At 35.9% G+C, this 135374-nt stretch overlaps 14 protein-coding genes and 1 pseudogene across 15 annotated transcripts in view; 9 read left to right on the top strand and 6 right to left on the bottom strand.

Moving 5' to 3' along the window:
- The first annotated feature begins 27357 nt into the window (after window positions 1–27357).
- On the top strand, window positions 27358–29671 carry LOC110688621 (cation/H(+) antiporter 24-like). Its single transcript, XM_021865385.1, has 2 exons — window positions 27358–28209; window positions 28514–29671. The coding sequence occupies exons 1-2, from the start codon at window positions 27358–27360 to the stop codon at window positions 29669–29671; spliced, it is 2010 nt and encodes a 669-aa protein (XP_021721077.1).
- Window positions 29672–32091: 2420 nt separating this feature from the next.
- On the top strand, window positions 32092–34040 carry LOC110688620 (cation/H(+) antiporter 24-like). Its single transcript, XM_021865384.1, has 2 exons — window positions 32092–32745; window positions 32883–34040. Exons 1-2 carry the CDS (start codon window positions 32092–32094, stop codon window positions 34038–34040), a joined length of 1812 nt encoding a protein of 603 aa, XP_021721076.1.
- Window positions 34041–35995: 1955 nt separating this feature from the next.
- LOC110688619 (cation/H(+) antiporter 24-like) lies at window positions 35996–39014 on the top strand. The gene is made up of 3 exons (XM_021865383.1): window positions 35996–36238; window positions 36476–37441; window positions 37875–39014. Exons 1-3 carry the CDS (start codon window positions 35996–35998, stop codon window positions 39012–39014), a joined length of 2349 nt encoding a protein of 782 aa, XP_021721075.1.
- Window positions 39015–42386: 3372 nt separating this feature from the next.
- Window positions 42387–46050, top strand: LOC110688618 (cation/H(+) antiporter 24-like). The gene is made up of 2 exons (XM_021865382.1): window positions 42387–43250; window positions 44720–46050. Exons 1-2 carry the CDS (start codon window positions 42387–42389, stop codon window positions 45875–45877), a joined length of 2022 nt encoding a protein of 673 aa, XP_021721074.1. The 3' UTR covers window positions 45878–46050.
- Window positions 46051–46239: 189 nt separating this feature from the next.
- LOC110688514 (SWR1 complex subunit 6-like) lies at window positions 46240–47667 on the top strand. The gene is made up of 4 exons (XM_021865277.1): window positions 46240–46465; window positions 46555–46657; window positions 47119–47228; window positions 47347–47667. Exons 1-4 carry the CDS (start codon window positions 46361–46363, stop codon window positions 47548–47550), a joined length of 522 nt encoding a protein of 173 aa, XP_021720969.1. The 5' UTR covers window positions 46240–46360; the 3' UTR covers window positions 47551–47667.
- A 41-nt stretch (window positions 47668–47708) lies between these two features.
- LOC110688513 (laccase-3-like) lies at window positions 47709–50837 on the bottom strand. The gene is made up of 6 exons (XM_021865276.1): window positions 50384–50837; window positions 50127–50278; window positions 49779–50023; window positions 49579–49707; window positions 48253–49206; window positions 47709–48130 (listed from the first exon to the last, which is right to left on the bottom strand). The coding sequence occupies exons 1-6, from the start codon at window positions 50486–50488 to the stop codon at window positions 48000–48002; spliced, it is 1716 nt and encodes a 571-aa protein (XP_021720968.1). The 5' UTR covers window positions 50489–50837; the 3' UTR covers window positions 47709–47999.
- Window positions 50838–53869: 3032 nt separating this feature from the next.
- LOC110688512 (laccase-3-like) lies at window positions 53870–56753 on the bottom strand. Its single transcript, XM_021865275.1, has 6 exons — window positions 56527–56753; window positions 56267–56418; window positions 55933–56177; window positions 55714–55842; window positions 54663–55595; window positions 53870–54562 (listed from the first exon to the last, which is right to left on the bottom strand). The coding sequence occupies exons 1-6, from the start codon at window positions 56629–56631 to the stop codon at window positions 54432–54434; spliced, it is 1695 nt and encodes a 564-aa protein (XP_021720967.1). The 5' UTR covers window positions 56632–56753; the 3' UTR covers window positions 53870–54431.
- Window positions 56754–59286: 2533 nt separating this feature from the next.
- On the bottom strand, window positions 59287–72719 carry LOC110688511 (N-terminal acetyltransferase B complex auxiliary subunit NAA25-like). Of its 2 annotated transcripts, XM_021865272.1 has the most exons (19): window positions 72561–72719; window positions 71600–71756; window positions 71406–71524; window positions 71228–71302; window positions 68882–68975; window positions 68674–68792; window positions 68220–68290; window positions 67757–67895; window positions 67174–67349; window positions 65868–66070; window positions 65352–65482; window positions 63448–63524; window positions 62868–62942; window positions 62533–62725; window positions 61863–61982; window positions 61648–61786; window positions 61284–61321; window positions 60943–61203; window positions 59287–60394 (listed from the first exon to the last, which is right to left on the bottom strand). In XM_021865272.1, the coding sequence occupies exons 1-19, from the start codon at window positions 72717–72719 to the stop codon at window positions 59705–59707; spliced, it is 3036 nt and encodes a 1011-aa protein (XP_021720964.1). In that variant the 3' UTR covers window positions 59287–59704. The 2 variants fall into 2 exon arrangements, with proteins under 2 accessions (XP_021720964.1, XP_021720966.1); XM_021865274.1 differs by lacking the exons at window positions 71600–71756; window positions 72561–72719 and having other exon boundaries at window positions 59705–60394; window positions 71228–71298; window positions 71406–71505.
- A 4047-nt stretch (window positions 72720–76766) lies between these two features.
- Window positions 76767–84751, top strand: LOC110688509 (annotated as a pseudogene).
- A 208-nt stretch (window positions 84752–84959) lies between these two features.
- On the bottom strand, window positions 84960–86145 carry LOC110688510 (PRA1 family protein B3-like). The gene has a single exon (XM_021865271.1). The coding sequence runs from the start codon at window positions 85904–85906 to the stop codon at window positions 85283–85285; it is 624 nt and encodes a 207-aa protein (XP_021720963.1). The 5' UTR covers window positions 85907–86145; the 3' UTR covers window positions 84960–85282.
- Window positions 86146–87073: 928 nt separating this feature from the next.
- LOC110688507 (exocyst complex component EXO70B1-like) lies at window positions 87074–89663 on the top strand. The gene has a single exon (XM_021865270.1). It carries the CDS (start codon window positions 87347–87349, stop codon window positions 89264–89266), a length of 1920 nt encoding a protein of 639 aa, XP_021720962.1. The 5' UTR covers window positions 87074–87346; the 3' UTR covers window positions 89267–89663.
- Window positions 89664–92181: 2518 nt separating this feature from the next.
- LOC110688506 (GDSL esterase/lipase At2g31550-like) lies at window positions 92182–94278 on the bottom strand. Its single transcript, XM_021865269.1, has 3 exons — window positions 93619–94278; window positions 92619–92880; window positions 92182–92520 (listed from the first exon to the last, which is right to left on the bottom strand). Exons 1-3 carry the CDS (start codon window positions 94237–94239, stop codon window positions 92306–92308), a joined length of 1098 nt encoding a protein of 365 aa, XP_021720961.1. The 5' UTR covers window positions 94240–94278; the 3' UTR covers window positions 92182–92305.
- An 18057-nt stretch (window positions 94279–112335) lies between these two features.
- On the top strand, window positions 112336–113598 carry LOC110687652. The gene has a single exon (XM_021864283.1). It carries the CDS (start codon window positions 112681–112683, stop codon window positions 113260–113262), a length of 582 nt encoding a protein of 193 aa, XP_021719975.1. The 5' UTR covers window positions 112336–112680; the 3' UTR covers window positions 113263–113598.
- A 3574-nt stretch (window positions 113599–117172) lies between these two features.
- Window positions 117173–120657, bottom strand: LOC110687651 (cation/H(+) antiporter 11-like). Its single transcript, XM_021864282.1, has 3 exons — window positions 120169–120657; window positions 118719–119768; window positions 117173–118633 (listed from the first exon to the last, which is right to left on the bottom strand). The coding sequence occupies exons 1-3, from the start codon at window positions 120361–120363 to the stop codon at window positions 117476–117478; spliced, it is 2403 nt and encodes an 800-aa protein (XP_021719974.1). The 5' UTR covers window positions 120364–120657; the 3' UTR covers window positions 117173–117475.
- A 6411-nt stretch (window positions 120658–127068) lies between these two features.
- Window positions 127069–135374, top strand: part of LOC110688505 (phototropin-1-like) — a 9318-nt gene continuing 1012 nt past the window's right edge. Inside the window, exons 1-20 of the mRNA XM_021865268.1 lie at window positions 127069–128021; window positions 128128–128310; window positions 129103–129194; window positions 129840–130092; window positions 130300–130540; window positions 130645–130715; window positions 130912–131018; window positions 131559–131608; window positions 131747–131851; window positions 132017–132076; window positions 132173–132262; window positions 132466–132542; window positions 132631–132715; window positions 132980–133060; window positions 133427–133530; window positions 133996–134045; window positions 134161–134267; window positions 134393–134515; window positions 134831–134882; window positions 135187–135299. Of these exons, the coding sequence (XP_021720960.1) occupies window positions 127318–128021; window positions 128128–128310; window positions 129103–129194; window positions 129840–130092; window positions 130300–130540; window positions 130645–130715; window positions 130912–131018; window positions 131559–131608; window positions 131747–131851; window positions 132017–132076; window positions 132173–132262; window positions 132466–132542; window positions 132631–132715; window positions 132980–133060; window positions 133427–133530; window positions 133996–134045; window positions 134161–134267; window positions 134393–134515; window positions 134831–134882; window positions 135187–135299 (2748 nt within the window). The 5' untranslated portion in view covers window positions 127069–127317. The remainder of the gene's footprint in view (window positions 128022–128127; window positions 128311–129102; window positions 129195–129839; window positions 130093–130299; window positions 130541–130644; window positions 130716–130911; window positions 131019–131558; window positions 131609–131746; window positions 131852–132016; window positions 132077–132172; window positions 132263–132465; window positions 132543–132630; window positions 132716–132979; window positions 133061–133426; window positions 133531–133995; window positions 134046–134160; window positions 134268–134392; window positions 134516–134830; window positions 134883–135186; window positions 135300–135374) is intronic.

Genomic DNA, 135374 nt, shown 5'->3' with positions numbered 1-135374 from the left:
TATTTCATCACTCTACATGTATACAGAGCGTAAATCAGAGTTGTGTGTTACCATGCATCGAGTATTCGAGTTCACCGACCTTTGCTACTACAAAAAGACAAAATTGTCCCACCATGGCCAAGTATATACATCCTAGGTAAGCTAATGTATGGGTTGATGTCTATATTGTCAAGTCTTTGTTCATCTAGGTTATCATAGGCCTTTGTATTGCTCGAGTGTGAAAATTATTGATGTATCTTTTAAGATAAGTGGTGAAGATATTTCTAGTTATATATATGTCTTTCCTCTATTATTTTTGCTAGACGTTATTGATAAATCATGACAATAAACTATGTAGGATTGACTAAGCATTTCAAAAAGGGCTAATAGTACATATATTTGATGCAATCGGGCTAGTTAAGGGAATAAGTACATATATTTGATGTACACCTTCGTTTGAGTACAAAATTTAACAAGTTGAAAATGAAGTATGAGTAAACTCACGAGTGATTGAGTGGACTCACATTGATTAAATCAACACTATTATATATTTGCATCTTTAACATATAAATTACTTCATTGGTACAAATCTTATAAACATAACTATATATTTGCATCTTTAACATATAAATTACTAAAAACAATTAGTGTTTTACAGTTTGACCATTGGAGAAAGAACATTAGGAACTTTTAGTACAAAAACAACCTAATTGGACTAAGTGCCCTGGCCATATAATGTGATCAAGTAGCTTTATCTGCATTGTGGAGTAGTATTTGGTTATAAAAATTTGGTTAATAATCCGTACCTATTTAATTGTTCAAGTGTCTATATCATTGAAGGTTATTCTCGATTAATCTGTCACTACAAAAGATTCTTCAAATTTTCATAAAATGATATTAGAAAAATGATGAGATGAGGGTGATACATTTATACTCTTGGTAGGCCGACCTTAAGTCGGCAAGAAAAGCCAGTTAATCATAAGACACCTTGTTAATTTGTCATATAATAATGATTTAGATATATAACTAACACTAACTAGGAAAAATATTGTCATTTTCAGACCTTATTATTAAGTCAAAAAGTTATTAATCAACTATTTCAAGAGATACATCCTCCAATGACCTTATTGACTTGTTTCACAAACTTTTGAGGTTTGACTCCTAAATATTATGTACCATGTCTCCTAGATCAAGCAAATACTTGAAATGAGTGTATGTAGTAGCAAAAAGATTTATACTATCTTCACTCCTTAATACTTCCTCCGTTCTAGTAATATTGCAACAACGGGACTTTTACACTATTCATTATGCTTGTTTGACCACATAATTATGATTTATACGTAAAGTAAAATATAGTCATATGGGGTCTTGTTAATTTCATCTTGTAAAATACTTTTACAATATCAACTTTTTATAATTTTTACTCTTATATAATTATAGATATTTAACATATAAAATGTGTTTTAAAATGCGTAATTTCATTCTTATTGCAATATTTGTGGATCAGAAGAAGTACAAATTACTCTGTAGTTTTTTTATTTTTCATTCCTTAAGTAAAAAAAAATACAAAAACATACAATTGAGTCAATTATTAATGACTAGTGATTTTGTTGTCAAAAAAAATGACTAGTGACTTTTTCCATTAAAGAAATGCAAGACTAGTGAGTAGTGACTTAGCAAGCTAAGTGGGAAGATTTCTTAATTAGCTTTTACTCCAATAGCTTGAGTCTTTAATCACTCTATTACTATAATAATGTATGTTAAATTGGTATTAGGTTGTGTTTAAATAGTACCAGCTTAATAACAATAAAGAAGTATTTTGGTACTAAAAGAATACCAAACACAATTAAATTAATACCAACGAACGTTATTAAAATCATTATTGAAAGCTTAAGCTATTAGAGATAGAAAAATTTAAGAGTAAATTTATAAAAAAATTATCATCGACCAGAATTATACATGTAGAGGCGTAAATAAATTAAAGGAATGAGTTGATGATATATACTCCGTATACAACTAATATGAGTAGTTTTCACATTAAGTTTCCTTTGCAATGAGGGTCTTTCTAATGTTTTTCGTTTTCAGTACCTTTATATCAAAAATAAATTATACGAAATACTACCTAGAGTCAAAGATTTAGACAAGGATATCAAAGTGCTTTTTAATCTTTGATCCTAGTTGAGACGAATAATATGAGTACGTCGTAGGGTTTAATGTTAATTAAATATACTTTCAAATGAATGGTTTGCCGACAATAAAAGAAATATTGTAAGTAAAAAAGTAATGATGAATGTTTTGACAAAATACAGTACAAGACTCCATAAAGTATAAATCACGTAGTGATGTTGGGAGGTTAAAGGGCAAAAAATTTTGTTAATGATGTAACCATAGTTTTGTCCAACCAACGTTTAATTATAACTTAGATAGAACTTAATTAAAGTAATTAAAAGAAAATGATCTTTATTTGGTAAGTTTGATCCTCTTAACTTTTTATGGTTTTGTGGAGTGGAAATTCCACAAAGGGGAACACCGTCATATGCATTAGCTACGTTACGTACACTTATACTTAATTAACTTTCTTACATTTGGTCGATTTTTCATTTTTATATCATAATATATGCATTGCTTTCAACAGCTTTCTATAATTAAGACTTTGACCCAATTGACCAATTAAAAAACTATGGAAAATCCCTCAATTCATGCAATCTATAATAATGTAAAAGTTGGAGAAACGAACTAAGATGAGTATTTTATTAATGGGTTATTCTTCACTTGAATTACTATACTAATTTAATCATGTACTCGTATTTGGCCCTTGAAGCAATGCAATCACAATTTTGTTGTTGCGTTCTTTATATCATTGGGCCCTCTCTTGATAGGTACGAGTCAAAATTATCTGCTTTGATATCGTGATAAATTTTACAGGACTAATTTATGCACAGGGCTATACTAAAGGATAAAAATGACTATATATAAATTCAGTAAGATTTCATCCTTAAATCATTTGGTGATAGGTAGACTAACTCATCATTCTTATGTGCTAGTCATAATTCTCCCTCTATTTTTCAATTTAAAACAATCAACCCCAATTCACATGTAAATTATTTTTCTAACAATATTTTATGAGAAGGAATTCAGATTTGAATCCATGGTAGGATTAGGAGTTGAGTAGTGAATATGCCTATCGACCAGTGGCGGAGCCAGGAATTTCAAACCGGGGGGACAAATAAACATCATCACTTAGTTTAATATTGGAGCAAAAATATGCTTGAATAGTTAAAGTTTTACAGCTCAAAATATAAAATACGGAGTACTTAGTCAAAAAATCAACATCGTATACCACTTTTCTCCATAAACTATTTGTTTAGGGGTTCATAATTTTTGAAGATTTCAAACAATTAATAATATAGTTATTTAAATGTAGTACTGTCATAATTATCTATTAGGCTATAACAATCGTAATTTGGGGTAAAACTCATGCAAAACTACAATTACAAAGATTCAAATACGTATATGGAGTAATTGTTAAGAAATGCATTGAAGTAATATTATCTTATAAAGATTTAGGTTTCAAAATCTTATAAAGATTTATTAAAAAACAAATAAAATAAATAAATAAATAAAGGGAACTACAGTTACAATTATTCAAATAAGTAAATGGGGTAATGTTAAGAATTAAATTGAAGTAATACTATCTTATAAAAATTTAGGTTTCAAAATCTTATAAAGATTTATATATACAATTAATAATATAGTTATTTAAATGTAGTACTGTCATAATTATCTATTAGGCTATAACAATCGTAATTTGGGGTAAAGCTCATGCAAAACTACAATTACAAAGATTCAAATACGTATATGGAGTAATTGTTAAGAAATGCATTGAAGTAATATTATCTTATAAAGATTTAGGTTTCAAAATCTTATAAAGATTTATTAAAAAACAAATAAAATAAATAAATAAATAAAGGGAACTACAGTTACAATTATTCAAATAAGTAAATGGGGTAATGTTAAGAATTAAATTGAAGTAATACTATCTTATAAAAATTTAGGTTTCAAAATCTTATAAAGATTTATATATATAATAATTTTTTTTTTAAAAAAAAAAAACAAAAACAAAAAATAAATAAATAAATAAAGGAAAGAAAAAGCGCACAGGAAGAATCGAACCCAGTTCCTAAGACTACAAGTACAAACTCATGCAACTTACTTTAACCATTGCGCTAACTCCTTTGGTCTATTACATTATGCACAAAATATTGTATTTATACTATTTTTTTTTGGAAGTGGGGGGACAACTGTCCCCCCTTGTCCCACGCTGGCTCCGCCAGTGCTATCGACCTTGAAGGATTTGGAGGATGGTTTAGTTTATTGATACAAAAAAAAAAAAATACAAATGGACATGAAATAATGCCATTCCTCCATCACATATATACAAGTAGATAATAAATAAAAATGGGCATGAAATAATGGCATTTATACAAGTAAATAAATAGAGTATAGTACTAGTAGATCCGACAAGATGAGTAAAATTAGGATAATGAAATGAGAAATTGGTAGCTTTAAAAGATTTTAAGCAAACAACAGTGAAGCAAAAGCCGGGGCCAAAATTTGGTAATAATAATGTAGTAGCACAAGTACTAAGTAGGAGTGAGTGAGTTAGTTTCAATAAGTTCGTACACCCACAAACACAATCCTACTCAAAATCCCCGTATTCCTAGATTTAGCAGACACACACACTCACTTACGTAGCGTAGTCGGCAGGCGAATGAATTCAATTTTACCTGCTTACTATTTTTTTGAAAATCCCCCTTTTCTATTCCCCAAAAGCAGGAAATTTTTAAATAAATACTTATATATATCTAACTCATGAAATCAGAGGATTCTTTGGATTCATGCAGGCAGTACTCATATTCTATCGGAAGAGTAGCTGTGGTGATCTCGTGGACGTCAACAAGTTTAATAAATTAGTTCAATTTTTAAAATAATTCTAATTTTTTGATTGAAATCAAATTATTTTAAATTGATTGATCAATAAATTTGTAAATGGCCTGAAAATATAGAGTATTTTATAGGTTATAGAAAATGAATAAACCAAGCAATTTGTATATCCTTAATTAAATCAAAACACGCGAGATATAAAAGTTGAAATTATCTTATCCAGTATTGATAGAGATATAAGATATCGGAAAATATACACAAATATTTTCCGATATCTTATATCTCTATCAAGTATCCTCCATAAGGAAATCAGGTGTCGAATAGCCGGAAGGAAAACTCTCCTAAGCAACCTTGCCAAATTGTTTCCAAAACTTGAACTATAGACATACATCTTGTAAAATTACAACAACTCTCGTTTCAATTTAATCGTGTTCATCAAGTTGGAATGGATTGGTATGCAATCTCATACTAGAAAGGAATGAATTCTAAAACCTATATTAGTCTAAAGTTGTTTGGTTTTATTGTTGGAATGGATTTTATCCTTCATTAATAGAATGGATTGTGAATTTTAGGGGGAGGGGTGGGTATGGGATTTCATAGGTATGGGGGGAATTATAACCCCTCGGGTATGAGATTCCATTACTAAAAACCTCAACTAAACAAAGAAAATAGATAGAATGAATTCTAACTCCATTTCAAATGATTCAATCAAACAACCCCTAAATAGTGATAATAATAATACTAGCAAATGGGAATGTAAACACAAAATCCTTCTAGTGGCCCACGCTATTTTCCCACGCACAAAACCCGAACAATGAGTAGTGGCAAATTTACATTCATAACCCCCTGAGCTTACCCTTATAAATACACTCCCTTTCCCCACCTCTTCCCCATTATCCCCCACAAAAAGTCATAGCTAATTCTCCTCTTTCTACTTGAAAAAGGGAAGGATAGAAAGAAACGAGAGAAATCTCTATTTTATCTCCATATATCTTTCAAGAAAGTATAGAAGAATCTGTAAAGCTCAGGAGGGATAGCGCCATTAGGATTTTATAACTTTTTATTATACTTTTTCCGTTTCAAATTACTCGAAAGTTTTATAAATAGATGATATGCAAAGTGTATCGTTTAAACTTACGAAGTATGAAAAATGGAAAAATCATGAAGGTATTAAATTAAAAAAAAAGCAGTGGCGCTATCTATCCTGAGTTTCACGGGTTCTTCTTACTATGAAACACTGTATTCATTCTTTTCTTTCACGGGTACGACATCTCTTTTAGCACGAGCTTAACTTGGTATGCATGTTTAATTACACTCTATTTTACCTTTTCCTTTCACTTTTTTGTATGGCCCTTTATAGATCTCGTTTTCAATTTTTTGTATGGAAATTAAGAGTTTTTTGCATGCTTGTGATAGTAATAAAAAGACAATATTTTACTTTCTTGACCATTTAGTAATGGCATTCTTGGAGGTTTATGTGCATGAGATTATATTTTACTTTGAAAAAAAAATGAAGATTATGCCTATTTTTGGGGCGTATATTTCCTCTTCCCATATATTCATGATCAACTTTTCAATTATATGAAGTATTGATTTTTTAGACTATATTTTTGTATATGATCTTGTTAAAGGTATATATTAATGTATCAATTAACATTTATTATTATATAATTATTGATACTTCTTGGACAAAACTTAGATATATAAATGGTTGAATAGGGGTAAAGTATGAACTAATATAGGTAGTCAAAGAAAGGAAAATCGACCAACAAGTGAATTTGAAACAAACATTAATAAAATAATTTCAAAAAGGATTGGGATCAGAACATGATTGTTGCATATAAACAAATTAGCTAGCTGTTCCTAAAAGGATATGAAAAACATGATACCAAAAAAGAATGTTTAATATGCTCTATATTCTTAGATTTTAAAATAAGGACTACAAGATTGCATTACTAATTTAACTAATTCAACCTCAATACATGTGAAATACGTTAAATTATTACTAATCTAACTAATTTATCATCATGCTTTGCAAAAAAAAAAAAAAAATAAAAAAAAAATTCATCATGTTAACAAATGTCCTGGGTGTTAGATTATTGACTACGGGGAATCGATCTCAAGTCGAATTCTACGGCAAGCTAGGGAAAGGCAAATAGAAAGCTTCAAGCGATTTAACCGTCGTTTTGTACACTTTTCTGCTTTTCGACTTAGTGCAAAAAAAAAAAAAAAAAAAAAAAAAAAAAAAAAAAAACAGAAACTATAATAAGGTTATACCTTACTCTCTTCTATGAGTTCTATATCAAGCTATAAAGGTTTTAATTTCATAAATCAATTACCTTGTTGAAGATCCTCATTTTAGTTTACTAGCAATGTTTTAGTAATAGTGGATTTTGACCTGGCCAATATTGACAACTAAATTTGATGGATATGATATTTCATATTGCCTTCACCAATCAAATATAGTGCACATGTGAATCACTCTATTTAATTTAATCTTTATTTGCGTGTGTGCATTACATTATTCGTGTGTGTTATTGCGTTATACTATTAATTCTATAACTCGAGGTAAGGAGTTTGAAAGTTGAGTTGTGTGATCTGTGATTTAAAGTCAAAAAAATTACTAATACACTAGCTAGTTAATAGAAAAAAAAAAAAAAAAACCTAGCTAAACATTCTTAGGATCATACACATATGGATTATAAAATTATCAAGCTAAGTTTCATGAAATTAAATACATTAATCGAAATTAGGGTTTTATTTTATCATGTTCTATTTAGACTCAATTTATAATTTGGTTTTCTCTTTCTCTAGGGCCCCATCCTATTCCCTCTCCTTTTCATTTATACTCCATTGTCGCTTGTCTTATTCAAGTTTTAAATGTCTAGATAAATGATAATAAGTAATTAATGACCAAGAGCTACCCTTCTGCTAAAAATAAAAACTATTTTTTTTTAAAAAAAAAAAGGGTAGATGAATGTATAATTAGTGAAAAGTGTATTGCTTAACTAATTCGTTATCTAACAAGGAGCAAAATATCCTTAATAAGCACTACCCTCGTATCATTGTTAGACTCGAGTATTGAGTAAGGGTGTGATCGACATTTAACTTTCTATTACGTAGCATAAAATTCCGTATTTGTTAAGCAAAAGACTTTTTAATTAAGAGTGACAAACTCACACTCTAGTCTGCACACCTAATAAAAAAAAATAAAAAAAAAAAACAAACAAACAATTTCTTCAAAATAAAAACAAAAAATGTAGTACCAAAAATAGTTGACAAGAGCTATGATGGGCATACAATTGAGGAAATGAAATGGATTATATTTCAAATCATGACTTTCAAATAATTTTAGTTAACTAATGACTATTCCCACGTAATATGGGGACATGCCACTGGGAGAAAGCATCTGTACGGCTGGTATTAGTGGTGATAAATTCCACGTGTACGGTTGGGATAGATTCAAAATCTAAGAAGAGGGCCATCTATAAAAATTATGTACTACTTTAGGGTGCATAGCGTGTAAATATTGTATGGGGACAAAGGTAGCAGAAGATAAAAATATGGGGTGATGAGTTGAAGTCGTCCCACCTTCTAAAACTTCTTTCAAATTCTCCTCGAATAATCTTCTTGTTAGATTTTAACATATACTTAGTATTTTAAGAAATTTGGTAAAGTGATCGAGGTGAAAATGTAATAGAAATAGATCGAGTTTATGGAGGAGTTTTCATCAAATGAATATAGCGAATATCTTTTTAAAAAAAATACTTCGTATGATAATATCTACATTTTGTGGATATCTTAAAAAGAAATATAAAAATTATTTATGGACAAAGGAAATAATAATGTAGTACAATATGTAATATAATTACTATGTATTAGATATGCTATGAATTTCATAGAGATTTAGCTCATCATATTGTTTCCCAACATTCCTTCAACAGTGGTGGCAACTTTGCTTCAACAGATGCTGCCATTAACTTAATTAGACCAAATTTTAATTCAATTTTTATTTTTATTATGAGTCAGCACAAACAGAAACTCTATCTCATCAGTGGACTCTATGTAGGGCAATGTCGTAACATAATAACATAAGTTAGCTGATTAATGCAATCGGACATTTTGTTGTTACTAATATAATACAGTATCAACTATTTTTTGTTAATATGACATCTTTTAAAATATTAAAAACAGTCAATCGTTATTAAATCTCTGTCATCAATCCTCTTTAAAAGCTAAGGTTAAATAATACTTCAAAGAGAAATTGTTACTAGATGAAGTTACAACTCATGAAGAGTAATATTCCTTTTACGGGACCTCACTTTACTTGGACTAATAGCCAACTTCAGAATCCAACTTTTGAACGCTTGGATAAAAGTTATGCTACGAGATCATGGCTTGATTTACATCCTGATGCTTTGGTTTTCCATCAACCAATTTTATTGTCGGATCATGCAGCGATTATTTTACGGGAGATAGAATTTATTTCTACTAAGAAAAGTCCTTACAAGATTGAAAATTGGTGTTTGGGTTTTCTAGAGGTGGCTCGCCTGATTTCTACAGCATGGCAGACTGAGCTTCCGGGTTCTCGCCTGATTAAATAAGTCGATAGAGATTTTACGAAGACGTCGGGTTCCGAGCTTAGAGCATCGAAGCCGAGCGTCGAACGTCGAGTCGTTTCAAGGAATCGACAAGACGAGAAAATAAGTCAAATGACAAGTCATCTAACCTAGCCTCGGATTGGCCGAGCCAACCGAGGACTAGGCCGTGCTAGCAAGCATGGCTGCTAGCCATGGACTAGCCTCGACAGCAGGCCCAGCAGCCACACGTGTGCGCTGGCCGGGCATGCCAGCCGAGCTAGCTAGCTAGCAGCGTAAGGGGGCCTTGCGCGCGTTTCCTTGTGGGCGAGCTAGCAGCGCTAGCATCAGCCCACAAGCATGCGAGCATGCTAATGCTAGCAGCGCTAGCACCAGCCCGCAAGCACGCGAGCAGGCCTAACAGCAGCCCGTTAACTCGGGTGGGCTTGCGGCATCATAGTAGGCCCAGCCGAGGGTAAGGCCGCCAGCTAGGCGAGCCTTGAGGCCCAAGGCATGTGGCCGGTCTTCCTTGTGTTGACCAAATATGTGAGTTGGTGGGTTTATGCTTGCTCTCCAAGGATGGGTATGTGGTCTTTATTACCTACTCCCTCCCTCATGTTGACACTTGTCATTTGACTATTGTATAGCTTATTTAATTTAATTTGGAATTAAATTAATTGCTTATTTTCACATTTTACCAACTATCCCACACTGAAAGATGATGGGAATTCTTGGGGAAATTTCCCTATAAATACCCATTGTTGGTGTTTCGGGGTTTTCTGATGTCCTGCGAGAGAGTTACTATTCCGAGATTGGAACCGGACGCCTGTACCTGCAAAACAAACGGAGACTTCGGGTAGGTGGAGCTCCGCCTCCGACGATCAAGTTAGTACTTGTTTAAGGAGTAATTAATGCGGAATGGTAAGTGTTTTTCTCTAGGCGAGAGTAATTAATGAATGTCATCCCCCTTAATGAGGATTAATGTGCATATTTATATGCCTTGGGAGGCGTGCCAATTCCTAGGTTTAGGTTAAACCTAAGGCTGACTGGGCTTTTTCCAAGGATTGGGCCTAGGTGGCCGGTTATCCCAGGTGTCACGGGAAGGACACGTGTCGTGTCGTAATTGGTCCATAGTGGACGGATCACTGCTTGACACGTGGCAGACTCCTATTGGCCCATGTGACGGACACATGGCGGAACCTGATTGGTCCACTTGTCAGATGGTGATTGGTGGGGAAAAATCCCCTAATCATTTGCCCCTCACAGGTGGCACGTGACTGTTGACATGTCACCTGTGACAGATGTCGGCCTGTAACAGGTGACAGCCTGCCACAGGTGTCGCCCCATGACGGGCCGAGCATTTTTCCCGCTCATTTTTTTGAAATTGAAGGCGACTCTTCGCAGTCTCTTTTGCCCTATATAAAGGGATGTTGACCAAGTCATTTGTTCACATTTGCGAACTTTTTCAAGAGAACTCTCGGACCCCTGAACTTGAGCTCTGACACTTTGCAACTTCTTACCTGCCAGGGCGACTGTTTTACTAGGCGCCTACTTCATTCAAAATTTTTTCAGAACTTAAGTTTCAGGTAACCTTCTGTTCCTTTATTCTTCTTTGCTTTTGTACTTTTTCTTTATTTTTGAAAATGAGACCTCAAAAGCATCCGGCACGGCCTAGGTTAGCAATCAACCGGTCACCGGGGACAGCTGAGTCTAGGACTAGGGGTGCCAACTGCCCTGCGGTAGTTCGAACTTTGCGCAAGTCCCGAAATCCAACTGTCTTTGTATCTATGCAGGACAGTGTGGCAAGAACAAAGAAAACCAAGAGAATAGAAAACTCTGATGGCTCCTCTTTCCGGGTTCCGATTAGTGAAACATCGGACCAGCCGCCTGATACTGCAGGGACTCAAGGCGGCCCTTCTGCCGAGAGCTCTGAGGAGGGAGCTAAGGTAGTTCCTTCCCATTTCGCTGTTAACCTGGCCAGTCGGCAGGTGACCCCCGAAGAACAAGAGGGGTCGGCCCCTTCAGGAAATGGGGAAGAGTCGGACTCCTCTAATAGTGAGTCCGGCTCTAGTTCGTCAAGCCGCCTCTCTATAAGCTCAGAAGAGAGGCACAGTCGATTGCATGAGGCGAGAGACTCTCATGCGGCTGAAAAAGGGGAAGGCTGGTTGGAGCCATCCGCCTCTCATAGGGAGTTGAACACTCCATATTACTGCCACGTTCCCAAGGGCCGAATCAAGGCCATGAAGGAGCGAATAGAGACTTTCCTTTCGGACCACACAATGGGTCCGAATTATCAAATATTTGTGCCGGATGGTGAGGACACCGTCGTCTGGCCTGAGGGCTCCAGTTATGGGAACGCCTGCTTTGGCTGTTATGAGGCGGCCATCAAAGCTGGATTGCAATTTCCTCTGTATCCGGCTGTTCAACAAATCCTCGATGGGTTCGAGGTGGGGCTTTGGCAATTGGCCCCTAACTCCTGGTTCAACATCCTGGGCTATATAGCCGGATGTTAAATGCACGGGGTAGAGCCGAACTTTGAGGCGTTCGCTCACATGAACTACCTCAGCCGGACCCCCAAAGCAAGCGGTACCGGCTGATACCAAATAACGAGCCACAAGGGCTACCTTTATGACCAAGGGAAAAGAGAACAAATGGAAGGATTGGAGAAACACCTTCCTCATCATTTCAATTCCTGACCGCCTGTTGAACAAACGCTACAATAGGTGGAACAAGGATCCACCTCTTCTAGCAGGCGGTCACAGCATGCCGCACGTTCCTCTCAAGGCCAGGAAAGAGATCCTGGACCTAGGGTTGTTCAAGGTAGAAATTAGGGCAAACTCTACCACTGGGGTACGAGAGCAGGTGCCCCTAAACTGCGTCCCAGAGTTTCAATGACTCTATGACGAGTTTTTTCTGGCCGCTTGCGGCCTTAGCAGTCGGTCCTCTAAAGGTAGCCGGTCACTTGAACATATGCACCCTTCATTTTGATTTGTTTGGAAATTTTTCTAACTTTTGTGGTTCTCATTTGTAGCTGAAGCCATGGACCAGATCTCTGCTTCAAAGAAGGCGGCCGCTTTGCTGCGAGCCTCCATAATGCAACAGAAGCGAACTGCTTCTGACTCTCCTGCCAAGGAGACGCCCACTGTGAGTTTCAACCCTTGGCTCTTTCCTTGAAAAGCTGTTTTTAAATAAGTATTGATCACTCGTCTTTTTTGTAGTCGGGCACTTCCAAACCCTCATCCTCCCACCAACCGGACTCAAAGGTTCGGAAGACGACAGGTGGGAGTACGCCTGGATCCGCCAGGAAACAGTCGGCCGACAAGCAAACGACCACCCCACAAAGTGTGGGGAACCCATAACCTGTTCTGACTCGGCCGCCAAGAAGTATAGCTTGCTGTGCTAGACTTGTCTATTTCTTTATCACTTTCTTCATATTTCTGATGCTTTTTGTTTCTGATGCAAGCAACCTCTCAGAACCTGACTTGGTCAACATGGCCAAGTCCATGATTAAAGTCGTCCCTCAAGAGGAGAAAGACGCGCTCAAGGGAGTCGGCACCCTTGACCTAGACGGCATCATGGGTCTCCTGTCTGAGGTAGACTTGGAAAATTTTTCAATTTCATTACATTGCATGCCGCCTGCTTTTTCTGACGCCTGTTTTTCCTTCTTTCAGACCATGTTAAGGGTACACGGCCTTCGCAGGCCGATCAACGCCAAAAACAAAGAGGTAAAGGCTGCTAAAGCTATGGCCGCCTCTAACGTAGATAAGGCAATGTTTCAAATTGCTCAAAATGAATTTTTGACAACTGATATTCTTTATTATCAGGCGCAGGCCACTGCCAATATTCGTAGCGAGTTGGAGGCGGCCAAGAAGAAGAACAACGAGCTGGAGGCGACAATCAAGAGTCTCCGAAATGAGCTGAAGCCGCTTAGGCAGAGGATGACTCACTTTGAGTCCATGGAGAAATCCTTGACCGCTATCAAGGAGCGCCAGGTTCAGCAGGAGAAGAGCCTTACTGATGAGCTCTCGACCAAGGCCGAAAAGGAGAAGATGGAGCTAGCCCAAGCCATGATGGAGGACTCGGCTCAAATCATGAGGATGACTTAGATGACTCTCTTCCCAAAAGCTCATTATGCAACCTGGGAGAATAAGTTCGCTGCTTGTACTGAACAGTACAACCAGCAAATCATGAGGCAGCCGACTAAACAGGACCAGGCGGTCGAGTCCATCTCAGAAGAAGAGGAAGAGGTGGTGGTGGCTCTGCAGCCAATTGGGGTAGTTGCGTCTACAGAAGCGGCCCCTGATGTCGAAACAAGCAAGAAGGAGGCCTTTCAGAACCAGGCGCCTCTTGTTGATCAGGCGGCCGGCAATACCGAAACCCTACCTCAACCCTGAAGCTTTTTATACTCAACTTTTCTTCGGCCTGCGTGCCGTTTATTTTTGTATCTTTTTACCCGGCCAGGGTGCTGGGGTTTTGAATATTTTTTCTCGTCTTTATGGTGGGCTGTTTATATGATTTCGGTCGCTTTTTCTCTCCCAATTTTGCTCGTCTTTGCTTTATTTTCGAATTTTTGCTAAGTGTCGAGGATATCTTCTTGCATGTCATACCGATTGTTTTGCATGGCCGATAGTTGCAAACAGGTACAATGTAAGGGCTTCCTATGCCCCTGGACGACTGGTTGTCTTAGTTCCAAGTTAGGCAATCAGTAGGTCATTTATCTAGCCAGATTCTAACATATTTTAGTGAATACGCTGGGCTTTCTTAACTTAAGATAGGAAAGTAGAACAAGTTCTTGAGTTCTGGTTTGCTAAAAAGCAGTCGTCCTGGGAACAAACTCTTCAAATATGTCTGTTTTGAAGAGAAAACATCTTAGCAAGGTTAAGGGTACGAGAGCTCTGGTTCACCTTTAGGCAGGCGGTCCCGTCATACCTTTTGAATCCTGGCTAAGAATGAGAGTGATTAAAGGTAATCTTGGAGATAACTCACTCGTCATGTTTATGCTTGAGTAGTGGAGGCACCAAGTGGCATAGGCCGGCTAGTCCTCGTCATATTTACTCGAGATGCGATAGCTTAGTAAGAACAGGGGTTTGAATTCTCCTGTTTAAGAAACAAGCGGTCTATTCAAAAACCTTTTAGATTTCGAACCAAGTTTTAGGGAGTGACTATAAGTTTACATTGATGTTACTTAGTCGACATCACTCTTGTTTGAGTAGTAGAGGTACCAGACAACGGAGGCCGGCTGAACCCCTTTATTCGCCAATGTTTATTGGCTATTAACTCAAAAGGCACCGTTGTACTTATCCCAAGTAATACAGTCGGTTATCCGACGTGGATGTTAACCGCTAACACTTGTTGGATCAGTGATAGAGTTATCCTTATCTCAAAAACGGCTATGTGGTTGTCTTGTTGGACAGTCGTATAGGTGTCGTGTAAGTAGTTTATAGAACAATGTTCCACCCAAAAGGGAGCTGCTCTCTGCGAAGAATTTCATCCGAATGGATGCCGCCGGACGCCTGCTATGATTTTGGGACAGGTCGGATTAGTTTTTTTAAAAGTTGGATCAGTTGGCTGGGCCCCTGGTTTGATCCTTTCGGTCATAGACCGTAGGCAGTTCTTGGTGAACTAAGTATGGGAGAGTAGCCGGTTGTATAGAACAGGCGGCATGCCCCTCTTTATTGAATGCGTATTTAAAAATTATGGAGAGTAGCCGACTGTTTTACCAGTAGGCATGCCCCTTTTAATACAAAATGAAAAGCGAACTTTTATTAGTAGCTCTCGGCTATTTACATCATTCAAAAATAATACTTTTTGAGATTATCTACATTCCATATTCGAGGCAAGGGTTGGCCGTCTGGTGTTTCCAGGCGGTAGGTGCCGTCTCGAACCTCTTCGTAAATTCAGTAGGGTCCCTCCTAGTTGGGAGTTAGTTTGCCTGACTCATTAGCCCTACCGACTGCTTCCATTTTCCTTAACACAAAGTCACCCACTTTGAGTGGACGCCTATGTACTCTTTTGTTATATGATCTGGTCATTCTCAGGCGGTATATTTCATGGCGCAAGGTTGCATTGCCCCTTCTTTCTGGGAGTGAGTCCAAAGCCAGACGCATGGACTCCCAGTTCGACTCTTCGTCATACATCATTACACGAAGAGTCGGCTCATAGTGTTCAATCGGAAGAACAACTTCTATACCATAGGTTAGGAGGAATGGAGTCTCTCCAGTCGATCCTTTTTCAGTCGTCCTAATGGCCCAGAGAACATGTGGTAGTTCATCTGCCCATAGGCCGCTTGCTCGTTCAATCTTCTTTTTAAGACCGTCTGAGATGATTTTGTTGAAAGCTTCTACTTGGCCATTTGCTTGTGGACGACCAACTAATGCAAAGCAGTGCGAGATGCCTTGGTCTCCCAACCAGTTTTTGAGAACAGGCGTCTCAAATTGGGGAACATTATCAAAAACCATAGACATGGGCACCCCAAACCGAGTAATGATATTTTTCCAGAGGAATGAAATCACATCCTTCGTCTTTATTGCTTTGACAACCTCCGCCTCTACCCATTTAGTAAAGTAGTCGACTGCAACAAGTATGTACTTCCTACCGCCTGTAGCAGGCGCATAGGGTCCCAGGATATCCATACCCCACTTAGCAAACGGTAGCGGGTTGTGGATGGCAGTGAGATCAGTAGCCGGACGGTGAATTAACTTGCCAAACCTTTGACATTTATCATATTTTTTCACCATCTCCATTGCATCTGCCTCTAAAGTAGGCCAAAATTAACCCTGTCGCCTTGCTCGTTGGGCAAGCAACCTGCCGCCTACATGGGAAGCACAATAACCGGAGTGAAGATCTTCTAGAACCTCTCGTCCTTTTTCTAGAGTAACACACTTCAAGAAGGGTTGGAGGTACCCTCTCTTGTGAAGTTCTCCCTTTATCATTTCGAAACTGGACGCTCGTTTTTTCAGTGTGGCCGCTTGGTGATAATCATCCGGCAAGGTGCCGTCTGTAAAGTATGCCCTGATTGGATCCATCCAGGTTGAACTTCGATCTAAAATTCCAATAGGGTCTTCCTCAATGCTTCTTTTCTCCATAACCTCCCAGAAAACAGTTCTTGGAGCATCACAGGAGGCCGAGGATGCTAACTTTGAAAGAGCATCCGCCTGGTTGTTTTCAGATCTTGGTACTTGAGTCAGATAAAATCCTTCAAAGGATTCGACTGCTTGTCTTACCGCCTGTAAATACTTGATCATGGCCGGATGAGTCGCTTCGTATTTGCCATTGTACTGACTCAATATCAATTGCGAACCAGAACAGGCGTCTATCTTTCTTGCCCCAACCGCTTTGCACATGCGGATTCCGGCTAGTAAAGCTTCATATTCTGCCTCATTGTTCGAGGCTTGAAAGTTGAAACGCAGAGCGTACTCATACTTGTCGCCCTCTGGCGACTGACAAATGACGCCTGCTCCGCAACCATTTGAGGTGGAGCTTCCATCCACGTAAACCTTCCAGACTTGGTTTGAAATTTGAGAATCAGAGGGCCAAGTCATCTCTACAATAAAGTCAGCAAAAGCTTGTCCCTTTACTGTTTTCCTGGGCTCGAATGTGATTTTGAGGCTCTGAATTTCTATTGCCCATTTGATCATCCGGCCTGACGACTCCATGGTTGTCAGTGGCCGCTTGATCGGTTGATTTGTATACACAACGACTGCATGTGCCAAGAAATAGGGCTTCAATTTTTTAACGGCCATGAAGAGAGCAAGACCGAACTTTTCCACTAAAGGATACCTCAACTCGGCATTTTTCAATACGTGGCTGACAAAGTAGACCAGGAGCTGGCAGCCGTCTCTTTCAGCAAGGAGGACAGCGCTTAGAGCATGGTCAGAAACTGCAAGATACATGTAAAGCACTTCTTTAGGCAAAGGGTTGATCAGCCTTGGCAAGGAATGTAAGTAAACTTTCAATTTTTCGAAGGCCGCCTCAGCATCCGGCCCCCATTCAAATCTTGCCTTCTTCTTTATTGCCTGAAAAAAGTAAAGGCATTGGTCGCATGACCGGCTGAGAAATCTTCCTAGAGCCGCCAGACAACCTGTTAACTTCTGAACCTCTCGGACAGTGCGAAGCGACTGCATGTTAATGACCGCCTGCACTTTCTCAAGGTTCGCCACTATTCCTCTCTGATTGATGAGGAATCCGAGAAATTTCCCAAACTCAACCCCAAAAACACATTTCTTGGGATTGAGCATGACATGGTGCCGCCTGAGTGTGGTGAAAGTTTCTCGGAGGTCCGCCAGGTGGCCAGACTGAAACTTGGACTTAATAATCATATCATCAATGTATGCCTCGACATTCCTCCAAATTTGGTCAAAGAAGACCGAATTTATCATTCTTTGGAAGGTGGTCGGGGCATTTTTCAAACCAAACGGCATGACTGTATAGCAATATAGCCCTTGATCAGTGACGAAGGTCGTCTTCTCCTGATCTTTCTTCCACAAAGGAATATGATGGAAGCCAGAGTAGGCGTCCATGAAGCTCATCAATGCATGGCCGGCTGTCGAGTCGACCAGACTGTCAATTTTAGGCAGAGGATAACTGTCCTTGGGGCACGCCTTGTTTTGGTCAGTGTAGTCCACACACATTCGCCAGGTACCATTCGGCTTCTTAACAAGTACAACATTTGCAACCCAGTCTGGGAAGTAACATTGCCGAATGAACCCCGCATCAAGAAGCTTTTTAACTTCGGCGGCTGCCGCCTGACTTCTTTCTTCGCCATGGTTCCGCTTCTTTTGCCTGTTCGGTCAGGACGCGAGTCGTCTAGGACAAGGTCCGTATGCTCACCAGCTGGCTGAGGGGGGAATTCATCTGACCGATCCTCTGCCAGTGATTGCTACCTTCTTTCTTTTCTTTCGGCCCCCAATTGGGCAGCCTTTCTTTTCTTATCGCGTGCTTTTTGAGCAGGTGCATCCTCCTTAACAATTTCAAGGTCCGCTTTTTCGCCACTTGGCCCGGCGCCCACCCCAGTGGGTTTGATATCCGAGAGGTAGCACTCCCGAGCCATCTTCTGATCTCCCCTTAGGGAGCCAACTGTTCCATTATCCTTCTCAAATTTAAGCTGCATAAGAGATGGGATAATGAAAGCTTTTGAATTGTTCAGGGTTGGTCGTCCCAGGATCATGTTGTAGGCTGAGAGTTCCTCAACCACTAAGAACCGAACCACCATGTGACGACCCTCCCCTTTCTCACCCAGGCGGATGGGTAAATCCACTCGCCCTACTGGGTGTACGAATCCTCCTCCAAACCCTACTAAAGGGGGGGGGGGGGTACCAGATGTATGCAATTTGTCTTGTATTTGAGCTTTGCCAGGAACTTGCTGCTGAGAAGATCAGAGGAGCTACCGGTATCTACGAGGATTTGGCCAACCCTTTGGTTGGCCACCTTGCACTCAATAACAATGGGGTCATCATGCGGCCCCTTAACCCCTCCCAGATCTTCTTCTTTGATTAAAATCTCTGGGAATGAACTTTTGGAAGTCCGTTCTTGATGAACGGAATTAACATCTAACCGCCTGATATTGTTTTTATTGCCCCTGATAGTAGGGCCGCCTCCAGAGAAGCCGTCTGCAATAGTGTAGACGACTACGTCGTCTGTATCTGAACTGTCGGCTTGTTGATGATTCTTTTTGGCCGACTGCTTGCTCTTTGAGGAAGCGTTCCCCTTAGACTTCTTGACATAGGAATTAAGGTCGCCTTGTTCAGCCAGGCGATCCAGGTAGCGCATGAGGCTGATGCATTCATTGGTTTCATGACCAACGTCTTCATGATAATGACAGAATTTGTCTTGGTTCCGATTATTGACAGAACCCTTCATGGGGGCGGGCTTCTCAATTGAGATCCGGCTCTTGATTTCTTTGAGGATAGCTTGGCTATCCTTGTTGAACGCATACTTTGGAGAGTATGGTTTGAACTCTTTTTTCTTTTTTTGGGCCGGCTGTTTAGAGGAGTCGGTCGCCCAAACCTCTTTCCTCTTTTTATCATCTTTATTGGCCGACTGCTTTGGTCGGCTTTCTTTTTTGTCGGATCTCCGTCCATCCGACAGTTTTCCAGTACTGTAGAGATCAGTCGCCTGTATATAGGCTTCTGCTTCAATCAATGCTTCTTGAAGAGTCGCAACCCTCTTTCGGACCAGGTCAAACTTGAAGGTCGACCCATCCTTGAGACCTCTGAAAAAATCAGTTGAAGCTACCTCATCAGGCAGCCCTTGAATCTGTATCCTTATTAGGTTGAACCGCCTGATGTATGAACGAAGCCCTTCCTTTTCACCCTGCTGAATTGTCCCTAAATCAAGGGTCGTCTTCTTTGCAGGAATGTTCATAGCAAAGTTGGAGGTGAACAAGTAAGCAAGTGTCCTGAAATTGTTCGCACAACCAGTCGGTAAGTTGTCGAACCATTGTTGTGCGATTCCTTTGAGAGTCGCTGGGAAACACTTGCACCAAGTAGGATCATCCAACCCTTGGAGTTACATTAGGTTGGTGAACGCCATCAAATGGTCTTCAGGGTTAGTGGTGCCATCATAGGCGCCTACTAGCACATTTTTAACTTTGGCCGGTTGAGCGGCCTCAGTAATTTCCTTAGAGAAGGAGGACGGTTGTTCTCCAAGTCTTAGCAACCGTAGTTGCCAGTCCAAAGGCTGAACATTTTTGCCGCCTGTCCCCCAAACAGAGGGGGCTGCAAGAAATATTGTTGTTGCGGTACGTATGGCGTGTTTGGTACCGCCTGTTCTTTATGAAATCCAGACCGACGGAAAGTACCGCCTGTCTGACTCTCATGATTTGATTGAGTATACCTCATAGAGGTATTTTGCATACTATCTTGGAAGTATGAAGTGGAGGCCGACTCTAACAGTCGGTTATTCTTCTTCTGCTCTAGCAATAACCGAGCGTCTGAGTACATTTTCTTTGATCCATCCGCCTGTATATGACGAATGGGCTTTCTCTTCCCTGGTGAGGGAAAACAATACTTTGTCAAGTCTATCACAGACGGCTCCCACTTCCTAGAGTTAGGGTGGGGGGTCGCCTCTCGGCCTTGAACAGGCCTCCTCCTTCCTGAATGAGAAGGTTTTCTGGCCGTCTGCTCCTTAGAGAGAGCAGGCGTCTTCCTATTAATCAACTCCTGGATCTCCCCCTTGAACCCCCTCATGAAAGTCATGAGTTCGTTTCTTGTAATGGGAGCAGACCCTTCGGCCGCCTGTTGTTTATCAGGCGGGGTGCCGGCTGGATTACTGGGTCCAGCTTGATGATCTACCCGTCTTTCCTTTCGGTGTGATGGGTGTGTTGAGCCCTTAGGGTCCCGTCTGAGGCCGTGTGTGTTTCAACCTCAACTTCATTCTCAGTACCATGGTCTGAGTATACTTGAGGGTCGTCCTCTAGACGCCTCTCTTCTGGAGTCGGTACAGACGTTGATGCCATCTCAAAAGTACTCTCCCCACAGACGGTACCAAAATGTTTCGGGGTTTCTGATGTCCTGCGAGAGAGTTACTATTCCGAGATTGGAACCGGACGCCTGTACCTGCAAAACAAACGGAGACTCCGGGTGGGTGGAGCTCCGCCTCCGACGGTCAAGTTAGTACTTGTTTAAGGAGTAATTAATGCGGAAAGGTAAGTGTTTTTCTCTAGGCGAGAGTAATTAATGAACATCATCCGCCTTAATGAGGATTAATGTGCATATTTATATGCCTTGGGAGGCGTGCCAATTCCTAGGTTTAGGTTAAACCTAAGGCTGGCCGGGATTTTTTCAAGGATTGGGCCTAGGTGGCCGGTTGTCTGAGCTCAACGGTTGAGCGAAGCACGATACAATGGTGAGCATTATTTCTCTTCTCTCTCTTCTCTTATGTTTATGTTTATTTTCCATGATTTTGTTGTAATTATTATTCATGCGATCCGGTTATCGGGTTTTGTTTTCGCGCGGTGTCGGACACCGCAAAACCCAACAATGTCTTATATAAGTGTATTGCGAAGTGCTTGACGAATAGGCTTCGGAGGGTATTGTCATCTCTTATTTCAGATTTCTAGAATGCCTTTGTTCCAGGTCGTCTAATGTTGGATAATAGTTTATTAGCGCATGAGCTTCTGCCTTTCAGGAATTCTTCTTCTACTAGGGCCTGTTCGGTTGCTCTCAAATTGGATATGAATAAGACGTATGATCGGGTTAGTTGGGAGTTCTTGTGGCAGGATCTCCAGGCTTTTGGTTTCCCTCCGTACTGGATTCATATTATCCAATAGTGTGTTTCTACGGTATCCTATCAGATTTTGGTTAATGGTAGTCCCTCTCAGGTGCCGTCCTAGGTGTGGGTTACGTCAGGGGGATCCTGTGTCGCCATATCTCTTTGTGTTATGTATGGAGATTTTTTCTTTGATGATTCGACGTGATGAACGAAATGGTCTGCTTCAGGGGTTGCGTATTTCTAGGAGGGCACCCCCTGTATCTCATTTGTTTTTTGCTGGTGAAGCTCTGTTGTTTTGTAGGGTCTCTTCCTCTGCTTGCGATCAGATTTTGAGCGTTATCAATGAATTTTGCTCGGGCCAGATGATGAACTTGCAAAAATCTTTTGTGAGGTTTAGCACTAATAGTCCACCAGATTACAAGGATTTCTTGGCTTCTGCTCTTTGAATGAAAGATCACTCTTCGTTGGGTAGTTATTTGGGTCTTCCGGTTGAGATGGGTCGTGCTAAATGTAAAGATTTTCATTTTTTGGTTGATAAAGTTGTTCAGCGTTTGTTCTCTTTTGCCTCTCTTCATCTTTCTGCAGCTGCAAAGTTGGTCATGTTCTTTTGGTGGCCTCCTTTAATCATGTTCTTTTGGTGTTTAAGGTGCCTTCTACTATTTGTGACCGGATTGATTCCTTACTTGCTATGTTTTGGTGGAAATCTAAAGACTCTTCTAAAGGAATTACTTTGGCTTCTTCAGTTGCTCTTCATTTTCTAAAGGGTTTAAGGGGTCTTGGTTTACGACATTTACGAAGCTTCAACCTAACTCTATTGGCGAAGAAAACTTAGCGTCTCATTCATCATCCCCAACTGTTGGTCTCTAGAGTTTTCAAGGCTAAGTATTCTGCTTTGCTCACATCTAATCCAACGCTTGCTAATGCTCGTCCTTCTTGGGGTTATCGCAGTCTGTTGGAAGGAGGGAAAGTTTTATCTCAAGGTATTGCTTGAAAAATTGGTTCTGGTACCAAGGTTAATATTTTAAGTGTTGCTGGCTGCCAGGTGTCAAGGTTGTTTTTATGGATTCGTCTTTGGGCCAGGATAGGCCAGTTTTTGTCTCTAAATTATTAGATGCTAATTCTGGTAATTGGAATTCTTCCCTGGTTCGGACTTTATTCCTTGATTCTATCGCCTTGATTGTTCTTGGTTTAGAAAGACCAAGGCAGTTGATAGATGATTTTGTATACTGGAAATTCACGAGAGATGGTTCTTTCTCCATGAAGTCTGCGTACGGCATGTTTGTTTCGCAATTGGTGAATCCTGCGTCTTCTTCTCTGACTCCTTCCTCGTACTGGTGGAAACGTTTTTGGGGTCTTCCGATTCTCCCTAAATGGAAGTTGTTTACCTGGAAGCTTGTTCATAATGCTTTGCCTACGGCTGGTCTGCTTGAATGAAAAGGGAACCCGGTTAATTTGGGTTGCATCTTTTGTGAGCAATCTGTTGAAACAACGACACATTTATTTCGGGATTGTGGGTTCACGAAGCTTTTATGGTCTTCTATATCTTGGGGTCTTTTGATTGATACCTCTTCTGCTTTACCGTTGGATGTTTGGTTTTCGGATCTTATTTCGAGACATTCTGCTTCTAAGGACTGGGTTGGGTAATATTTGGCTTATGTTGGGCAATTTGGTTAACTCGGAATAATTTTTGGTTTCGATCTGAAGTGTATTCTCCACATTCTGTCTTTGCCCTAGCTGAGAGTTAGGCTGACAGAGGTAGGAATGCTTGACTGTTGGTTGCTTCTTTGCGGCCATCTTATCCCCCGGGGCTTTCTTCCCCTATGGTTCTTCATTGTCTTAGAGGGGACTTGGGGTCCGTCTGTGATATTTTCCTCGGTTTTGACGGTGCCTTGGAGTCTGATACTCGTCGGGCAGGCTTGGGATGGAATTTTTGGGATATTGCTTCCTCTCATTGTATTGGTGGGGGTGCTCAAGCAACTGTTGCGAATTCTGCTCTTCAATCAGAATTGCTTGCTTGCCTGTTTGGGATTCGTCATATTAAGCAGCAGGGTTTTGCTCAAATTTTGTTGGTTACTGATTGTAGTGCTATTCCTACTCATGGAGTCACCAGGATATCTCTGTCATTGGCTACTTCAGGAAATTCGGGATATTGTTTCTTCTTTTCAGGTGTGTCAGATCAAGAAGGTTTCCCATTCTTTGGTATCTTCGGCTCACTCGTTGGCTGGTGCTGCGCGTCGTCATGAATTACTTTGTTTTCGTTTTTAGATTTTTTTAGTTTTCTTTGTCAAAAAAAAAAAAAAAAAAAAACTCATGAAGAGTGGATATGATGAATCAATGATAAAAATCAATCAAAACCAAGGGAAAAATGTACTACGTATACTAAATTAATGCGTGTTAGCTTAGCATTCAGACTTTGGGAAAATAGTTGTAAAAGAAGGAAAGGAACAATGTAAAACGATTTCAACCTACAATAGTGGTTGATCGGAGCGTTCTAAGATTAATGTATCATTTACATGACTAATCAACTATGGTTCTATTTCAAATTTGAGACAAACTAAATTATTACGTCCATACATGTCGATCGAATATTTGTTCGATTTAATTTCGAATCAGATCGAATGATCGGTCAGTTTTAAACACTTGTAATTTACTCATATCATATTATATAGTCTTACACTCTTACAGTGAATTGTGCAAAATTCCCATAACTTTAGAAATAAATTAAAGGTGGACAAGTAAGTATTTGAGTGTGTAACATGCATGAAGATTGAAGAGGCATTGATTTGAGAAGCAATAAATAAGCGTGGGGGGAAGCAAAGACTAGGGCTGTGGCTGCGCTGCAAAATCGCTGCATCCTAATAAAGTGAGCAGTGACCTTGGCTTAATATACCCACCGGATACGCTTACTTTCAATTTACTGCTCTTCCACCCATTACGACTACTTTTTATTCATTCAAAGCTTTTTATACTTCTAAATTTTCCACATCATTTTATGACATACATTTTGACATGGTCAATCCCTCGTTCTTGCATGTTTGTACACTAACTTCGCTTTATCTTTTTTAAGCGTATGTTGACCTATTTAGTTGGACTGATTAATTAATACGAACTAAAATTAGTTCCTTACATAAAGAAAATAAATTAATAGTTGTGTTCTTGTATATATACTTCCCCCGTTTCTTTAAAAATTTTAAGAATAGAAAGAGTTGTTTGCATATACTTTATCCGTTCTTTACTAATTACATTGTATTATTTATAATAATTTGATAGTTGTACTATTTGTCAATTCACCATAACTTTTTAAAACCAGCTACAAAAAAATGTTTCATACATTTTATGAATTTCTTCACATTTAAATCCACACAGTTGAAATAAATTAAAAAAAAAAAAAAAACTATTAATTGTGATTATTCTTTGAGGACAGAAATAGAGTGTAATACGAAAACCAAACCCACAATATGGGTCAATTAAGTAGAAATTCTCTTTTACAATAAAGGATAAATTAAATTTTTGGAACAAGTTGTATAAAGGATAAATTATAATCGAAACTAATAAAACTAGTACAACTGTACACGGTACCTAAAGTTAGGTTGATGTTGTGTTTGTATGCTGTGACTAATTATCATGATTGTGATGATGCATGTAATTTTTTAAGATGAATATCAATTCCACCTAGTTTAACTAGAAATGTACCTATAAATGTAAAACTTTAAGCTTAAATTTAGATGTCTAAAAATAGGTTAATGTTGTGCTATCTTATGAACAAAATAAATCATATTCTATTTAAAAAAAAAATCAATCTTTTTTTACTTTTATTTCTTAAAATTAATCCCCTTTTGAGTTAAGATGGTTATAAAGAGATTCACACGAGTATATGAGTTTGTGTAAAACAAAAAAGGTAAAGATGAAAGGGGAAAGAAAAGATTAAGCTAAATTGTTGTGGTACAAAAATGGGTTTTTATTGTAGCAATAAAATGAGATTGAAATAAATAAATTTTCTCCGAATTGTTGACATTTTAAAGTAGAGTCGTTATGGAGCAAAGTCAAAATGAACTAAATAAATCTGCTTCGATAGATTATCGAGGCCATGTTGTCGAGACAATTTGTCAAGGAGATCGTAAACAAGATAATGTCTTCTCAATATTTCAAGGCAAAAATAATCCTTTTGAATCCGCCTTCACCATTATCCTTTTACAAATATCATTAGTTCTTGTTTTAAGCAACATTTTGCGGTTTCTCTTAAAGCCTCTCAAGCAAACGAGAGTTGTGTCTGATGTATTGGTAAGTCTTGTTTACTTATCTTATTTTTTTATGGTTATGACGAATTTGAACTTCTTAATATAAAGGGGGTTGTTTTTGGGGAGGGGGTCGTTTTCGAGGTGGGGAATGGGAGCATTGGCGGACTTTGGCCTTATGCCTGGTGGGTCAAATGACTCGCCAGGGCCCAAAATATTTTTTAAGTTTTTTTAAAAAAAATAAATAAATAAATTATTTTCTAAGTTTTTTTTTTTAAAAAAAAATACTAACTTTGAACCTTTTGTTAATGTTGTTGGGTTTTTGATGAAATGTGAACCTAATGCTTGTACAGATTTTAATCTTGTCAATTATTAGTTTGTTAATTATTAGAGAGCTAAGCTTGTCATGTTGTCAATTATTAGCTTGTTAATTATTAGTTTGTTAATTTTAGTCTTGTCAATTTTAAGCTTGTTAATTATTAGTTAGTACTGTAATCTTGTCAATTTTCTATTTGGATGATCTTTGTAAATAATTTTTCTTGGGAATTTTGGTAAATTTTTTCTTTTTACATATTTGGTTATCAATTGTGACTCACCAGTCGGAAATTCCTGGGTCCGCCACTGAATGGGAGGGGGTGGGAGTTGGGGTGGGGGAATAGGAGTCGGGTGGAGGGTAGCCGGCAGGGGTTGGGGATGGGGAAGTTAGGCAGCCGACATGGGAGGGGGGCTCGGGGTTGGCTGGTGGCTGGGTGGGTGGGGGAGGGGTTTTTTTTTAAAAAATAATTATTTTTATAAATAAACATTAATTATTGAAGGGAAACTCTTAACTATAGTTAAAACTTTATAAAAAATGATCAGTAATGCAATGATCAATTTAATGTAATACAATAAGATTACCAATGATATTAACAATTTTTCTCATTTTACCCAAGAGATAAAAGAAGTTGGGTGTTGACAAATAGATTTCCCTTTTTAAAAAAATGGTAATGGGTGAATAGTTTAATACGAAGTATTAAAAAAAAAGTGTGAGTGGAGTAGGAGTGGGACCATGTTAGGTAATAAAGTAGCGTAAGATATTACCATTTAAGAAAGTGTTGCAACTAATTAAATATGACCGATTGTAAAAAGTGTTGTAATAATAAAAGATAAAAAACAGAGAGAGGGCACTTATTCATTTTTCATTATAATTATGAATTCTAATAAAGTAAAACCAATTAAAAATGATGAACTCTACATATATATGTTTGTGTGTGTAGGCGGGCATACTCCTTGGACCATCGTTCCTAGGTCGCTTCGAAACCTTTGAAAAGTACGTCAATCCAGAGTTATCGAAATATCTAATAAAACATATCGGGATCATAGGGTTCATGTTTTTCGTGTTTTTGGGGGGAGTGAACATGAACCTAACAGAGATGGTCAAAGCTGGAAAAAAGGTATGGATGGTTGCATTTCTTGGGGTGACAATCCCCTTCGTGATCACGTCATTTGTGTTCTCTTACATCAAAGCAAATATGGGTTCACTACTACAAGTACATTCTGCAACTTCCATGATTATTTTTTCAAGTATGGTTTTCACATCGTTCCAAGTTATTCACTTCATTCTAACAGACGTGAAGCTTATGAGCTCGGAAATTGGACGTCTTGCCTTAACAATCGCGGTACTAAGTGATTTCTTTGGGTTAACTATGGTTGTTGTTTTCGAAGCATTTGAGCAAGGAGAAAAAGAGAAGCATTATTTGTGGTACTTCATGTCATCTGTTTTTGTAATTATTTCCTTATTAGTAGTTAGCCTACCACAAGTAGTAAAATGGATTAATAAGCGAACTCCTGAGGGTAAATCTGTGGACCAAAATTATATCGTTGCTACTTTGCTAACAGTTTTTGTTATTGGGTTTTTCACGGATTATATTGGAGCTGCGGTTGGAACTGGGCCTATTTGGCTTGGGCTTGCTATGCCTAATGGGCCCCCAATGGGCGCAGCCATTAAGCAAAAAACAGAGATTGTTTTGAATTACATTCTTATGCCTTTTGCATATGCTACTGTTGGACTTAATACGGACGTGTTTGCAGTGATTGAATCTTGGAATAGCTTAGTTCCCATGTTTCTAGTGGTTTTATTTGTTTTTTTTGCAAAGCTTGTTACAAATGCTATGTTGGCCCCATTTATGGAGATATCGTATAAGGATTCGTTTATTTTAAGCATCATGCTTAGCTTTAAAGGTCAAACGGATTATTTTCTCTGTCTTCACTGGATGGATTTAAAGGTACGCTTTCATGATTAAATCTTATCTTAAGTTCCGAGGACTTATTATAAATAATATTTAATACTATTATGTATTGGGGGGGGGACATTTAAAATCTTGTAAAAATATTAAATACTAAATATCAAACGTTGTTGTTTTTCCCTTGTTTGCAGATCGATTAAATCTTATCTTAAGTTCCGAGGACTTATTATAAATAATATTTAATACTATTATGTATTTGGGGGGGGGGGGGGAGGACATTTAAAATCTTGTAAAAATATTAAATACTAAATATCAAACGTTGTTGTTTTTCCCTTGTTTGCAGATCATAGAGACACCATCTTTTACAATGTTAGTGACTCTGTCAACTATAGAGACAGCCATATTCTGCCCAATAATCGACTACATGTATGATCCAAAAAAGTCATACTTGATCAACATACAAAGAACCATTGAACACACAATGCAAGGCTCTGAACTTCGAATCCTAGCATGCATTTACGACCAAGAAAGTGTGGCTAGCCTATTTAGCCTTTTAGACTTTGCAAATCCAACTTCAAGCAACCCATTTAAGGTGTACACTCTCTACCTTATCGAACTCTTAGGCCGAGGCACCCCGATGCTCATCGACCACGCAAAGAATACTAACGTAGTCTATTGGGACAACAACAACGAGGTCATACATAATGCTATCAAGCACTACGCCGAGGCTCGCACGAATACCATTACTATGAGAAGTTTTACAAGTGTTACCCCTAGTCGTACAATGTACCAAGATATATGTGATATGGCCTTGTTGTACAAGGTTAAATTTATAATTTTACCCTTCCATAAGAAAAGTATTAAAGATGGGAGTGAATTTTCAACTGAAGTAAGGCCAGGGGTACAATCGTCTAATGCTAATATATTATCTAATGCACCTTGCTCTGTGGGAATTTTGGCATGTAAAAATGATGATATATGGGGAACAAATTCAAGTCCAATATTTCTTCGGATACATTGCCAATTTGTCATGCTATTCCTTGGTGGGCATGATGCTCGTGAGGCCCTTTCGTTGGCGGGTCGTATGGCGGAACATCCTAATGTGTCGTTGATTGTTTTTCGAATCTTGCCAAGTGAAGATAGAGAGTATAATAAGTCGGAAAGAAAGATGGATGATGGAGTGGTAGCCTGTTTTGAGGTACAAAATGAGTGGAATGATAGAGTAGTGTACAAGGAAGTTTTTGTGGACAATGGTCTTGATACGGTTTCGGCTTTACAATCGTTGAACAATAGCATTCCAGTAGATCTTTGGATTGTTGGGAGAAAAAATGGAATTGATTCGATTTTATTGAAGGGTCTATCAGATTGGAGTGACAATCCTGAATTAGGATTAATAGGCGATTTTTTGGTGTCAATGGATGTTAATACCCTAGGAGGATCTGTATTGATAGTGCAACAACAAATGTTAAGAAATCCAGAATCCATACCATGGGGTTGTTAGTACGTAGATTAAATTTTAATTTGCGTTAGATTAATTTTTTTTTTCAATGAATGTCATTATTGAAAAAAAAAAAAAAAAAAAAACCTTATTGTAGCTTTCTCTATTTGTAAATTGTAATTGATAACCACCCCAAAATGTGTTGTCGAATTTCATGTGTACATAATATTTAGTTTTAAATTTCTATTTAAATTTTATAAACCAGGATCTCAACTTTATTAATATTATTGATTATTAATGACAAAATTACAATGGCTGCAATGAAAATGTAATATTAAAAGACCAAAAAAGCTATTCACAAAAAAAAAAAAAAAAAAAAAAAAAAAAAAGAAAAAAAAAGAAAGATTTGGGATTCAATTTTTTTTTTTTTTTTTTTTCTAATAACCAAAAAAAACCTAACTTGAAATTACATAGAGGATTAGAGGGGATAGAGCTAATTCTTTCTTATCTACTAAGATGGTAATAATGTTAAGCTTAACATTTGCCAAATCGCTTTAACCTATAAAGTGGGCTGTGGGCTGTGGGCTGGGCTATAATATGTCTAACGGATACGCAAACTTAGGCTCTGTTCACTTCACCTTAAAAAATTATATATTCCGTAAAAATAATTTCAGTTCAACAAAAATATTTTCTGTACCACCCCAACCAACTAATTTGGGAGGGGCCTATTGTCACGAAATAAAGGACTGTGTATATACTACATTAGTTTTTAAATCCTTGCAACACTTTTTGAGGTAATGTTGATTAGTAGTTTTTATTTTTTATAACTAATAAAATAGATAAAAAAAAAAAAGGGTTAAATTTATGTTTTAATAAACGCAAATATAACCCAAAACATTGAAAAAAAAAAGAAAAGAAAAGAAGAGGCAGTAGATAAACTATTCAAGGGAGAGACTATATATTCACTACAAAGTTATTTAATTTGCGTAATTAATAAATAATTACATTAGATCAAGGATAATAATGTGCAACAAAAAAAAAGGATAACAATCAAAATTAATAAAACTAGTACAACTGTACACGGTATCTATAATTAGGTTGATATTGTGTTCGCTGTTACTAGTTATCATGATTGTGATAATGCATGTAATTACTTGAGATGAATTTAATGTCACCTAGTTTAATTAGAAATATACCTATAAATGTGTTACTTTAAACTTAAATTTAGATGTCTAAAAATAGGTTAATATTGTGTTATCCTAAGAACACAGTCAATCATATTCACTGTTACTCCCTAATTTCCCCCTTTTTGAATTAAAAGGATTATAAAGAGATTTACACGAGTACATGTAAAATAAAAGAATAGGGAATAAAAGGGGTAAGAAAAGAGCACAAGGAAACTATCATATTCTCTAACTCTCCTCTTTCCCCCAAAAAAAACAATAAATAAAAATGTTTTATCTATACTCCAAAATTTATTTGTGAGTGGGAGCATATTTTTGTCTTTTTAATTTAATGCCTTATTATCATCATGACCAAGCTAATTAAGTTATTGTGATACACACACTTGGTTTGTTGTAGCTGATCTTGTTGCCATAAAAAGAGAGTGAAATTAAGTAATTTCACTCCAAATTGTTCAAATTAAGTCATTGTTATGGACCAAAATCAAAATGAGCTAAATAAAACTGCTTCGATAGATTATCGAGGCAATGTTGTTGAGACAATTTGCTTAGGAGATCGTGCAAATAATGCCTTCTCAATATTTCAAGGCAAAAATCATCCTTATGAATCCTCCTTCACCATTATCCTTTTACAAATATCAATAGTTCTTGTTTTCAGCAACATTTTGCGCTCTCTTCAAGCCTCTCAAGCAAACTAAAGTCGTGTCTGGTATATTGGTATGTCTTGTTTATTTATCTTACTTTTTATGATGATGATTTAATTAGTTTTCATTTATTATTGAGGAGAGAAGAGGTTATAGCTTAATTAGATGGTATTATTTTAATATTTAGGATTAAATCGTGTATATATCATTGCTATAAGATTTTTGTAAATAAATTATACAAAGTAAAACATAATAGGTGTTTATTTTTCAATAAAAATAATAACTCTACATATGTTTGTGTGTGTAGGCGGGCATACTCCTTGGACCATCGTTCCTAGGTCGCTACGAGACCTTTGAAAAGTATGTCATACCAGATATCACAAAATTTCTAATAAAAAATATCGGGATCATAGGGTTCATGTTTTTCACGTTTTTAGCGGGGGCCAACACAGATTTAGCAGTGATCACCAAGGCCGGAAAAAAAATATGGGTGATTTCATTTGTCGGGGCGATATTCCCAATCATTATCATGTCGTGTGTATTCAAATACATTAAAGATTTCTTAGACCCAGCGCTACAAATGCATTCTTCCATGCTTACAATTCCTTTATCCATGATTTTTACATCATTCCAAGTTGTTTACTTCATTCTAACAGACATGAATCTTATAAGCTCGGAAATTGGACGTCTTGCCTTAACAATCGCGGTACTAAGTGATTTCTTTGGGTTAACTATGCTGGTTGTTTTTGAAGCAATGAGGCAAGGAGAAAAAGAGAAGCATTATTTGTGGTATTATTTATTATCAGTTTTTGGGATTAGTACCTTATTATTTACTGGCCTACCACAAGTAGTAAAATGGATTAATAAGAGAACTCCTGAAGGTAAAACTGTGGACCAAAACTATATTATTGCTATTTTTCTAGCAGTTTTCTTGATTGGGTTTGCTACTGATTTTATTGGGGCTGCTATTGGAACTGGGCCCATTTGGCTTGGGCTTGCTATGCCTAATGGGCCCCCAATGGGAGTAGACGTTATGCAAAAGACGGAGGTTATTTTGAATGACTTTCTTATGCCCTTTGCATATGCTAGTGTTGGACTTTACACGGACGTGTTTGCAATGACTGCATCTTGGAATACCTTAGTTCCCATCTTTACTATGGTTTTTATGGCTATCTTTTCGAAGCTTGTTACAAATGCTATGTTGGCGCGATTTATGGAGATGTCGTATACAGAGTCGTTTGTTTTGAGCATCATGCTTATCCTTAAAGGTCAAACGGAATATTTTCTATGCCTTCACTGGATGGATTTAAAGGTATAGTTTATCTTAACTTAGGGTGAGGCAGACTAATAATAACTAGATAATATGGATTTATTTATTTTTTCAAAGGATGATAAATAGGTTATTGCTTATCAAATTTTGTTATTTTTACTTTGAAGGTTTAAATGCAGATCATAAAGATACCATTTTTCTCATTGATAGTGATTATGACAATCATAGTGACAGTCATATCCTGCCCGATAATTGACTACATGTATGATCCAACAAAGTTATACTTGGTCAACAAAAAGAGAACCATAGAACACACAATGCAAGGCTCGGAACTTCGAATCCTTGCATGCATTTATGACCAAGAAAGTGTGGCTAACCTATTTAGCTTCTTGGACTTTGCAAATCCAACTTCAAGCAACCCATTCACGGTTTTCACTCTCTACCTTATCGAGCTCGTAGGGCGAGGCAACCCAATGTTTATCGATCACACGAAGCATATAAACGCGTATTGGGACAACAACAACGAGGTCATACATAATGCTATCAAGCACTACGCAGAGGCTCGTACGGATTACATTACCGTGAGAAGTTTTACAAGTGTTACCCCAAATCGTACAATGTACCAAGACATATGTGAACTTGCATTGTTGAACAAGGTTAGATTTATAATTTTACCCTTCCATAAAAAAAGTATTACGGATGGGAGTGATTATTCAATTCACATAAGGCCAGGGGTACAATCGTCAAATGCTAATACATTATCCCATGCACCTTGCTCCGTGGGAATTTTGGCATGTAAGAATGATGCTACATGGGGAACAAACCCAGCTCCAATGTTCCTCCGAATACACCGCCAATTTGTTATGTTATTCCTCGGTGGTCCTGATGCCCGTGAGGCTCTTTTGTTGGCGGGTCGCATGGTGGAACACCCTTACGTGTCGTTAATTGTGATTCGATTCTTGCCAAGTGAGAATAGAGGGTTTCTTAAGTCGGAAAGGAAGATGGATGATGGAGTGGTAACTTGTTTTTGGGTACAAAATGAGTGGAATGACAAAGTTGTGTACAGGGAAGTGTTTGTGAATAATGGTCTTGATACTGTTTCGGCTATACAATCGTTGAACAATAGCACTCCAGTAGATCTTTGGATTGTTGGGAGGGAAAATGGGATTGATCCAATATTATTAGAGGGTTTATCAGATTGGAGTGAAAATCCTGAACTAGGCTTAATAGGCGATTTTTTGGTGTCCATGGATGTTAATACCTCAGGAGGATCTGTATTGATAGTGCAACAACAAGTGTTAAGAGATCCACAATGTATACCATGGGGTTGTTACTAGATTAGATTTTGTGTTAGATTAACCTCTTTTTTTTTCCCTCAGTTTGTAACTGATAACACCAAAATGTGTTCTTTTCATGTTAAACTTATATTTGACGACTATAAATCTATAAAGCAAATAAATCTCAACTTTGGTAAAATTATATTGATAATGATTAAGAATAAATTAAATTTACAATGGCTACAATGAAAATGTAGTCATTAATTATAATTTGCACCATTATTACTTATGCTAACAAAATAACTATCTATAAAAAATAACACAAAGTATTGATTGAGTCTAGCTGGTTCATTGTGAGTCCACCAATCTAATAAAATTCTAAAAACTGATAATGAAACTTTTAAAAAGTTACATAAAATGTTTAAAAAGCTTATATCTTAATTTTAAAAGTCGGGATATTCAAAATTTAAAAAAAAATAGAAATTAAATGTGTTGTAAGTTTGTAACCTAAATCAATCTCACCATATGATCTTGAGAATGAAGGAGGAAGAAAGATGATTTTACGTTTTGAATATATAAATTTTGAAAATGAAATATCTTATTGCTTTATTGGTTTCATGGTCAATACGAAAGTAGATTTTTATTTCCATCTTCGTACAAGTCAAATATTAATGGATAAGATCATTAATTACATATGAAGGGTTTAGGTTCAAGATGAAGGAGTATAATTTTATTATTAGTGGCTTAGTTGCTACCAATTTATATTCATGAATAAAAGTGTGAAAAATTAATCCGACCAATCCAATATATTTTATTTATAAATGATAACTTTTGTATAAAATTTGAAATCACTTAGTCAAATCAACATAGGTTAGCCGTTAGCATTTGAAGGTAACCCGTTCCAGAGGAGGCTTGATTTGATGTTGAGTAGTCCAAATAGAATTAGCAAAAGTCGTAAGCTCATAGTTAGTTTCTTGAAACCAATACCAATTATATATGCAGTCGGGTTTCAAAAAAAAAAAATATATATGCTGAATCGCAATAATGATTCTCAATTCTTTTAACACAATTAGATGAATCAGAAAAAATCATCCTCACGACTACAATAAATCATGAGATAATCTCTTTGAAATGTTGTATGTTAATTGCAATGATATGAGCGAGAGAATGTCACAGGTAGTGCAAATCTTTATTTATTTGATTCAATTTGTTAATTCAACCTTTTTGTTTAAGAATTAAATTTACTATAAATTAAAAAAAATAATTAAAAAAAAATTTAAAAAATAATTACAGCAATTACATTGACTATAATATTAATGAACATCTACACAAAAAATAAAATGATAATAATAATCAAAGCTAATTAAGGCAGGACAGCTGTACAAACTAAGGTGTAAACTACAAGAGGCACATGATATACTATCTTTGACTTTGTAATTTTCGTGACTAGGAATCATGATCATGATGATATGATTACTTGAGCTAAATAAATGACACCTAATTAAATTAGTAAGTAACCTATAAATGAAATACTTAAAAACTTAAATTTAGACGTCTAAAATTAATACAACATATTCTTTCTCACTTGTTATACTATCTTCCCTCTTTTTTTTTTTTTTTTTTTTCTTTCTTTCTGATTTAGGAGGAAACTATAAAAAATAAGGTTTACACGAATACATGCATGTAAATAGAAAATTAAAATAACATAAAGAAAAATAATCATAATATCCAACTCTTTTCCTAACAAAAATATTTACATCAATTTTTTTTTTTTTTGGATCATTTTACTGTTTGGTTTAAGCTCCAAAGTTTTGCATGCATGGTGCGGTCATATTATCCATGACCGTGACCATAATATCGTCTTCTAAATGGTCTGCAAATCGATCTCCGATCTATCATTAAGCTAATTCGTCGTGGTACAACCGTAAGTTTTCGTTGCCATTAAAAGTGATTAGATCAAAGGAAAGATTCATCCTCCTCATTGTTGTCGTCGTGCAAGATAATACGTCGTTGTTATGGAACAAGATTTATGGAAGCAAAATGCATCTGCTATGGTAGATTATCATGGTCAAGTTTTTGAAATAATTTGTCAAAGATCTCATGGAAGTCACGCATTTTCGATATTTCAAGGCGCAAATCCTCTTGAGTTATCCTTCACGGTTCTTCTCTTAGATATGTCTATAGTTCTTATATTAAGCAACATTATGCGCTTCCTCTTGAAGCCTCTCAAACAACCTAAAGTAATCTCTGATGTCCTGGTAAGTCACCATCATTTTAATTTATAATTACGATATATTAATAAAATGTATTTCTATAATTCCCTTTATTGTCAATATAAATTCTACGTACATACCTCCTTTTCTTATGCATTACTGTTAGAGATATGAGATCAAATTATATATATCGGAAATATATGTGTTATATCATTGACATAAATAAACCTAAATGTATTATTCTCGTGATAATATCAATATGGAAAATATATTTGTGTGTAGGCAGGCATAATCCTTGGACCATCAGTGCTAGGTCACAACAAGACCTTTGCGAAGAATGTGATTCCAGAGAACTCAAGATTTATTATTCGAAATATCGGGATCATAGGATTCATGTTTTTCTTGTTCTTAACAGGCGTGAAAATGGACGTAACTGTGATCACCAAGGTTAGAAAAAGGCTTTGGGTGAACGCAGCTGGAGGGATACTAATCCCCTATATCATCGTACCGTCCGTGGCATCAATTATTAAACGATGCACGGACCTAGGGTTTAATAAAGCATCTTCCACGGGAGCTATTGTTTCAGCTATAATCATCACAGCATTCCCAGTTATTTACTCCGTTCTTAAAGATATGCAACTTTTAAGCTCGGAAATAGGGCGTCTTGCCTTAACAATTTCGATCATTGGCGACGTGTTCGGGTTAAGTATGATTGTTACATTTGAAGCATTGAAGCAAGGTGAAAAAAAAATGATATATGTGTTGTATTACTTGTTAACACTAGTTGGGGTTTGGATTGTTAAGAGAACTCCCCAAGGCAAACTCGTGGACCAAAATTATGTTATTGCTACTTTATTAGGAGTTTTTTTTATGGGCTTCACTACGGACTTTATTGGGGCTGCAATTGGAAGTGGGCCTATTTGGCTTGGGCTTGCAATACCTGATGGGCCTCCAATGGGGGAAACAATTGTCCAAAAGACTGAGGTTATTTTGAATGACATTCTTATGCCCTTTGCATATGCTACTATTAGGCTTCAGACGGATGTATTTGAAATGTGGGCTTATTGGGCCTCTTTAATTCCCGTCTTCACTTTGGTTTTTTCGGCCATTGTTGTGAAACTTGTTGCGGTCGTTTTAGTAGCTCGATTTATGGAGATGACATATAGAGATTCGTTTACTTTGGGTTTCATGCTCAGCCTACGAGGTGAATCGGAGTTTTTTCTATGTCTTCATTGGATGGATTTAAAGGTACGATTCTATAATAAAATCTTATTATATGTATTTTAAGGTTGAAGTAGACTTAAAGTAATTAATTTTGATACTATATTAGAATGAATGAGTTATATTTTGAATGACTCAATATCATTAAGGATAATATATCAAACAAAGTTAGGACACTTTAATGAATACTCCCATAATGGATGGGAGACGACTCTATATGTTGGAATCAATAGTAATATGCAACTTACATTGAATGTTTTACTAGTGCTAGAAGAACTAATATTACAATTACTTATCTTAATCCTTTCACTTCAAAATAATGGTTGTATATGAGTTACAAAGGCAATAGCCACGTTAGCGATAAACTCATTTTATATTAAAAAAAATTATTTTCAGCATTATAAAATCTTGGTTGTTACTTATCAATCTCCCTTTTGTATTTTTTGAATCTTATATACAGATCATAAAAACGCCGTCTTTCTCATTGATAGTGACTTTGATAATCTTAATGACAAGCATAGCTTGCCCTATAATCAACTACCTTTATGATCCAACAAGACCATACTTAATCAACAAGAAAAGAACCATACAACACAGGGTGCAGGAGTCTGAACTTCGAATCCTAGCATGCATTTACGATCAAGAAAGTGTGGCTAACCTATTTAGCCTTGTGGACTTCATTAATCCAACAACAAATAATCCATTTACAATTTTTGCTCTCCACCTTATTGAACTCTTAGGGAGAGCCACCCCAGTGTTCATCGACCACACAAAATATAAAGATGTGTATAGAGACAACAACAATGAGGCCGTTCACAAAGCCATCAATCACTATGAAAAGGCTCATAGGGATTGCATTACGATGAACTTTTTTACAAGTGTTACACCTAATCGGACCATGTACCGAGATATTTGTGAGATTGCTTTGTCGAACAAGGTAGAACTTATTATTTTACCCTTCCATAAGAAATGTATTGAAAATAGGTATGATTTTTCAACTGCCGTACGTAGGGTAGGGGTACAATCTACTAATGCTAATACGTTGTCCCATGCACCATGCTCCGTGGGAATTTTAGCATGTAAGAATAATGCTGCTCCATGGGGGACACTCCCAACTCGAATAAGCTACCGCGTAAACTGCGTGTTTGCACTATTGTTCCTAGGAGGGCCTGATGCTCGTGAGGCGCTTTCGTTGGTGAGTCGCATGGTGGAACATCCTAACGTGTCGTTGATCGTGGTTCGATTCTTGGCAAATGAGTATGAAGGGTATGAGAAGTCGGAGAGAAAGATGGATGATGGGGTGATTACTTGGTTTTGGGTTAAAAATGAAAAGAATGACAAAGTAGTGTACAAGGAAGTTGTTGTGCGCAATGGTTTTGACACTGTTTTAGCCATCAAATTGTTAAATGACAGTGCTCCTATAGATCTTTGGATTACAGGGAGGAACAATGGGATTAATCCAATTTTAATAGAGGGTTTATTAGAATGGAGTGAAAATCCTGAATTAGGATTATTAGGTGATTTTTTGATGTCATTGGACTCGGGATCTGTATTGATAGTTCAACAACAAGTGTTAAGAAATCAACGTGTTAGTCCTTGAGCTTATTAGAAGGTTAGGATTTGTGATAGCTTTAAGATTCTGTACAAAAATATTAGAAATAATTATAAATTTTTTTTATATTCTCAAGATTCATTATCAATTGTTGATTGATCGTCAACATTCATCAACTACATGTTTTTATATATAGTTTCTATCATACATTTATTTAAACAAGCAAAAATTCAAATAATACAAAAGGCTAAGTAGCTAACATATCATAAGCTACTAAGGGACTATAAAATTCTTTCACAAATAACGAAGCTACAAAACAAGTTTCACAAGTTCTTGCAAACCAGCTTAAAAGTTAAAAACAAAATAACTTTGTCAAAAAAAAAAAGAAAAAAAAGAAAAAAAACCTTTATTCACATTGCCCTCTTGAAAATGTACTTAAGAGTCTCTTCTTTAAAAAGGGAAGACTTAAATTAAAACTCGTTAGCATGTTCTAAACCCCCAACTTTTTCATTTGGGATTATGCCTTCAGATATGGAATTTGGAAAAAAAATAAAAAAAAAAATAAAAAAAAAATAATAATTTATCAGTTAAAAAGAGTTGCAGGCAACTTAAAGTAGCATTGATAAACTTACACTATACGGAACATGATTTACCTATATATACCACCTCTATTACATATTAATTGCAATAAAGGAATATTTTTTATGTCTCACAAATAATATCTCTTTGTTGCAATTAATTTAATATGAAACAGAGATAGTATGCAATAATTATATTATAAAGGTATTGCCTCTTCATGTTGGTAAATAAAGAAAACATTATGCATCATGTATAATCACGTTAAATTCATTTCAAATTTTCATATATAACAACTTTTGTAGTTCATCATGTTCGCGATATCCTTGTTGATATTTGTTTTCGGTCTGAGATTTCTGCAAAAAAGAAGGTTAACATTGGGTTGACTGGAGGGAATGATGGGGCTCTTCGACCTGCAGATGCGTCACTTTATTCATAGGACAGAGACCTTGATGTGTGTGTTGACTTGTCGGGGTCTTTTCCTTTAGTACAATATGGGTTATCTAACTTCGTTCCTGGTCGTGTTGTGTCGGTTGCAACACAGCGGAAGTGGGACAAGTATGGGGCAAGTTGCAAGGCTATTGGGTATGGTTTTCTTCCTTTCTCCTTTTCTTCATTGGGGTAATTAGAGAAGAATGTTGTTGCGTAGCTGAAGCGGGTTCAGGCGTTCGCTAGGACTCAGGATATTGGTGTTCGTGCAGCTGCTCACATTTTCAGCAGGATTGGGTTCGTTATAGCTAGAGGGGTGGGGGCCTAGATTGTATCTCGGCTCTCCACTGTAATTTGTTTGACTTTATAGGTTTTTGAAATTTTTATAATAATAATAATAATAATAATAATGATATTGTCATATAAATCAACTTTTAGAATAATAATTATTTGATTGTAGATCTATTAATTTGAATCAATGATGCAAATATATACTTCATAATACTTTTAAAGGATTATATTTGTTAGATAATTGGTGTAGCCATTATTGTATGTTTTTACTTGTCCACATCACAATATATAACACAGATTCAAGAAACCCATTTTTTTATCTTTCCGAAAATAGTAGGAAATTAAAAAAATTACACGAGTACATGTAAAAACAAAAAGGAAGAAAAGGGGAAAAGTAAAGAACAGTAGGAAATTAAAAAAATTACACGAGACATGTAAAACCAAAAAGGAAGAAAAGGGGAAAAGTAAAGAACATAAAGTGAGGATGAATGAGAGGACTAGATTGTAGGAGTAACATAGCAACTAAAATGGAAACAAATTGCCACATTTAACGCCTAACCATCCTTCAAATTTCCTTTTCTTTTCACCTTCTCCGCTTTAGTTTCTCTTACTTTCTCTCCACCTCTATCACTCTCTTCCTAACCCAAAAAAATTAACTTACATTTTTTTTTGTTTGTCTTCTCTAATTTCCAAAGTTTTGCATGCATGATCATTTTATTATAGTCTGTGATCACATTATCGTCTTCTTAATGAATCTCTTATTCGTCGTAATCAAAATAAGTTATTCTTGTACACATGAGAACTGTTGCTATTGAAAGATTGTAACACAAAAAAAAGTTATTTCCTTCTTATTATTGTTTCAACAAATTAAACATCAATTTAAGTTGTGGTTATGGACCAAACTTTATCAGAGTTAAATGGATCCGCTGTCATAGATTATCATGGCCGAGTTGTGGAGATAATTTGTCGACGAAATCATGGTAATCATGCTTTCTCCATATTTCAAGGTGCTAACCCTCTTGATTTTTCCTTCACCACTCTCCTCTTAGAAATGTCTTTAGTTCTTATATTAAGCCAAACAATGCGCTTCCTCTTGAAGCCTCTCAAACAACCTAAAGTCATCTCCGATATCCTTGTAAGTCTCCCCCTCTCTCTAAATAATCATTTTACTTTATAAGATTATGATGAATAAAACATTTTAGAACTTCTTTAAAAGACTTGATTCTCATCACTTATATAAGTAAAAAGTTTAATTTTGTAACGTTATCTTGAATACTTAGCTATATATATTTTTAATGTACTTTGTAAGATGATGACAAGCAATTGTAAGGGAAAAAAAAAAGTGATATTATGTCCGGAATTTTATTTTTTTATACTACTCCCTCCATTTCTATTTATTGGTTACGTTTTGACTTTTGACTCTATTTATAAGATAAGAAAATCTTCTAATTTATTCCCAATATATAAGACATAATATAGTCATGTAGGTCTTATTTGATTCGTCTCAACGAGTATTTATTAATATTCAATTGTTAAATTTTTACAAATATGCAATGAAATATATTAATGGTCAAAAAGTACAGTGATAAACATGCAAAGTCAAAACGTAACTAATAAAAATGACTAATGGATTAATATAAAGTTTGTAGGGTGGAACATAAATCATAAGACTTGAGATCGAGTCGTGTCTCATTGATAACTACCATATTGATGAGAGATAAAATGATTTCAAGCAATCGTTTCAAAAAATTATTAAAATAAAGGTTGTAATGATTTAGGAGTATAACACTAGTTGCTTATTTTTTTGATATTGTAAATACGGGCTAGTGCTTTATCGTTGATTTCTACAAAGTGAGAGCGCAAAGCCTTCCCTTAGCCTATTTTACTTTGCATTAAAAAAACATGATATAAATCAATCCAAATTCTTAATGTACTTGTATTATGTAGTGAAAAAATTAAGTGATGAATCTTTTGTGTACATAGGCGGGCATAATCATTGGACCGTCGGTGCTAGGTCACAATGAGAACTTTGCAAAGAATGTAATTCCAGAGAACTCACGATATGTAATACAAAATATCGGGATCATAGGGTTCATGTTTTTCTTGTTTGTGACGGGGGTAAAAATGGACCTGGCTGTGATCTTTAAAGCAGGGAAGAAGCATTGGGTGATTGCATTATCCGGGTTGATAATCCCCCACATTATTGTATGGGTTGTAGCTATTTGCATCCGCGACTACATGGACCCTGAGCTTCGGAAATACTCTTCTATTGGAGGTATAGTTTCGGCTATAATCATCACAACATTCCCAGTTATATACTCAATTCTAAGGGATATGCAACTTTTAAGCTCGGAAATTGGACGTGTTGCCTTAACAACCGTGATCATAAGTGATGTCGTGGGAATTACTGTGATTATTGCGTTTGAAGCTGTTAAACAAGGAGAAGATAAAGGGATAAATGCGTTGTATTATATATGTACAGTAGTTGGTGTTAGTGGATTAGTAATTGGTGGAATTCCACAAGTAATGCAATGGATTAATAGGCAAACTCCTGAAGGTAAACCTGTGGATCAAAAATATATTACTGCTACTTTGCTAGGAGTTTTTGTGATTGCGTTTACCACTGATTTTATTGGTGCTGCAATTGGAAATGGACCTCTTTGGCTTGGACTAGCCATACCCGATGGACCGCCGATAGGGGCTACCATTGTGCATAAGAGTGAGGTTGTTATGAACGACATTCTTATGCCCTTTGCTTATGCAACTATTGGGCTTAAGACGGATATTTTTGCAATGAGTGAATGTTGGTCTTGCTTAACTCCTCTATTTGCTTTGGCTACTATGGCCATTGTATCAAAGCTTGTTTCGGTTGTTATGGCGGCCCAGTTTACTGACATGTCGTATAGAGATTCGCTTGCTATGAGCTTTATGCTTAGCCTCAGAGGTCAAACAGAATTTCTTCTTTACCTTCATTGGGCGGATTTAAAGGTACGATTCTATGACAAAATCTTGTATGATGCACAAATATGATAATCATGTCTAATGTTATAGAGATTAATCAGGGTTAGTTTACCTAACCTATAGTTCTATGGATAATGTTGGCGTACAAATTGTAGTTTACAAATCAACTTAGAAGACACTCAATTACTTTTTAAGAATCAATAATGATTTTGTTAGACATTATATTTTAAGTGAACTATATAAACAATATATCATGGCATTTTTGGTATTTTAAAAGTAAGAGTGCACAATCCCCCGCCCCCAACAATCTATGCTACTCTCAAATTTAAAGCCCATATACATACTACCACTAAAAAAAAAAAAAAAAACATCATTATAACCCATTCCCAATCACAATCAATATAATAATGGAAAATTTGTTAAGAATAAGCCAACCTTTACACGGTTAGCTCAAAATAAGGCAACTTTTAGATTAACTCAAAATAAGTCGACTTTTTAAGGGTATTATCTTTAAATAGGCTAAATGACCTACAACCTAAAAAACAAGTCACTTTATTCATTTATTTTATTTTTATTTTGGAATATTCTTCCAACCCACTTCCAACCCCCATGAACCCCAACCAGGCAACATTTTCACTCTTCAGCCACTCAACCAACACATCCCAGAAATAACCTTCACCACCTGTGCCCAGCCAGTCAATCACCACCAAGAAGTCGCCACCCACCATGCATCCCTCAAAAAACCCGGCCCCACCATCGATCCCACCCTTCCTTGTAAAAACCACCAACCACCTCTTCGAAGAGAGAGAAAGAGCGAACGGAAGGAAGCAAGGGTTTGGCTGACGGTTAGGCGAGGGAAAGAGAAAAGGGCCAACATTGAGGAGGATAGGGGGATAAAAGGCCAGTCAGGGAGGGGAGAGAATGGGTCGAGGCGGGTAGGGAGAGCGAGAAAATGGGTCGTGTATGGGGGAAGTGTGGTCGTCGGTGGGGGAAAAGGCCGACAGGGGGGTTGGTGGTGGTGGCCTGGTAAGAGCGACTGCGGTGCAAGGGTAGAGAAGAAAGTGGTCTGGGGTGGGGGAATAGCCAGCGGTGGCTTCTTTGCGGTGCCCGGTGGGAGTCGGGTTAATAATTCTTTTATTAAATAATATACTCTTTTTTTAATAAAAATAATAATATACTTAATTATAATTAAATTTTTAAAAAAGAACCAATTATATTTTGACACTTTCCATAATTAATTCAAACAACCGGTTACCTATAAAACCAACAGGTCACGACTCATTTTGGGATAATATCATATAAAGGTCGACTTATTTTGAATTAATCTAAAGGTTGACTTATTTTGAGCTAACTGCATAAAGATTGTCTTATTCGTGACAAATTTTCCTATAATAATACTAATGTTTGATCTATATACTTAAATTTGGTCAATTTTGACTATTATGTTAGTTCTCATCAATTTATTTTACATTAAAATCTGAAATTTTTATATGCAGATCATAAAAACGCCATCTTTCTCATTAATGGTGACCTTAACAATCATAGTAACAGGCATAACTAGTCCTATAATTGACTTCCTTTATGATCCAACACGGCCATACATGATCAACAAGAAAAGAACAATACAACATACAGTGCAAGAGTCTGAACTTCGAATCCTAGCATGTATTTATGACCAAGAAAGTGTGGCTAGCCTATTTAGTCTCTTGGACTTTGCTAATCCAACTTCGAGCAACCCATTTACAGTTTTTGCTCTCTACCTTGTTGAACTATTGGGGCGAGCAGCCCCAGTGTTTATTGACCATGCAAAGCAAAACGAAGATTATTGGGACACCAACAACGAGGCTATCCACAATGCCATCAAGCTCTACGAAGAGGCTCGGACGGATTGCATTTTTATGAATTTCTTTACAAGTATTACCCCTCAACGAACTATGTATCAAGATATATGTGAGATTGCCTTGTTGAACAAGGTAGGGTTTATTATTTTACCTTTTCACAAAAAATGTATTGAAGATGGGAATGATTTTTCAACTGCCATACTTAGGCCGGGTGTACAATCTGCTAATGCTAACACATTATCACATGCACCATGCTCCGTTGGAATCTTAGCGTGCAAGAATGCCGCTGCATGGGGGTCACTCCCAACTCGATCAAGCAACTGCATACGTCGTCAATTTGCCATGTTATTCTTTGGTGGACCTGATGCCCGTGAGGCCCTCTCGTTGGCGGATCACATGGTGGAACATCCCGACGTATCGTTAGTTGTGGTTCGATTCTTGGCAAGTGAGTATAAAGGGGATGATGAGTCCGAGAGGAAGTTGGATGATGGGGTGGTAACTTGGTTTTGGGTTAAAAATGAGAGGAATGACAAAGTAGTATACAAGGAAGTTGTTGTGCACAATGGTTTCGAAACTGTTTCAGCTGTACAATCGTTGAATGATAGCGTTCCAATAGATCTTTGGATTACAGGGAGGAAAAATGGAATTAATCCAACTTTGTTGGAGGGATTATCCGAATGGACTGATAATCCTGAATTAGGATTAGTAGGTGATTTTTTGGTATCAATCGATTTTAATACATCCGGATCCGTATTGGTAGTACAACAACAAGTGTTAAGAGATCAACGAGCTAGCCCTTGGGCTTGTTATTAGATTAGAGTTTATGTTAGCTTAATTTTGATGGTTTTCTTTATACATAAACATGTTAGGCTCTATTTTTATTCATTATTTTGTATTTTTATTTATTTTTAGAGTTGATTACCCCTCAAATGCATTATCAATGATCATGTGTACCTAATGTTTGATTTAGTTTTAATGATTTTAAATCAATTTAATTAGCAATTAAATATATATTCTTTTGACTATTTAATTTAATTGACTCAAGTACCTAAATTGATCCAACAAATTTTTTTAAAAAAATAGTTCAATTAATATTTCAATTCTGAGTAAACACAATAAACATGCCTTCATTTTAATAGTGATCCGATTTGACCTAATTTCACCGAACCCAATTCCTGAACTAACCCTTCGAAAACCCAATAACATAACCTCATAGAGCCACAGTTTCGAATTGGAGCCTTAGTTCACCAGACGAGAACGAAGTTTCTGAAATCAAATCCAAAAAAAATTCCGGCGATGGACGATGAAATCTCCGGCGCAGTCCGACGAACGTCGACAAGGTCTCGAAAAGTCGCCACAAAAATGGCGGCTGCTCTTGCTAGCTCCGATAATCGAACTCAGGTCTTGCTTTTCTCTCTTTCTCTCTCTTTTTTTCCGGTGAAAAAGAGGAGGAAATGACTTCTGAAACGATGAATTTTGTTGATTTGTAGGCGGAAATAGCTAGGCTTGAAGCTCTGGAAAACGATAATGGCGGAGTTGAAACAGTCGAAATCAACGACGACGATGATGCTTCTCTTGATGATGACGAAGAAGGTAGGTTTTATCTATATGTTTATTAAATTATTTCAATAATTCTCTTGTTGCTTGAATTTTCAGTGCTATTGCTAGTGATTTCATCATTTTAGTGCGATATTAGGTTTATTTCAGTAGAGTTGAGCATGAATTTGTGAAATTTTAGGTTGAATTGGAGTTGCATTACTGAGAAATTGAATTTTTCTGTTCTTAATTTTTGTTAAAATCAGATTAGATGATGATATTACGGAGTTTTTGGTTTGGTTTGGTTAATAATGTAATAAAAATTGAAGCATTATTGATTTATTTATCTGAAATAATTTGGAAATTGAATTTTGTTGTTCTTAATATTTGTTAAAATCAGATTAGATGATTATATTACGGATTTTTTGCTTCGGTTGATAATGTAAATAAAAGATGAAGCATTATTGATTTGTCTATCTAAAATAATGTGGAAATTGAGATAATGTATGTATTGGCAGCATATATACAGAAGAAGCAATCTATGAGTATGAAGCGGAAAACTCGTCAAGGAAAAGCGAGAGAAATTGCAAGGAAAAATCCTAGAACGTTTTTGGAGCTAGTTAATGAGGTGAGAAAATGGAAAAATTGTTAATCTTTGGGTATGATTAAGTATCTTGAACTTGATTTAGTTGCTACTTTCCGCAATTGTTCTTAGCAAAATCCTTTGTCTTGGATTGTGGTAACAGGCAAACTTGGATGCCTTGCCCCCTCATGTACCAAATTATTTGAGGGCAGCTGTTGGACCTCCAAGCATAACCTCTCGTCGTAATTTCTGCACGGTTTGTGGGTTTAATGCCAATTATACTTGTGTTAGGTGTGGTGTGCGTTTTTGCTGTATCCGGTGCCAGAAAATACATAATGATACTCGTTGTTTGAAGTTTGTTGCTTGATTAACTAAGAAGCTTTGCTGTGCATAATTTTGTAAGTCTTTAGGTTAAGTGCTGCAATGTATTATTGTTTGAAGCTTACTGGTATGGTTTGAATGAAGTATCTTCAGTTATTTGATTTATTAAGAATTTTGAGTTTGCTTATTGACTTCAACATGATTCATTGTTTTTTGGGGGGAGAGAGAGAGAGTGAGAGTAACAAGAATATTTATTGGCAAAACTTGTTGCCACTGCAATACTTTAATATGAACAGCTTGTTTACATTACAATATAAACCTCACAAATAAGATCATCTGGCGACTGGGCTTGCTCTGTACCTTGTTCCATAGCCTTGAATTAAAAAAAAAAAGTGACGATACTGAAAATGAGTGCTTAAAATTTGGATGAAAAATGTCTCATAGGCTTGTGACTTGGGATACCCTATCCCTTCCTGAAAAGTTGACTCCTGTAAATTAACATTGGGGAAGTTGTGGTGGAGGAGGCTCTACGGAATTTAGTTTACCAACACCATTCTCAACCAAGAAGGCCATAGCCAAGCCCCAACCAATATGAACATCAAGGTGACAATGCATCAGCCAAACCCCTGTTTGAACAGTAGAAAAGGAAGAAAAATATTAGCACCACTGACTGGTAAGGGTATTATGCAAATTAATGATGAAATGATAAGAGAATGTACAAAAATTTATTAAGTTGCTTCTTTGTTACCTGGGTTATCAGCCACAAATCGGATGGCAACCCATCCACCAGGTGTGGTTCCAATTGTGTTCCTTTCTGGTGGGTCAACCAGATTGAATCTGGCAGGATCTGTTCTTGGATTGAAGTTACCTTTGCCACTGCCAACGACGAAGAAATGGTATCCGTGGAGATGCATTGGATGGTCCTCAATTGTGACAATATTCGTACTTTGTAAAATGATTTGTACATGAGAACCATACTTCAACTTGTATAGTTTAGTCCCTCGTGCAGGTGTCCACAGCCCTCGGCTTACGTTGCCTGTGTAATCAAATTGCAATGGAGGCACTGGAGGAAAGTCTGTTGTGAAGACACCTGGAGTATTTTGGTACAAAGCCTGCATTATGGAATTCCTTTTCGGGAAAACAAAGGATACGTTATTCATGCTAGCAGTAAACCTGGTGTTGTTGGGGCCTTGACAACGGAAACTTGGACCTGAACAGTTTATCAGCCCGAGGTTGATTGTGAAAAATAGGTTCTCATGAATCTCAAGCGGGACCCTCCCCTTGGAAAGACTCCTAAATTGAGCTTTAAATGCATTTGCGGTGTTAGTATCGTTCCAGGCTGGTAGTTGTGGAAGAATTGGTCTCATAGGACTTCCTGTTTTGGATTTGCAAGCAGCAGACTTGTATTCAAGAATTGCAGTTGTGGTGGTGTTGTCATAGGCTACATTAGGAGCACTGGAGTAGGCCGTAGCTGCCATGTAGTAGTGGCCTGGTGGTTGGTTAGCAGTGACTAGGACATTGGTTGTTTGTCCTGGCCCTATCATCACAACATTGGTGATGAAGGGCTTGGTGTAAATTGCATCCGCTTCAACAACTGTCATTTGGTGGTTGGCAATTGAAAAAAAGAGTTGTTGATTGAGTGCAGCATTGATGATTCGGAGAAGAATTGTCTCACCAGCTTCGACAGGAAATATGGTTGTATCTGCACAAAGTTGAAGCAGAGATTATACTATTCTCTATTGGAGGTAAAATTTGTTTAATCAGTTGCACATCGCCTATTCTGATAATCTGTTATAGTTCACGTATCATATCTGGTGATTATTTCTGATAATGCTTAGTTTGATGCCAAGTAGGACCCTTTATGCAGACTTTTTTCAGGGCTTAAATGCTCTGTTTCATTATAATTTTCTGCTGAGTTAAGCCATTTAGTCAGATAGCCTGAATCTTTTTGCGTTATTATGTATTTTTATTTGTTTCCACACTCCTTAATATTGCACATAATAATATAATTTTAGCCATGTTTTCCATCTAAATGGAGCATAACAGATATGAGGATTAATGCTTAAATCAAAACCTTTGTTGGAACATGGATATAGATCACCAGGTTGACCGTTGATAGTATATGCATCTGACACATTTGCAGCTGCTCCTGTTATTTTTGCTTGTCGAAGAACATGCATTGGATCTCTGTTCCACCATTCCCCTGTAAATTACCAATTTTAGTCGTCTTCATCATGGCTATATTATTTAAAGTGGTTGCTCACTTTGCTTTACCTAGAATAAGAGGAAATTCTCTTTTGGGTTTTGGGTAGGGATATGAAGATCCCTGTTTGGGGTATATGATTAGAGCTCCATATATAGTAGCTCTTAGCCATTTGCTGTGAGCATGCCACCATAGTGTTCCCTCTTGGTTCTCAATGGTGAACCGGTACGTGTAGCTTACTCCAGGTTTCATTGGGCATTGTGTTACATACTCGGGTCCATCTGCCCATGGGTTTCTCATTTGGCGGATTCCATGCCTGTGTAAAATTTTGAGAACATGTTAAGTAACTTAGAGTTATGGCTGAGTGGCCTTTCTCTAGAAGTATTTTGGGAATAGCGCGTGTGTACTTGATTACTTACCAGTGGAGACTGATATCATATTTGCCAGCATTTGTTACTTTGATGATTAGGGTGTCTCCATTGTGTACCTCCAGGGTTGGCCCTGGAAACTGACCATTCACAGTCATAACGTGCTGGGTTTGACAAAGCCTGTTCACTGGCGTTGGTTGAATCTGTGATATTTATTGTTAAAGAAGGCATAGGAAAGAAAAGTTGATGGAATGCATTTTCATGCATGAAAATTATACTGCTTGCAAGACTAGAGGAAAGGAACTTACAACAAACTCATGATGGTGGACCGCTGCATTTGCTAAACAAGCTGTAAACGCTAAAATGAAGGTTAGTTTGAGGAAAAGGCTACAATATGTGCTGTGCAACTTCATCTTACTGCACTTCTCTTGTTCGTTCTTCCCTAGAGTGAAGCTTTTGATGGTTGTGTTGTGACTATAGGGTGGTGAGGTCTCTTGCTCGTTTATACTAAGTTGTATTTTTGGATTAGGTGTCTAATCAAGTACTGTGTCTAACAATAGAGAGAATTTGGTGCACCCACTTACCTTGTCAAATTATTCTATAATTGATAATTATGTGCTTAAACCCTCTAGTCTCAAGTGTAAAGAAATACAGTAGTTTTGTCTTATACACTTTAATTGGCCTATGTCCAAAAAATTGGAAAAAAAGAGGGGCAAAATAGTTTCTCTTTTTGATTATTAGTTGTTCTGAATTTGGTAATTTTGTAGTAAAAACTTCCTAATCTTCCTATCTATTATTGATCTTAAATGATTACAGTCGAGTTATAATTTATGTAAATCTGAATTGCAAATATATGATCTCATTATCATTCAACTCGTAGGACAGGTACGAAGTACTTTACATTATCGTATGTTTGGAAAAAAAAATGCCCCCCCAAAAACTACTTTTGGGGGGTGGTGATAATTTTCTTCGACTCAATCCCACTCTCCTTCTCTATTTACTGTTCCGGCGAGGAATGAAATAAATGGAGATGGATTTGAAACCCAACTTCGATTGAATTTTAGCTTTTCATAGGAAAAAAAATAATAATAAAACTACTTAGTAAGTAATATAAGAAGAATTCCTTTTCAAATTAAACAGTCTTAGAACCACAACTTTGTTTGACTTTCTTCCTCTTGTCCAGGGTAAATTTGTTTTTCATGAATGACAGAAATGAGTATTACTTTATCATAAGGTCGTAGAGATTAGGGAAGCAAAATTGGCCTTCTTCACATAATGTCAAATATCTCTTGTCTGTTTGTTTTGTTATTTATAAATTTATTATTTTGATGAAGAAAGTCTGCAATAGCTTTGTACTCAATATGATTGAATCAAAATTATTGCATGTGTATTGTTAATGTTTTTAGTTAATCTGTATTGTTTATGTTAACATCGTACAACTGCTGAAGACATTGATATGACCAATGCCAATCATGGTACGTATATTTGAAACCATGAGTTGTGTAGAGTTATGTTGGTAGAAGGTTCAACGGTTCAACCCAACCCACTAAATGTTGCCAAAAAAATCCAACCTAAGCAAATTGTGCCTATTGGTCTAGCCAAATAAACAAATGAGCTCTCTTGGTAGAAACTTGTCATTGTTGTTACTTCTTAACCCGTGAAATTAAACGGAATTATGTATATTCGTTTGGTAGGCGGTAATAAGTGATGGTAATTATATGAGTTTATATTTATTTTGCCAGAGAAAGTTTTATGATAATTTTTTTTTTTTGACCGGTAGTTCTATGATAATATTAGTACATCATAGTATTGCCAATCCATCTTTGAGTCTGTGTACATGTTCTTTCATAAATTTTCATAACCACTCAATCCTGCTTTCAATTGCAAAATGCATATATGCTTATTATTATTATTATTATTATTATTATTATTATTTTTTTTTTTTCATGAGAATCTCAATAATTAGTGTATGTAGAAATATATCCTTTCTTTCATAAATACGCCATCCGTTTCATATTAATCGCAACATTAGGGTGTTAACAAACTTTAAGAAAATTTATAGGGTGGGGCTCAAAAGAGGATATTTTATAATATAAAGTATTATTAATAAAAGAGAGAAATTAAAAATAAATAAATAAATAAAAAGTAGTGTAAGTGGGGTTGGTAGGAAAGAGAAATAATAAAATATTTGTGAATAAGAGGACAGTGGGAGAGAGAAATTATAAAATAATGGTGGGTCCTTTCCAAATATTGAAGTGTTGCAATTAATATGAAACGGATGTAAAAAGAAAGTGTTACGATTAATACGAAACGAAGGGAGTATATAAAATGGGAATCGATTATAGTCTCTCTGTTTGGATTAAATCACGGGGATGCATATGGATTATTTTGGTACAACCATGTTACTCATACATCCTTAACTAGAGGGAATTTAGACAATGTGACAACAAATTCTAGTTTAAGTTATTATAGTGACTTCATATTTTGTATGTAATATCAATCCGTTAGCCTTTGTTACTCCCTTCGTCCTATAATGTAGTTCTTATTTGTGTTTTTTCACGATATTTAAGAAATAGGAGAAAAAAGAGGATGAAGTATATTAATAAAAGTGAAAAGTACAATTGTAGACAAAAGCTAGAGAGAGAAAGTGGAAAAAAGTACAAGGCATGTGCAAAATTCAAGGGTAATTTAGGAAATACAATAAATAAAGTTAAAAAAATGAGGGTATAATAATCTTTACATACTATCCAAAAATAGAATTAAGAACAACATTTTAGATCTCCAAATTAAGAAAACAGGAATTATATTATGGGACAGAGGTAGTATAACTTTTTACCAAGTTAACTAAAAATAACAATTCTTTTTGTCTCAGAGTAATGATTGCTGTTAAATTTACGTGTTTGTTTTGTTATGCTTTAGAAGTTGACCTCACTTTCTGTTAGCAGGTTTAGATTTGCCTGCTGCTCTAAGCTAAGAAGTCCAACATACAAGTATGAAGTGGGATTAGTTTGTTGAACAACGTAAACTTGTACTGGCCAGATTCCCGAACAACTCCAACACCAACTATGCTAGTTTAAGTATACTTTTATCTACTCTCCTAGTGAGGAAGAGGGATGTTCATTGCTTCGCTTACGTCCGAAATTACCTAATTAGCCCAGTACAACTCGTTTTGAAAGCTAAACTCGTTTCGTACGTATATGCTTAAAAAACTGATAAAAATGTTTATAAGGATGGAAATAAAGATTATTGATATAAGATGGGCGGTAGTATTTCTATAGTCCTACTAGCTTCCCAGGCCGGGTTACTTTCGTTACCCAACCATAGATGACTCTTGTGAGGTTAAACCTTGAATCATGTTTGTGATGTCGTCTCTGAGAATTCAAGGAAGTTTCATACATAGTATCTTGTTATCTTATACTAAGAGCATCATTGACATTAGACCTTAAATCACTATGCTCAAGACTATTTTTACACGGTCTTCTAGACTTATACTTTTATATATACTCACGCTTTTGGACTTTTTTGTTCATAAGTGATTGAAATAAACTGGATGAGAATTGGAAAAAAAGTCTAACCATAGACATTCTCGGAAAGTTCTCAGCATTATGGTATACATTATGAGTTTATGATATATTATTTACTACTCATTTAGCCAATGGGTTTCAATTTTCATAAAATTAACATGGTGACTGTGTACTTGGCTGTATAATTGTATTTAGATATTTATCATCTATGTTATAAGGTTTTGAACTTTTATTCACTCAAAAAAGGGATTTTGCAGTGTTCTTTATGAGTTTTTTTTTTTTTTTTGGGTGATGTGAAGTGTTGGTTTAGGGTTTAAGCCCTTATTTCAATACTCAAGTTTTACATTTGGTAAAAAAATTTCTCTAAAAAATATTTTGCCAAATTTTGATATGATATGGTGATTGTAATAGTTCATTTCTATATGTGACATTGATGCTCATGTCATTTAAAAGTTACTCGGTATGAACTTGTTCTGTGTTTGAAAATATGGAATAAAATCTGAACTGTAGAAGATATATCAGAATAAGATATCTCTTCTGAAGTAGCCAAGTAGGCTGTGTAACAAATAGGCAAGATATGAACAGGTTGGAGAAAGACACATGTTTTACGATTTCAAAAATTGAAACTAAATTGTATTGATTCATAGACAAAGACAATATAGCTTGATTCTGTACCACAGCCAGGTACATGGAAATGAAAAACTATGCAATATGGTATACATTATTTTGTGACAAAAAATAATAATAAAGACTGTCCCTTGAATTTGTGACTAGACATCATTAACCTAGACATTAAGCTGTATTAAATGCAAATCCAATGCTTTTCTTTTACTCAACACTGAGGAAGATCTAATGGAGGGGGTTCCAAGGTTTGCAGTTCACCAACACCGTTCTCGACCAAGAAGGCCATAGCCAAACCCCACCCAATATGAACATCAAGGTGACAGTGCATTAGCCAAACCCCTGCATGAACAATATAGAATAAAAACAAAGACATCATAACAAGAAAAAAGAAGTGTAATGATGAGATGATGAAGTGAGTGTAAGAGATTTGAGAAATTACCTGGATTATCAGCTACAAATCGAATAGCAACCCATCCACCAGGTGTAGTTCCAACTGTATTCCTAAATGGTGGATCAACCAGATTGAATCTGGCAGGATCTGTTTTTGGATTGAAGTTACCCTGACCCGAACCAACAACATAGAAATGGTAACCATGAAGATGCATGGGATGATCTTCAACTGTGACAATATTAGTGTTCTGTAAGATAATTTGTACATGAGATCCAAATTTGAGCCTGTATAGTTTTGTCCCTGAAACAGGTGTCCACAACCCGCGGCTTACATTTCCAGTGTAATCGAATTGCACTGGAGGCACCGGAGGAAAGTCTGTTGTGAAGACACCAGGGGTGTTTTGATACATGGCTTGCAGAATTGAATTTCTCGTTGGCAGCAAGAATGATACGTTGTTCATACTGGCAGTGAACCTAGTGTTGTTAGGCGCTTGGCAACGGAAACTTGGGCGTGAGCAGTTGATTTGCCCAAGGTTGATTGTAAAAAATAGGTTCTCATCAATCCTAGTTGGGACTTCCCCTCTGGAGAGGCTCCTAAATCGCGATGTGAATGCTTTGGCAGTGTTTGTGTCATTCCATACTGGTAGTTGTGGGAGGACTGGCCTCGAAGAACCTCCTCTTTGGTATTCGAGGATTGCAGTTGTGGTGGTGTTGTCATAAGCTACATTAGGAGCACTGGCATAGGCTGTTGCTGCCATGTAGTAGCGGCCTGGTGGTTGGTTAGCAGTGACTAGGACATTGGTTGTCTGTCCTGGCCCTATCATCACAACATTGGTGGTGAAGGGCTTGGTGTAAACTGCATCCGCCTCAACAACTGTCATTTGGTGGTTGGCAATTGAAAAAAAGAGTTGTTGATTGAGTGCAGCGTTGATGATCCGGAGAAGAAATGTTTCACCAGCTCTAACCGGGAATATTGTTGTATCTGCATCATAATCGAGGCTGTCATCAGTAAAAAAATATGCTCCTATCCAGCACCAGATCACTTAAACTGTATGACTGTAAGTATTCATGCCTTTTCTGACAAGGGAATATCGTCGTACCTTGACTAGAGCAGCGGTAGAGATCACCAGGTTGACCATTAATAGTGTATGCATCAGACACATTTGGAGCAGCTCCTGTAAGCATAGACTGTTGAAGGACTTGCATTGGATCTCTGTTCCACCATTCCCCTGTCAAACTCGAAATATTTAGTCCCTTGTAACTCTACATTTTTATGTTATGAGCTAAATGTGCATATTAGTTTAGGGGATCTGTTGTACCTAGAAGTACAGGAAATTCTTTCGCTGGCTTTCGGAAGGGATAAGAAGATCCTAGCTTCGGGTATATCACTAGAGCTCCATACACAGTGGCTCGCAGCCATTTGCTATGAGCGTGCCACCATAATGTTCCCTCTTGGTTTTCGATGGTGAATCTGTATGTGTAGGTTTCTCCTGGCCTAATAGGACATTGTGTTACAAACTCTGGCCCGTCTGCCCATGGTGATCTCATTTGACGCACTCCATGCCTAAATGAAACATTTATAACAGGTTAGATTATCGATATCAACAAGCTTAACAAATCCTACACGAATTGGTCCTTAGAAAGAGAGTTTACCAGTGGAGGGTGATGTTGTATCTGCCTCTATTAGTGGCTTTGATGATTAGGGTGTCTCCGTTACGTACCTCCAGGGTTGGCCCCGGAAACTGACCATTTACGGTCATAATGACTTGGTTGTTGCACAGCCTCTTCTCTGGCTTCGGTTGGATCTGTTTTTATCATACAAAAATATTTAGTAAATGAACATCAATTCATGCATGAAAATAAATCATACAACATAGTTACTTGGGAGACTTATAGAGTCTCGAAAAACATACAACAAAGTTGTGATAATGTATCTTCGCGTTAGCTAAGTCAGCCGCGAATGCCAAAAATACGAACAATCCCATGAAGAGGCCACATTTTGTGCTGCTCAACTTCATCTTGCTTCTTTCAATCTATCCTTTGCAAGAGTGAAGTTGTTGTAATAAGGTTGTGTGTGAGTAGTATGAAGAAGTGCTGGATATATATACAGACGTACATAACATACGATAATACGAAGTCATAACCTAATACGATACTTTAAATTTAAACATGAAAAATGAGATGGAATATAATGTAAGAGTTTAATTAATTAATATGTATATTAGGTCCAAATCAAGTACTTAGTCCAACCATAACGAAGATTTGGTGCACCAATTATCTCTGACTATATTAAAGATGGAATATATGTGCGTAAGTAGAGGTAGGTCCAATTTTACAGAAAGATTAGTGTATAATTGACTTCTAATTATCTTAATTTAATTTATTTATTTTTACCTCAAACTTTGAATTGTTCTAGGAATGGTAATTTCTCCTTTGACCAAGTGTTGCGATCCAGGTGTTTTTAGAATTAAATTAATTAAGTATATTGAAAAATATGTACAGAATGATCAAATGAGGTAAAGGTCATTTTAACAAATTCAAAGGCTTTTTCATATTCATTTGTTCATATTGACTTGTTCCCACATTATCCATTGCCGTAAGAACGTAAGAGACAACCTTAAATTAGTCTTTTTGTTTCTGTAGTAAGTATATATAGTAACATCAACAAAAATTGAGCTTTGCAATACAAAGTATTGGGGTTGTGAATATAGAGGCGACACACAAATCATGCTTAACAGGATTCAATCATTTTTCAATTTAAAATCAAGTCAGGTGACAAGTCATGTAGCTTATTTGATTCAGTATGAATAAAATTTACATTATCAATGTACATCGAGTCAATTGAGCTACATACAAGTAAGACTATATTTTTGTAACCATTGACATACCTCGAGAGTCTAGACTAGCACAAGGTACATAGGGTGTATAATGAACACTCTATCTCGATTTTGACTGATTTAAAAGTTACTTATCTATGGTAAAAAGGTTTGTTTGCCTAACCTCACCAATTACAAAAGAGTATCTACTATCTAACCTAAGCAGATCATGCGTTATGTTGACATAAACTGATTTATTTACATGAAACTGATTGTATTTGGTTTCTATTTACACTTGTTAGTTGACCTCACTTTAATTGTTCTTAATTAGGAAAAAAAAAAAACACAACTCTAGCTAAACTTAAAGACTTTTGAACGTATGCAACACGAAATAAACAAGAAATTTTGTTCCTCTCAAAAAAAAAAAAAAAAAAAAAAGAAATTTTGATATTGACAATCTAAGGTAACGGTTTCAGGTATCTTTTGGGTGTGCCAGCAACTCCAACGACTATAATCATATTTTAACGAATTTTTTTGGGTTTTTGTTACTTTTGTTGAAAATTTATCACTGACTATTTGTTGGTTAATTGACTTAAGAAGTTTCCAAATGTTTGGAAATTTCAATGATCTTAGTGGACTTGATGGCATTAAGCCAAGTATCCATGAAAAATCAACCATGCAACTAATCTCAAGAAATTTGTGGTTATTGAAAGGAATATTTGTTGACAATCACCCCATCTTATAGTTTTTTTATGATAATTGCGACATTGTTATCTTCTACAATACATGTAATGGGATCATTGCTACCATTAAGGAAAAGGATAAACAAATTTGCTTATACCATATTTGTTTATATGGCGTAATCTTTTACAATAACTTGCCATGTGTTGGCTAAGTAGTTAGTAGGGAGTGTCTTATGCTTTTAGTCTATGAAAAAATTGACAAATTTCTTGCAAAAAGTCATTTGAGCCTTGTTATAGAGACATTGTCAAAACTTTAGATACGGTTTGATCTCAAGTTTTGGGTAATACCTTTATTTAAGACTTTCTTGACTAAGGTAATTGTCAAATGTCATCTACTACCCATTTCTGCTATGACAAATATGGAGAGTTAGAAGAATATGTTTCTGTAAGCTTCCAAAATTTTGCTTAAGAAAATTTAATGGTGCGGTTCCACTTCTTTGCAGAACCTATTAAATCTTTTAGAACCTGGAATGTTTGTTTGGGACCTTCCTCTGGCCTTCATATATCTTAGATGACTGTCATTGAGCTATCTCTTAGTTACTGCTTACCAGTAAAGAGTACTTGATGTCAGATTGGCCAGCTAAGGAGCATACTAGCTCATGATTGCTGATTTCAGCTGCACAACCAGAATCAGATGACCCTGTTATTGCAGTATCATTTGCGACATGTTCCTTAGATACTCTTTAAGTTATCTTCTAGTCCTCCCAACACCTATTGATGGATATGTGTTCCTTGGATTATCTTTTGGAAATATCGACTTGAATGAGTCCTACATTGTGGGATATAAAGATGTTCAATGAGCAAGCGAAGGCCAAGGTGCTCAGACAATTCAAGCAAGAGATTCTTGATGAAGTTGTAAGAAGACGTTATGTCCTCAAACATAAGTATTTAAGCAAACACTTGGCAAGGAAGAGCATCAGTGGCCAGAAAATGAGCAACGAGTTTTGCCCTCTGCTAAGCTACAAACAAAAATAACAGCAACAGGAAGTCCAAATGCATAAATGTGATTTTGCAACTGCATTACATGGCAATTTGGTAAATATAGAAGGAGAAAGATTTATAAAGTAAAATTACAGAAAGGCATCATGAATTGGGAGTACCAAAAAAACCTTTCTTGGCATGAAAAATTCATGTAAAATTGCTAAAACTATCATTCAAAAAAATTATTGACAAAGCTCATTCCCGAAAAAAATTGAAGTTACTAGCCTCCCTTTTTCTTTTCTTTTCTATTCTTTTCTTTTTTTTCTGTTGTCAAAAAGAACTAAAGATAAATGTGATTCCTATTGTTCTTTAATGTACATGATTCAAGCTCGAAATTCTCCTATTGAGAAACATGCCAATTAGATTGGGAACTTGTATCAAGAAGAAGAAAAAAAAAACCCACATGGTGCCCGGATAATGAAGTTCCCTTAGGGTAATAAAAGAATGAAGGCAGGAGGCTCAATGTGCCAAGGCGACAAACATACCAACCAAACAAATGACCCAACACAACCGTCAAGAGTGAGCTAGCATAGTACTTGGTTACTTGCACCTTATATTTGCTGCTTTACAGTCTCCAGCAGCTTAAGCTTGGAGTCACATATTTGTAGAAGAGTCAACATCATCTTATGTTGGCCTTTAAATGTCTTCCTGGCAACATCTGTTGGACTCCAGGACCTGATTCCTTGGAAGATTCGGTCACCCAGTTCTCCTTCATCTACAGTAGACAACAATTCTTTAAGAGCTCGGTATACTTTTCCAGGACCTTCATCTGGGTCACTTGTGAGGGAGGAGAGCATATGATCCACTGCTTCATCTTCTGTTTTATTGACCTCTTCTTTCAACCATTTCACAACCACTTCTATAATGCTATGTAGGGACAAAACTGAATCCCGGATTGTCTGAGATAACACAGAAGTTGAACCATCTGTGGGTCCAATTTTCTTTTTCTTCTTGCCACAAGGAATAGATGAGCGAACATAAGACTGGAGTACTAGACAATGCCAAGCAACAGGTTCTGCAATCAATTGCACCAAAACTGGCAGATCGCCTCCTGGAGAACAAACCTTGGGACCTGTTATTTTGACCTTTTGTAGTATACACTTCTGTAGCAAAGAATTTACTAAATGCCAAAGTGATGTACTCCCTTCAGCTATTGGAAGCACGGATTCATGGGAGCTCAAGTTCCATGCGTTCAAAAATACAGCAAAGTTCACCCAATCGATCAAGTCTGAGCCCAAAGCCTGCACCAAATGCCAACACATGAAAAGGTTTAGAAAAAAAAAAAAAAAAACACAGCAAATTTCACCCATTCGATCAAGCTAATCCCTCTGCCCATTATTGTTTTTCATGATAGGGTTTGGCATAGATATAATTGTTAGAAGATAAGTGGGGCAAAGCATGTAATAGTGGACACTTTTTCCCCCCTAAGAAAACCAAGTGTGCAAACCATAATGGGAAGAAGGGAGTGTACTATTAAAAACATTAGTCCAATGACTGTCAACAGAAAAAAAAAATGCCATTCAGTAACAGTAAGACAGGGCATCTCTTATTCAAATAACATGATATATACTTTCTTAATATGGATGATAAATACCCTGTTTTACTCAATATATATTATAGCTTTGACAATTCATATTAGATAAGCCTAAAAATAATGTAGTATATTATTATAGCTTTCAATCAAGTAGAGGCACATGCTAAAACATGTTTCATACAGAAGCCAGAGGGGCAGTATCAGAAGCAGTCGCTACAGATAATAAACAAGAACGAAGATTTTGATAATACAGACCTCCAAAGGTCTCTGACCCTCAGCAACATCAAACACAACTTTAAAAGCCTCGTCAACGGAACAGCCAAGGATCTTTACATAGCGCTCCAGCAACGATTTTATCTCCAAGGAGAAGGTAGAATCAGATACAGACCCATTAACATCTATGCTCTCCTTACTAGATGTTGACACACATTGCACAGACAAATATATCATCCGAGGAAGAAGAGATCTCCTCTCAACATTTTCTCGCACATTTGTTTCCCATTCTCTACAATGATCCTGCATTACAGCTCAAAGGACCATAATCAGTAAATATAGTCAGAAATAAAAATACTATCAAGCAGCAAAAAAATTTATACCAAATTTTCCATTGGATGTTTGAGTTCTTCAAATGGTCCTGCAATCAAAGGAGCACGGATTAATCATTTTATTATATAACTACATCCATCTCAGAAGACTCAAACAGAGTCAAATGACGGAAAGCATTGGCAGCGCCATAGCGATAACCTATAAGAGCCTAGTCAACAGTAGCATCTAGCTCATAAAGATATTTATGGTTGCTGAAAAGTTGGAGAAACATATACTGTAGACATATATCTATTAGGGAAACCAGACTTTTGTTTTACAATTTGCATGAAAGCGAAAAAAGTGTCAATTAGAGAGAGAAAAAGAGAAGAAAAAAAATTGCAGTTCACTGCTGGCCAAAGAGCATGATGCGCTCACCTAAAAGATAATCCTTTTTTGGAGTTGGAGTCCACCAAGGCCTTAATTGTAATTCTTCATTGAATGTCAATGATTGACACAACGTATCACTAGCAAGCTCAAGAGCTTGAGTTCCACATTTCAAGGATTCAAAAACACCCTGTGAAGAATACATGTCAGTGACACATAAGAAATATCAGCATGTGGCTAAGGGCATGTCCTGCAAGAAATATTACCTCTTCCTCCTCAATATTATTGGCTTTCTCTTTCAGCTTTAAAATAGAAGATTCAAGTCGTGCAATCAGATATTGATTAGAGTGTTGCAATCGTTCTTTAAACCGCACAAATTCAATAACCTGAAACATAGGCAGCAGAAGAAACACTGGTTAGCCCATAAATATTAAGAGTCCCAACCCTGATACTATTTTCTAATTTCAGGCTCTCCACAGTCTACACCTACTTTGTAGAATCATGAAATACTTTTACCAAAAGCACCCGTAACTTTCACCTACATTCCAATTTGTACAACAGATACTACAGATTAAATACAGGCAATAGTCACACAAAAAGAGCAAGATGAATTACGGGGGTGGGGGGGCAGCAACAATAGTTATAGGCGTTTATAATTGAACAGAATTACAGAACTGAATCTAAAAACATGTGCTAAAATTGATCACAAGGATATTGAACTGTGCCGGTGCACCAAACGTTATAAAGTGAATTTTTGCAGGGAAAAAATATTCAGAATTTGAAAATTGAAATTGCACATATGCACGTGCCACATCCACCACACCACCCCCCCCCCCAAAAAAAAAAAATGAGGATGACAGAGGTGAGAGTGGGGCACCAATAACCAAAAAATTACTGAAGCAAAGCTAAAATAAGCACAGCTAAATAAGAGCTTACTTTTGAATAATTACGATGTCGATAAGCAAGAAATGTAAGATCTGCAGATTCCCTAAGATGGTCATCCATAAATTTCAGGTAGTCCTTCAAAAGATCATTTAAATCTTCCCAAAGAGGAGACAATAGCAGCTGTGGCATGATTTGATGTGAAACAGACTCTAATAGGATATTTTTCACATCCAGAGTACGAAACCTAAAATATTGAACACAATTCTCATAGTCAAAGATACATTCTGTAAAATATATCTTATTACCACAAATTATAAAATATATTGTGGCACTCCATCAACCTGCTCACAATGAAAGGAGGTTTTGGCTCTGATTATATTACTAACCATTCATAGGCTACAGGAAGCGCACCCAAGTGAGAATACAAATGCAGCAATATTATCTTGTACTGTGATACAAATCTGTACAGTAAAAAAAAAAAAAAAAAAAAAAAAAATCCATGGTCAGCTCAACATTCAACCAAAAATTCAGTAGATGAGAGTCGGTCTGGTACACCATAATTTAGTCTGGGAGTGGATCCAAAGAAATCAAACTATGAAGTATGATTTAATATGTAACTACACAACTTTTTATTGATATGTTGAGGTAACCAATCGTCTGAAAAAATATTGAGCACATTCACACTTTGAAGCTTTCATAGTAACTCCTCGGCTCACAAAGAGGTCTCGGAAACTAGGAAAAAAATACATGGGCTACGCTACATATCTACAACAAGTTGTAATAGCAATTTTATAAGTATTATGCATTTATGCATGGACAGCACTAAAAACTATGCAACTAATTCTAATTTTGTACAAATATAGTAGGAGAAATCCAGGCATTTCAAGAGAATCAAATTAGGAAGTAAAAATAAATAAGTAAATAAATAAAAAGAAAACCAGAAAACCTAACTAATGAAAAACTGACCTCCTGATACTTAATCCTAGTTCCAGCATCATAACGGTCTCTAACAAATACCCAAGCTTTCCAGTTCTCCAATATAACTGAAAGCAGCAACAAAGATATAGAAAAAAAATCAGCTTGACAAGAGTAGCAACAGCATGATATAAACAATGAGAGAGGTCAATATTGGTAAGGAACACATGTCACAAACAAGTATAATTGCCTAACGATAAAGCAAAGCAAAGTAAATCTGAGCATTATTTCCTCTATGTGGAATGTAATATAATAAAACAGGGAAAATGTAACTCCAAAGTCCATTTACTGTGACTTAAATGCATATAAACAAGTATTGATTTTGTAGCCTCCCAAACGTAAGAATATTACGCTGCAAAATTTGAGTTTGAGAAAATAAAATTAAAAAATAAAGGAAAGAAAACTTCAAAAATTTCTCCCTTGACCCACCAAACCAGAGGCGGACCTACATGGGTGCAAGGTGGTGCACGTGACTCGGCAGTGGGGGGGAAAAAAAAAAGAAAAAGAAAAGAAAGACGCGTGAAAGAACAATCACGAGCACTGACATTCCATTTCTCTTTCTCTCTCCTCCCTTCTCACTCTTTCTCTCTCCTTCTCCCCTCTCACGTTTGTCCTCTCCTCCCTCCTTCTCCTCTCTCCTCTTTTAGCACTCTTTCTCTCACCCTCTTCTCCCTCATCAAAACCACCACCATCATAACGACCTACCGTTTTTTTTTTTAGCATCACAATCACGAGCATTCGTTTTTTCTCTTCAAAGTTTACGGTTTTTTTGGTCAATCTCGACTATCTAGAATTTTCATGGTCGAATTTGACCATTTAAACCCAAAAAAGGTGAAACATTAAAAGGTATGTTGATTTTTGTGGGTTGATTTCGTTTTTGGGTGGTTTAATTTTGATTTCGTTGTTTAATTTCGATTTATTTTGGTTGATTTCATTGATTGATGTTTAATTTTTGTGGGTTTTTTTGTGTGATTTTTGTGGGTTTGCAGTCTGGGATATTTGCGTTTTTTCATGTTTTTTTGTATTCAGATCTGGAATTTTATGTTTTTTTTTCTTTTTTTCGAAATTTTGGTGATTTTTGGTTGATTGGTGGGTGGTTCACGGTGGTTGGAGGTGAAAAGGGAGGTGGTCGGGGCAGCGGTAAGGTTTTTGGTGGTGGTGACGAGGGGTAGGGGGTTAGTATGGTTTTTGGTATGTTTACCGATGGTTTTTGACCATCGGTATTCGGCTTATTTCTTGTAGTGTGTTAGGGAGGCTCTTAGGCAGAGATGTAGGCATCGGTGGCGTTGGATCAATAATTTACGGTGACCCACAAGCTCGGAAATCCTGGATCCGCCACTGCACCAAACCCCACTCTCACAGCCGCCCCCTGCATCAATAATTTACGGTGACCCACATAAGTAAGGAAATTGGGGAGGTGTACGAAAAGAGAAAAACCAAGGGCCTGATTTAGCCAGAAAACAGGTTGTCCACAGCTGATGAGGTTCAGTAAAAGGTTCTCCAACCACTGACGATTTGAGTGGTCAGACAAAGCGGGGGTAGAAAACGTGATCTTCTCTTATTCTTTTACTTTTCAAAAAGCTAATTTCCTTACTTATTTACATTTTTATTCTCTGGTGGACCATTCAATGAGCATAATCAGTCCAAATTCATCAGTAGTTCGAATTACAGGACCAAAACTTCCTCCGTTTCATTACATTCCAGAACATTTTGCAATTTATAATATTATATAGCCAAATGTACAATAAACAAGAACATTTGAGCATGGAAACAAAGTAAAACACAATAATCACATTTGCCTTGATACATGCAACTATTCCCATAACACCCACAAAGGAATACAAACTCATTGAATTTTCAATGTAAATAAAGAAAGGTAGGGGGGGCAGACTTACTTGGACCAATATATTGGAAGCCATGTGAAGAAGATCTTCACCATGCATACTCTCTTGTGGATCCAAATCCTTTGAAAGAGGAAGGTTTTCACGATACATATTAATCATCTTCACTGCCAAACTTTCAAGTTCTGAGACAAATAGAAAATAGCTAATACGCTTTAAGTTTAAGTTGTTTATGAGTTGCCAGAAAAATAAGCAAAATCCTCCTCCATCCAAATATGTTGCAAAATAAGGGGGGAGGCACAAAGATTAAAAAAGTGGGGAACAAATGAGAGAGACCACACAAAACTAAGTGAGTTACCCACAAATTAAAAAGAAATTGAGATGATGTCAGCAAAGGTATATTGGGTATTTGCAATGAGAAAGAAGATGTTGAATTTCTTTATTAAAAAAACGATGCAATATTTGTGAGACTTCCTTTAAAAGGAAATTGCTGAAATTTTAAATAACGGATGAAGTTATTGTTTAAACCACCCCTTTTAAATGACAAAAGGGAGAGACAGGAAGACATACCAGCATCAGGGAGCTTATATGTGATGCCAATTTGCAATTGTAACTTTTGGAGACTTATTGCCAGACCGAGAGATTTTGTTGGTACCATAGACGTGGATACAGAGCTCTCTTTGAGCTTTTCCAGCAAGTCCATTTTCTCGTCGGAAGTTAAGATGTCCAGAAATACTTCAACATCAGAGCAGAAGCAAGCTAAGTAGCCAAATCTGCATCATTATAACCATAAAAAGCTCAAACAATATACCAAGCAGTATTTTCAAAGAAGTAATACAGCGCTAAAGGAGCAAACAAGCCACACCAAGTCACCAAGCTATCAATTTAGAATAGGTGCAGCAGTTTTAACACAGCACATAGAAAATTGGAATGACTGATAGTCACTACAGAGATCCAGACCAAACAGCTGCAATTACTGGAAACAAAATACAATATCCCTCACTCTAAAATCAGAATAAGCATTCATACAAATATGTTTCCAGAAAAAGGAAAGAAGGAGAAAAAACAACTTGAATCCTGTCACAAATTTTAACTTTTCTGCTTCTGAAACCCTAAGAAAAATGGCACTTTGCCATAAAATTGCTAGCATTTACCTTAATTTCTTCCATTTTAGACATCTAGATACTTAGTATCAAAGTTTCTTAATGTCAATCTCTTCAGTAAGAAAGAAAATTATTTTATATATTCAAGGCCTTTCTCCAAAAGTTTAAGTTTCCCAATTTTCTTATTTTTGCTTTATCATGTTTCCCTGGGTAGTAATGTCCACCTATATCCAGCACAATCTTTATTGTTATGTGACAAAAATAGAAAGGAGTAAAAAGCCCAATCATATCATTCTTTATCTATGAGAGCTTCCTAGAGAACAGCCCCATATCAATTTCTAGCCACCTCAATCTGTATCTCAGAGATTTCTTAGTACTCCTAAGGGTCACTAAAAGAAAGAAAAAGAATTTTAAAAAAAAAAAGTTTCTCCTCTATCACTATTAAATTAGGAACATAATTGATATCCCCGGCAAAATAAGTTCAGACAGTCATCAGAACAGATAATGCCCTTCTTTTTTTTATAAGTGCAACAATTTTACTTTAACACTATTCACATAATACCCTTTGACCAGCATTTGATAGAGGAACAAAAAATATAGTCATGTGGGGTCTTGTTTGAATTTTCTCGATATATACTTTCAAAATATCAAATTTCATAATTTTTACTAAACGACAATTAGTTATTAATGTTAGAAGTTGTGCATTGGCAAGCGTGAAAGTCCAAATGTTGCACTTAATAAAAATAAAAGAAAAAATCAATATAAATACACACCTAGAAAAGTATAGCACTAAGGCATCAATAAGTTTCTCCTTAGCACCAATACCATGTAGGAGTTTCCTCCTCTCAATTTCAAGATAAGCAAGAGACGGGCCCCTCTTAGAATCATCACTAGCATCTGTCTCTAATTTTCTAACAAAAGCTGATGCATCTTGGATACGAGAATTAAACTGCAAAATTACAACAAATAAGTTCTTGTCCATCAAACTGATCCCAAGCAGTAATAATATTAGCAAACATAAGAGTGATTAAATACATAACTGGAAGATTATTTTAAATGTTACTCTCTAAATCCCATTAACAACCTACACACTTGCCATTTTGGAGCATCCCAAAACAAAACTATTGCCTTTCTCAGTCTTACTGATTTGTTTCTCTCTTTTCCAAACACTCTCTCTCTTTCATTCTCTCTAAACACAATTTCAATACTTTTAATCTACATTTAATAACCTTTATCTGCATCAGCTCCATGCCAATCCCATATTAACTTACTTATCTGACTATCTGGTCACTGAAAGCTGATAAAAAAGAAGTTCAAGAATGATGAAACTCAGATATCCTCGAGCAGCAAACGCACCACGTCATCTGTTATATGAGGAAGCTTATTGACAGATCCTGGCGGACACCTTGGTTCACTAGTTACCCCATTGCACCAACTTTGATCATCCTCAAGCAAACAACCTAAATAATGAAGGAAACACTCCCAGTCGTCGGGACTGCCAGGTCAAAAAGAGCAATGAGGTTAAATAGTGAAAAAGAGATGTTAAAAACCAAAAAAGCAAAATAGTAACTAAGAAATTGCAGCTAGACCAAAACAACTTCATCGGAAGAAAGACATGTCCCCAGGCAAAAGGACCATATAATAGCACAATATTGAGCTAAAGCATAATTTTTAAAAAAAAAATTTAAAAAAAAAAAAAAAAAAGAGAGAGGGTCCAAGCCTCAGCCCTTGGGACCCCAGCTCTATAAGCAGCTTAAAATCCTTTACAAAGGCTAAAATAAAAAGAGAGATAACACTAAAACAGAGTCCACAAGCATACCACATTTCTAGGATTTTCTGGAATGTACTGGCTGCGGCAGCATTGTCACCTGACTGAGCAAGAAGTCTACCCTGCCAGCTTAAGTAAAACAGAACAAATAAGAAATCGAATAAAAGAAAATCAAAAGAGCTTCAATGTCTATGTTAACAATTATTCAACCAAAGAGGTGATATTATGCATGCTAAACAACAGACACGATGATTTACTACTACACAGAACTTTGCAATTCATAGTTTCAGAGGTCTCAATTTATTATACGCCAAGGATTGTTTGCAGAGCGGCAGGAATATTCTTACTAAAACTATTAACTGGGAACAGTTTCAAGCATTTTCATAATAAAAGCAATAGAAAGATCACAAAGCTTAAGATAACAATACAAGGAAATTAATTCACACAAGCACCATAGTCAATGAACAAAATAACAAAGCACAAGAAAAAAAGCTTCAGAAAATACCTGCAAGCGAAGCCGGTCAACTTCGATCAGAATCAGGGATCCTAATTTTCCTGATAAGACCTCTAAAGCATCAACATACTTGCCTTGTTGTTCCAGCACAGAAATGTACACAATAAGAGCTGCAAGATGTATAAATCATTCAGTACAAAAGACCAGACAAACTACATGATATATCATTCAGACATATGAAAAGATATCCCATACAGACCTTCCGGTTCATGCAAGCTATGAGATGCAATGTGTTTTTTAAGTAAGCCTTCAGCTAATCCTAACAACTTCTCTCCGCCCTGGCCACAGCTAACCTGTTAAAAAGCCAAGAAAACTAATTGGTCAGCTGGAAAACATATATTTAATAGCCATTGGCTTGCTGATAAGGATAATAACACATCAATTATTATCCAACTTTGCATCATAGTATATATTCTCAGATATAGACTGCATCAACCTCATCAAACACTAAATCAGAAGAGAGCCTACACAAATTTTGCTACCCTGTGCAGGAAGAATAAATCCAGCCCAGAAGGCCTCAGAATACTATAATTTACAAAGGCTATGCCCATAGCTAACATTTTATCCAACGTAGATACACCTGAGTTACTTGCCCCCATCTCAAATGCATAAGGATATAATTAAAGAGCGATAAGGTTGTAAAATTGTGATCAATAAAGGCCGCGGAAAAAAACAATCTTTAACAGGCAAGACAGTCCTCGAATAGACAGTGTGCTTTATGACACTATTCACCAACTCTTCGACAGTGTGCATTAAGGCATTAACTCTACCAAGGCCATAGAAGTTACTAACAACAACTAGTATTTAGCCCGTGCAATGCACGGGTTATACTTGTTGGTTAAATATTTCAATTTTTTAATTTAATAATTGTTTTAAAGTATATTTGGATTGCTCTTATGTTTAATTAAAATTGCATTGTTGTTGTAAAATGAAATACCACTTAAAATTTGTCTAAAAAAAATACCACTTAAAATTAAAAAAAAAAATAAGCTAAGTCAAATACGAAATTTATCCACTTATAAACAGAAGTTAGGATAAGATCTAATGTTAAAAAAAAAAAAAATCAAAATAACATTTTAAAAAACTATGAGCAAAAAAACAAAATCAGTCTTAAGACGTAAACTAAAAAATTATCCAAACCCAAATAAAAATAAATAAACACAATCAATTTCAAAAATAAACTAAACAAATGAAATGATATAATAGAAGAAATTGTAAACTGTAAATAAAATAAAAAAGAAAATCTGTAAAAATTGAAAATTTAAAAATTATACATATCTTTGAAAAACGCTATAAGAAATTCTAAAGCACAATTTGTTTCAAAATAAATAAAAACAAAATTCATTAAAAAAAATAATCAAAAAGGAATTTTCAGAACAATATATATTAAAGAAATATACCGCATCAAATTTAAAAATTAAAAAAAAAAAAAAAAAAAAAAAAAAAAAGGTTCTAAATTCTACAAAAATTGAAAATAACATAGAACACTAAAATAAAAAAACTGGTTTTAAACAATGCAAAAACTATACTGATCTTTAAAAATTGTACATATCTTTGAAAAACGCTAAAAGAAATTCTAAACCACAATTTGCTTAAAAATGATTAAGTTCAAAATCATTAAAAACTGAATTTTGGAAACAAATTTTAGAAAAAAAAAACAATATTAAAATAATAATAAAAACCAGGATTTTAATGTACAGGAAATATATGTATAACGAAATAAAAAAAAAATACTGTATATTGAAAATAAAAGTTAAAGATGAATTGTAAATAAAGTTGAAAAAAATTACCTTTGAGTGCTCCTATGAATTCAACACTACCAATTTTTCTTGATGTTTGTATAGATATTGTCAACTTTTTTTTTTTTTTAATTTACTTGAAATAAATTAAAAATTATATATTAAGGGTGAAAGAGAAGAATTATAGAGGGAAAAATAAACTAATATTACATGTAAAGGTAGAATAATATATTAAAATTTAGAGAAACCAAGAGACACAATTCACAGTGAATGAATGAAACATTAAAACACTATATTTGTGGGAATAAATCAAAGAAGCGTTTCACCTTTAGATTTGAAAAAAAAAATAATAAATAAATAAAAAATAAACCTAAAAGAATTAAAAGATAAACATCAGATATAAGCAAGCGATGTACTTTTTAAAATAAAAACAAAAAAGGACACGTGGCTTTCTATATTTCTTGTAAATCCTCCTGTTATTAAATAATAATAATAATAATAATAATAATAATATAAAAAAAAAAAAAAAAAAAAAGCGCCTCATGAGTAGCCCAGGGGAAAAGAGAGAAAATTCCTCATGTAACAGAATGCAAAAGGTCAACATACAGAGAGACTATGGTAAAACGCTTAACCACTAGGCAAAACAGGAGACAGTGCCCCTTCCTTTTGTTTTGACCAATTTCCAATATTTCAATAGTATAATATGTGTTTATGAACAAATCAGAACAAACCTCAAGCATACCAGATAACCAGCAAGAAAAAATAAAATGAATTATATAATATTCAGGAAAGCATCAAAGAGTAACCTGCAACTGTATGCTACAAACTGCCCAGAGCAAGAACCTCTCTTCACCAACAAGCTTGTACATTTTAATAGCTGTCTGGGAGAAAATGAAGAAAGTGTTAAGCCGGAAGAATCAAATATCCTAAGGTCAAGAATGGAGATTCAAACAAAGATTAATGGTGGCCTAAGAAAACATCAACCTGTTGCTGCTTCACATATGCATATTCGCGAACATAACAATTGAAAAGTCCCATCATTAACTCCAAATTATTTGGAATTCTGCCACAGGCATAATCATACAAGCTAGTAGCCAGATCCACTGTTCAAATAAGAGCAGACATGTCAGACAACACGACTGCGACAATTAGTAATAAGCATCAAAACCCATACTTACAGCGATCAAGCCTTTGAAAGACAATCTGAAGCGTGCTGAGGGTAAGATCATCCATTAACAAGGACACATTTTTATGCAGCAATTCCTTAGCTTCCATACAAATTGACAGTGCTTCGTCGTGTTTACCCATTCTTTCCAAAATAAGAGCTTTTAGTGCCTGTAGATTTTTCAAAACATTTCTTCAATTGGTTTGGCAGACCTCTAGAAAGATAAATTTTGAAAGTTACCGAAATTTATACCAGTAACAAACTAAGAACAAAAGGGTACATCATAAGGTTACGCATGTGAGGTTTAACATAAAGATCTTACTCGAGCAACATTGACAAGTTATTTAAAGGAATCATGCAACACAGTAAACTACAAAACAATCCTCATAAATTTGGCCTTGAAATGACATACTATTTCCACTTTCCTGTAAGCTTAAAAAAATCAAATGTGATAGTGAGGCAGTGCAAGGATAAATATACTAAAACCTGACAACAATTGTACATTCACTACCTAAAAACAACAATCAGAATGAGCAAATGAATCTAAGGTCACACATTCCACCCCGAAATTGCTATTTTTCCAATAAAGATGAATAGTATAAAACCAATTGACCAAAGGATAACAGCCCCAATATCTATCACCAAAGTTTCTTGCTATCAAATCAACATGACAATTCAAGTTTCTCAATAAAATCGTTTCACAAACATAAAATCTTTGACAAAACCGGAAATCTAGATCAAAACGGACAAACCCCACAAAACCCAATAGTAAATTAATGACAATCTACCATTTATACCGAGGGAAAATAATCAGAGATATCAAATATAAAATCGTTCAATTAACACATTCAATTCAAATAACCCACAATTAACAAATATAATCTTATTCAATGAACATATATTATCCAAGAAAAACCCTAATAACAGTGAAAAATCAAGTATGAGAAGATTGCTAGACTAAGAAGAAAGCTGACCATTGCATAAGGAAGATTGGGATACTTGTTGAGAAGAGTAGAAGAGAGTTTGAGTGCATTTTTATACTGTCGAGAATCAATCGCATCCCAAACGGGTCGGACTTTTCGCTCCGGTATACCGCCGGCATAACCAAACTTTCCGGCGAGAGGATTCGACATCGAAGAAATCGTTTCTGCTAATTTGTGTTGATTTTTGAGATTGTTGATGGTAGAAAGAAAATTGGGGGAAGAGAACTAGTGAAGAAATGAGAAATGCCGGCTTGTTTATCGAATATGATGGTTGAGAGTTGAGTGAGACTCAGTGTGAAAACTGAAATGGGGCAAAAACCTAATTTTGGGATGAAGAGGAAATTTGGATTAGTTTGTTACACTTGGAGTGGTGTGTCACTTTTTTTCTATTTTTCTTTTTTTTTTTACCTAACTCACCTTTTTTGGGTTTTGGGTTAGCCCAGACTCGAGGCAAGCAGAAAAACCTCTTACATTCTGTAATTAATCTTTTATTAGTTAGTATTGGTGTCAATTTGGATGTCTAAGCCGGTTTGGATGGGGTAGGGTTGGATCTATTTAGAATTTGAGTCTTTTTTAATTATTGTGTTTATACAAGTCAAAATTTGAATCAAGTTTTGTTCGGGTCGGTTTTTACACCTCTACCAGTTACCATGGCGTCTACAAAAAATTTTAAACGCTTAGTTAATGTGTATTTACTTTCTAAGGACTATGCGCATATCATGTAAGGCATAGTATAAAGATGAAGCTGGTATGGCAAGTAGTACATGCATGTCGAAGTAAATGCACTTTTGCGTAGTTTTGATTTATGTAAATAATGGTATTGATATTGTTACGATGATTCCACACGTTGCAGTTTTCTCTTGCCTTCCCTACTCTGAGTTTGTTTAATGCATATCGTGAATATCAATATGTGTTAGTACTTCCTCTGGTCACCACCACGCACCTTTATTTTTTTTGTCCTCATGGATTAGAGAACATTATAGTTGCCCGAAAAATAACACAATATTAGTTTATTTGGGTCAGGTATACTAATTTAAGCAATTGTATTAACTCAAACCCACAAATTTTAATTAATATATGTTTAGGAGAGTGTTTACATTTTTTAACTTGGCACGCTTTAACTCATTAACTTTTAGGGGCCGTTTGGTTGGGGGTATTCAACAAAGAGAAAGGGAATCAACTGTCGTGATTCCCTTTGTTGATGTTTGATAGACAAATTCAATCATTCCCTTTACCCCTCCCATTACCCTATTTTCCTCTATTTTCATTCCCTACCCCCCCCCCCCAAGGAAATCACCCTAACCCCCAAACTCCTCTTCACTCAACTACCTTGACCAACCTTTTAACTACCTTGACCACCCTCGAAACACCAACTGCCCACCGACACCACCACTAGAACCATCGCCTAGCCACCAACAAATCGTCGACACATTGACGCCACCACCCAGCCACCACCGAAACTACCCAAAACCACCCAGCCACCACCGCACCACACTCCCCACCATCGAAACAGCTAGCCACCCCACCGAAACCCCTCGCCCACCACCGAAACCCCTCACCTCACCCTCGCCCACCACCGAAACCCCTCGCCTCACCCTCGCCCACCACCGAAAACCCTTGCCTTACCCTCGCCCACCACCGAAACCCCTCGCCTCACCTTACCTTGCCTTACCCTCCCTGAAAATCACCCCAACGAAAACACCCTAAACCCACCCTCCTCAAAAACATTCGCACCAAAATCGACCCAAACCCACCCGAAAAACCCACCTTTTGTGTAAACCACCTAACCCAAGTCGACACAACCACCGCCCATATCTCCAAAACCTCCGGATCCACCACATAACCACCCCAAAAAAATAAAAATTGAGAGAGAAGAGGGCATCAACAGCAGTGGAGGGGAGGGAATCAGCGTGGCCATGGCAGGCGACAGGGGAGACGGTGGCAGGTCGTGAGGAGAGTGGTGGCTAAATTGGTGGTGGTGGTAGGTGAATGGTAGATTTAAGGGGTAGTGGTGGTTGACTGGTTGTAGAAGGAGGAGAGTAATGGTGGTTGCAAATGTGCTTCCCTTTGTTTATGTATAACAAACAACAATACAAAAATGAGGGATTAACTTTCCTTTCTCCTCCTTTTCCTTTGTTGATTTCATTCCGTTTACCCTGTGCAAACCAAACGACCCCTTATTATTTACTATGTTTATATATATATATATATACAAAATTTATTAAATAGGTTCCAATACAAATGTAGTTTTATACTATGTGCATGGTATACATAAAAACATGTTGATCTTGAAGATTCATCTTAGTTAGTAGGTTTAAAACCATTATATTTTGACACATTTTTATTGTCTGGAAGACATTGATGCTCCTCATATGCATCGCTAAACATGCTATAGGTCAACACAAAAGGGATTTTGTATTCCTTTAATATATTGTTTAACATGTGATAATATGCTAATTATATATGAAGTACAACCATAGATAAGCAATAACATTCATGAGTAATGGTAGAGATTTTGCATACATTGGCAAAACAAGTGAAATTCATATTCTCAATTAAAGACCGAGTTAATTGGAAATCGTATAGGGGTATAGTTATTGCCTCATTAAAAATAGGTCGTATTCATGTTAATGGATAAACCCATATATTAGGAGGTTAGCCTACACTAGGAGATCATCAAGATAACTATAGGTAAATCAACATGATCACTAATCTTAATTATGAGTTAGATCAATCTTTCTTCCATAATTACCTAATTTCATGAAATCCAAGGGCTTATGTTTCCTGATAGGCTACTCTTACAAATTGATTGCATTTTAAACGAAAAAAGATGAGCAAAATATAATACATTTTTTTAGGGAAAGATTGAGCATTTTATTATTAAACTAGTTATTTCGCTCGGGCGATGCCCCGGGTCATTATAAATTTATTACTTTAATCGAACTATATATATTTTGGCTTGTTTGTCATTGAGAGCTTAAGTGGTTTTTTTTTTTTTTTTTTTTAAAGATGATAGCTTAAGTAGTTTATTGTTTTGTATGAGCTAGTTTGACTATAAAAATAATAATTTTGCATTAAAATCAACTCGTTGTAAAAAACAAAAATGATAAATCAAATCTTTATAAATTTAATGTCAAAATATATACTACTCCATAATGCACAAAATTCTTTTACTCTATAATTACAATTTTATGAATTAATGCACAAATTAAAAATGGAGTAATGTTTAATTTCTTACAAACTTCATTATTGTATAATTATTAAGGAGTTACATTCCAATGGAAATCGTTATGAAAATGAAGAGTTTATCAATTAAACTAAACATTAATACATGAAATTTTTTAATTATTAATGGTATGGTATGATGTGGTGACACATCATATGCCAAATGGCAAAATTGTGACACATGACAAAACACTATGTCTTGCCATGAGTTTTAATAATGTATATTGATTGATATTGATAGCGTCTAGTTCTGCCAAAGTAATAATACTATGGGGGAACGAATCCAACTGTACATACTTTAAATGGTCACCTGTATCACATTTAGCAACTAGATGAGCAACATTGTTACATAAAGAAAAGAAAAAAGCATTTACCCTAACAAGGTGTTTGTTTGGAAGGATAGAAAGAGGAGGATAGGGATAAAGGAAAAGGATTTAAATATTCTAGTGTTTGTCTAGGGGGATAGGGATAACATAAGGGAAGGGGATAGAGATAAAAATGCAAGTTATCCTTCCAAAATAATAACTAGGGGGAGGTGGTATAAAGGTTGGGGATAAAATGTAAAATACATTCTTACCCTTAATGAAAGAAAGGATGAAGAAAGGGGAGAAATATGAGTAAGCGTAGTTAAGTAATTTTCTTATTTATCCCAATGTAATTTCCAATTCATTTTTTTCTCCTTATCCCACCTACTAATCCTCAAAACTTATCCCACTCTTTTATCCTCCTTATCCATATCCCTCGTACCAAACACCTTGTAAATTACGATGAAGGATAAGAAATTAAATACATATAAACAAAAGGTTTTTTAAATTTTGTTTTTATAGTCAACCACAAATATTAAATACAAATTACACTTAACCTAATCTCATTTTAGTAAAGAGAGTAAAGTGATTAGTTACTCGTAACGTGTGTATTCTAAAGAAACAACTACCACAAACGAATCACAACCAAAAAAATCATCCATATTGCCAAAACAACAAAAAAATATCCTAAATCTACCCATAATATTGGTTAGAAAAAGGTACAAGTACTATTTTGTAATTAATAGACTATCTATCATGTCAAGTGCAAACTTCTTCGCGGGTCGTCGTCTTTATACGCCTTAAAATTTTCTCTCTCCTTTTTACCAAATTTTAATCCACCGGAATTTCAATGCACCACCTTCTCTAACCTCCGTTCTTCCGCCGTCGATCGTCGTTTTCCGGCGAACTTTTTCTCTCTCCTCATTTATCCGGCTTATTTCTCTGTTTCTCTCTCCTGGTTCGTAATCTCGCAGCTCATTGATCTTTCATTGTAGCATTAATTTTTGAATTTCAGTTGATTGCAGTTGTTTTGATTGATTTGGAAATTGTGTGGAATTTAGGGTTTTCTTGGGTTTTGATTTTGTCATTTTTATTTATTTATTTATTTTTGATTGAAGTTTGATTTGGAGGATAAGGTGATTAATTGGGAAGAAAATGATGGGCTCTGAGAATGAAGAGGGAGCCCATCCTCTTGCTCCTAATGAAGAAATGGAAACCCTAGTTTTGGATGATCCATTATCATCTTCTAAATCGTTTGCTAATTATAAGAGTGCTTTAACTACTTTGTCTGATTCGCATAATAATCATCCTTTATCGTCCTCGATTGTGGCGGAACCTGTTGATTCAGATCCGTTGTTGTCTCCTCTACACGAGGAGGATCAAATTAGAAATAAAGGTGTTGATTTTAGCTCGCATTTTGAGGATTCTGATTATTCTGATGTGTTTGATAGTCCAATTACTGGGGGAGTTAATGGTGGGGGTGCCAATGGGATTGGGAGCCCGAAAGTGAATTCGGGGAGCAGTTCGGATTCATTGAGTTCTTTGGGTTCTGATTATTTGAATATTAAGGTTTCGAACCCCCAGAAAGAGCATGAGTTATCGTCGAATTCGATTGTTCCTGGGGGAATACTTATGTGACTTATTTGATCACTACAAAGACTAACATGCGCGGGTTTGGTGGGTCGGAGTTTAGCGTTAGGAGGAGGTTTAGGGATGTGGTGACGTTAGCAGATAGGTTATCGGAGTCTTATAGAGGTTTTTTTATACCTCCTAGGCCTGATAAGAGTGTGGTGGAGAGTCAAGTGATGCACAAGCAAGAATTTGTTGAGCAGAGAAGAGTGGCTTTGGAGAAGTATTTGAGGAAATTAGCTGCTCATCTTGTCATTAGGACGAGTGAAGAATTGAGAATGTTTTTGCAAGTGCAGGGGAAGCTTCCCTTGTCCACGAGCACGGATGTAGCATCAAGGATGCTAGATGGGGCTGTTAATTTACCAAAACAATTATTTGGGGATTCTAGGAGTGTTGTCACTCCACATGAGGCCGTTCAGCCTGCTAAAGGAGGAAGGGATTTGCTGAAAAAGTTTAGAGAGCTAAAGCAGTCTGTCACAAATGACTGGGGAAATTCGAGGCCACCTGCTGTTGAAGAAGACAAGGAGTTCATGGAGAAGAAAGAGAAGCTCTTTGATTTCGAAACCCGTCTCACAGATGTTTCTAAACAGGTCATTTTGCATTTTCAACTTCTTTTGTTACTCATTGGTTTATCAAAATTTCATTTATAATGATTTACAGAAGTCTTCCTTTTCTAATGCTTGGCTATTTAATTATTCACAGGCTGAATCTCTTGTCAAAGCTCAGCAAGATATGGGAGATACAATGGGAGAGTTGGGGTTATCATTTATCAAGTTGACGAAATTTGAGAACGAGGCAGCAATTCTCGACACTCAAAGGAAACGTGCTGCTGAACTGAAGAACATAGCAACAGCTACTGTCAGAGGCAGCAGAATGTATAGGGAGTTAAATGCTAAAACAGTGAACAACCTGGTATCTCCTATTATGCCTTATGATTAATGCTTACTGCAGTTTCTGTATTTCTGGGGTTTTGCTTGACAATTAATTTTGGACATATAAAAGCTGTCCTCTGGTGCCTATTTACTGACTTTTGCAATGCATAAACTTTATCTAGAAAAAATCATTCCAGTTGTAGATTTTGTACAGTTAAAGAGCTTAGAATTATGCTGATAACCTGCTTGTTTGTGTGTTTTACAGGAAACCCTTCATGGATATCTTGGAGCTATGTTAGCTGCTCACAATGCATATTCAGATCGTGCAAATGCGTTGTTGACTGTTCAAACACTTCTATCAGAGGTATCCTCTTTGCAGTCGAAGGCTGACAAACTTGAGGCTGCATCATCCAGGGTCTTTGGTGGTGATAAGACCAGAAATCACAAGCTGGAAGAGTTAAAGGAAACCATGAAAATCACTGAAGACTCGAAAAACTATGCAGTCAGAGAGTATGAGCGAATCAAGGTATGGAATCAGTCTGAATCATGGTCCAAGTTAAGTTGCTCATTGGATTTAAATAATTTCCATATAAACTAGCATTGCATACAGCTGATTGCATGTTGTATCTGTAGCTTGTCGCTTAACCTACCAGCTTTGCATGGTGCCCTTTGAATCAAACATCTTGCATTCTTATGTGGCTTCAGCTATTTAACAGCTTCCATAATTTCTAATCATTCCCCCCTTTAGATATATTGAGTGTATTTCATGATTTCTTTTGTAAAACTACCGCTTCTAGTGCATTGCAGCAGCGGTCTTGCTGATTGTTTCAGCAAGCAATGCTTCTATTCTGCTTAAATATTTGTGACAGGCTTGGCCTAGTGGTGAAGAATTTCTAATTGATGCTCTATGATAATGGTGGTTACCTTGTGAGAAATTTGTTAGTTTTGCCCACTTTGATTCAATTTGGAGTGTGGACTTGTAGGTAGTAAAGTAGGTGTTGTAACCATTGATGAAAAGTAGTTACGATTCTAAAGGACTATTATGCCGTAAGGTGGGGTTGGAACCAGTGATGAAGAAAAGCAATGAATTTAAATTCACTTTGTGGTCCTGTTCTGGAGAAGGACGTTGTTGTAGTTTATCTATCTGGGTATGTTTTTTGTGGTCATGGTTGAAAATTGAAATTTGGAATTCTCTTTGTGGTCTTTTACTGGAGAAGCAGGTTACAATTGTGATGTTATTTATCATTCTATCTAGTTACGAATCTTACGATGCTCTCAGACATGGTGAAGATGGTACTAGGGCTGGAGAATTAATGGTTTCCAGAGGCAAATGTTGGCCATTGTCTCCTTATGTACCAATCATTGATGAGAGTTATAATTCTGCAGTTGAAATTTTTGGATTGACCGATGATTTCTGAAGCTATAATCTATATCACTAAGAATCTTGGTGAAATATGGGGGTTTGTTATTTTAAAAGATGTTATTGACTAATTATATTGTATACAACAGACAACACTATGTGGCCCCTTTGCAGTTTGATGATATTTTGTGTTCTGATTTCTGATCTGCATCTGTTATGTTTGTCAGTAAGATCTACAGTGGCTTTACTTTTTAATGGCTTGTTTAGTTAAAGAGAAGGTTATTCATACCATAAAACACTATCCATGTGAAACATGCAGTCTGTGGGTTTTTGGGATGTCACAGCTTAAGAAATTTGTAGAGTACACCGTGATAGTCTAGAGAATTTCATTACATCTATTTAAATTGTTCGGCTTGTGTCTCATTTTTAAGTTTCCAAATACTCAGCCCAGTTAGATATATGCTCTCATTTTAATACTCTTGTAGCAAATTTGTTGGGTAAATTGTTTGTAGTATTACTGTTTTCCTAACCATAATAATTGTTGAGACTAAAACAATGCTGGTATATCTGCAGGAAAATAATAGGACTGAACTTGAACGACTCGAAAGGGAAAAAAATACTGATTTTCTGAAAATGTTGAAGGGGTTTGTAAATGATCAGGTAGGTCCTGTTTGCTCTTCCTTGTAATGTGTAATTTTGATTTTGTTATATTTCTTTGTAGAGTGTAATGATACTCTGTTTTATTACCCCTTGTCTGTCGTGCTTTGCATGGGATAAATTAGGTTTCAGAAACTCAAAATTTATCACTTGGTGCCTATTTTGGATTTCAGCTGCACACTATATAGTCATACCCTCCTCGTTGCTGAGAGGGTATTTTCTTGAACCCTATGAAAAGGTACAATCACTTTAGTAACTGGGTGGGATGAAAGTAGCCTCTGATATTATTGAGAAATATAATTGCTCCGGGAGATTATTTCTGATTAGTGGGTATGAAGCAGAAATTTTTTTGTGGGGGGAAAATAGTTCTTTCGGGGATGCAAATTGTTTGAAGCAACAAACTAAATAACCTTTGCGGATCCCCTAGGCTAATTGCTGGCGGATACAGGAGATCAATAAATCAATCAATTAAAACCTTAATCCCATAAGTAGGGTTGGCTATATGAACCACATCTGATTATTCCGTGTACTCATCCACAAAAATCTTCCTCCTCCATCCCGTACGATCCAATGTTTCATCCTCATGCAAATCCATATACTTCATATTCTTCCTAACTCCTTCCAATCAAGTCATTTTCGGTTTCCCTCTCCCTCGTTTAACCCCTCCATGGACTCACTCTTCCACTCTTCGAACTGGTGCACCCTCGGGTCTCTGTCTTACATGCCCAAACCAACGCATGCGATTTTCAGCTTAGTTTGTTTGCAATGCCTGCCACACCTACTTTCTTGCGAATAACCTCATTTATGATTCTATCTCTTAAGAGTGTTCCCGCACATCCACCTTAATATGCGCATTTCTGTAACCTTCATCTTTTTAATGTGCTCCTTCTTAGAAGCCGAACATTATGCACCATAAAGCAACACTGGTCTTATGACAGTCTTGTAGAATTTTCCTTTCAACTGTAACGGAATGCTTCGATCACATAACACTCCCGTGGCCGCTCTCCATTTAAGCCACCCCGACTTAATCCCGTGGGCCACGTCTTGAACAATGTCACCATTCACTCATGGTCATTCTTTTCCATCCAAACTCGCCACTTCATCACTTGTCCCCCCCTCTGAGTACCAAAGCGACATACCAAATATTCAGTCTTACTCCAACTTAGCTTAAACCCTCTAGATTCCAACCTTTGCCTCCATTGCTCCAACTTGACATTAACCCCATCTTTAGTTTCATCCACCAAAATGACATAATCTGCAAACAACATCACCATGGAACCTCATCTTGAATTGGTCTAGTTACTTCATCTAGAACCGTTGCAAAAGGAAAAGGGCTCAATGTAAACCCTTGATGCAATCCAATTGTAATAGGGAAATCTTTTGTCAACTCTCCACATGTCCTTACATTTGTTAACACATCCCGATACATATTCTTAACCAGGTCCACGTACCTTCGTGGGATACCTTTCTTCAACATTGCCCACCAAAGTACCTCTCTTGGCACTTTGTCATATGCCTTCTCCAAATCAATAAAGACCATATGAAGATCCTTTTTCTTTACCCGATAAAACTCCATCATTTGTCTTATCAAATAGATTGCTTCCATAGTAGATCTCCCAGGCATAAAACCAAATTGGTTATCCGAAATGCTTGTGCATGCCCTCAACCTATGTTCAATCACTCTTTCCCACAACTTCATAGTGTGGCTCATAAGTTTGATCCCTCGATAGTTTTAGCGTCTCCTTTGTTTTTATAAACCGAGACCAAGGTGCTCATCCTCCAATCTTGCGGGATCCTCGTAGCCCTCTATATCTTGTTAAAGAGGTCTGTTTATCAATCAATACCAAACTTACCCAAACACCTCCACACCTCTATCAGGGCCAACCGCCTTCTAAGGCTTCATCTTCTTCAGTGCAATCTCCACCTCTACTCTTCTAATCCTCTGCACATACTCCATGTTGATTACTTCATCACTCACGGAGGTATCTCCTGTCACTACTCCATTACTTCCATTAAACAATTCATCGACCTGATGTCCTCCTCTTGTATAAGGACAATTTGGTTCTTATCTTTGACACACTTTACCATGCCAATATCCTTCCTTGCCTCTTGTCTTCTTTGTGCCATCTTATAAATGATCTTTTCTCCCTCCTTGAAGTCAAGTTTTTCATAAACCTCTTGATAAACCTTTTCTTTTGCTTGTCGAACAGCTGCCTTTGCCTTACTCTTAGCCTCCTTATACGTTGCAAAGGTTTCGTCACTCCTACATTTTCCCAAGGCTTGATAGCTTTCCCTAATTACTACTTTCACCTCTTCATTCCACCATGAAGTATCTCTCTGCATCGAAGTTCTTCCCCTTGATTCCCCTAAGACCTCTTTGGCCAAGAGTGGCCAAATCTAGTTTACGTTTAGGAGATAGATGCTAAATTGGGAGGTTCATATGGCTCTAATAGCTTCGACAACGGGGAGCTCATATGGGTTACGTTTAGGAGAAAGATGCTAAATTGGGAGGCTCTAATTGTAAGGGCCTTTCACTCTTTGTTTTCAGAAGCAGTTTGGTCCTGTAAAGAAATCCTCACCTGAACAAAGCAGCACATGGATGAGGGGCTGCGAAATCTTGGCCAGATCATCTTTTCTTTGTTTGCTGTATCAATTATCTAATGATTATTATTTAGAGTGAAAGTCTGGGACTCATGGAGTCTCATAATTAGAGTTTTAATTCTCACGACAAGTCTTGAGAATTTGATTCAACATTGGATCTCACAATTAAATATAGAGAAGTGTTTTTTGGAATCTTTTGATCCCCGCTTACCATTAGAGATGTAAAGACCATAATTTAGAGGAAGAGGTTTCTTCTGGTAGATTCATTGTCCAAAGCATGATTGATAAGTAGCAACTGGCAAGTAGTACAGAGCTACTAGTTCATTTTTCAAAGAAGTCAACAGATGACCATGCATGTCCCCTCCTCTTCTCCAGGGTCATTTTTGGGTACTCTTGTAGACAATCTTCCTTAATAAAGATGTATTTTTTTTTTTTTTGGCTGCTGCTCTGATTGCAGTCTGTTTTGAGGACTACAAATGAATAATCTTCCTCTCATTAATACACAAAATACCCATTTGTTTTGAGATTGCTTTATACTGATGTGTGCTCTGTTTGTCTCTATGTCCAACCAGAGCTTGCTTTTGTACCAGCCTGATCATCTTTTTTTTTCACCTATTCCCTTCCACTTTGAAAGGACATTTTTTTTCTTCAAATGATAGTGGATCAGGGGATGCATGTAATCATATGAGTGGATTATGGAGTATGTTATTGATCATATTGATGGCCTGGTGGGAGTCGTATATTACAGAACTAATGATGTGGTGTTGATGGTATAGGCTGTAAATGATTTTTGGGATGTTGAATGGCTATATAATCAATGTTGTTGCCCTTTTGCTTTTCATTGGGGATTTGGGTGTAGCTGGGGGGTGGGGGAGGTTTGTACAGGGCTTTTGAAGTTGCTTTTGTATGGCGGGGGTGTGAGGGGAGCCATGGTGGTGATTGTGCTACTACCCTTTATTTTTATAGGCATCAGAAGAGGAGAATTGCTCCTGTTGTTGAAACATGAAATTAACCTCTCTATCACACACACACACACACAATAAAAACACACTCAGAGAAACATATAGAGAGTACAAGAAAATAGTTGCATGTAGTATCTGATTTATAAAAAAGTTATATACTTGTATTTGAATTTCAGTCACTGATTTGAATGACTCATTCATAACGTGTCTCTTGTTCTTACATCAATTTATTTTTTTGGCATTTAACTGCCATGCGAAGTTATGGTCTGAGATGATGTTTGTTGTTGTGATTTGAATAGGTAAGCTCTGCTGAGAAAATGGCTAATCTGTGGTCGAAGGTTGCAGAAGATACCAGAGGATATGTGAAAGATAGTTCCTAAGTGTAAGAGTATATAGCTGTAACGCAAAAAAGAGTTTCTTCTTGTGTATTCCATATTTTTTCTTCCTACTGTCTAATCAAGGACAAAGCAAGTTCATATCACACACAGAAATGGGAGTCCACTATATATAGCTTTTAGGAACTCAGTTGATGTGTTCACTGGAATTTGTTCTGTAAACCCTGTAAAAAAAAGTTCCACGTGGCAGGATTTTTTTTTTTTTTTAGCCTGATTGCATTTTGAACATCTGACATACTAATAAGAAATTACAAGGATTGCCTGATTTTCAGCAAGGGCATTCTGTTCAATACTTCAATTCCATTGTTTAACTTTCAGTGTTGAGATGTACTTCGTATATTGTTGGTAGATGATTAATCATGGATTCGTTATTGCCTAGCCTTTTCTTCCCCGTCATGAAGGGAAGTCAAACACGGAACTCATATTGTGACTACGAGCTTTGCTATTTTCTGTACAATGTATATCTGACTTAGAATGTCATGCAGGGAAACGATTTTTAGTTGAGTACTCTGAATGTACCTTATTTTTTTTACTATATTATTTTAGATATTATTATAGAAAGAAATGTGACCTAATATTATATGATGGCTCAACTCATTTTTTATAAATGATGTTTTGCATAACAACTCTTACATCTAATGAAGCATACATGTACTAATACCCTCATAACTGAGAATCATTGAGATAATGAGATCTGAAATCAGATTTTAGACTATGGAAACAGTATCACGCATAGAGGCATGAGCTGATGTGATCGAAGCAGCATTTGCAATAGAAAAGAAACTGGACGAAGAGCCTCCATCTTGTTCGTCGAGAAATAGATCTGCTGGATCTCTGAAAGCACCGTGAAGACACACAATAGCCCCACTAATTAGTGTAGCATAAATCAGCAAAGATGCAACACTCGTAAAGAACATCACTACAATTGTGGTGCTCACCAAGATGGCTAGTATTTCACTGTTAGATAGTGTGCGGCCAAAGATGATCAATGGCTGTTCAGATGGTTTAAAGAAGTAAAAAAAGATCCAAGCAGAAAGGAGGAGTAGGAGAGTAATGAGGGAGAGCGGGTGAGACAGTAGAAAGAAAGCAAGCACGCCACCGAGCAGTGTAAGATAGTTGATCCCGAAATAGGAAACGTTCTTACGGATCCTTGTTGTGGCATCTGAGATCGAATGAGGCCGAGAACATGCAGCATATTCAAAGAGTTCTGACAATTGACGTTGTCGGGAGTATGCATGGTAGGTCGAATTGCCAATGCGAGAGATAAAGGTGCGGAATGGGGGAGATAGAGAAACACTCTTTGGAATCTGGATTAACAGAGGATAGGACATGGGGATATGAATATGATGTTTCAAAAGCAAAAACTTGAGCTAAGACTTGTAGATATGATGTTTGAAGAATAAAAATCTAGAAGTAAAGTTGCAAGCAATTATAATCTTAAAAGATTGCTGATTAATGGAGGAATTATAACGTGAAAAAGTCTTGAAAATGGTTGATTGTAGAAATGGTAACTTATCTCCCTTTGCTTGTGGCATCAGTTATAGAACTCAAATATTGCATCTACATCAGTATGAAAGCATGCATTTAAAAAGGTTGACCACTGCACCAACTTGCATATGTTGCTTCAAAACTTATAAAGAGACAATAAGCAAAGATGTTTGGGCCAACTGTTGTGCTATGGTGCATAGGCCCAATTTTGATCCTTGGGTTGTGTCATAAGATGTTTGGGCTTTTGAGCCTACCCATTGATATTTATGATTAAGGCTTTGAGCTTCAATGCTACTTTCCTTTACAAAAATAGTTACACGTATCTCCAATGCACACATTGTATTAGGATTGTCCTAAACACGTTGAAGGAGACCTAGATTTTGAAATTAGCCTTAAAGTTAAAATTAAAAAGTTTATGTTTAAATTAAAAGGGCCTAAGGCATGAAAATCTAGATAATGTGACTAAAACGCAATGAATATCAAATTTTGAGACTGTTTAAAATAAGGATCAGCATGACGATCATTTTAAAATGCTTTAATCGACGACCATATAGTGTACTATGTCTAACTACATAATAGTAAAAATAATAAAAATCTAATATACTAAAACTAATTGTTGAGGTCCTGGGTTCTTTCCTGATTAGGCTATGAGACAATAATTTGAAAAGGTATCATATAATAATATGTATGAGTGGAGAATTTCGGTCTAAATTTTAAGATTTAATCTCAAAAAGTAAATTGTAACCGTGTATAGATAACAAACTTAGTAATTGTACATTCTTGATCTAAGAATAAACTAACACGATTACTTTGTGACGCAATTTTCATAGGGGAACAAGAATGGGAGAATTAATTAATTACTATGGAGTACTATAAACAGATTAAACACATAATCATCTAGAAAATGCTGACTAAGCAATCATATTTAAACACCACATTATCCAAAAACAAGAAAACAACGATAAACTTACCTTTTTACACGGCCAACAAAAACACCAAAACAGTGGGAAAACTCGAAAAAACAAAACCAAACTCCAAACACAAAAAACCAAAAAAAAAAACTGTCCCTTTCTCATTTTCCTCACACTTTCCTCTTTTTATTTTTATTATTCTTCCCCAATTCCTTCAATTTCCGCGTTCATCTTTTCAATTATAAACCCTAATTTCCACTATCACTTTGATTATTCTACTACCACTAACATCTCACTTTGAATTTGTCCGAATTTCCTTTTTGTTTTGATGTGACCAAATTTTATTTTATTTATTTATACTTAATCTTAATTATGGCTGATAACAACATCAATGGAGAAGAGAAATTGATAGCAGTTGCACGCCAAATTGCAAAATCTCTCGGTCATTCCAATTCTATGACCGACGATATTTTCAACATTTTCTCCACTTTCGACGGCCGATTTTCTCGCGATAAATTATTACCGCTTTCCGACAATATGTTGCCGGATAACCACCCTAAATCCGTCGAAAAACCGTCGTCGGCGGTTGCTACCGTGGAAGAATGCTTAAATTCACTCGAAGCTCAGATCTCTCATTCTCTCTCCTTTGACCGTCCACTATGGTTTGACCCTACCGATTCCTCCGCCTTCCTCGAAGTTCTCGACGAGCTGATCGCAACAATCCGCGACTTCGCTCCTCTTGCGCGCGACAACAAGGCGCTCGCTGTGACTCTGGATCGCGCAGATGAGCTGCTACAGTCGGCGATTTTCAAGCTTGAGGAAGAGTTTCGTGGTTTGATTCAACGAGGTGCTGATTCCTTCGATTTGACTCGTGAATCGTCGGATTCCGACTCGGATGACGGCGGTGGTTACGGTGGAGGTTACGGAGGAGATGACGGCGGAGGTGATATTCCGGTGGCGCATCCGATGACGGATTTTAACATCGTTATCGACGCTTTGCCGGCGTCGACGATTAACGATCTCCATGAAATTGCGAGGCGAATGGTGTTGGTGGAGTACGGAAGAGAGTGTTCGCACGTGTACAGCGCGTGCCGGAGGGAGTTTCTAGAAGAGAGTTTGTCGAGGTTATGGTTACAGAAATTGAGCACTGATGAAGTCCAGAAGCTTCCATGGCCGGAGCTTGAGGATGAGATTGAACGGTGGTGTAAATCGGCGGTTTTCTCTCTCCGAATTTTGTTTCCTTCTGAGAGGCGTCTCTGTGATCGTATTTTCTTCGGGTTTCCGTCGACTTCTGATTTTGCTTTTATGGAGGTTTGCCGTGGTTCGGCTATTCAGCTGTTGAATTTCGCCGATGCGGTCGCGATTTCGAGCCGGTCTCCGGAGAGATTGTTTAAGGTGCTTGATGTTTATGAGACTTTGAGGGATTTGATTCCGGAGTTTGAGATTTTGTTCTCTGATCAGTACTGTGTTTTCCTGAGGAATGAAGCTGTGGCAATTTGGAAGAGGGTTGGGGAAGCAATTAGAGGGATTTTTATGGAATTGGAGAATTTGATTAGGCGTGATCCGGCGAAAAACCCGGTGCCTGGTGGCGGACTTCATCCGATTACTAGATATGTGATGAATTATATTCGAGCCGCGTGTAAGTCGCAGCAGACGTTGGAGCAGGTGTTTGAGGAGGAGAGGGAACGAGGGATGTCGGGAATGAGCTCGTTGTCGGTCCAAATGGCTTGGATTATGGAGTTATTAGAGAGTAATTTGGAGGCGAAATCAAAGACTTATAAGGATGCTGCTTTGAGTTCTTTGTTTATGATGAATAATGGGAGGTACATTGTGCAGAAGGTGAAGGATAGTGAGCTTGGGTTGTTGTTAGGGGAGGATTGGATTCGAAAACATAGTGTGAAAGTTAGGCAGTTTCAGATGAATTATCAGAGGAATACTTGGAATAAGGTGGTTGGGGTTTTGAAGGTGGATAATGGAGGTGGGAGTAATGCTAATGGGGGCCAGAATTCGAGGCCGTTGAAGGAAAGATTTAAGATGTTCAATGCTTACTTTGAGGAGATATTAAAGATTCAATCTTCGTGGGTTGTGTTTGATGATCAATTGAGGGAGGATTTGAAGATGTCTGTTATTCAAAATCTGTTGCCTGCTTATCGGATATTTATTGGAAAGTTCCAGAACTCTGCAGAAGCGGGAAGGAACCCTGAGAAACATATCAAGTATAGTGTCGAGGATGTTGAGGCTCAGATTAACAATGAGCTGTTTCGGGGTAATAGTAATGGTGGAAGGAGATGAAAGATGGTGGTGACTTGATGAGCAGAAAATGTTGTTTGTATCTTTGTAGAACAGTGTAAGCAAGTTTGTATTGGTTTAGAACAATGTATCAATTTATGAAAATGTGAATTGAAATGGTAGGTCTCTTCCAAAATTTTGGTGATCAATTAGTTGTTTCCCCACTGTGGAGTGTAAAATTTTGGCGTGCTGGTAGATTTTCCACTGGGGTGTATAGATGTGTGATTTGGCCCTTATGTACTACTTTACCTTGTGTGAAAGCCACATTTTATTCTATCAGTTTCTGATTTTCACAAAGGACTTGATCATTTTTGTACGATTGTGTATAATTGGATCTGTTTGATTATGTAATGTTAGCAAGAAACTGCTCTTCAAAAATTAATTTCCTACTTGCCTGTTATTACCTATTGAACTTGGAAGTCTTTAAAGCTTGCTTTCTATTGTATTTTCATGTTATTGTAATATTAAATTATCTAACAATAATGATATACTGTCTTGGAACTACTGTAAGTGCTGTCAGAGCATTACTTCACCGTACAAGCTGTGAATCCGTATGCAGAAAGTCGAGGGTTACAGAACAGGTAGAGAGATGCTTATTTGTTGCATGCAGATGGATATCTCAGTTGAATCATCTCTCTTCTACTAATTTGTCTGAAATCTGGAGCTATAAATCCTTTACATTATGTGTAACTTGAGTCATGTGTGCTGATTTTGTAGGATCTTACCACTAACAAAGTACTATTTCGAGGTACAGTATACACATCGGAGATATGGGAATGCAGAACTGTGTAACTTCAAAGGGTCATGTGCCCAACCTTCTATTCTCGGGTTAGTTTCCACTATATTGCCTGTATAGTAGAAAGTATCTGCATAGCCAGCTGTTAATGTCACTTGATTTTGTTTATCATTTGCTGAAGTTAACTAGATTATTGTATGTCCAGTTGCTTGTAAGTGGATTTTAATCTTGCAGACCATGTCTCTTGATGCAAAATCTCCCTTTTTAGCAGTTGATCCCCATGATGTGCTGCACCTATCATATCAGAGATCATCATATTGGACAAAAATTAGATTGTGCTAACAACTCATTCAATTCGGGATTTAAATTCAATTGCTAATTGCTCTTTTAGCACCAATGACTTGACTGACTTGCTTGAAAGACTAGTATGATCAATAATGCCTTTGCTGAGGTATGATATGACCCGAGAAGGCTAGTATAGAGTAGTTAGTTAAGTATCATAAGATATGCTTGGTGAAGTGCTTTTTGGAGAGCTTTTAGCTTATTGAACCTATTAGTGGTTTGACCATTATCAAAAAGCTAATTTTAGTGTTTGGTAAAAAGCTTATTAAAGATCTGTTTGGACTCAAAAAGCTCTTTTTGTAAATTCTCAAAACATGAGCTTTTTGGAACTAGCTTATTGAACATTTAGCTTATTAGTTGTTTCATATGCTAAACAGCTAACAACTAACAGCTATTTACCAAATACTTTTACACAACCATCTATTTACAACCAGCTAGTCAAACCAATTAATACAATCAGTTAGTCAAACCAGCTAATTACCAAACAGGGCCAAAATCAATCTTGTGGGTGAGGTGATCATGTCAAGTAACTAGGTTGTAGATATTGAATTCTGGTCTACAGAAACAGGTGTATTTTGAGAAATGATTTATGAATTTGTCTTAAAGGCCAGTCATCTGATCCCTGTACATGTTTGATCCCTTAAATTTTGAGGCCCCGCTGTTGTTTGTGAAGGCAGATTAGCCAACTGGAAGCAAACATCTATTAGAGCCTTAGGCTATATAATAATCTTATGACACTCTAGGCCTAGTTTAAGCGATTGGTGAACCCCCTCCGTCTCCCTCGCATCATATTGCATTTCACTTGCTTCATAGTGCTTCTAGTATTATTTACTCTTAGGAATGTTCCTTTCTCGACTAGTTAGGTTTAAGGCTACCTACGTCTAAACCACTCAAATGTCTCCAACAGAACAGCTTGCACTCAATTGTGTTAGAAAGGATTGGATCTCATTTTGAGATATTGAGACCACTAAAGAAGTCTAGACGTCAAGTATATGAGAAAAGGATGATTGTGCATTTGTGCCTGAGCCTCTATATGAATTTTAGACTCATCTCTCTGTCACAATCCCTTGAAATTTGGTACCTTTCTTTGCGTTACCTTTATATGCTGAAGATATTAAGATTTGGGTGGAGTATTATTATTGTACCCTAGTCATGATTAGCAAAAGAGCGAAGATATCTGGTATAGTTTCTTACACGTGGCCTGCTGGTTAGCGAGTTCTGAGAAAATTCAATCCTGTATATGTCTGTACTCTGCAGCCAGATCTATTGCTTGAGTTCTGATACTGTGGTGCATTATTATGTTAGAGATTTCTTGACCTTTGTCTTTCTGATATCTAAGTAGCTTCTGGTGATAGATAGCTTGAATTATTTCCTCAGTCTCAGAGCCACTTTGAAGTATACCATTTTGGATATTCCCAGAGTTGAGTTCAAGTTGGGATGCACACCCAATGGCTCGTTTTCCCCTGCCTTTGCATCTGCACCCCTCCTCTTTTTTCTTTTCTTTCTGCTGTGGGATATTGCTAGTTGACTGAATCTTCCAACGGTAAGGATATTGCCCTTTCAAAATCATTATATGTTAGATATTTGAATTGCCTTTCTGACTTTTCAAAACTGTACCTGGTTTTATGATTAGCTTCCAGCCTTCCACACAGTAAGCATTAAATCTCTTATATTTTTGGCAGCAGCTCAGACCAGATGTATTATGTTTGTTCTTTACTAGAATGTCTAATACCAAAATTGGAGTTTTTAGGCAGTTGTCTAATGCTATTCAGTGTTTTGCTTTGGCTAATGAGAACAGTTGTATTAATTCAAGAGAGATATTGAAATGGTATTTTCGATGTATTTCCAAAAGATGAAATTATATGTATTCATAAATCTATCTGCATTCCTTTTTAAAGAATCTGAGAGGACATGTCTTCATACAACATTACATAACGTATGAAGATTTTGAATATTACAGAATGTTAGGAAACAGAAAACTTGGGATCATTAATTATCTGAGGACCAAGCTCTTCGAGCAAAGAATCATGAACATACTGGTAGGCTGCTTCTGTGGGATGAGCACTGTCCCAAAACACAAACTCTGTAGCATTCTTACATGTAGGTGTTAATATGTTGCAAAGGCTCCCTGTCTCAATATATCCTGTCCCGCAACATCCTCTATCTGTCACTTTGAATCCTGTTACAGTGTTAAAACAATATAACATCAGCTTATAATTTTATTACTAATATTGTTTATGTAATATTTGGTCTTCATGTTGTCTTATATTTTCTTACCATTCTCTTCTGGATTTTTTACCAGGTCGCTAAATGGTGTGTATACGTCTGCATATAGTATCCGAGTTCCTGGAAGTGAAGCTTGTGCATGAGGTATGAGTTTCTTTAGTTTCTGGTTATATAACATGGCATCTGAATTCTGGTCCTCTAAACATTTCCTTTCATTTGGGAGTTTAAATCTTGCTGTCATTTGAATCGGAAGACAACCTATGGGAGGTAGCCCAGTTACTATTATTGTACGGCATCCGAGTTCATGCACCTCCTGCAGTTTCAGATTTTTGAGAAACTAGTGTGTTATTGTCATGTACAATTATAAGATATTGAAATATTAATTTGAATGGGTCATTATTAGTTGTTAAGTTTGGGCCAAAGAAAATTATCTCTAAGCTATAGAAATTCGTATAAATTGTTGAATCAATTTGAGCTTTATTCCTTGTCATACTTAAACTTTTATAGTTGATGTGTCATATATTGGTCAGCTACAACCTGCAACCTGTGACACAGCATCTATGATTGTTTTAGCACACACGGAAAAGAGAATGGATGGTGTGATAGTAGAAGAGATAAAAAAGATTGAATATTTGGGTATTAATATAGAGACTTTTTGGTTATAGTTCTAGTCGATCCCGATAGTGTAGTGATTCTATCCTTCGCGGTAATATGTTAATTGGTTTGTGTAATTTTGTAAGAAAAATCTTAGGGTGTCAATGTTTCTGCAACTACGAGTATATTCTCAAATATGTGCTTTTCTCTTCAAATTTCTATTACCACTCAACCATTTTAGATGATTATATCTGGTTTTGAGTGAGAATGGAACTTTTTAGAGTAAAATATATAATTGGAGATGAAATTGTATTATCATGTACTTTGACATGAGATACGTTTTCATTGCAAAATCGCACTCAAACCTATTACCATTACCCTCTGTCCGTTTTATGCCTTTTTGAATCTGTCATTGTATTTTTATGGGAAAGGAGGGAGTAAAGAAAAGAGTTAAAACCTCAACAAAGCTCTGCAGTCTTTGGAGAACAAAATCTTGGTACTCATTTATATCGTACTGCAGTCTTTTAGTAGGCAGGTCATAGTAATTGATCACAAAGTCATTTATCCCGGAATTTATAACAACTATAGCCTTTCTTATGATCTCCTTAGCCCTCTTTTCCCCTACAATCCTTGTAACTCTCTCTATATACTTTTTGAAGTACTCAACCTGCTTTGACATTGGGATTGCTTTGGTTGTCTTACTCGTCAAATCATCAAACCCAGACCCTGCAGACCCAAAACACACACCAGTAATCAGGTCCTTGTCTGAAAGATGGGGATCCAGAAATGGGGGTACGCTCTCTTTCAACCCTAGTGTATCAGCCAAGAAATCTGGGACAAGTTTCCCATTCGAGAAACGACCGTTTGGTTTATGGCTAGGAAAATCTCTACCGTAAGGAGGATGATCAGCTCTATTTGGTGATATAATGGTATTGATGAAATTGTTGTTGCCGGTGTCTACGGCTGAATCACCAAAAACGAGGATCGCAGGAAATAATGCTTGGGCTGTGACATTAATATTGGAAAAAGCTTGCAACAGTATTGTTATTAGGAAGATGGAGTAAAAGTTTGGAGCCATGTTTTTGGGGTGTTGATGTATGGTGTAGATTTTAGTTAGTGGGATGGGAATTTATAGAAAGAATATACCCCGTAATATATTTTCAAGAACAAATGGCAAAAATTGGATAATTTTGTAGCTTTGAAGAGATTATTCATCTAAATTCTATAAGCAGATATAGATAACTTAGTTTATGTGTCAAGATATAAAAGGAGTAAGCAAAGTAACATAGATTTAATTATACTCTGAAGTAGCAACTCGTTTAGGCCCTTACTCGTGGCCTTGACCTAGCGCAAAATCTACAGATTTCTCATTTGGAGGTCGAGGTCCAATGGACCTCCTATCTTGTGTGCAAATTTTGCAACAAGCTGAGTTAGGGAGAGGAGAAAGTGCCCATGATATTAATAACTGCAGACCAATGCTTAATGATCCTAAATTCCTAATTGGACGATTAGAGTTGCTCACATATACAGGAAAGGAAACCATGCGGCTATTGGTTGGCCAACCTCGGAGTCCCTCAAGGGATTCGTCTTAACATCTTTAGTTTAGTAATCTAGATCTTAGTAGAATATTATATGAGGATACTCGAGATGTGGTCTTAATTGCCACGTCTAGTCCCTCAGTTTCCCTTCCCCTAAATTGTTTGCTTTCCTGTGTTTTCATTTCTTTCGTATTGGATCTTTTCCTCAGTTGAATTAAAAAAAAAATGCAAGTATAAGCTGATAGGTTTGGGTTTTGATTTAGTGGTAGTACTAGGTTAGTCCCATGCGATGCATGATTTAAACAATTTTTTTTTCTTATTTGTATGTAATACGTATCTAAAAAAAAACATAATAAATTTTGTGCCTTCTTATTAGATATATTGTGCTATAACGAAAGATATGATGTTAAGTACGGAGTATTATAATCATATATTATACTATATACTTCATAAATTAAATAAAATTTAAAACATATTTCTAAGATGTTAGCATTAATTTACTGGTTTATCTTTCATTTAATTTTGGAAAATTGGCTTAAAATAATCCCAAGAATTAATGATGTGTGCAAAATAATACGACGTCAACTATTTGCTATCAGCAATACAACCTTTTATACAATATGTGCAAAATGGTACGCCAACCATCAAAGAAGGTGTTTTGGGGTATTTTGATGTCCTGCAGGAGAGTTACAATTCTGGGACTGGTATCCTTGCGCCTGTACCTGCAAAATAACGGAGACTCCTTGTGGTGGGAGCTCCGCCTCCGACGGTCAAGTTAGTACTTGTTTTAGGAGTAGGTGAATGCGGAAAAGTAAAGGTGGGAGATCTGGTCCCTCAAGGTGAGGAGTGATCAATGAGTTTTGGCTTTTCTAGGTGATAGTAATTACTTGTTGAATCCCCTTTAATGAGGATTAATTAATGTATTTATAGCCTTGGGAAGCGTGCCTAATTCTAGGGTTTTTGGTAAACCCTAGATCTGACTGGGCTTCTCCCGGGAAGTGGGCTTAGGTGGCCTCCTTCCAAGCTGGCAATCAATAGGCCACATGGCGTGGCTTGACTGGTCCATGGTGGACAAATGGCCGGGTGCCACGTGGCAGGCCCTAAGAGGTCCAAATGGAGGACACTTGGTAAGACCTAATTGGTCCATGTGGCGTACAATGATTGGGCGGGGAAAACCCCCTAATCAGAAGGCATCCTAAGGAATATTCCGTCCATACTCATTATTATATATATTTTTTAATTATAATTATTTTATATTAAATATTTTTTTTTTCAAAATGCATTTTACGTTAATAATTTCCTCCTACCCAAATTAATAATATCCCGCCCTTTTGTTAGGCTAATAAATGAATTTATGTAAAGAAAAAAATTTCTACAATCAAACAAAAGTAAACAGGGTATTTAAATGCTTTATTATATTGATATAATTAGTTTCAAAAAATGTTTTAAAAACCAAAATTAACATAATATTTCCTTTTTTTTTATACTTACAACAAACCTTTTTTTTGACATGTTAAGCTATTTGAAAAAGTGATTAGACTATATGTAAGCGGACAAAGTATGCTATAAATTAAATTTAAATTGTAGCAACTTAACACTTTCATTTTTACATAACACTTTCTTCTTATTGGTGATAAAAATTTGTTGATTAATTTGTCCGTTTATCTAGTCTAATATCTCTCTTAAAGTGTGTTATGTCAAAGTAGTGTGTTTTATTGTAAATAAAAATAGAGGAATTATGTATTTTGAAAAAAAAAATTTAATAATTAATATTAAAAATAGTATAATAATGAATATGGACGAAATACTCCTAGAGATACCTTCTTTGATGGATGGTATACCATTTTACACATATACTACAAAAGGTGGTACTGCTGAAAGCAAATAGTTGAGGTTATATTATTTTTCACACACCGTTAATTATTGAGATTATTTTAAACCAATTTTCCTTTAATTTTCTTTGAAGAACTAGTAAAGAATGAAAACCCTCCAAAACATACCATCACTATAATGTATAGAGTGGTAGGAGATAAAAAGTTTCTAGAAAAATAAAATAGTCCAGCCACCAATTTTTTATTTTATTTTTAATCCATGGAAAATTATGTAGTTAGTAATTTTAATTATAAAATATTTTAGGAAATATGCAATTAATCTACTAATTTCAAATCTTTATTTATCTTAAAAAAAAATGATGTTACCAACAGTTTTGGAGGGAATTTTTTTTATGAGAAGTTAACACTTGGATAGTGATGATGTTAGCGGTTATTACTTTAGTTATATTTATTTATTTATAGATAGATTTTTTTTAGAAAACTTGAGTTTAATCATCACCTTGTTGGGCCTGGGCTGACTTGGATGATTTTTTTGGGCCTGGGCTGACTTGTTCTGTTATATCTTTTCTCAACTCCCCTTCTTGTTCACATGTTGGGCTTAGGCTGTTTTTTTTTCTTTTTCTTTTTTTTACACACACAATCTCTGTGGCAACCATGTCACACTCACCAAAAAAAAAAAAAAAAAAAAAAAAAAAAAAAAAAAAAAAAAATCTAGCCACCAATTGAATGACCACCACTGATTAGGACACTACTGCCTCTTTTCAAAATGCATCTAGGCATGGAATCCATGGTAGCGGTTTTCACTTCAAAAACAGTGATTCACTGATAATAGGAAGGAAGGTTCAAGAAAGAGAAGATGGTAATAGTCTGCATGTTGCTATCTTGTAGAGCCAGGGGCTGATCAAAGAAGTTCTAAACTTAAATGTAACATTAATTCATATAGATAAAGAGTTCTATTTTATTCACCCTTCAAGTGACTTGATCTCTCCTTTACAAATGGGGTTCAGAATGAAGGTTACCTCTCAAAAATATTCCCAAGAACAACTTAATCTATTTTTTTTTAACAACGGGCGTTCCAATTGCATCGTCAAAGGGCCATATATTATGGATCCACCCCTAGGCGGGGTTGATAAACTTTGGATTCTTGACAACTTTTTCTTAAGAAATTAGCCATAGGTAGTCTTAATCAATACACAACACTACATTGGATCTATCTCCATAGATACAACGCGACATTTTTTCCTTAACATTGCAAAACCGGGGGTAAAAATTATACTCTGTATAAAATAAGTTGATCTATAAGAAGCCAAAAAGGAGTACGTGTTAGGTGTAAGTCAGAAAGATGATATCTATGTGAAGTAGAAGTTGCATGATTTTCGCTGGCTCACTCGTGCATTACAGGATTTGGTAGGCGTGGTTACTGATTCTATGTACTGCACCAAATCAATGGCCGGCTGCATGCATGCATACATGCGTGCTTCATCATATATATCAATTATTTCATCAACTTGGTCAACTAACCTAATTGCATGTATGTATGATTAGCTTAGCTTAAGACATTCTCATATTTGCATAAATAATGGGTTTGATCTCGAAATCATCATATTATAACTGTATTTTAATTTGTTCAAGAAATCAGAAGGATAATTATTTTGGATTTTAGTACAATTAAGCTACATTTCCAAGGTCTTCTGGCCCTAGAAAATCTCAATTTGATCTTTTCATTTGATTTGATTGAAAAATCTATTGTAATTTTGATGCTATATGCACAGTGACAGATTTTATTTATTCCCTTTGTTAATTTTTTGTTGTATACGAGTAATAATTCTATATATTACCAGTGTAGTTCATCAAGGTATAAGTGTATAATACAAAGTTTCATTGATTGGTATTTGTCCTATTCGTATTGTATAACATGTAGGCTTGGATTATACATTTCACCTGTTCATGTTTACAAGTTTTGAGGATCATGTGTTCATGCTTTTTGGATTTTGAAGTATCTTATAAGATCTAATTATTTCGTGCAAATTTATCGTTGAATAAACAACTCGTTTGCATTGGTATAGATTGGAGCTGAGTTGGACGAAAATAGGAGTACTGATTGAAGTTCCTTACACAATATTATTATCTAACAATAATGAATTCTTTCGATTCTTATCTTGATCAACTTAACTAAACCTCCTTGTCCTTTAGATCGATTATAAAGGCTTACCCTCGAAGGGTGCTTGACACTGTATATACGTACGTAATTGTTACTAATTAGGACATACACACGTACATTTATGTAAGTACCCTACATTTCTTATCCTATCATGAAGAGATTTTGAGGGGGGACAACGGACAAGTCTTATCGGATGATATATGGATGATAGATGATCGAAGAAGCGTGGGGTCTATGAAACATGGGATAACATGATCAATGAGCTTCAATTCAAGCCTTGAGCTAATTGAATGTGTCGGCGTTGTAATGTATACTTAATTCTAGGACCCCCTGCTCTTAATTAGTTTTCTTGGAGCTTTTAGTTTCCCATGTGCCTTGTTTAAGGCTCAAGTTCGTTCATCGTGTATGCTTAAACAACGCATGTAGTAGTAGTAGATGTACCAAATTGTGATATTTAACCATTCAATAATTAATGTTATACACTTGTAATGAAATGGTTACCCAAAGAGGCTAGAAGTACGTATGTATACGGATGATCAGATTGCTTGATTTGACGGTATTAGAAGTTGAACTACCCCGTTGTAAAGGCTAGCCATTGAATTGGATGCGATAAATTGTTACATTTTTAAGGAAATTGCTTTTATACGTATTAAGTATCAATCAAGGTTGATTACAATACATGAATTAAGTGGTAATCAATCATCAATCAATAATAATAATACCAATTGATTGTTGGTGCAGTGTTAATTGGAGCTGCATTTGGTAGGGAGGAATGCGTGTTCGATCCCCCACAACAACAATTGGAAGGGGACTGGAATCGAACCTAACCACTTAGACTGAGACCCGAATCCGGATTAGCCCAAAGGGTGAACCGGTTTCCATGTCATTTTTCCAGCTGCATTGCCGGCGTAGGGTCAGGACGGGCGAAAGGTTATCGGTCAGGTGCTTTTCCATCGGTATTTAGGTAGTTTTAGGGCGTTTATTGGACAGTTTGTGGGCGAATTTTAGGCAGGTTTCGGTCCATTTTTGGCGGCTGTACAGGCGTTATTCCGGCGATTTCCAGGCCCTATAGGTCCTTTGGCGGTATCTCGGCAGCGATTCAGGTTGCAGGCGGTTATAGGCTCGATTTTCTGGCGATAATTCAGGTGCGGTTTTGGGTGAAATTCAGGCGTATTTGCTCTATTTTCTGGCGTGGTTCCACTTTGTTTTTAGGCGTGATTTTGGTAGGTTTTTAGTCGTATTTTCTGGCTGTTTTAAGGGCTGTTTGGGTGCGTTTACATTTGCGGTTTTTGGAGGCTTTATTGCTGCGGTTTCTGGGTAGTTTTGGGGGCTATTTTGCTGCAGTTTCAGGCAGGTTCTACGTCCTTTTTCTGGTGCGTTTTTGGTGCGAATTTCATGCGGTTATTGGGTTAGTTTTTTTGGGCTGTTTTCCTCTCGAATATTGGTGCTGTTTTTTGGTCAGTTGGTGCAGTTTTTAGGCAGTCAGTTTGGTGCAGTTTTGGGGTGATTTTGGTGCTGTTTTGGTGCGAATTTGATGCTTTTTTTGGTGCAGCTTTGGTGTGGATTTGGTGCTGTTTTTGGTGCAGTATTGGTGTGAATTGGGTGTGTAGTTTTGGTGCGTTTTTGGGTTGTTTCAAGTGTAGTTTGTGTTTTGCTATATTGCTATCTTCTTGGGGCAAGTTGTGGAGGGTGTTATGCCTCCTTCTATTCGCTTTCATTGCCCGTTTGTGGGTCTTAATGGGTGTCTTGATGGTGGGGGGAATGGGCTCACTAAAACATGTTTGATCACTCATCTCCGTGACCGTCATTGCTGTGCGGATGCACGGGATTTGACCCGCAACTCTCTTACTTCTGATTTGGCTATTTTCTGAGAGGCGGAGTCAACCTTTCGTCGTATGGGAATTTGGCTTTGTGGGGAGTGTTTCAAGACACATATTATTTGTATGAAGTGTTGACATGGTCGTGGTTCTGATGATATTGTGGCCCCACTTGATTTTGGGGATAGTGTTGTTTGGTTTGTTCTTTATGGTTTTCCTAAACTGCAAGGTCCGTCTTCGAAGGTATTTGTTTCTAGTGTGCCTCGTGAGCCTCATTTTGCTTTCGATGTTGCTCTCCTTAATAGTTTGCTATCTAAGCGGTTACGTTCGGTGAAATCTATCCCTCCTAAGTGTTGCTTAGGTTTTTCTCGGGTTCTCAAAAGAGCGCTTGATAAGGTGATTTGCAAGCCTGATGACATCTCTTGTTAGGTTCACTTTCTTGTGTTTCCTCTTTGTGTCCTTAAAACCTTTTCTCCGAGAAGTAATTGTGAGTGTACTTCGGGTGTCAGGCGACAACGACAGGAAGAGAGTATCACCGCTGCTATTCGTTCTTGGTGGTGAGCCTGGTGGTTATGTGCATCTTGTGCGGGACACGTTGGCTGATGTGTCTCCACCTTTGTTGGATGCTGATGAGGACCATGATTTGTCTGAGCGTAATATTAAGCAATGTAAGAGAAAGATTTGTGATGGACATGACACTGTTGCGGTCAGGGTTCTTTTGTCTTAAGGTCTAGCCCCTTAAAATGATGCTACTCTTGCGGATTTACAAGCTAAGCACCCTTTCTTTCCGGCTCCTATCTTATTGGATATCCTCGTTGATCATCACCTTATTGCTACTCCTGCTGTTGTTTTGGACCAGATTAGGGTTTTTTGTGTGGTACGTCATATGGTAGAGACGGCTTGCGTGCTCAACACCTAATGGATTGCTTGAGTGGTGTTGCAATTTCTATTTTGGATGAGTTGGTGGACCTTATTACGCAGGTGGTTAATCTCTTTCTCGCTGGGAAATGTCCTACTGAGTTGGGAGAATATATTGTTAGTGTTCCTCTCACACTGCTTGTTAAGCCTGGTGGTGGTATTAGGCCTATTGCTGTGGGTATCGTTTGGAGGCGCTTGGTTTCAAAGGTTGGAGTTGCTTTAATTGGTCCGCGTCTGGGAAGCTATTTAAGAGGTCTTCAGTTTGGTGTTGGGGTGCCGGTGGGTGGTGAGGCTATTCTTCATGTTATTAATCATTTGGTTGAGGCTCGTGGTGGTGATGTTGGCCTCTCTATAATGCCTTTAATTTGGTTGATCGTATGGCTTTATTGCGTGAAGTCCGTCTTCGTTGTCCATCTCTCTCGCGTTGGGTTAAATTCTGTTACTCTTCTCCAGCCAGGCTGTTTTATGGGGAACACACTTTATGGTCATGTCAAGGAGTATAACAAGGTGATCCTCTTGGTCCTTTGCTTTTTGCTTTGGTTCTTCATCCGTTGGTGTGCCAAAATCGAGATTCTTTTGACTTATGTTTGCAAGCTTGGTATTTAGATGACGACTCTATTATTGGTGACACCTTGGTGGTAGGAAAGGTTATGAAGTTGATTTTGGCAGAGGGACCTCGTCTCGACCTCCATGTAAACGTTGAAAAAAACGGAAGTTTACTAGCCCACGGAGGACCCACTGGTAGCTGTCTCGTAGGTGTCTTTCCTCCAGATATTGCTCGTCCCGTACACGGTGTTAAGTTTCTTGGTGGACCTGTCAGTGCGGATTCATCTTTTAGTGGTGAGCTTGTTTCACAGAGAGTGTCGAAGACCATTGTACTAATGGATGTTGTTGCTAAAGTTGATGATCCCCAATGTGAGTTATTACTACTTCGTGCGTGTAATGAGTTTCAAAACTCTACTTTGCTATGCGCACTTGTCCTCCTCTTCTTTTTGAAGCGGCCTAGATTTCTTTTGATGTGGCCCTTCGAGCTTCTTTGGAGCGCATTGTAACTGCTTTCGGGCTTGATTTTGGTGATTGGCAATGGCGACTTGCCACGTTATCTTTTGCTTATAGTGGACTGGGTGTTTATTCAGCGGGTGATGTTCGGCACTATGCTTTCCTTGCGTCGCTTTGCAGTCTTTTGGTCTTCAGGCTTCGCTTCTTCGCTATTCTGGTATTGTTAGTCATGGACCGGCCTTCGATGGTGCTCTTAGTCTTTTTAATAGGACCGTGGAGACTGACTTATGAGTAATCCTAGTGAGATTGCTGCTCCCAAACTCATGAAGAAATTGGCAGATATATATTTCATGAAGGTCACTGCATCTGCACAATCTACTTTCTCTTTATCTCCGCGTCAGGTTGTCTTATGGAAGTCCCAACAGGGGGATTACACTTCTGCCTGGTTGTGAGCGGTACCTATATCAGGTTTGGGTTAGACTTTGAATGGTAAGACTTACCGTTGTGCTCTTTGTTACCGGTTGGGTGTTTCTTTGTTCTCCGTTTCGTCACCGTATTCTACTTGCTCAAGGGTTTTTGATGGGGATATTTATGGGGATCATGCAGTGTCTTGTGCTAGGATGGTGGGTATTAAACAACGGCATAATGTTGTTCGTGATACCCTTGTTGATATTTGTTTTCGGTCTGGGATTTCTGCAAGAAAGGAGGTTGACGTTGGGTTGACTAGAGGGAACGACGGGGCTCTTCGAATAGCAGATGTGTTGCTTTATTCCTAGGATAGAGGACTTGATGTATGTGTTGACTTGACGGGGTCTTCTCCTTTAACACAATCTGGGTTGTCTGACTTCGTTCCTGATTGTGTTGTGTCAGTTACAGCTCAGCGGAAGCGGAACAAGTATGGGGCGCGTTGCATGGCTATTGGCTATGGTTTTCTTCCTTTCTCCTTTTCTTCATCGGGGGAATTAGAGAAAGAAGTTGCGTTGTTGAAGCGGGTTCAGGCGTTCGTTAGAACTCAGGACATTGGTGCTCGTGCAACTGCTCACATCTTCAACATGATCGGGTTCACTATAGCTAGAGGGGTGGGGGCCTAGATTGTATCTCGGCTCCCCACTAATTTCTTGTAAATCATTTGACTTTGTAGGTTTTGTTATTTTTTAATAATAATAATAGTAGTAGTAGTAGTAGTAGTAGTAGTAGTAGTAGTAGTAGTAGTAGTAATTACCGAAGTGTTGTGCTACCGGATGGGTGTTCTATTGTTCTCGGTCTCGACGCCGTGATCTGCCTGTTCTCGGGTTTTTCCTAGGGATATTTTTGGTGATCACGCGGTGTCGTGTGCTGGTATTGTGGGTCTTAAATATCGGCATAATGTTGTCCGGGATACCCTTGTTGATATCTGCTACAAATCTGAGATTTCAGCAAGAAAGGAAGTTGACATAGGGTTATCTGGAGGGAATGACGGGGCCTTTATTCCTTGTTGATATCTGCTACAGACCTATTGATGTGTTACTTTATTCTTGGGATCGTGGTCGCGATGTGTGTGTTAACTTAACAGGGTCTTCTCCTTTGACACAGACGGGGCTATCTGACTTTGTTTCAGGACGGGTTGTGGCAGATGCGGCTCATCGAAAGCGAGTGAAGTATGCAGCTAGTTGCCAGCTGATTGGATATGGTTTCATTCCCTTCTCCTTTTCTTCGCTTGGGGAATTAGCAAAAGAAGGTTGTTGCATTGCTGAATCGGGTTCAGAGGTTCTCGACGACGCAAGACATTGAGACTCGTGCTGCAGCTCATATCTTCACTAGGGTAGGCTTTGCTATAACTAGAGGAGTGGGGGCCCAGATTGTATCTTGGCTTCCCACTAATTTATTGTAGGTTGTATGACTTTATCTGTTTTTAAGATAATAATAATAATAATAATCTATTAACTATTACTAAAACAAAACGTTGCTGACGTTATCACTGTCCATATGTCACTCTAATAATAAAAATTTACCCGCCTAAATGCAAGGATGATGTCATCTTTTTTTTTTGTTTTGTTTTGTGGAGTTATCATATTTAATAATTTGGAAATTTGAATATTAGAAGCTTCTTCATTACAACTACAACCTATCAATTTATCCTTGAAAACTGAAATAATTTTAAGTAGCACACTAATAAATAGACTCCTATATTTAAATAGGTATCAGACGACGTTGAACAGGAATTATATCATAATTTTGATAAAAATCTAAAATTTTAAAAGTACAAATATTTTTGTACAAGGTGCATAATTATTATTTATATTTATCCATTTTTTAAAAAACTGTACAAATTATAAAAATAGATTTTATATAAACCGTGCATCGCACAGTTCTAACCTAGTAATAATAATAATAATGAAAGACACATCAGCTATGATATGTGTCCTCCTGGTGTGTCCTTTTTTTTTATTTTTTTTATTAAGAAAATCTATTAATTAAGGAAACAAAACATTTAGAAAAATAATTTTTTTTTAATACATATTTCATATTAATGTAGTAATTATTATATTTAAAATAAAAATATTTTACAAATTTTTCTAAAAAAAAAGTTGGGCAACTATAAACCAAAAATTATATTTGAATAATTTGTTACCTGTTTTACCTCAAGAAAAAAGATTGTTCTTATTTTTTTCCTACTTTTTGTTTTAATTGTGTATTAGAAGCTACAATTAAAAAATACAAATATCAAATTAACCTATCACATACTTTTATTATTTTTCGACTAATTAATAATTACAATACTTATCAATCAATAATATATAACTATAGATCATCCTGCATGGCAGGGGATCTAACCTAGTAACAGTGTAACACTATTTGGTTCATTACAAATTGAATTCACAATAATACACGAAGTAAATCTTCTCACATGAGGGTCCATCGCACTTAACTTGGGTGGATACTAGCTAGGCAATTTAAGCCCATTCCTACATGTTGTAAAAGGGGGAGAATTTTCTAAGAAGTTGCATTGCTTGTATTTTTGTCAAACAAATTACTACAGGTTTTCAATCTTATTAGGAATGTTTACTTCATGCCCTACTATTTTATGAATCAAATTGTACATAGGTGTACTCTATGATCCTTATATTATACAATTATATATTACACGATCAACATGATTATTAACTTCGAACTCATGGTATAACCTTTTGTCCTACATACATTCATCCTACGATTTTCATGGAATAACTAGTCATCTACCGTAATCCACGAACAAATAATTGCATGCAAAACAAACTTATTAATTATATCAAATTACCACTTATAAGATCTTGAGCTTAAATAAAGCAAAGTTAATACGAAGTAATAATAACTTAATTAAGTTACTAATCGACTAGCAGTTTGCATCTTACTTAATTAATGATGGAACTTATATGACAGCTAGAACACTAATTATAATTAAGCTAAGCACTGACAATAATATATATTAGGAAAACAAAAAACAGTAATCAGATAATTATGTACGTAATTAAACTCAATATAGTATACAAAGTGCAAATATATATGCAACAGTGATCAGAAAGTACTTGTATGAGTTTGCATGTACGTTGAAAGCATGACAAAATTGTGGTCCCAAACGTACGGTATGCAAACTATATGCTGAATGCTGATAATTATAATTTCTCTAATTCTGATCAAACGATATCTGTACGTGCAAGTGACCTTTCTGTAATGGAAAGTGTACAGTTAATGCTCATAATGCCGTACAAAGTAGTAGCAATTAAACTCTAATTAGGATGTATTTGTACGTATACGTACATGCATGTTCATTCTATCGTTTTGCATTGCTTCCATATGTTAGTTGTTTATTTTCTTTTTAATTTTGACGTTATTCTTTCCTTGATTATTCACTTATCCATGTGCTTGCATGAACTTATAACCTCATTTAGTTTAAAATGGATTTGAACATAATATACCTCGACTTATATGACTTTAATTAAGATGTTTAATTTACAGGCGACAAGGACAAATACTACTCCCTCCGTTCTTTATACATGTGATTTCGAAGTTCTTATAAGTAGATTGATTAATGAACAAAATAGAGATTACTGCTTTGTTAGTTATTTAATAGAAAATGACAAATGTGATTGCAATAATCTTGACATTAAACTGACATAAAATAGTGTATTTTCATAGGCTACAACAAGGTGATGAGAGAAATACAGTAATAGCCAAGGCACCGTACATGGAGTATCAAATGTTTATAATTTGATAGGCTTTTCGTTGTTTTCTTAAAAAGAAAAAGGGGCGGATGATGTTTTAGTTTAATTAAGGTCTTCAAAATAGTACTAGTATCAAGAAATATATATAACATTAAGAATGCTAATCAACATGTAAAAAATACTTTGTGCTTAGCTTATTATATGCGATCCTAGCTAAGAGAGTTAGAGGTATATACATCTGTTACTTAATATAGCACCTATTTTATTTATCACAGTCTTAAAGACACTTTTGACCATTAATATACTTATATACATATTTAAAAAAATTATAAAAACTTGTTTTTTAAAGCTAGACACTGAGAAGTATCTCATGATATCTCATATATACGATTAAGTTTTTTAATATATTAATGAGAATCTTTGGTCAAAGTTTTGACCAAAAAAATAAATATGGACAGTACACTATATTATGAGATAGAAAAAGTTTATCATGACCAGTTAAAAAAAAAAAAGGCAATGCAACAAAAAAAAAAAAAAAAAAATTAAAACCTATATCGAATATTAGGCACAATATCCAAAATCTTAACCTAAGCTAACTAATATGATTATATGAGTATGTGGTTACTTACGGAGTGATTGTTAGCCAGTGAACTCTACACATAAATATTTCCTCAACTTACCCACTATATACATTACGCTGAACTTATAGGCTCCAATTTCGGTACAATGTACGGATATTTGACCAAAAATCCGAAATATTCCATCGAATTGTGCAAATTATTTAATCATATAACAACCACCCATTTAATTTGGCACGTTAATAACATACTCAAGGCCTCAAAAATTACAAGAACCTATTCACAAAACTGACACATTATAACCCATAACATGTACCTAAAACCACGTTTACGTATAATGTTTTTGCATTTATTTCCAACAGAATACGCATTTTTATGTTTGTTTAATTTAATTGATTAAAAGAAGAAATAGACTCATCTGAAAATACGAGTCACTTGTATTATATAGTAAATTGATAATTTAGTTGGATTTTGTTAGGTGATTTAAATGATGAAATTAATAAAACAAGCTAGCTAGAATGCAATGTATTAGGCGCAGTTGAGAAATGGGTTGCCAGCGAAACAGTATCTAAGTTAGTACTCCTCTGATTTAGTATAGCTTTGCGTTAAAAGGGTAAGTGGTGGGAAATTTTATGTTATGGCAGGGTCTAGCTAGGAAAGAGCTGTTTAATGATAATGTGTTCTTCTTTTAGCTACAACAATCCCCATCTCTTTCGGAATCAGACCATTATATGAACACGTAAATGACATTGATATAGTATTAAAATCAATTCTAAGTTTCAATCACAATTTAACCTTTTAGTAGAGTCGGTCATTTGATATATATGATTATGTCGATCAGAACTTGTTTCTTTGATTTCGATATGGTATGACTATTAATTTACTAGATTAAGTATGTGTAGTATGCCAATCTCATATCGTACTCTTATTTATTTAGTCATGTTTATAATTCATATCTATCATCAATGAATAGACGCTATATTATGGGATGAAGGGAATACTTGTTAAAAATCTGAACTTATAGTATAAGGGAAAAAAAATGCTCTTTATATTATTAAATAGGGTTTTTGCTTACAAAATCTCTTCTTTTATTCTTATGCATACTTGTATGGCTATAATCAAGCTTACTTTTTTTTTTAAAAAAAAAAGTGTACTTTAAGTTACAAGGAACTAAGAATATGATGATGATGATTAATAATAATTCATTCAATTATTATTATAAGGTTTAAAGGATAGGTAATAGTATAATCAATTTTCCACCTAGACTTTGGTGTCAAGACAGACACTAACTCACATACTCACGTTATTCAATTATAGTTTCTTTCTGTTTCTTCGGTCCCTCGTTCAGTACACATTTTGTTTTCAATTAGGGTTCAAATTAAATTAAAACTTACCACTAAATTAGATTCTTTGATTATAATTTCAAACTCCTCGTGCAGATACCCTTGTTATTATTTTTCAATTATTTTATTGTTTTGTTGGTCTAAAATTTTTAATCAAATTTAGGACTTAATCTAAACAAAATTATAGTACCTAATCGGATTTAATTAAGGGCGGTGCCTAAAACCTACATGCTACGAAGCTTCGTATCTAGCAGCGGAAACATGATTAGAAGATATATATCTGTTGCTCTAACAAGATTAATTAAGTACAATTAATTACTAATTATAATTTATAAATATTGTATTGGCAAGTTTGTTGTTGATGTCTTAAAAGAATAGCCAAATTGGACTGTTATTAATCTTCTAATAGTACTGAATACATACATTTATAGTCCACAAATAATGGGAAGCGTACATCCAGGTACAATCATATGTTATCTTAAGCAAATATGTCATCATTGATCTTTTTCTACTACTTTTATGAGTAAACTCATTAAATGAAGCTTCGCAAAATTTCGGTCTGATTACAATTATGCTCTAATACAGGTTATATTAAGATATAGTGACATACTCTAAAGCAGGTTATATTAAGATAATGACCTAAATGAGAGTTGGGATAAATTCATTATACCACGAAAAAGAAAAAGAGAGAGCTTGACGACTAACTTATAAGTGTAGTGAGCTACTTCACCTATCACGAACCAATTAATTTTAGGATGAAATTCTACTGACTTGTATGTGCATGGCCGAGCTCTAAAACACAAGGGTTCGTTTTACCTATTTACAAAGTTGATACATGCTTGGAACATAATTCATCTTTACATATCATACAACTAATTAAACTATTGAACTTTAATGAAAATCTGGTCTTCGTTAATGTAGTATAAACTACATGCAAGTGATGCAACTGTTCATCAACTTGCATGCATGATTTGCATCTCCACGATCTCAAATTAAGTAAACATTAAAGTGTAAATAATTAACAACTTATACGACGTAATTATCGCCCGTACTTATGAGTTAATCACATAGTTAATTAACAAATCCTCGTGCAATCTAATTGAAAACATAAACAAATTGCATAAACAATGGAATTAAGCAGGGTAAAGTACCATAGGATTGTACTTGCTACGCGGTAAAGTGGTCCAAAATAGCAGGGAAGAAGTGGTCCAAAAATAGCAGGGCATTATTATTACTCGTATTATTATTGCTAAGGCAGAATATCTACTTCTATGATGATTCCATAATAACATAAAAATGTAACCATTAAATTCTAAACGTATAGTGCAATTTTTATCAAAAAAAAAAAAAACAAAAGAATAAGGCTAATTTGCATACATTTACTGCAAATTACAGTTGATAATCATGTGATTTCCACGTAAAATGATTGTAAAGCTTAGTGCAGTCTATAAAATACAGCAAATACTCGGTCTCGATTAATTTTCACATCTAGATCGGAAATTTTCTTTTTGGATGGTTGTGCGAAATTGCTAATGTATTAGTTTGGCATGTTTTGATACTACAATGTGAATGAACAAAATAAACAAGAAATGCAACGAGAGATTGCTCTGTTCACCTTATTTTAATTTATTTTAGGTCTAATAAGTTTAGATAAGTTCAGTTAATTTCATATTTGATAAGTTCAGGAAAAAATAAATTTTGATAAGTGTTATCCAAGTACATACAAATTACAACTAAAATACGTTTTAATAAGGTTAATAAGTTCAAATTAGTTCAGTTAAGTGAAAATGATCAGGTAAATAGAACACACCCTAAGTTGCGTGGAAATAATTCGAAATATCAGGAAAAAACCATAACAAGGAATAATTATACTTTGTAATTCACTATAGGGTGTTTTTGAGACATGGAACTTTGAAAGGCACTCAAATAATATTTGTCAATGTCACTATTTTACTAATAAGAACTGTGAGTGTGTTTTTTTTTTTTTTTTTCAAACCTAAAGAAAAAAGATATAATAACGGTTAAAATGGTGTATGCAAGACAAAAAACTTTTTAAGACAAGAGTGTCGAATGCCCCAATAGGCCTAACACTAAGCACATTCATCAAAACTGCAATCATAATTCGCAAAAAAGGACACTATTTTGCACTAGCTTAGTGTGCCGCACTATGCATCAATTGCAACATCAAGGTTATGTTGGCCTTTGCATGCATAGTCGTGCAATCTCATGCATTATCTGATTTATAGATCAACTTAACTTTAATTTCCAACAAATACCATTTTTTTTTATCACTAGAATGTAGCTAAAAAAGATAACTTGTCCCATTAGTAGGACAACATATAGTACGTATAAACCTTTCTCAAAAAGTATTTTGCTTACTACTTACACTAATATTGTTATTTTATTAAGAAGTTATTACTGATAATAGATGTTAAATCCTTACTATTCTCATTAATATCCTAATACAGTGTTATATAGCGATAAGACGGTCTCACACAAATCTTTCCTTCTTAATCATCATGGTCTAACACCAAAGTAGGTGGTGCTATATCATTAGCAACCTAAACATTATCTAATTTTTTGTTTACATCATAAACAAGGCTGTCCTCTCTAATTAATCATTGTACCTAATTCTCTAATTAATTTCTGCCTATTTAATCTTAAATTACACTTTAATTTAATTTCTCTATCCTCTAAAAATGCAGTCTTAAGCTAGCTAAAATAAAAAAAAATAAAAATAAAAAAATAAAAATCGTTAGAATCGGCGCAACTCTGCCAATATTCGCGATTAATCGTAATGGGTCATGTTGTGTGGGCCACCCAACATGTTTCGCCAACTTAATTAAATCATAAACTTAATTAGCAAAAACAGAGCACCCTTTGTTTGTGTTCTAAAGTAATTATATGATCATGTGTTAGCCCCTAAAACTATGACAATATATAAATTTAATTAAAGATAGGTTTATTTCAGTTATAAGCTCAGCTGTGAGTTTCAAGGCTTGTCTTATCTAGTCAACTTCATTATTCTACTCTAAAACTATATAATATATTTTATATATTATATAATTATACAGTGGTTGTTATATTTTAGAGTTTTACCTTGCTTGAGCTGCCTTGATTAGGAAATAGTGTAAGATTTGATTCATCATCTCTGCATATCAAGAGAAAAGGCTGTATTTTGGGTAAGACGGCTATCTATTATGCTATATATCTTGGGATATATATTTGCATTTAATTTTGAAAATGTTTCTCCATATTTAAATTATTTACAATAGCTTATATTAATTCATAAATTATGATTTTTTAACAAAAGAGTTTAATTACCAAGATTAACCAAGTATGTATTTTTTAGCGTCTCATAAGAAGTTATTGCGAATCTTTTTTACCGACTTATTTGTAATTACGTAATGTAGAGCATGCTAGCTTGTTGATAAGATAATAAGGTTGAACCAACATTATGTTGATATGCACATGGAGGACTATGCTCTTATCTCTATAGGCATGTGTGATGCACGTGCTGTCCTGGTGCCATATAGATACGATTCTCTATTTCTATGCTTCGAGTTATGCATGAATAACCTAGATTAAGGATCACAAATAACTGTATTCTCAAATACGTGGAGAATTGTTTATTTTTTATCAGCTTGGGTAATGCAAGTAAAGTTATTTTTTGACCTTAAAAACATATTAGACAAAGTTTTAAACTCTTACCTTAAAAGATAAAAACGTAGCACATACTATTACATTAAAAAGTTAATTACTATTGCTTTACAACAAGGTTAATCAGAGATTAAATTTAATTTGAAGCATGACGGCCAAGTGGTAGTACTCCCCTTAAGTAAGCTTCCTAATCACCTAATCTGGTAGTTAAAAACTTCAACAACAAGGACAATAATCAAATTATTAGATGCATAAATTAACCAAAACATTATTATATAAAAATATAATCATAGCATACAGTTAGATCATATTATATTATTGTAATATAAGGTTGGTCCTCTTATATAAGAACCCTCTCAAACCCCCAGTTTTGAAACTCTCTTCATCACCACTTTCCACATCAAAAAATTCAAAGCTCCCCCCAAAAAACACCTTCAAATAAATTTTTATTTGATCATCCAAAAATATTTAAATTTCTGATAAAAATAAAAAATGGGAAATAGTTTAAGGTGTTGTTTGGCTTGTGTACTACCTTGTGGTGCACTCGACTTGATCAGAATAGTTCATCTAAACGGGTACGTAGAAGAGATCACAAGGGCCGGCGTAACGGCCGGTGAATTTCTTCAAGAGTATCCAAACCATGTCTTAAGCAAACCTTGTTCACAAGGTAATATGGTTAGGAAAATTATGATTTTATCCTCCGATTCTGAGCTTAAACGCGGTAGCATCTATTTCTTGCTACCGGATTCTTCTTTACCTTCTAAAAACCCGAATTCATCCAAGAAAAACAAGAACAAGAGTCAAAAGTCGTCGTTGGTTATTAGTCATGATCAAAATCTCCAAGACCAGGAGCTTAGTAAGTCTAAGAATATCGATAATGACAATGATAATAAAGTATTGAGTATAGATTTATCGAAATTAGAAGGTGGTCATGAAAATATTAGCAATGAGGTAGTTTGTGAAACAAATTTGAAGATTAAATCTAAATCTGGGAAGCATCAAAGGAGAAGAAGCAGCAGGGGTAAAAGTGGTATTTGGCAACCTCATTTGGAAATTATTACTGAAGATTTGTGATTTTTTTTATTAAATATATTATATCAAAATTTTATTCTCTCTAAACTCCTTTATTTGAGATTTGCAATTATATGCAAATTGCAAAGCCTTTCTTTTTTTCCTTGTCAAAAATTTCAAGGTGTTGAGGATGGAGTTATAATTTATTGTGGATACATTACTTTACATTACATTTTGGTTTAATTTTTCACCGATTGCTTTGTAATATTGGCAGCTTCGGATTTATTATTGTACAAGTAGTTCTTAAAGAGAGCTCAAAATATTTGAGCATACCAAAAGTTGAAAAATACAGAGTAGTTCGGATTTTATTCTTGGTTTTTTTTCAGAGTTAATTAATTGCGTTTTATGTATAATGTCAGATCATTTAACTCGACCTCACTTGAACTAAATATTCAATAACTGTCTATAAATTCAATAGTAGGAACAAAATCAATTCAAGTGAAGAAATATATATTATCAGTGATAAAACATCAAACGACACCTACAGTTAATTATCATGTTTAAAATTGTTCGCGACTTTCATGTGCTTATGGTAATAATTTCAAAGTCAAATAAAGCATCTAAAAATTTTGGTGGATCTATCTTAACTTGAATGCTTTGAATCTCAGTTTTATGTCTCTTACCATTTCTCCATTGTTTTCCCTTTAAAAATATGTATATACATTATTCAACCCATGATTGGATGTTTAACGTACCCAAGGCAAAGAAGACAGCTATTTTTGCAATATAGTATTATATTCGTAATTCAATTCGGTTGTGAGTCTTGTGACAATACATTGTAACTGAAACTTTAAATGCTCATTTTAGTTTCTTACACTATTTTTTTAAGACAACATAATGTTTAATTAATTTAACAATGCAAACACACTTATTAGCCAAATTCAGCCGTTGTTGACATTAGGCATAATAATTATGCACCAACCTTAGCTGGCTTTTGATTCCCACTGCACCCAACTTTTGAGTCATATTCACTACGAGTACAATTTTAGTTTAGGTGGTTTTAAGTATTTACAAAATTATGTGCACTCAAATAAATACATTTAAGTCTCCAAATGAGTAAATTGTTGCCATGCCAAATGATATTATGAGGAGTAAAAAAAAAAGGTACAATCAAAGTTAGGTGTACTCAGTAGACTTTGTTAATCAAGGCTAAGATCATAATAATTTCTTCATTTGCAACACAAATACGAAGTATATAAAAGTGATTATTTTATGTCAGCAAATTTGGACGATATAGTTGTGGGGGTGATAGTATTCCATATGTCATATTTGATTTCGCCTACGTCATCATTCATCTTTCTTGACTTCCCATTGTTAAAAAAAAAATACATATGTAGTATGGTACAAGTGCCACTAAATACCAATTCAACAAACTGTAAGCTCATTTGGTAATAAGTTTTTTACGTTAGATTCTATAGGTTTGAAGTTCGAATCGTATCAAGTGAGGATGCTTGGGGTAGTAATTCCCTTATTCTTCCCTCTACTTCGATTTACTTGGCCCGTGAATACTAAACTAAAAAAAATCATTAGGGTTGAGGTCTAATTAGGGACCAAGTGAATGTCGTTGTGTATATTTTGTCAACATAGTCATGTTAAATATAAATTCCTCCATGAAAGCATTTGAGTTCTGTGCTAGGCCTGGGCACGAACTCTGATACTCTGTACTTGTATAGTTTTGTTTTGAAAATATTTAAGTTCTCAAATCACATGATCCAAAATTTATGTATATTCATCTCTCATATTTTTTGGGATAGTCGAAATATAAACCTTGGTAGGATCAATTAGGTGCTAATGATAGCTAGTAATTAGATGACATTAATATATACATGGATATTTTTTATGATCATCAAAATTGTTAATTACTCCGTACAGATATTACTGAGGAGATAATATAGTGGTAGATGTGTAATATAACTCAGGAGTTTGTCTTCATCATTGCTTCAAATTTTGTGTTCCATACACTACATTTCTTCCATATTATTATTATCATACTTAATAATCAAATTATAATTATTCATCAACTTGAATAATACAAAGAATGTTACTAGCATTATAATGTAATGATGCACAAAATGCACATAATACATGATACTGCCTATACATACATGTAAACGTGTGAAAGATCTATGAAATTTATCCAGCTAGCTCAAGTCATGGTGATCGAGCCCCTTGTATTTCCCTCCTGGATTGCTGTTGTATAATTGCTTGGAAGCTTAAGTGTACCTAATACCCTTGTTTGACAATCGATTAACTACATCGGGCTTGTTAATTATTTATTTTTATTTACAGGTAGTCGGTTGCAATATTACCTTCAGATTATCTTTGTTAAGGTCTTAGGATAGTACCCAAAAGTTGAGATTATTATTGTCGTCATATTCTGACTCTTTTTGTATGGGAAAGAAAAAATTATATTGATGCTTGATAAAATTAGATTGGTTGTTGGTAAATCATATACAATTAGACATGCATGCTCTAATAATTTTGCATGAATAATCACTCATCAAGCATATTTATTTTAGAAGCTGTTTGACTAGACATAAAACCCCTAATAACTAATAAGATTACTAGATAATTAATGCCATCAATTCGAAGATAAGAGATCGGATGCTAAAGTTTTGAATAATTAGTCATATGCATGGAAAGTTTGAAACAATTTTTTTTTAGGAAATGTTAGGACGGATTTTATATCAAATCGTTTTCCACCAAAGCCGAAATACCTTGGGTAAAGGGGCCCATACAAACTAATTCATAAACAATGGGTTAATATGATTGAGATGGTATTATTATTATTATTATTATTATTGCTTATAAAGTTGGAATTATTAATTAGCATAAATAATTTTAATTTCATTTTTTGAAATATATAAAATAAATACTTTATATTTTTTGGCGGGTATAAATTATATAAAATGAAGTTAAATAAAAACACAAAAAGTAGTTAAATAACGACAACTCGAAGGTATGATGTAATGCCAAACAAGCTGGCAAATCCTTTAATGGAAGTGAGTCTTCACATGGATTCAAGCTTCCAGCTTGGTCGCTCACTCTCAGTCTCTCTCCTCCACATAATTTCATAAATAATAATATATAATGTTTTGGCAATCATTTATTTATATATATCTACTATATCTTCATTCCCTAAAGCACAACTACGAAAGGTTTATTGCTTTTACCACTTTTACAGATCATATACAAGTATATGTTCACTTGTCAAAACTTGTTAAATCAACTATGTCAACTATAATTAATTAAAGGGGATGGACTAATAGAGTAAATTAAATCCGCTCTATGAAATACACATCATGTTGCATTTAAGGTTTACGGATCAGATTAGCATATAAAACAAATACATACATAAGAAGGATAAAAATTAGCGATTTATCGTCTACGATTACCTTAGCTTAATGTAATGGAATTTTTTTTTCCTATATTTGGAAATAACTTTCGACTAAAAGACAACGAGATGTAAATTGCTTGAAGGTTATTAAGATGTTGCATTTTACAAAGCATTTGAATTTTGTGCATTGGTGCAAACTTTTTTAAAATTGAAAAGTAATTATATTATAAGTTTCAATTGACATGATCCAAAATTCATGCGAATTCTTCAATTTTTGACTTATTTTAAATACGGAATAAAGGAAACGATATAATGTCAGCAAAAATTATTGAGTAATAGGTTTTAACGAAAAATAAGTTCACCTCGATTAGTAAGATTTAACACATCTAAGTTTAGCAAATATACGTGAAGCTCTAGAATAATACAAGTATATTATTTCACACTTCCTTCCATATCATATAATTACCTCAATGGATTACAGAATATTTAAAAAACAAAATTCCAAATAAATTAAAAAGAAGAAGGCAACAAATTAGCTTAGAAACTTTACCAAAGCAACAAATTAATTAGCTTACAATTAACATTTACCTCTACGTACAAGACTACAAAGTTGAAATAGATGATCTCTCGATGACAATCTAGGGTTGAGTATATAGAGAATGTGGATTAATCTTCAAGAAAATAAAGTTATGAAGAGTTTGTCATGAAGAGTTTACTCGTATTAACTTCTACACGTAATTTTCATGTTTAGACCTAAGAATATACTCTGTACTAACCAAACCGCGGTGTAATGATTAATATATAAAAAGTATCATCAGCTCATACCAAAAACTTTGATACATATGTATGTACAAGTATCAAAAAAAAAAAAAAAACAAACTATTTGTAGCCTTTTGATAACCATTGCTTTTGTCGTTGCAACACTAAAATTGATGTCTTGCCAGGAAAATCTGGCGCGGCGAGGATGTCTCCAAGGATACCAAGTTCTTGTACTTCACTCCATTGTTGTAAACCAGAAAGTTGAGGACTTTCTGGATTGTGTGATCTTCCTACGATGATAAGGTCAAAGTCTTCTGCAATAGACCTCAACATTTTTGCTGTTTGTGAGCCATCATGGACTACTTGCTCTGAGTAGTTAAATTGTTGTTTGATCTCTTTGTACTGTTGGATATCCGAAATTGTTGTGGAATCAAGCTCGCTAAGCTCGGTCTCACCTTCAGAAGTAACTAGTCGGATGACAAGCACCCATACCTTTGGTCCAGAGGCCATGCGCTTAGCATATGCTACCGCCTCTTGATCATCTGCTCCTCCTATGAAAATCACTGCTGCTGAGAACTGATTTTGCTCTGATTGCGATTGCACAACTACTGAGGTCATGTTTAAGGAATCAACTGTAGGGAGCTTCAATGTTCCTTTGTTAATGAAGATCCCTACAGAGCATGGGGCTCGTTCGAGCATGCTGTTGTTAAGGGTTCTCTGTCCATAATCCTCAAAGTCGACGGCTCCATCGAGAGTACTTAGCTTTCTATGGAAGGGTAAGATGATAAGTGATGCTAAATTGTTAAGTGCGAGTGTGCATATATCATCATGCATTGCTTTAGGTGGGGTGACTGCTGTAAAGAAGTGTATAAAGAGGTCTTCCATGTTAGCTCTTTGAATCAATGAGTTAAAAGCTGAAATCATATCTTCAGAGTAAGACATGTTTTCTGATGAATTTCCCTCCTGTAAGTCATGAGACATAAATATGGGCTGTGCTCTTCCGACTAGCTTTATAAGGTGTAAAACATCTACAATCACGTTGTTCGTGGCTTGGTTAGAAAGAGTGAGCAGATGAATGAATGCAGGTACATCATCTGGTTTTGAAATGCAAGTAAGGATGCGGAGATGAGCTTCAAGGTTGCAACTCACAATATCTCTGTTCTGATATCCTGCATACTTCCTTAGAGGTTGATAAAGGCACTTAACTATGATCGGTACAACAATTGCAACAATTATTGTGACAACCATTAAAATGGCGCACGTTGAGATTCTAATTAGCTGCCAAAAGTAGAAAATACCTCAAGTTAGGATTGAATAATATACTAGTATAGTATTTGTACCTTAGAATCAATAAGTTACGTACCTTAGAATCAATAAACATGTTAAAGATCCCAATTTCGACAATCCCTTTGGAGGACATAATGGCAGCGAGTGCCAAGGCGTCTGAGATTTCCATGCGATAGTACAATCCACACGCAAGGCAGATAACGATCTTTGTAGCGAAACCAGACAAAGTGACAAGGATTACACCATGAATGACTTTGTCATGAAAGTTAACTTTGAACACATTGGCCCTCATGGTAGACATTGTTATGAAAAAGGGCTGAAGAATTCCCGAGACAAAGGTGTCAAATTTACCAACTATAGCTGATCCCAGAGGCGGTCCATCTGGTACTGCCGCTCCTACAACCCAACAACCGATTATCACAAACTCCCCACTAATATTTGTTACAAGACCTCCCAACAACATCAACAAAAATATAGGAATCAAGTAAGTATCCTTAACGGGTTTTCCTTTAGGGGTCTTTTTTATTATTTTTTTCATCCATGGTCGAAGCATGAATACTACAATGAGGACAAACACAGAAAGTCCAATAACACGACGTCCAACATATAGAAGAACTTCATGTGTCTTCTCTTTTTGAAGAAGATCTACAGTATTAAGTATTCGTTTCAAGGCTAATGTGTGAGCAATACCCGCAATCTCACCAACAATCCCACAAGACAAAGCTAATCTACCTAGTTCAGAGTTAATAAGCTTCAAATCACTAAGAAGAACAGCAATGACAGGAAATGTAGACAATGCTAAGACTGATGCACTGGCTGAAAGTTCGCTCAGTTGCTTCTGATCACTGACTACACGAATAAATCCACCATACCAAGCCGCGACTGTTAAGCTCACAACACCTGTGAGAGTGGGAACTAGTAGTCCGATTATTATAGGTTTTTTACCAGTTTTCATGATGATGGTAAAATCTGTTTTAACTGAGATAATGAATATAGAAAAACTAAAACCCAACATAGATATACACTTCCATACTTCATTACTTGCCAAAGGAAATATGAATTCATGAGCTTCCTTCAGTGGCTTAATATGAGTGGTGCATATCTCCGGCGTCAAGACAACACCTGCCTATATATCATCAAAAGATAGTATAAGATCATCATCCGTGCAAACACTAAACAACACCAAGTAGTAAATTAAAAATAATCAGAGTTGAACAGTCTCAAAGCATTTCTTATGATTAACATACATAGTAATGGCTCCTATTTTCCCCCCTTTAATCTAGCTAGCTAATTATGCTACCTTACTAAAAAGGTCAAGCTAATCATCTTAGTACATTCATGTTTATATCATAGCGGGCTATAATCGAAAGGAAATTCATCTACTTGAACATGAGGGGTAAAGAAATTTTACAAAAAAATTATCCTAAAGTCACAAATTGATTCATAGCAAATTACCCTAAATTGTAAATAACTAGTATACATACAATAATGTTACAATGATATGGTAAACGAATTCGAGAGCATACCATTAATTGTGAAGCAAGAGGAGGAAGGCCAAAACGCTTGAAGGAGCTATGATGTATGGCTTGAGTTAGACAATAGACAACCAACATTTGAATCAGCAAGATTTTAGTAGGGAATTCCACCAAATGTGCTCTAGGGTACCATGGTGGTACTTTAAGGCAAACCGGTGACAACAATGTTGCATTCCATTCTTTCATGATGTAATTGTTAGATAACTGATAAAGCTCGAATAATGTTAGGCTCAGGATTACCGAGAGAAGTACTTGATAAAAAGGTTGAGCGCAAGCCTTGTTATAGGTTCCTCTCTCAGGATACTTACACACAAGGCATGCTCATGCATAATGTTTTTAACCCAATTAGTAGCCTCCTCCCTTCCCACCCCGAATGCAAACCGGGGTGGGACCCTTGACGATTAGGGTAGCCTTACTAAGCTATATATCTCTCTCAATTTTCTTTCTAATAATTTATTACAATTTGTAATTTTGCAATCCCTTTGACGAAAATTTTCCTTCCTTCTTTCTCTATGAATGAAAGAGCTACCGAATAAGAGGATTGTGGAAAAGAGAGAAAGGAGGATGACAATCACAGAAAACAAACAAGCGAATCCAAAGGAAAAATGTAAAATAGATTAGTAAATACAGCTTGGACATAAAATTGTTGGCCTTTATATAAAGTTTACTAAATTTGGGTGCTATAAAAAAAATTGAGATCATAACGAATGGTTTATCTTTCTAATCATAATATATAGATAGTTCTTTCTAACCAATGTTAAAATAAGTTTAAATAGGTAAAAATACTTTTAAAAATAATTTAAGTATGATATCGCATGTCTAAATATCATGCCATATCAAAAGTGATTATATGAACGTATTTAACATTCAAGCCAAAAGGTTTATCCAAAAATTCAATAAACAACCTGGGCATCATCCGGGGCACAAAACTAGTATATATATAAAGGTAAGTTTTTCCTGAGTTTTTAGAGAGCCACATAAATTTTAATTTTCTTAACGCGTCACGTAGGATTATAAATTTTAGTTATAGCCAATCAAATAAGAGATTTGTAAATTCTTTTAGAATTCAATAATTCAAATGCCACATAAACAAAATTGGCGAATGAGAATTTAAAATTGAAATTAATTAAATATAATATATTATCTTTTGAGATTAGGACTTTTATCAAAATATATAACGAATAAGAAGAAATTCACTATTTATTTTAAAATAAAAATATTAAATGATGTACTACGTACAACAAATAAAATAACAAATTTTATCACATAAATACAAAAAATATTTGTTCAAAAAATACAAACAAATCGAGTTATAGGATATTTATTAAAAGTTATGATTAATTTTGTATACATGAATATTAGAATTCTATCGATAAAATTCTACAACAATTTTATCTAAAAAATCTATCCAAAAATCGATTACTTAATAATTAATATTATTTATCTTCTACGTGGCGCTACACTTGGCGAAAAACTGTAATGCCAAGTGTCGCTGTCTCGTAGCCTGGCTGCGAGACCAGCTTTGTTTATTAGTGATATATATGATATGATGTCCCAACTTGATCTTTCTTACTTTATCATTTTTCAGTCCTCTAATGGTCCCCACTCCTTCTCACACCACTTTACTTTTCAATAAAATAATAACCTTATCTACCCTATTAACATATTATTTTATTAAACCACCTAAAACTCCATGCAATCTCATCTCTAGCCTACAAAAAACAACGGAGGGAGTATTCTCTAAAAATAACTTCAATTAAGTAAAAATAATTCCAGTTTAATAAAGTCGATAACTTTAAAGAACAAATATATGGAATAACATAGAATAAAAAATAATTTTAGTTCAATAAAAATAATTTTTTTTTAACAAATGGCAAAAACTAATGAAACCCAGGGGGTGTTGGATTCGACGTGTAATTTTGACATACAATTTTAAATTAATACCACTTTAAAAAATGAAATACTTATCTAACGCCCACGATATTCTTTAGAAAGATCTTTAACAAAAATAAGGTAAATAGAACAACACCTTACTCACAAAAATAATGTGATTTAAATTGGATCCCCAACTACTATCCCAATTAAGCATAAACACTTACTTTTATTGCAGACGCCAAACTCATATACTATTGCTACAAAACAGCTTCTAGACAAAGTCACTCTTTACATGGGTATGTACATTTCAAAGGAGGGGTGGGGAAACTCTTAACATATCAACAAAAATAATAGCTGTTGAAATTCTAGGAAAATTGTGTCAGGATTGAAATTGCAATTAAGGCCATTGTGGCGTTTAATATTGTCACTCATGTTTAAAAAGTTTCCATTACAAATAAGCAAGCAGACTATGCAAATTATGTTAGGAAACGTTCTAGCAAGCGTTCACGAGCAATTGATGCTCTTTCTCAACCAGCTTCTGCCAGGTTAGAATAGGTTAACTTAGTATGTGATTTGTATTCTATGCTGTGGAGATTCTTTGACTTAAGAATTTGTTTTCAAATTTGTGAATTAGTGAGGTAGGTGAAACCAGTGCACAAGGAGCTCTTAGAAATATTGGCAAACAATCAACGGCTTCAAAAAAGAATCCTAAACAACCCTAGGGAAAAAAAAAAAAAAAAAAGTAAGCACGCTAAACTGTCTTGTGTTTTTGGGTTTTGAAATATTAGTTGTCAGTGTTTAACTTGGGGTTCTTAATAGAAGCAAAGATTGCTGCTATTGATGCCTTAAAAGCAACAGGAAACCTTTTAGGAGCGGACTCAGTAAGGTTGTAACAACTTCATTATTTGACTATGTTTAATTCTAGACTGTGGGCATGATTTGGCTTACCTTTCTCTTTCATGCTTGTCTATTCAGTGAGCTTGGTGAAACCATTGCACAGGGTGCGCTGAGGAACAGCGGCAAAAAAACAAAGCCGAGAAAAAAAAAAGAAAAAACAACCTAAGAAGAAAACAATCAGTGAGTATTTTAAGCTGTTTGTTTCCTTTAGTTTTCCAAAATTCATAGGTACATGATTTTTAGAATTATGCTTACCAGAAGAACCTGCTGCTGCTATTGCTCCGTTACAGATGGATGCCCCTCATTATTGCATGAAATGTGGAGCTAAGAAATTCCAATACGAGTCCCTACACTTTTGTTGTGGCAATGGAAATGAATTGCCACCTGAACTTGAACGCCTGTTTACATCTCAGGATGAGGATGCGTTGCATTTTAGGCAATATGCTCGCTTGTATAATAACTTATTTGCATTTAGCTCTCTTGGAGGAAACTTTGATGCTAAGACTTATAAAGGAATTTATGTTTTCTTACTACATGGTCAAATTTATCATTTCTTACCTGATTTGCTTCCTGAAAATGAAGACCCTAAATATCTACAGCTTTATTTTTATGATGCCCAGTTTGAATATTTCCTGAGGTCAGGCAGGACATAGTTGACATTCTGATGCGGGTCACAAGTGCAAACCCATATGCTCGATTCTTTAGATCATTGAGGGAACTGGCTATAACCGAGACCACACAAATTGTCATTAATCAGAGCACTGTTTTAGATCAACGTGTGTACAATGCGCCTTCAACTGATTAAGTAGCAGCTATTTATAGTCCATACATTGTTGTCTCAGGCAAGTCAAGTGTTTCTCACCGGATATATCACTATTATGGATGCTATGATCCATTACAGTATCCTCTTCTATTTCCATGCTGGACCCAAGGTCTTCGGAAGATTTATGCAAATGCACAGCAATAGGCTTTAATGGATGTTAGCCCTGTTTCTTCATATGCTGTTCATACTGAAGAAGACTTGCTAAAAGAAGAGGCCAAACGTAAGTGCTGAATAATGGATTGCTCAAATTTTGTTGTCTAACACAGTACGTTATTCAGTTGATTGAAATGAAGTTGCAACTCAACACCAAACTACATTATTCCGCATTAACAATCAAGAAGGAGAGAGAACTAAAGAGCAATTCCCAATTACTCGGACCTTCTTCAAATTCGAAATTCGCCGAATCAACAAAACCCTAATTTCCGATAAAATTCGTTGCAGCTATAACTGATACTGTAAATTCTGAGTATATTTCCAATCAACTTCTTTAAATTCCTCCAGCAATTTCCCTTTTTTTCCCCCAATTTATTTATAATTTTGGAATTTTGTTTTTATCAATTTTGCAGGTGATGAACTAAAAGGGCCTGCCCTGCAAAATCAATGGGCTTCTTAGTGTGAATCTCTTGGCCCAAATTTATCCAGGCCCAAATAAGTTGGGCCTATTGGGCCTCCGTTTGTAAATGAAGCTGGCATAAATGGATAATGTTTGGAGCAGAAAACATGAATGATATGATGTGATGGTGGAAGCAGAAAGGCAGTGGACAATCTGGAGGAGATAAGAGGCAGTGCTATTTCTTTATTTGGTTTGTTTTTTTGGCTGTTGTTTTTCTTATTACTGCACGTGGTTTGGGACCCCTCTGAGTAGGATTTTTTCGTTACTGTACTGTGACTGTAGTATTCGTACCCTTATTACGTGTTGATTATACACCCAGATGTACCTAGATCGGTTTAGTTTCGAGTTTCCTTAACGAGAAATTAAATAAGATGAGTGGTTTTCCGTTGGAGTTAAATGACGAAGTCTACTTGTGTATGTCAACTAGTTCAATTGGTAAAAACTTTACGGCATTACTGCATTAGAGTTGGATAGTAGTCATAGTACGTGTCTCCATCTATCAACTACTTTAAATTTACTGTTAGTACTCCGTATTATGTTTGAGGCTAGAAATTTTAGTATGGTGTTCCTGTCATTTTTTAGAAGTTTCCTTCTATATAATTACATAAATAATTTTTGTTGTTAAAATTCTTTTAGTAAACAAAATGTATCCTTTTTAAAACCACTGTTCATTGAGGAATTTGTGTGGTGTTTGGCCTTTCTGGAAATCATAGTTAATTTAGTAGAAATTAAGTGCTTTTAATGAGTTCTTGTTTAAGTTGTTGGGAGAAATGCAAGATTATTTGTTTGTACTAGCTAGATGCCTAGATGAACCAAGTGTTAAGCTTCTTATACCTTCATCAGTTTCATGCATCAATTTGGGAGTTAAGCTAAGGTTAGAATTAGAATTATATAATCTTGTTACACAATCTTAGTAATCTGAATTTGTTACATGAAGGCATGTATTTCAGGACATTTGTGTAATATTTAAGTAAATTACATATGTTACGGCATTTACTTCGTATAGCCTTTGTGGATGATACCCAAGACCTAAATCGAACCTCAAGAAACTTTTCTAGACATATATAGAAGTAATGCACATAGATTTACCACCTAGAAGAATCAATTAGTACCCGGTATAATTTATAAGTTGATAAATACAGAACATACCAAAAGTATCTATTCTTGTATCTATGTGATATTTTACCATGGGGTGATTAGTAGTTTATCATTGTGACAGAATATTATGGTACAGTAGGCCTTGTACTACATCTTTCACCATTATCAGTTGATAATTACTGAACATACCAAAAGTATCTTGTTTACATGTGGAGTAGAATCTACATGGGTTCTACATAGTTTGGTGTTTAGTAATTAAGATAACTGACTAGTCAAGCTGAACACTAGGCTAAGGTAGGAGGATGGGAAGCATTTTGAATGCAACCCAACTGCTGGTAAGAGCTTGTGTGTCCAACGTGCTCGCAAAGGCCCCCCCACTCTGTCTTTGCCACTCTCGGTAGTTGTACTATTGATTTGCCCCTCTACATTACATTAACATAACCAATTAGATGAGAGAGTGTAGGAATTTAGCTGTCTTAGCCTGTCTACACTATAATTGTAGCATATGATCTGGTGCAAAATTTTTGGGCATGGGGCAGAAACTCGAAAGCAGTGCCATGTGAAGTTTAGCATTGCAAAGCATGGGGGAGGTGTGGCCCTTTTATGCTCTTTTCTGATCATCCATGAAGCTCCATCCTCGTTGATTGTTCGCAACAATCAATCTTATTCGTTTGATGCTGATATTATATATTCTGCTGAGTAACTTATCGTCAGATAGATATACCTGACCACCTGAGCTGAGTATTATCATCAAGTCAAGTCACAGTCTGAGTCTCAAGGTACTACTACTACTGGCTTTATTTTTTGCATTAATTCATTATGCAGTAGCTCTCAAGCTTTATTAGTTTTTACTATGTAATGTTTGCTATCAATTTCTGTAATCATGTGATGAAGATTTTGACTGTTGGTCATGTAATTCATGGTAAAGTTATGTTTCTCATTTCTTTCCAGATCAGTTTCTTTACCAGTCTGTCTTTGTCATTATTTATGTTGTCTGACCAAAACACATACCAACATGGAGAAAGTGTCACCAAAAGGAATGCCCATAAGGTGGGGCACACGTATTAAATTTGTGTAATACATAATAGCCAGAGAATTTTCTATTTTTGCTAAAGTATAGATGATTTCTTCTATGCCGACTTATGTTATCTGGACTCGAGTATAAAGTATTGGTGTATGTGTCATAGTGTCAAACTCGGCTATTTTATGTCAATCCCATTTTTTTTTTTGTCCAAAATAAATTGTCAAATGTCCATATTCTTGTCTGAGAGTCATCAAGCTTGAAATTTAATCTAGAATATACAGAAACTTTTTGGTTGATTAATGGCTCGAATTGTAAGCTATTGCTGTTTCGATATATGGTTAACTGACCTTGATTACATAAAGCTATTTGTGAATGATATTTCTGCACAGGATGACAAAATCCTTGGAAGTGAAAGCTACCCTGTATTTTCTGCCTGTGATCACAAGCAATGTGGGCACTAATTGGCCCATTTTACATTCCAAGTCATCCATATCTTTATCATCCTTGTCTATTTAGCCAACCCCACGGACTATAAATCCTGCTCTTCTTGTCCGAGCATTGTGATATGCATCTACCACCCTTCTGTCAATTTTTGGCTGCATTATTTTTACAATAGTTTTTCTTTCAATCTTGTTTTCCCACTAATTCTTTGGAGTTATTCCTATGACTTGAGTACTTTGTATCTTCATTTCCTTCCTTTTTATTCCATCTTGCAACTGACCCAATTATTTTTGCTCAACTAGTTAAGTTGATCAATGAAGCAATATTACATGGTTTACCGACATTAGTTCTGTTTCCTCTAAGCAGATAATGGAATCAAATCGTTCTAGCAAGCAGTCCTCACTTGTTCCATCGTTTCCAAAAGACTCCCGAGGCTCACTAGAAGTATTCAACCCATCTACTTACTCGTCTAGGCCAACCAACCCAATTTTTCAGTCCCCATCCACATGGCAAAGCTGGGAGGAATCACGAAGTAAGCTTGAGCAGGTTAAGGAGGATGACTCAAAAATCAACCCTAATTCTAGTCAGCTCAAGTCTGATGAGATCACCTCATGGATGGCTCTACCTGACCCGACTCCAGAAGTCTACAAGACCATCCCAGCAATTCCCATTTCAAAAGAGGATGATCATCAATCAAAACTTAAAGGCCCTAGTACTGCCAAGGCTGAGCAAAGGGCAGCTGAGTGGGGTTTAGTACTCAAAACTGATGATGAAACTGGGAAGCCACAGGGTGTGAAGGTCAGGACTTCAGGCGGGGATGAATCGAATCCTAAACCTGAGAGCTCGAGGAGGGAATCGGGCGGCTCAGTTCGGAGTTCAGGTGATTCATCTGATGGTGGGCTCACCAGGAACGCCCCAAGAGTGTCTGAAGACTTGAAGGATGCCTTGTCAGCATTTCAGCAAACTTTTGTTGTGTCGGATGCTAGCAAACCTGATTACCCAATTCTGTATGCCAGTGAAGGATTTTTTAAGATGACTGGGTACAACTCTAGAGAGGTTATTGGCAGAAACTGGTAAGATTTCACTTCTAGTACTTGGTTTTTTTTTTTAATTGATTTTTTTTCCCAATAACTGTAATAACGGCATTTATTTCTTCTCATTTTTCTTTGGATGGGCCAGCCGGTTTTTACAGGGAGCAGAGACAGACCCAGAAGAATTGGATAAAATTAGAGAAGCATTGCAGAAGGGTACCAACTACTGTGGGAGGTTGCTGAATTACAAGAAAGATGGTACACCTTTCTGGAACCTTCTTACTATGACACCCATCAAAGATGAAACAGGGAAAGTCCTTAAATACATAGGGTAAGTATACTTGTACTTCCTTACTTTTCTGTTTATAGGCTATAAAATCGTGCACATTTAGTTACAACCTTAGCTATTTCCAACTTAACATATACAAAGTATTTGCTAAACTTAATATGCTTATTTTAAACTTATCTTTTTTAAGTTTCTATTCAAATATTTATTGAACTTTACTTATCTTATTATGGCCCGTTTTCTATATCGGACGTTTCCTTTTGACGATACATATTAGCCGACCCCGAATCATTTTGGGACTAAGGCTTTGTTGTTATTGTGGAGAATAGAGCCTTAGACTGGTTTTGGTTTACAACTATTAAACATTAGATTTTGTTCTTCTGTTTTTGACCGATAGGTCACCTGTTCACATAGGAGTTAAAATATCTAATATTATACTATAACCAGAAACACATATGCAGCTACTCATGTGACCTGTGGGACCTTAAACATGAAACCTATATAAAAAAGGATCTCAACTATGCACTAATATCGACTAAATAAGCCATAATAGACATTTCCTGTGGTGAGATAAATCAAGGACTTTCCATTTTATGTCTGCTTGTTAGCTTAGCGATTTGACAGAGGGATTTCTTGTCATTTGCCTGACTTTTGTGTTGCATGATGGCGATGGAGTTTAGATATCCTTCAAGGAACCATGTCAAACATAAAAGGACTCAGCGGAATTATGAATATATTGATAAGTTGATAAATAATATAAGCTTCAAATAAAGCAGTTCTGACCCTTAAGTCTTTATTGCTTATCCTTTAAATGTATATTGAATGCTGATTTGGCAGCATGCAAGTGGAGGTGAGCAAGCACACAGAGGGTTATAAAGATAAGATGGTCCGACCCAATGGACTGCCAGAATCCTTAATTCGATATGATGGTAAGTTTGATCCCAGAACTATTTGCTTTTTTATTTTTAACATTAGTAAATGACCTTTCAATTTTAATCATCTTAAAAATCACATCACAGACAACTCAGCAATGGGGACAGTTTAATAAACAGGTTAAAAGATCCTATCATTAGAAAGTGGTTAAGATCTCCGCAAACATTATCCAGCAATTTGATGCTCTCATTTTGCATTTAGAGTTTAATCGGGACGTACTGGCCCCTTAAATGAAAGATACATTAACAACAAATTAAAAAGTTTTTCCTGTTTTCTGTTCCTAAGTCATAATTATAACATGTACTTTTCTACACGCACTTCCGACTGACCCCTACCTTAAAGAACATAAATAGACACCAGTTTGATTCATACTTCGCACTTCAAAGATGTAGCTGCAATCTGAAAACCAGCTGTAAATTTGTTCAGAAATCAGAAGTTCCCCAGGTAGTCAAAATTTCATGCAACTTCTATTACAAGTGATCACATTTTTCCAGTGTAAATGCTAATGGGATTTTCTCAAGGGATGCTATGATTATCCTCTATTATATTCATGCTAAAAAGATGACTTTATCTAGTGAAATTATTGATAATGCAATACTGTTATGCTTGAACCATGATGAATACCAATATTATGACTGCAGCCCGCCAGAAAGACATGGCATCCAATTCAGTCAATGAGTTAGTACAGGCAGTGAAAAGGCCTCGGGCATTAAGTGAATCAGGAAATCGACCCTTTCGGAGAAAATCAGGTGGTGCTGATGATAAAGACAGATCGCAGTCTCAGATGAGGAGAAATTCAGAGCATGTGCCTCCAGCTAGGCGCATGTCATTGGAACGACTTAGTGAGGTGCCTGAAAAGAAACCTAAAAAATCTGGACGCCGTTCATTCATGGGGTATTGATTTCTTATTTCCATAGCAATTTTTTTATAAGAATTCTTGCCATGATCATTTTACCAATTGGATCAAAGAGGATTAGAATATTCTTTTAGCAAAAAAAAAAAAAAAAAAAAAAAATCTTTCTCATGTTGCTTGTCCTCCTTAATAATGATATTTTTGGTTGGAAGTTTGTAACATATTTTTTATATGTAATTGTGCTTTAGGATTTTGAAGAAAACTAAGGCCAGTGAAGAGCCTATTAATGATGAAGAAGCTTTTGATGAAAAAGGAAGCACTGATGATGATGATGATGATGATTATGATTATGATGATCTAAGACCTGATAGTGTGGATGATAAAGTAAGGAAGAAGGAAATGAGAAAGGGTATTGATCTTGCTACCACTCTTGAACGTATAGAAAAAAATTTTGTCATCACTGATCCAAGGCTTCCTGATAATCCCATTGTAAGTTTCTTTTCAAACTTTATCACTCATCCATAACAAACTTGGAATATATTAAGATTTGAAGAATGTTGTTCAACTGATTTTCCCTATATGCGTTGCTACAGATATTCGCATCTGATAGTTTCTTAGAGCTGACAGAATACAGTCGTGAGGAAATTTTGGGAAGAAATTGCAGGTAGGCCAAGCTTTATTTATTTATGAATTTGATCTAGTTCCATGCTGTTACCTTAAGTTTTTTCCAAGTATCAGATCCTGAAATTTGCAATTCTTGCTGTTATATGACCAAATTGATCTGTCAATATGTTTCACACTGTCTCTAAACTTGGTATACATTATGCTTACTACTGTTTTGCAATCACACACCTTTACAGGTTTCTCCAGGGGCCTGAAACTGATCCAGAAACAGTGCGTAAAATCAGAGATGCAATAAATAATGAAACAGATGTTACTGTTCAGCTGATTAACTACACAAAAACTGGTATTCTTTACTTTCTGAACTTGCTCGACTACACCACCACCCTCATCCCCTTACATTAGGTTGGGAATTGATTAGGTGGTATTTGCTTGGAATTCCCTAGTGCTTCTAAGTTCTGACACATTGAATCCTTGCCAATGAAGTTTATGAGGCTCAATAAGGCTATTACTCTATAATACTCGCGCTAAATTTCCTTCAGGTGACTAATAATCTTGTTGAAATGTCTGTGTAGTCGTGATACTTTCTGCTGCATATAATCCTTGTCAATGAATCATGTAATTGCAAGATTCCATTTGTTTTCTATCAAAGCATCTTTGCCATATTGGCTCAAGTACTTGCATAATGTAAACTTTTCCATACTCTAGAAATAAAGTGCCAAAGGGAAAAGGCCTGGATTTACCAGTGTTTCTATGTAGTAAAGTATGGTTATCACTAAATCAATTCTTATCATCTAATATCTACAAGTATAAATCTATAAACAAGCTTCTGTTTCTGCATCTGTTGATAAATAAGTTGCTGATGACTGTCATCCTCTGAATTTAGGGAAAAAATTCTGGAATGTGTTTCATTTACAGCCCATGCGTGATCAAAAGGTATAACTTTGTTTACTGCCTTCAAGAATTTGTTTGTAAATTGTCTCCTATTGATTATTCATTTATATTGTCTTAAGCCCATATGATTTGACTCATTGCTATTCTCTAACTATTCCTTGTGTGTTTGTCTGCGAGTAGGGAGAAGTCCAGTACTTTATTGGGGTACAGTTAGATGGTAGTCAGCATGTCGAACCACTTCAAAACAGCATTCCGGTAGCTAATGTAACTGAGAGTGAGAAGCTGGTAAGTAATTCATATCAATTTACCCCTTCTTTTCTGTCATTGTTTAAATTTTGATTGCTTGATTTGACTTTTAGCTGTAAGCACAATCTCTGTTAGATACTGTAGATTGATATCAATTATGCAAAAATGGTTTAAAATTTAACATGCTCACTACATGTAATACAGGTGAAAGAAACTGCACAAAATGTTGATGTTGCAGTCAGAGAACTTCCAGATGCCAACAAGGTGAGCAATAGAAGTATATAGCAAGATAAATAGGTCATCTCTTTTCAACTCAAACCGAAAGTTTGAGTATATAATTTTATTCAATGTCATCTGCAGAAACCTGAGGACTTGTGGGCAAATCATTCAAAGTTTGTACAAGCTAAACCACATAGGAAGGAATGTGCCTCATGGAAAGCTATTCAAAAGGTACGAAGTAAAGGATATAATCTTTCTTTCTTTCTTTTTTTTATTTTTTTATTTTTTTATTTTTTAAGACTGGATATCACCCATCCTTTTGTATATTGTTCATACCTATTACAAAGCATGTAAGAATATTGAAACATATTGTTTCTGTTATATGTTTTTTTTTTTTTTTTTTTTTAAATATTAAAAACGATATTTTGTTATAGGTCATTGAAAGTGGTGAACCAATAGGCTTGAAACATTTTAAACCAGTGAAGCCTCTTGGAGCTGGTGACACTGGAAGGTCTTTATTAAATCCTTGAGTTGCAATATTCGACTACAAATCTTTAGTGCTTTAATGACTGTCTGTTAATTACCTCAATTGTCTGCAGTGTGCATCTGGTGGAATTATGTGCAACAGGTGAATATTTTGCTATGAAGGCAATGGATAAAAATGCAATGCTCAATCGTAACAAGGTATCAAAATTATTTTACGTTATACTATGTTCAGTTATTTTGGTTATTCAATCTTCCAAGTCCAATCTCCAACCCTCTGCAAATTATACAAGGCCATGATAGACCATTAATTATAGGATGCTGCACTACTTATGTCGCTTGAAAGTTACAGAGTAGTTATGTATGTTAATGTCAATTGCTATACTCCACCTTTTGATTCTGAACTCTGAAGCTTGTACCTTTATATTTTTCCTTTGCTCATTTTATCTGCCAATTTTGTTGTAGGTACACAGAGCTATTGCAGAAAGGGAAATTCTTGACATGTTGGACCACCCTTTTCTCCCTGCATTATATGCTTCATTTCAGGTAAGACAAAGCAGTTCCATAGTATACTTTGCTATTTCTGAAAGCAATATAGATAGATTTTGAGTTAGATATGGCTATTACCTGAAAGAGTTGGCTATTGGCTCCTACATTACTACTACCTCCGATACATATTGGTTGCAACTTTTGAATATTTTATGTCTCACAAATAATACCCAAAGTTGGCAATTAATATGTGACGGAGGTTGTATATTGTAGTCTAAATTTTTTCGAATGTTTGCTACATCAGAAAATTTTGGTTTGCCCTGAAAGAAAAACACTGCCATATTCATAGTGGCTTTATTCTTTGACTGGTTTGCTGATTAATTTTTTCTGCTACTTGAAATTCATTTTTGGTAAAATGTGCAGACTAAAACACACGTGTGTCTGATAACTGACTACTGCCCTGGTGGGGAGCTATTTTTACTTCTGGATAGACAACCAACAAAGGTCTTGAATGAAGATGCAGTAAGGTAAATTTTGAGTGTTCTCTCTTCTGCAAATTTATTGTAGACCATGACTGATTTTACAGTTTTATCTAGATTTGCCAGCACAGTCTTGAGAGAAGACTTCCTCATGTTCTGGTATACTCTTCCTTCTCAAAAAGTAACATGTAGATTCCCAGCTTATACAGGTCACAAAATCATTATTAAATTAAGTCTTGTATTAGTAGACCAAATCTTCCTAAAGTTGATCAATGCTGTAATTATAAGCCAGATACCAACTGCAGTAGTATACTTTGAGCAAGATTTAACAAATGCAGTAATAGGCTGTCAGATACCAAATGCAGGAATAGGTGCTTACTGATTTGATTGTAATTTATCGATTAAAAAATGTTAACCAGTCTCCGAAGAGAAAGAAAACTGGGATTGGATGTCAACAGTGTTGACCAGAGATTCCTTTTATGTTCATAAACTAAATTCGCAATTCTTTTGCAGATTTTATGCAGCGGAAGTGATTATTGCACTGGAATACCTTCATTGCCAAGGTACATGCACGATACAAAGTTTTATTTTAAAGATAATAAATACTTCATATATATTCATTTTTCTTCCATGGGGGTTGGCAGAAAATGAGACATGATCTTCTTTGTTGACTTTTAGGTATAATCTATAGAGACCTAAAGCCAGAGAATATACTTATTCAGAGCAATGGCCATATAGCTTTGACAGATTTTGATCTATCATGTATGACATCTTGTATGCCACAGGTATTCATCCTAATGTAGTATATTTATATTGTGTGTTTATGAAAAGAGATTAAATGCAGAACAGTTTCACATGCTGCTTTACTTTTGGGTGTTATATGATTCGGCTCTTTGACTGCTGTTTGCAGTTGCTTATTCCAGAGATCAATGACAAGAAAAGGCAACACAAGGCTCAACAGAATCCTATATTTTTGGCTGAGCCTATGCGAGCATCAAATTCTTTTGTAGGGACCGAGGAATACATAGCTCCGGTATGTGCTCTTTAATATTATGATCTAATTTCCTCATAGCAGATGTGTTCTCTTGTTTGTGACAAACATGTGTTCAATCTGTCAACTATCACTTAACTATGTTTTGAAGCACTTTGAGTCTAGCCATAACTCGTAATTGAAGTTTTCTAGAAACAGTAGTCAAATCTTTTTTCTCTTCTCCCAGCCTTGTTAGCATCCTTTATTCAAAATTTGTTGGCATGAACGTCTGTCTCTCTGGGCAAAGGTAAATGTAATCTTCCCACATTATCTTTATCACTCGAAGGTGAATAACGTTCTTTTCTGGATCGAATGCAGGAAATTATCGGTGGGGCAGGGCATACGAGTGCAGTGGATTGGTGGGCTTTAGGTAAGTTGCTTTTTTCTGAGTCTAAATAACAGTATTCCATGTGTCTAAAATTAACAGTTTAGCTACTCGAAGAATTTTTGATGGATTTGCCCAGTTGTTCTCTAGCTACAATGTTGTACCTGTCTTGACCTTTTGCATTGTGCAATTTTTCTATGGGGAATGCTAATTTGCCTTGCACCAAAGTACGCAAATAAAAAATTTAGCCAGCTATGTATAGATTTGAAACCTGTTTCTGTCTAGGAGCCATGATAAGCTATTTTGATTCTTGATATTCATTACTATTTTATTTTTTTTTGGCTCTTAGGAATTCTTATATATGAGATGCTTTATGGGTACACACCTTTCCGTGGTAAAACGAGGCAAAAAACATTCACCAACGTGCTTCAAAAGAATCTAAAGTTTCCATCAAGTAAACAGGTAAAAAGCCAATCTTAAGAACTCTGAACTTTAAGTTGAGAATTGAGAGCATGACCTAACCAACAATCAGTACTC

Source organism: Chenopodium quinoa, unplaced genomic scaffold, assembly GCF_001683475.1.
Source record: "Chenopodium quinoa cultivar QQ74 unplaced genomic scaffold, ASM168347v1, whole genome shotgun sequence".
Taxonomy (NCBI): Eukaryota; Viridiplantae; Streptophyta; class Magnoliopsida; order Caryophyllales; family Amaranthaceae; genus Chenopodium; species Chenopodium quinoa.
Note: the sequence above shows the minus strand (reverse complement) of the source record. Positions and strands in the feature narration are given on the sequence as shown.

Excerpts from the sequence above, each read along its gene's own strand:
- LOC110688620 (XM_021865384.1), top strand. The coding sequence starts at position 32,092 with ATGAATCTTATAAGCTCGGAAATTGGACGTCTTGCCTTAACAATCGCG. Across the intron at positions 32,746-32,882 it reads TTCACTGGATGGATTTAAAG|ATCATAAAGATACCATTTTT; the intron begins GTATAGTTTATC and ends GTTTAAATGCAG.
- LOC110688512 (XM_021865275.1), bottom strand. The coding sequence starts at position 56,631 with ATGAAGTTGAGCAGCACAAAATGTGGCCTCTTCATGGGATTGTTCGTA. Across the intron at positions 56,178-56,266 it reads TACAACATCACCCTCCACTG|GCATGGAGTGCGTCAAATGA; the intron begins GTAAACTCTCTT and ends TGTTTCATTTAG. Across the intron at positions 55,596-55,713 it reads CTACCGCTGCTCTAGTCAAG|ATACAACAATATTCCCGGTT; the intron begins GTACGACGATAT and ends ATTATGATGCAG.
- LOC110687652 (XM_021864283.1), top strand. The coding sequence starts at position 112,681 with ATGGGAAATAGTTTAAGGTGTTGTTTGGCTTGTGTACTACCTTGTGGT.
- LOC110688506 (XM_021865269.1), bottom strand. The coding sequence starts at position 94,239 with ATGGCTCCAAACTTTTACTCCATCTTCCTAATAACAATACTGTTGCAA. Across the intron at positions 92,881-93,618 it reads GACTGCAGAGCTTTGTTGAG|GAGGTGCATGAACTCGGATG; the intron begins GTTTTAACTCTT and ends CTGAAACTGCAG. Across the intron at positions 92,521-92,618 it reads AAAAAATCCAGAAGAGAATG|GATTCAAAGTGACAGATAGA; the intron begins GTAAGAAAATAT and ends ACACTGTAACAG.
- LOC110688511 (XM_021865272.1), bottom strand. The coding sequence starts at position 72,719 with ATGTCGAATCCTCTCGCCGGAAAGTTTGGTTATGCCGGCGGTATACCG. Across the intron at positions 61,204-61,283 it reads AACATCCAATGGAAAATTTG|GATCATTGTAGAGAATGGGA; the intron begins GTATAAATTTTT and ends GCTGTAATGCAG. Across the intron at positions 60,395-60,942 it reads AGGGTCAGAGACCTTTGGAG|GCTTTGGGCTCAGACTTGAT; the intron begins GTCTGTATTATC and ends CATTTGGTGCAG.
- LOC110687651 (XM_021864282.1), bottom strand. The coding sequence starts at position 120,363 with ATGAAAGAATGGAATGCAACATTGTTGTCACCGGTTTGCCTTAAAGTA. Across the intron at positions 119,769-120,168 it reads CTCTTGCTTCACAATTAATG|GCAGGTGTTGTCTTGACGCC; the intron begins GTATGCTCTCGA and ends GATGATATATAG. Across the intron at positions 118,634-118,718 it reads ACATGTTTATTGATTCTAAG|CTAATTAGAATCTCAACGTG; the intron begins GTACGTAACTTA and ends TACTTTTGGCAG.
- LOC110688514 (XM_021865277.1), top strand. The coding sequence starts at position 46,361 with ATGGACGATGAAATCTCCGGCGCAGTCCGACGAACGTCGACAAGGTCT. Across the intron at positions 46,658-47,118 it reads TCTTGATGATGACGAAGAAG|CATATATACAGAAGAAGCAA; the intron begins GTAGGTTTTATC and ends ATGTATTGGCAG. Across the intron at positions 47,229-47,346 it reads TTTTGGAGCTAGTTAATGAG|GCAAACTTGGATGCCTTGCC; the intron begins GTGAGAAAATGG and ends TTGTGGTAACAG.
- LOC110688507 (XM_021865270.1), top strand. The coding sequence starts at position 87,347 with ATGGCTGATAACAACATCAATGGAGAAGAGAAATTGATAGCAGTTGCA.
- LOC110688621 (XM_021865385.1), top strand. The coding sequence starts at position 27,358 with ATGGTCAAAGCTGGAAAAAAGGTATGGATGGTTGCATTTCTTGGGGTG. Across the intron at positions 28,210-28,513 it reads TTCACTGGATGGATTTAAAG|ATCATAGAGACACCATCTTT; the intron begins GTACGCTTTCAT and ends CCTTGTTTGCAG.
- LOC110688513 (XM_021865276.1), bottom strand. The coding sequence starts at position 50,488 with ATGAAGTTGCACAGCACATATTGTAGCCTTTTCCTCAAACTAACCTTC. Across the intron at positions 49,207-49,578 it reads ATATCCATGTTCCAACAAAG|ATACAACCATATTTCCTGTC; the intron begins GTTTTGATTTAA and ends AACTTTGTGCAG. Across the intron at positions 48,131-48,252 it reads ATTTGTGGCTGATAACCCAG|GGGTTTGGCTGATGCATTGT; the intron begins GTAACAAAGAAG and ends CTGTTCAAACAG.
- LOC110688510 (XM_021865271.1), bottom strand. The coding sequence starts at position 85,906 with ATGTCCTATCCTCTGTTAATCCAGATTCCAAAGAGTGTTTCTCTATCT.
- LOC110688618 (XM_021865382.1), top strand. The coding sequence starts at position 42,387 with ATGGACCTGGCTGTGATCTTTAAAGCAGGGAAGAAGCATTGGGTGATT. Across the intron at positions 43,251-44,719 it reads TTCATTGGGCGGATTTAAAG|ATCATAAAAACGCCATCTTT; the intron begins GTACGATTCTAT and ends TTTTATATGCAG.
- LOC110688619 (XM_021865383.1), top strand. The coding sequence starts at position 35,996 with ATGGAACAAGATTTATGGAAGCAAAATGCATCTGCTATGGTAGATTAT. Across the intron at positions 36,239-36,475 it reads AAGTAATCTCTGATGTCCTG|GCAGGCATAATCCTTGGACC; the intron begins GTAAGTCACCAT and ends ATTTGTGTGTAG. Across the intron at positions 37,442-37,874 it reads TTCATTGGATGGATTTAAAG|ATCATAAAAACGCCGTCTTT; the intron begins GTACGATTCTAT and ends TCTTATATACAG.